A 141,725-nucleotide genomic window follows, 5' to 3' on the forward strand; every position below is an offset into this window, starting at 1 on the left:
CTTTATTTAATTTATTAGAAAAATTAAATAAGTGAAATTACGTTTAAATATGTGTTCGCATATATTTAATTAAATCATCATTATTGTTAAATGTTAATATATAGATTAGATATATATTAATTGATTTTAATTGAGATAATGATGAAATAAATATAAAATATCTAATTGAGAGTGTTTGGTAACATGAGGTGTTTGGGTTGGAACCCAAGCCTATTCCATATGGGAATAGGGCATTAAAGTATCACTATAAAAGAAAATGTTCCTTTGTAAAATGTGAGAGATTTTCCATTAGTTTATTTTCTTTGTAAAATGTGAGAGATTTTTCATTAGTTTATTTTCTTTGAAAAGGCACAAACACAGCAAGCCCTTAAACACTCTCCCACGGTAGAATTTATTTTTGCCTAAAATCAATTTCATTGATTCTTCTTCTTGATCTTAAAGCTAAGGAGGATCTAGCAAATCGCTCCTTAGTTCTTTGTGATTGTCTTTGTGTGTGGACTACGTGGGTTCGATCCTACACTTGGGTCGGTAGCAAAACGTTCATTGACAAATTTGGAGGAGCCTCCAAACGTGTGTATGTATTTCTAAACTCATGATTAATTTCTGCAGATTTGTATTTTAACATAAACTGTAAAATTGTACCTTTGATCTTGGCTCAATGGGAATGATCCTTGTTATTATGTTTTTGTTTTTCGCTGCGTATATGGACTATTTCCTAACACTTCATCTTGTAGAGCATCATGAGTTACGCAGACTTACACTGCTTCCATCTCCATGTTCTTCATCTTCATTTTCATCCTCAACACAACCATTATGTTGATTTTGATTTTGATTTTTGATTATGAATATTTGCAAGAACAAATTTAGGGGTTAGGGTTTGTCGGTTTGGGATATCTGACTTGGAGGTTTAATTTTGTGTTTTAGAACAAATTACATTAGGGGGTTAAATCGTTTTTACAAATTTTTAAACCTAAAGAATATGGATAACACTTCAGTCCCCACAGTTTATAAAATATAACAAATGGAACCCTGCTTCGCCGAGCCATATCAGGCTCGCAAGCCTACGAGTTGAGCCTCCCCATGTTCGAACTTGGCTCGTTTTATATAGCGAGCTCGAGTCGAGTCATAAACGAGCTTCAGATGAGTCGAGCCAAGCCAGCTCGTCTGACAGCCCTAGCCTTACCAAGTTGGCGTATTATTGTACGCTAATAGTGTAAAATTGAGTCCATGCCCGAGACTTTACACTATTGCTGTAAAAAATTACGCCAACTCTTTTTTTATTATTATTATTATTCTAATTTGGGTAAATGATCCACTAATTTGATATTTTTTTATTAATAACTAAATATTTGCATCCTTTATTTACAGAACGTAGCTTTGTCTAAGAACAGGAAACTAGAAGAATTGACAATACAACCAGGTGAAGTAGTTGAAAAATACCTAGCTACAAATCATTTCAGAGCGATGGGGGATATTTGAAAGAAACTGAATAACAAGTAGAAGATTATGTTTGTCGAGACATGTTTTGGGTCATTCTTGGATTTAGACACTCTATATTCAACGGAGTTGATACACATTCAGTGCTACTAAGGGAGACCACATGTGCCATTGTAATCAATTATGTGATATAAATATATTAAATATAAGAACATTTGAATTACCAAAATTGGAAAAACTGTAAAAAGAAAAAAAAAAAGTCCCCCATGCTTCAGCAAATGATCCATCTTGTATGCTCAGATTGATATCTAATGTGCATTCAGCACTTGTAGTGGATAACAATCAGGCTCAAGTAGCTATGTTATGTACTTAGATTGATGTCTTATGTGCATTCAGCACTAGTAGAAGATATCCTAAATCCAAGTAAATGACACTGTGATGGGCATAAACATTCTTAAGTACTTGAAAAAGACTTAGAATATATATATTCTTGGATTATGAATAAAGATGAGCTCATTATAGAGAATACAAGACGCTATTTCCAAACGGAAAAGGATGATTGTAGTTCGCAATTTGGGATTACACATTTTTCTCAATGTAACTGCAGTGGAGCTGGAGAGCTCGAATTAATGTACTGCATCAATTCTACAATTGATGCTAAGTGTATCGCATTTTTAATGCTGTCGTGTAGGCGGTTGGATCAAGAAGTTCATTACTGACTTGACATGATTCCAGCATTGCTAATCCGTATAGTTGTACTGCGATACACTAGAGTCATTGTTGTGGCTGGGAATCACGGTCCACCAGTAATCTAGACACTTACTTAGTTGATTCAATCTGATTGAAGGATCGATAAGAAAGGGAACATGCAGAATTCAGAATACCTACTAACCCACTATTAAATTTTGTGTAGCAGAAGCATGATGGGCATTGGGTCATTCAATGTTGAGTGCATGAATGACTGCTATAGTGCAGCACTTGGGTCATTCAATGTTGAGTGCATGAATGATTGGCTATATGCAAGTGGGAGATTTTGAGTAGGTTCTAGAGCAATCATATTGTGGAATTGACTCTTTGTAATAATGTTCATTAATCAATAAAAGGCATTTTTTTCTATATCGCGTAAATCATTATTATTGCAATATGTATTGATATATGCCCTTAGAATGTAGAACCTGACGAGGGTATCAAGTGTTTCAAATCTTGATAGTGAGAATCCTATGAGCACATATGATGGCCATTCTAGAAACGTCTGTAGCCCCAGTATTATTCTGAAAGGGCATAAATAATACTGAAGGCCATCATAGTGTTAAACGACCCTGTTGAAAGGCAGTGACTATTCTCACTTATCAAGGTTGTTTTGGAGTGCCAAAAAATGGATTTAGCTTCTATTCTTCATTTTCTTCAAAGAAATGAGAAGCATATGGTGTCTCGGTCGTTATACAGATGTAGGATGAAATAGGGTACCAAAATTGGCGATCATATACTCAAGTGGACCGAGTATATGAATAAGCCTGAGATTTTGGGATGTGGACTTAATGAAGGTTTAATGATAAACCTAATATTACAGTCTTTGCCAGATTCTTATTCTCAATTTGTCTATGACTTTATTGAGGAAGATAAGAAGAATACCATTTCCGAGCTTCTGGATTTGTTGAAGGCTACTGAGTCAGACATGAAAATGTCAGAAACATTGACGTTGGTTGAAACCAACTCAAGTGAAAAGGAAAGGGCTCAAAAGCCATTGGAAAGAACTGTTGCAGAAAGAAAAGGCGTTTGTCCTCACTGTGGGAATCCCAACCACTAGAGGAAACATTGCAAGGCCTTCCTAGCAAAAGGGAAGAAGAATGTTACTTCTTCGTCAAGTACATTCTTGAGATTAACTTCTCCCGTAAATATCTAGTTGACACAAGATATGGTTCTCACATTTGACTGATGTGCAGGAACTACGATAGAGTAGATTGCTCGCCGAGGGAGAGGTGGACCTTCCAGTTGGAAATGAAGCACGTCCTGTTGCATTTGCTGTAGGATCTTATTGTCTGATTTAGCCGATGGACTTGTTTCTTGGAACTTGTGGATTATTATGGTTTTTCTTCAGTTTCTAGAAATTATATTTTTGTGTCCACATAGGACAAATGAGAATATTAGTTTACTAATGGATTATTGTCCTTGAGTATAAATAATATTCTTTATGGAACTGTTTCATAATAATATGTTCTTAAGAAAGACAACAAGGATAATCTCAAAATGACAACTATGCCAATTTTGACAAGTTGAGCTAAACATACCTGAAGGAATATAGGATAGTATCACAACTCACTCCTTCTTATACACCCCAACACAATGGAGTGTCAGAAAGAAGAAACAGGACCTTACTTGACATGGTTAGGTCCATGATGAGTTTAGTGATTTACCCTGCATCGTTCTGGGTTTATGCCCTAGAGATTGCGACTCAAGTTTTGAATCGTGTGCCATCAAAGTCTGTAGATAAGACTCCATATGAACTATGGAGTGAGCGAAAGCCCAACTTGTCTTATCTAAGGATTTGGGGTTGTGAAGCTTATGTTAAGAAATTGACTTCAAAAAGCTGGGCCCAAAATCCTGTAAATGTATATTTGTGGGGTATCCAAAGGAGACCAAAGGATACTACTTCTATCACCCAGAAGAACGTATAATTTTTGTTGCTCGATCTGGTGTCTTCTTAGAAAAGGAATATTTTCTAAGAAGTACTAGTGGGAGAAAAGTAGAACTCAATGAAATTCTAGAACCACAAAATATACTAGACGAAGGACGGGATGATGTGCCATAGGAAGTGGTTGAGCATCATGAGGAGGTTACTCCATAACATGTGGATCAAAGTGAACCACCTCAGGTAGCACAAGAGCTACATAGATCTGAGAGAGTACGCCATGAGCCCAAGAGATACGATTATCTCGTGGCTCAACATGGTGACGTGCTAGTTTACCAAGACGATGAAACCAGAACCTACGAAGACGCTATATCGGATCCAGATTCTATTAAATGGCTTGAAGCCATAGAATCTGAGATGGACTCCATGTACCAGAACCAAGTGTGGTCTCTGGTGGAACCACCTGAAGGGTAAAACCCATAGGGTGTGAATGGGTCTTCAAGAAGAAGACTGACATGGATGGAAACGTGTATACTTATAAAGCACGACTGGTTGCCAAAGGTTTTAAACAAATTCATGGCATTGACTATGAAGAAACCTTTTTGCTGGTTGCCATAATTAAATCCATCCTGATTATGCTTGCAATTACTGCATATCATGACTATGAGACTTGGAAAATGGATGTCAAAACTATTTTCCTGAATGGAAACCTTGAGAAGGATGTGTATATGACACAACCTGATGGTTTGGTTCTTGATAGTCAAGCTAACAAGGTATGCAAGTTACAGAGATCCATTTATGGACTCAAGCAAGCTTCAAGGAGCTGGAACATTCGTTTTGATGAAACTGTAAAAGAATTCGGTTTTATCAAGAACGAAGATGAGCCCTGTGTTTACAAGAAAGTGAGTGGGAGCGCAGTAGTATTCCTAGTGTTGTATGTCGATGACATACTTTTGATCGGGAATGACACAACGAATTTACAATCGGTAAAGACTTGGTTATCCAAGTGCTTCTCCATGAAGGACTTAGAGGAAGCAGCTTACATCCTTGGAATAAAGATCTATAGTGATAGATCGTGTAGGTTGCTCAAACTAAGTCAGAGTACATAGACAAGGTACTGAACACATTCAATATAGAAAAATCCAAGAAGAGATTTCTTCTGATGGCATATGGTGTCTATCTTTGTAAGGATATGTGTCCTTAACCACACAATGAGAGAGATAGAATGAAGAGGATCCCACATGCTTCAGCAAATGGATCCATCTTGTATGCTCAGATTGATATCTAATGTGCATTCAGCACTTGTAGTGGATAACAAGCAGGCTCAAGTAAGCAATATGTTATGTACTTAGATTGATGTCTTATGTGCATTCAGCACTAGTAGAAGATATCAACTAAATCCAAGTAAATGACACTGGATGAGTGTCAATAAACATTCTTAAGTACTTGAAAAAGACTTAAGAATATATATATTCTTGGATTATGAATGAAAGATGAGCTCATTATAAGAGAATACAATGACGCTATTTCCAAACGGGAAAAGGATGATTGTAGTTCGCAATTTGGGATTACACAATTTTGTCTCAATGTAACTGCAGTGAGCTGGAAGAGCTCGAATTAATGTACTGCATCAAATTCTACAATTGATGCTAAGTGTATCGCATTTTTAATGCTGTCGTGTAGGCGGTTTGGATCAAGAAGTTCATTACTGAACTTGACATGATTCCAAGCATTGCTAATCCAGTATAGTTGTACTGCGATAACAATAGAGTCATTGTTGTGGCTGAGGAATCACGGTCTCACCAGTAATCTAGACACTTACTTAGTTGATTCAATCTGATTTGAAGGATCGATAAGAAAGGGAACATGCAGAATTGCAGAATACCTACTAACCCACTATTGAAATTTATGTTGTAGCAGAAGCATGATGGGCACTTGGGTCATTCAATGTTGAGTGCATGAATGACTGGCTATAGTGCAGGCACTTGGGTCATTCAATGTTGAGTGCATGAATGAATGGCTATAATGCAAGAGGGAGATAGTTAGAGTAGATGCACTAGAGCCAATCAATTATTGTGGAATTGACTCTTTGTAATAATGTTCATTAATCAATAAAAGGCATTTTATTCTATATCGCGTAAATCATTATTATTGCAATATGTATTGATATATGTCCTTAGAATGGTAGAACCATGACGAGGGTATCAAGTGTTTCAAATCTTGATAGTGAGAATCCTATGAGCACATATGATGGCCATTCTAGAAACGTCTGTAGCCCCAGTATTATTCTGAAGTAAGGGCATAAATAATACTGTAAGGCCATCATAGTGTTAAACGACCCTGTTGAAAGGCAGTGACTAATCTCACTTATCAAGGTTGTTTGGTGACAACCTGATGTAACACATGGGTGCTTGCTGTAGGTAGATATACCACGGCAAGTTCACTGGACTGACCCACCAGAGGATTCCATATGAATGGTAACCCTAGTGTGTATGGAACAAATCCTCTAACGAATGGTGGTACATGTAATCCTTAGACTTGAGATCACCAAAGCGCCTTGTGCACCGATTGGTGTAGTTTGACACTAGCCTAATGCAGTTCTTTTCAGAGCTATCAATACGGTAGTGATTGGCTGCATCAAATAGTGTATCAAAACTATGGTAGATTGACAGAGGATTCATCACTCCTAGGTACGGGAGAAGTTATCTCACAGCGCAATTCAGTATATGGCAATGACACTAAAACTGTGGCCACAATGGGATTGAGTTGTTGCTCTATCCAATTTATAATACAGGTCATTGGTCTAGAAACTGAATACATAATATCGAGAGTAACCGAAGGTTGACACTATTTATATGGCTTCGTCTCGTCGAGATAACGTATGATGAAATGATCGAATTGTACGGTAACCATATCATTGACAGGTAGCTACTTTGCTGAATCTGAATCTATCAGGTGGCCATGATGCCTTGCTAGGAGCCAATCTTAGTCTGTGTATTAGTGAGACGATTAATTAGTGTTAATCATGATACTATACACTGTCGGTATAATGAGGAGCCTATAGGTCACACACAGAGAAGATAATTTAAGACTCAGGAAGAAAGAAGGGTGTTTTCGTCTTTTAAGGCGAAAGGATATTTTGGTAATTTCACGATGCAATTAAATTTGCTGAGGTCATAGCCTTTATTTAATTTATTAGAAAAATTAAATAAGTGAAATTACGTTTAAATATGTGTTCGCATATATTTAATTAAATCATCATTATTGTTAAATGTTAATATATAGATTAAATATATATTAATTGATTTTTAATTGAAATAAATATAAAATATCTAATTGGGAGTGTTGTGGTAACATGGAGTGTTTGGGTTGGAACCCAAGCCTTTCCATATGGGAATAGGCATTAAGTATCACTATAAAAGAAAATGTTTCTTTGTAAATGTAGGATTTTTTCATTAGTTTATTTTCTTGAAAGGCACAACACAGCAGCCCCTTAAACACTCTCCCACGGCAGATTTATTTTGCCTAAAATCAATTTCATTGATCTTTTTCTTGATCTTAAAGCTAAGGAGGATCTAGCAAATCCCTCCTTAGTTCTTGTGATTGCTTTTTTGTGTGGACTACGTGGGTTCGTCCTACACTTGGGTCGGTAGCAAACGTTCATTGACAATTGGAGGAGCCTCCAAACGTGTATGTATTTCTAAACTCATGATTAATTTCTGCAGATTTGTATTTTAACATAAACTGTAAAATTGTACCTTTGATCTTGGCTCAATGGGAAGATCCTTGTTATTATTTTTTTGTTTTCTTGCGTATATGGACTATTCCTAACACTTCATCTTGTAGAGCATCATGAGTTACGCAGACTTACACTGCTTCCATCTCCATGTCTTCATCTTCTTTTCATCCTCAAACAACCATTTGTTGATTTTGTTTTGATTTTGATTATGATTTTGCAAGAACAAATTTAGGGGTTAGGGTTTTGTCGGTTTGGGATATCTGACTTGGAGGTTTAATTTTGTGTTTTAGACAAATTACATTAGGGGGTTAAATCGTTTTTACAAATTTTTAAACCTAAAGAATATGGATAACACTTCAGTCCCCACAGTTATAAAATATAACAAATGGAACCCTGCTTCGCCGAGCCATATCAGGCTCGCAAGCCTACGAGTTGAGCCTCCCCATGTTCGAACTTGGCTCGTTTTATATAGCGAGCTCGATCGAGTCATAAACGAGCTTCAGATGAGTCGAGCCAAGCCACTCGTCTGACACCCTAGCCTTACCAAGTGGCGTATTATGACGCTAATAGTGTAAAATTGAGTCCATGCCCGAGACTTTACACTATTGCTGTAAAAAATTACGCCAACTCTTTTTTTATTATTATTATTATTCTAATTTGGGTAAATGATCCCTAATTTGATATTTTTTTATTAATAACTAAATATTTGCATCCTTTATTTACAGAACGTAGCTTTGTCTAGAACAGGAAACTAGAAGAATTGACAATACAACCAGGTGAATGTAGTTGAAAAATACCTAGCTACAAACTTTCAGAGCGATGGGGGATATTTGAAAGAAACTGAATAACAAGTAGAAGATTATGTTTGTCGAGACATGTTTTGGGTCATTCTTGGATTTAGACACTCTATATTCAACGGAGTTGATACACATTCGTGCTACAAGGGAGACCACATGTGCCATTGTAATCATTATGTGATATAATATATAAATATAAGAACATTTGAATTACCAAAATTGGAAAAACTGTAAAAAGAAAAAAAAAAGAGTTGGCGTTTACTTATATACCTGTTTTTGTTTACTTGAATTTTTGTTTTGGGTGCCAATTTTGCAAATGGACTTAGAAATTATCAATTATGGATTAAGTATTGGATAGATTGGATTTAACTAAGTTGGTTACATCGCGCTGAGTCTTGATTTTTGGTTAATTACTAAATGCCCCCCAAATATGGTTATTATTAAAAACCCTAAAAACACCCTTTTGTATAATTATATATTCTTCTCAGTTTTTGTTTCTTAATTCTTGAGGATAAAAACTAAAAAGAATTTGAAACTTTGTTCATAAATTTTGTACTCTTTATTTATTATACTTCTCTCTCTCTCTCTCTCTCTCTCTCTCTCTCTCTCTCTTTTATTCATTTTTTTAATAATATAATTAAATTTTGGCTTTATTTTTTTAGATTATTCTACAAAATTAATAATGATTTAACTATTCATATATTTATTTTAATTATAATTTGATTACATAAAATTTGTAACAAAGGTATTCAATTTTTTGGGTGAATTTGTTAGTTTCTGAAATCCTTGGAGTCCTCAAACATGGAGGAGAAATGTGTAATGAAACCTTATTATGAATATTAATAGACTTCAATACGGTGGTAGGTTATACGGTATTTTGTGGTGGAGAATTTTTTTTTTTTTTTTTTTGTAATAGCCGGTTATCCGAGTCAGTTTATGTGCACTCAATTTATCCCTTAGAACTCTAGAATTACAAGTCAATAAAAATTTTATGGTTATCCTTATTAACAACCAAAGAAGAGAGACTTGACCTCAAACCTTTTAGGGGCGTTTGCTCAGGGAATGTTAGACTACTAGAAGTTAGATTACCTTAAAGATTCTAGGAATCTTTAGGGTCTGCTTGGGAGTTTTTTTTCACTGGTTTTGAGGGGTTTTTAATTAGACTGGTTTTGAGGTGTTTTTAAACCATTACTTGTCAGATTTTTTATGCATTAGTTTTGACTGGCTCAAAAACCCCTCAGAATCATTATAGTGTATTTTTGAGGGGTTTTAAAAACACTCCAAATCGGGTGTTTTGGTTGTTTAAAATTTATTCCACAATACCCTATCCACTAAAAACTATCCCAATTACATCCAAAAAAATAATAATAATAATCATATTATGCAAGGCTTCAACCATATAAATATAAAACATTTTAGCAACAATAAAAATAAAAATAAAAATTATTAAATCTCATTTCTAGATGCTTTCTTGGAGAAGTAGAGGTACAATTTTTCAATCATTCTAGATGCTGCAAAAAATGGCGAAGAATGATAAGAAAACTTTATCACACTTTGAAGTTATAAAATACTAATAGTAGAAAACAAATAAAGAACTCTTACCTTATAATTGAAAAAAACAAACTCCAAGTACTAGTTAGAGTTGGAGTATTTTATGGGTATATTGTAAATTTATCATTTTAAAAAACTATTTGAACCGCCAAAAATAAACTCCCAAGCACAGGTTGGGTGTTTTAAAAACGGCTACTAAAAACCCATCAAAACCGCTACGATGGTTTACCCTCAAAACCGCTACAGTGGTTTACCCTCATAACCGCACCATAACTCCCAAGCAGACCTTTAGGAAAATGTGTTTGGTTAGTTTGAATAAATTGGTGGGTATGTTATTTAAATTATAATTATCTTCTAATTAAATATTATTATTATATTTTTTTTTAATATTGATTATTATTTGGATTAGATAACCCCCTTTGCATTTAAAACTTAGCAAAACAACCACATAATAAAAGTTAAAAAATCAACAAAGCACCCCACCAACCCAGCCACTGTCGGTTGCCAGCAGTTGACAACTAAACGGCGCACGGAAGGCAGGAAATGGCTCTGGCTAGAAATGGCCAGATCATGACAGAACTGGCCGTCAACGACCAATCGTGGCCGTTGACGACCACAGACTTGGCCGTTAACACCAGATCGATGACATCTGGCCATTTCCGGCCAGATCTCTAGTTGAAATGGCTAGTGAGGCGCACGACTGCCATTTCTGGCCTTTCTGGTGGTTGGCTGCGTGTAATAACTGCTTTATACACTATACTCATAAAAAAAACACATACACAAAATAAAGGTACACTAATAAATAGTTAGGCCAAAAATTTTCTTTCATTTAATATACATATTCTTTACATAAAGTTAGTATCATTTACAAAGTTCTCAAGAGTGTGGTGGACAGTGTAACTACCTCCCTCGCCCGCTGACGTCCATCTGACCGTGTACTCAACTGGAACCTGCAAGTATAGAAAAACAACGGGGTGAGCACAACTAATGCTCAGTAAGTAAATCCTCTACTTGTCTATCCCCGTAACATTCTCTAATTCGTCTATCCCCGTAACACATTCTCTTAATTCTTTCCTTACACTATTCTTTTCTCATCTCTGTTCTCTTTCTGTTCTGTTTCTCATATTCTTTGCTATACACCCCTGGTGTATGTCATGGCCCATCTTACCGGAGGCACGGCCGGAACTCACCTGCTCTTCGTGACTTTCTCTTTTTCTCTTTCTGTTCTTTCTATTCCTTTGTTTCTCATTCTCACTCATTGGAATGTCACGGCCTCATCTGACCGGAGGCACGGCTGGGCGCTACCACTCTACGTGACTCTGCTCATTTCTCTACCGATCAGATTTGGTCATGCATGGATTCGGAACCTTGGCCATGTGAGTGTACATCTTTTCTCTATATCTCTTGATGTCACGGCCCTTTCTTACCGAGGACATGTTGGAATCTCTGTTCCACTCTACGTGACGGTCACGGCCCCATCTTACCGGGGGCACGACTGGGATCACAAATACCACTCTCGTGACTCTACTCATCACTCACGGGTTCCCCATCGCACAACTTACTCTATTCTCTTCTTTATCTTGGAGTAGCTTGTGCACAATTCTCTACTGTTTCTCTAGCTACTTCTCATAATGTAGCTTAACTCTAGAGTAATTCTCTACTCTTTCTCATACACTTCTCAATGCACAATTAATGCATATGGATGGTTCATGCCATTAATGCACTAGGAAATCCAATTTGCAATGTTGCAATAAGTAAGGTTCATAACTCATTCTCATGCTTCTCTTAGGCATTTCATCAAACAACTCTGTGCATATAAAACTCTTCTCTAACACAACTCTATTCCATCCAAAATTGGAACTCCAAACTATATACTCAAACTCATCTAATTCTTCTCAACTCATCACACATCCCCACTTCTTATAAAGGAAAAGTATCCCACAAACTCAACATGAATACTTATCTCAATTTAATTTCTCAACAAGTAGACATATATCTCTACTCAATTTGTCAATAACATACATAAAACATGCATACATCATTTCTATTAAATCTCTAATCAAAAGAATCTCAAATCTCAACTTGGGTTGGGATTTACTTACCTTGTGATGTTGATGTTCCACTAACACTTCCCTTTTCCTTTAGTAGAAGACTTTTCTCTACACCTTAACAATAACACATTAAGACCTCATCACCTTTATGGGTAAAATTCACATCTAGAGTAAGAAATCTTACCTTAGGATGACTTAGTCAATTCTCTACCAAGATCTAACTAAAAACCCTTCAAAATCCTTGAAAGCTTGAAGGAGAAATTGAGAGGAAATGGAGAATGAATGAGCGGTGGAAGAAGATGAATGAATGGGTTTCTAAGTTGAACCCTTATTATCTCAATTTTCTCCATTCTTTCCCATTTTACCCTCACTCTTTCTTAGAATTCCACTTTTGGCTTTTAATTCTTTACAATTGCACCACCAATTAAACTATTCTCCATGCAATTTCCTTACATTTCACTCCCCACTTTTCCTGCTAATTAGGGTAGAATGGTCAGTGCCCCAAAGGAAGAATTCTCTAGAAACTTCATTAAACTTTTTGTTAGGCTCGTCGCCGCGGCGAAGACTATTTCTTCACCCCGGCGAAACTTCACAGAACCTACACCGTGGGTTGCAAGGCCTCATCGCCGCGGCAACGATTCTTCTTTCGCCCCGGCGAAGACAGTAACCCCAAAATTCCACCAAGTCTCTACATTCAGGCAACCAAACCATATTAACAATATTCTAAGTCAAACAAGAGTAAAGTAAGAGACATTAGCTACGTACCTCGAGTGGGGCGTTACATTGCGGCAGTGGTTGCCGACGGCAGGTGATGGGGTTGGTGACTTGAGTGGGCTGCAATTTATTTTGAATCAAGAATAATTTTTCCCAAAAGTTAATTAATTGAGGTGAAATAGTAAAAGCTATATTTATGTAAATAATTTAAAAATAAGGGTATTATTGTCTCAAATTTTATTAATAAAGGATAAAATTGTAATAATACCTAAAAAAATTGAGTTAATAAGATTACCTTAAATATTACTAACAGTAACTATTATTAGTATTTAAAAATTATCGAAATCTTATATATTTAACAATCAAACTGATAATTAATAATATAAATAACATAATCTAAGTAATCTCACGGTACCCTCTACCAAACGCCCAATAGGAGTTTTACGTTACTTGTGATGGGATTGTGTAAAGTAAACGGTATCCCGCTTATGATTTGATTAGAAAACTACTACGTAAATTGTGTAGAAGCGGGCGGGGGGGGGGGGGGGGGGTAAAAAAGAGAGTAAGATAGAATTGTAATTGGAGATAAGATAAGGTAACAGATGAGAGAAGATGATAAAGAAACCGAACGGCTAACCACCCACCAAACTCATTAACGGCTAGGAAATTAAAGCCAAAGCGGGTTTATTTATTTTCTACTTCGGCTTCGCGACTTTAGCTACGGTGACCGACGGCCGGATGGAAATCAGTCCAACCAACTAGTCTTTATCAATGGCTACGGTTACACGTGTCCCATTTATATCCTCATCAAAAACCTTTGGTCAATGCAGTAATAAATGTAGTCAGGTGGCATCATCAATACCGTTACTTACAAAGCTTTCGTTTCCAGAATCTTCTTCTCTCGCATATCACTCTAGCTATTTTTCATCCTCAATTGTAACGAAAAGAAGCAGAAAGTGTTGTTCTAGGAGAGCAGGAGGGGTGACAATAGTATCAATGGCTGATTTGTCTAAGAGTACTGTTCTTGTTACTGGTGCTGGCGGTAGAACTGGTATTTTTCTTCACCCGTTTTTATTTATATCTGTTTTATTCCATTTCATAAGCTAAACGAAGATGTACAAGTAGAATCTTGAGTATTTTTTTTTTTTTTAAATATATCTAGATTACTGAATTACCATTTAGCTAATCATGTTTTTGGTTTTTGTGATGCGAAATTTTGGATTTTTAGATTTCGAGGTTTAGGGTTTCTTTTTTTTTTTTTTTTTTTAAAAAAAAATTGTTTTGGTGTTGAATTGAAGGCTTTGTGTTTGTTACCATATGGTATGGTTTTCAAAGCTTAATTGGACATGAGAAATTTGTTGTTTTAACTCTTATTGTCATATAATTTCCTGTTTTGTCTATTGTGAAAACGAAAAGAATTCACTTTGTACTCATTTTACGATTTTTAGAAATGAGGCTGTTGTTTTTGTGATTAACAGCCCTTAAGAAAAACAATATAGCTATTCAATTTGGAGAAGATGATTGAATGGCCATTATATGATGCTTTATGCCTGTTATTACATGAAATTTTAGTGTTGTATGTTCTTGCATTACTTTAATTGAAACGCAAGGTTAAAGTATTCAATATATTCTTTATATCATTGCTCTTTGCCATCTCCACGGAAGTGATAGAAGTTATGCATTGCTCTTTGATTTTTTTTGACAATGGGATGGATTGTTGGTTTTTCTTTTTCTTTTTTTTGTTTGAATTCTTGCTTGTGGCAGGCCAAATAGTATATAAGAAACTTAAGGAGAGATCAGACCACTATGTTGCTAGAGGTCTGGTCAGGACTGAAGAGAGCAAGGGGAACATTGGCGGGGCAGATGATGTTCTTGTTGGGGATATTAGGGAAGTTGATAGCATCATTCCTGCAATCCAAGGCATTGATGCTCTGGTAATTCTCACGAGTGCTGTACCAAAGATGAAACCTGATTTTGATCCAAGCCAAGGTGGAAGGCCTGAGTTCTATTTTGAAGATGGAGCATATCCTGAACAGGTAGTATTTATGCCTTTTCTAGTTTGATGACCTTGGTATTCTATTACTTGTTTCTTATGTTTTCTGGAACATTGTTTTGCATCGTAGGTTGATTGGATTGGTCAGAAAAATCAAATAGATGCTGGTGAGTATCTATGTTCTTTCCTTTCATCGATTCAAGTACAATTTTTGTCAAAGATAATACATGTTTTAGTGTTGCTGACACATTTCTGACGAACAGCTAAGGCTGCCGGAGTGAAGCAAATTGTGTTGGTTGGGTCTATGGGAGCAACAAACCCAAATCATCCCTTGAACAGCTTGGGAAACGGGAATATATTGGTCTGTAATCTTTTCTTGTATGCTTTTTGATTAATTTCCCATTCCCACTTGTTTGGTCTTGTTTCTTTGTGAAATTCGTTTGCATTTTATTTTCAGTATTTGGTTTTTTTTCGTTTGAATTCATTCCGTTGTTTCTTCTATCATTTGTTAGTTTTCCCCATATCTTTTCTGAACAGCATATAAGTGAGTAAATGCATTTAAGACAACTTTATCATCTTTGGTTTGTTGCAGGTTTGGAAAAGAAAGGCGGAGCAGTACTTGGCTGATTCTGGTATCCCATACACAATTATAAGGTATTCACGTTTTCACATTCTAGTTCATGTTTAGTATTCTATCATTTGTTGTTATAATTGATTCTATATAATTGGCTGACTAGTTCCTATGGAAGCATTTTTGTGAGAACAAGTATAGGGAAAGATTAATACAGACATTTCATTTTCTAAAAACTTTTTTTCTTTATAAATGCATTAAAAGCACCTTATTAAATACCCAATTCACATTGCATATGGCACTGTAGTCTGTAGGTATAAGTAATATCAATTACAATTTGCCAACATAAAAGGAATTTGGTTATTCTGTTTTATGATCTGACCATAACTTTTCCAAATTGAGGTGCTTCAAAGATACATTAATTATGTCTAATTTCTTGAAACTTTGCATTGCTAACATCACTTGGTCTCCGAAAAAAAAAAAAAAAAAATTGAGATTAGAACTTTTGATGATCCCACAACCCATGTTAGACTGGTTCAGGTTGAACTCAAATCAGAACCAACTCACATGGATAGTGTTGAGTGAAGTGAAACCTCCACTTATAGAGAGAACTTATAAAGAAACATCTTAGTGTTCCTCTGTGAATTAGTTATTTCAAATTTAAAATCTAACATTGGCTTTCTGGTGAATTAGGGCTGGAGGCCTTCAAGATAAAGAAGGTGGTATCCGAGAATTAATTGTTGGTAAAGATGATGAGCTTCTTCAGACAGAAACTAGAACAATTGCCAGGGCCGATGTTGCTGAAGTATGCATTCAGGTACTGTTCAAAATAAATAATTACCACTGTGTAAGAATGCTTTTTACCTGATTCATTTGGCCAAACTTGCATTGATCGTGTCTTTTATTACAATCCTGAGTTATGTGAGTGGTTATTTACATGCAATTTTTCTTCTTCTTGTCAACAGGCACTGCAGTTTGAGGAGGCGAAATTTAAGGCATTTGATTTGGCCTCAAAGCCTGAGGGCACGGGTACTCCGACCAAGGACTTTAAGGCTCTTTTCTCCCAAATCACCACTCGTTTTTGATTCTCAGTGGCCTTAGTTGTGTTGAAGGACGATGTCATTGGCCGTCTGAGTTTATATGTAAGGTGACTGTCAATTTTATTATATGCGGATTGTAATACGTTTTATTGATTAGGGTAAAGAAGCTTAGGATTTATTAAACTATCAATTATTGACTACTCTGATTACTGAAAGTTTTATTGTTGGGATATTTATGGCTCGTTTTCTTTTTTTTTTCTTCGTGAAATTGTATGTCTTTAAAAAAACTATTTAATAAAAAATACAATTTTAAATAGGAATAGAAATATGAGAGTCCAATTAAGAATTGAAATTAAGAATTGAAATATGAATCCTATTGAGAATAGAATATCTCATATCCTACCTATAAATATAAAGTTGAGAACAAATTCAAGATTATGAGAAAATAAGAGAACATAGAGTATTTGATTTAAGAGTTATTAAACACCATGGGAAGAGTGTCTTAGAAATCGAGATCGTTTTCACTCTAGATATTGGGTTGAGCGTGATTAAAAACTATGATGTTTCCGTTCTGTTTGATGTATTAGATTTATGATATTGTATACCGTGTTTATGAAACTATAGTGGATTTTTCTCATCCGTGGACGTAGGCGGGCTATGTCGAATCACGTAAATAATGTGTCTCTTTATGTGGTATGATTTTATTCCTATATTATTTATCTCGAATGTATGTTTTTCGCTACATAATCTCCTAACACAAACAATCTATAATATGTCATTAATCATTTAATTGAACATCTACCTATGCAAATAAAATTTAAATATAAAATATTCTTAAACCATATTTTAACTAGATAATATAATTATTTTACCATATATATTTTAAAAATTTTTAAATAGAGTTAATCACATTAATCCTGTTGAAAGTATGATAAAAAACAAAAATCTTCTTTAGGCTTAAGAAATAATAAAAATTTCTCTTATGTTAAATTTTAGGTGTTAAAATAAATAATAGAGAGTAATTTAGTAATATTTATTAATAAAGTAAATCTCTACTTGTCTATCCCCGTAACACATTCTCTTAATTGTCTATCCCGTAACACATTCTCTTAATTCTTTCTTACACTATTCTTTTCTCATCTGTTCTCTTTTGTTTCTGTTTCTCATATTCTTTGCTATACACCCTCTGGTGTATGTATGGCCTCATTTACCGGAGGCACGGCCGGGAACTCAACTGCTCTTCGTGACTTTACCTTTTTCTCTTTCGTTCTTTCTCCTTTGTTTCTCATTCTCACTCATTGGAATGTCACGGCCTCATCTGACCGGAGGCACGGCTGGGCGCTACCACTCTAGTGACTTCTGCTCATTTCTCTACCGATCAGATTTGGTCATGCATGGATTCGGAACCTGGCCATGTGAGTGACTTCTTTCTCATATCTCTTGATGTCACGGCCCTTTCTTACCGAGGACATGGTTGGAATCTCATGTTCCACTCTACTGACGGTCACGGCCCCATCTTACCGGGGCACGACTGGGATCACAAAGTACCACTCTCGTGACTCTACTCATCACTCACGGGTTCCCCATCGCACAACTTACTCTATTCTCTTCTTTAGCTCTTAGAGTAGCTTGTGCACAAGGTTCTACTGTTCTCTAGCTACTTATCATAATGTAGCTTAACTCTTAGAGTAATTCTCTACTCTTTCTCAAGCTACTTCTCAATGCACAATTAATGCATATGGATGGTTCATGTCATTAATGCACGTAGGAAATGCAATTTGCAATGTTGCAATAAGTAAGGTTCATAACTCATTCTCATGCTTCTCTTAGGCATTTCATCAAACAACTCATGTGCATATAAAAACTCTTCTCTAACTACAACTCATTCCATCAAAATTGGAACTCCAAACTATATACTCAAACTCATTAATTTCTTCTCAATCATCACACTCCAACTTCTTATAAGGAAAAGTATCCCACAAACTCAACATGAAACTTATCTCAATTAATTTCTCAACAAGTAGACATATATCTCTATCAATTTGTCAATAACTACATAAAACATGCATACATCATTTCTATTAAATCTCTAATCAAAGAATTCTCAAATCTCAACTTGGGTTGGGATTTACTTACTTGTGATGTGTGATTCCACTAACACTTCCCTTTTCCTTTAGTAGAAGACTTTCTCTACACCTTAAAACAATAAACATTAAGACCTCCAACCTTTATGGGTAAAATTCACATATGAGTAAGAAATCTTACCTTAGGATGACTTAGATCAATTCTCTACCAAGATCTAACTAAAAACCCTTCAAAATCCTTGAAAGCTTGAAGGAGAAATTGAGAGGAAATGGAGAATGAATGAGGGGTGGAAGAAGATGAATGAATGGGTTTCTAAAGTTGAACCCTTATTATCTCATATTTTCTCCATTCTTCCCATTTTACCCTCACTCTTTCTTTAGAATACTTTTGGCTTTAATTTTTACAATTGCACCACCAATTAAACTATTCTCCATGCAATTTCCTTACATTTCACTCCCCACTTTTGCTAATTAGGGGTAGAATGGTCATTGTGCCCCAAAGGAAGAATTCTCTAGAAACTTCATTAACTTTTTGTTAGGCTCGTCGCCGCGGCGAAGACTATTTCTTCACCCGGCGAAACTTCACAGAACCTACACCGTGGGTTGCAAGGCCTCATCGCCGCGGCAACGATTCTTCTTCGCCCCGGCGAAGACAGTAACCCCAATCCACCAAGTCTCTACAATTTCAGGGCAACCAAACCATATTAACAATATTCTAAGTCAAACAAGAGTAAAGTAAGAGACATTAGCTACGTACTCGAGTGGGGCGTTACATTGCGGCAGTGGTTGCCGACGGCAGGTGAGTGGTGGTGGTTGGTGACTTGAGTGGGCTGCAATTTATTTTGAATTCAAGAATAATTTTGTCCCAAAAGTTAATTAATGAGGTGAAATAGTAAAAGCATATTATGGAAATAAATTTAAAAATAAGGGTATTATTGTCTCAAAATTTATTAATAAAGGATAAAAGTAATAATCCTAAAAAAATTGAGTAATAAGATTACTTAAATATTACTAACAGTAATATTATTAGTATTTAAAAATTATCGAAATCTTATATTATTAACCATCAAACATGATAATTAAAAATATAAAATAACATAATCTAAGTAATCTCACGGTACCCTCTACCAAACGCCAATAGGAGTTTACGTTACTTGTGATGGGATTGTGTAAAGTAAAACGGGAATCCCGCTTATGATTTGATAGAAAAAACTACTACGTAAATTGTGTAGAAGCGCGTGGTAAAAAGAGAGTAAGATAGAATTGTAATGGAGATAAGATAAGGTAACAGATGAGAGAAGATGATAAGAAACGAACGGCTAACCACCCACCAAACTCATTAACGGCTAGGAAATTAAAGCCAAAGCGGGTTTATTTTTTTCTATCGGCTTCGCGACTTTAGCTACGGTGACCGACGCCGGATGGAAATCAGTCCAACCAACTAGTCTTTATCATGGCTACGGTTACACGTGTCCCATTTATATCCTCATCAAAACCTTTGGTCAATGCAGTAATAAATGTAGTCGGTGGCATCACAATACCGTTACTACAAAGCTTTCGTTTCCAGAATCTTCTTCTCTCCATATCACTCTGCTATTTTTCATCAATTGTAACGAAAAGAAGCAGAAAGTGTTGTTCTAGGAGAGCAGGAGTGGTGACAATAGTATCAATGGCTGATTTGTCTAAGAGTACTGTTCTTGTTACTGGTGCTGGCGGTAGAACTGGTATTTTCTTCTCCCGTTTTATTTTATCTGTTTTAGTCCATTTCATAAGCTAAACGAAGATGTCAAGTAGAATCTTGAGTTTTTTTTTTTTTTTTAAATATATCTAGATTACTGAATTACCATTTAGCTAATCATGTTTTTGGTTTTTGTGATGCGAAATTTTGGATTTTTAGATTTCGAGGTTTAGGGTTTTTTTTTTTTTTTTGGTTTTGAATTGAGGCTTTGTGTTTGTTACCATATGGTATGGTTTTCAAAGCTTAATTGGACATGAGAAATTTGTGTTTTTAACTCTATGTCATATAATTTCTGTTTTGTCTATTGTGAAAACGAAAAGAATTCACTTTGTACTCATTTTACATCCTTAGAAATGAGGCTGTTGTTTTTGTGATTAACGCCTTAAAAACAATATAGCATTCAATTTGGAGAAGATGATGAATGGCCATTATATGATGCTTTATGCCTATTACATGAAATTTTAGTGTTGTATGTTCTGCATACTTTAATTGAAAGCAAGGTTAAAGTATTCAATATATTCTTTATATCATTGCTTTTGCCATCTCCACGGAAGTGATAGGAGTTATGCATGCTCTTATTTTTTTTGACAATGGGATGGATTGTTGGTTTTTTTTTTCTTTTTTTTTGAATTCTTGGTTGTGGCAGGCCAAATAGTATATAAGAAACTTAAGGAGAGATCAGACCACTATGTTGCTAGAGGTCTGTGGTCAGGACTGAAGAGAGCAAGGGGAACATTGGCGGGGCAGATGATGTTTTGTTGGGGATATTAGGGAAGTTGAGCATCATTCCTGAATCCAAGGCATTGATGCTTGGTAATTTCACGGTGCTGTACAAAGATGAAACCTGGTTTTGATCAAGCCAAGGTGGAGGCCTGAGTTCTATTTTGAAGATGGGGCATATCCTGAACAGGTAGTATTATTTTGCTTTCTAGTTTGATGACCTGGTATTCTATTACTTGTTTCTTATGTTTTCTGGAACATTGTTTTGCATCGTAGGTTGATTGGATTGGTCAGAAAAATCAATTTTTTTTTTTTTTTTTGTAATAGCCGGGTTATCCGAGTCAGTTTATGTGCACCTCAATTTATCCCTTAGAACTCTAGAATTACAAGTCGAATAAAAATTTTATGGTTATCCTTATTAACAACCAAAGAAGAGAGACTTGACCTCAAAACCTTTTAGGGGCGTTTGGCTCAGGGAATGTTAGACTACTAGAAAGTTAGATTACCTTAAAGATTACTAGGAATCTTTAGGGTCTGCTTGGGAGTTTTTTTTCACTGGTTTTGAGGGGTTTTTAATTAGACTGGTTTTGAGGTGTTTTTAAACCATTACTTGTCAGATTTTTTATGCATTAGTTTTGACTGGCTCAAAAACCCCTCAGAATCAGTATAGTGTATTTTTGAGGGGTTTATAAAACACTCCAAATCGGGGTGTTTTGGTTGGTTTTAAAATTTTATTCCACAAATACCCTATCCACTATAAAACTATCCCAATTACATCCAAAAAAATAATAATAATAATCATATTATGCAAGGCTTCAACCATATTAAATATAAAACAATTTTAAGCAATCATAAAAAATAAAAATAAAAAATTATTAAAATCTCATTTCTAGATGCTTTCTTGGAGAAGTAGAGGTACAATTTTTCAATCATTCTAGATGCTGCAAAAAATGGCGAAGAATGATAAGAAAACTTTATCACATTTGAAGTTATAAAATACTAATAAGTAGAAAACAAATAAAGAACTCTTACCTTATAATTGAAAAAAACAAAACTCCAAAGTACTAGTTAGAGTTGGAGTATTTTTATGGGTATATATGTAAATTTATCATTTTAAAAAACTATTTGAACCGCCAAAAAATAAACTCCCAAGCACAGGTTGGGTGTTTTAAAAACGGCTACTAAAAACCCATCAAAACCGCTACGATGGTTTACCCTCAAAACCGCTACAGTGGTTTACCCTCATAACCGCTACCATGAAACTCCCAAGCAGACCTTTAGGAAAATGTGTTTGGTTAGTTTGAATAAATTGGTGGGTATGTTATTTAAATTATATAATTATCTTCTAATTAAATATTATTATTATATTATTTTTTAATATTGATTATTATTTGGATTAGATAACCCCCTTTGCATTTAAAAACTTAGCAAAAACAACCACATAATAAAAGTTTAAAAAATCAACAAAGCACCCCCACCAACCCAGCCACTGTCGGTTGCCAGCAGTTGACAACTTAACGGCGCACGGAAGGCAGGAAATGGCTCTGGCTAGAAATGGCCAGATCATGACAGAACTGGCCGTCAACGACCAGATCGATGGCCGTTGACGACCACAGACTTGGCCGTTAACAGCCAGATCGATGACATCTGGCCATTTCCGGCCAGATCTCTAGTTGGAAATGGCTATGTAGGCGCACGACTGCCATTTCTGGCCTTTCTGGTGGTTGGCTGCGTGTAATAACTGCTTTATACTACTATACTCATAAAAAAAACACATACAACAAAATAAAGGTACACTAATAAAAATAGTTAGGCCAAAAAATTTTCTTTCATTTAATATACATATTCTTTACATAAAGTTAGTATCATTTACAAAAGTTCTCAAGAGTGTGGTGGACAGTGTAACTACTCTCCCTCGCCCGCTGACGTCCATCTGACCGTGTACTCAACTGGAACCTGCAAAAGTATAGAAAAACAACGGGGTGAGCACAACTAATGCTCAGTANCTAATATTTAAAACAAATTTGCAATGTAAATTCTTGATCATTGATATAATGGACATCAGAGAACTTATTGTAACTTATTTTCATACCAGCTTAGCAACTTCTAAATTACTAAATTGCATTAGAACAAAAGTTGTAAAATTACCTCCAATTTTTTTAAATAATAATCAAGTTACCTTCAAGGATGAGGATCTTTTAATTTAAAATTTTGGCATAATCGAGACCAATGTTCTGAAAATCGGACTAGGCCGTCCGATCGGACCGATAACCGGCGGCAAATCCGGTCCAGTATATATAAAAAACCGTTATTTTGATTTAAACCGGATTGGACCGCAGTTGGACAGCCGAAATAGTGCCGAATCGCGGTCCAATCGCAGCTCAATCCCATCGGATTCTGGCATCGTTCGAGGGCGAAAACACGACCATTAGACTGGACGACATCTCCACGACAAAACCCAGCCATTTTCAGTCGCCTTCGTCCAGCCTTCGTCACTCGCCGTCCACCTAAATTTTACACCACCGTTGGATTTCTTTTGTTGATTCCAGCGCCGATGGAACTCCCTAGCACCACCATCAAATTCGCCGGCACCTGTACATCAAAAGCCCCATGATTCCAAATCTCGATTAGCCGTCGATCGTCGCTGCCGCCACTATCACCTGTCTCTTCGCGCGACAGGGATGTTTTGGACAAATTTCAAACCTTAAGGGAGTATTATAGGGATGTTTTTGATGAATTTCAAACCTTTAGGGACTAAATTTTTTTTACAGAATACGGTCCAATCGACCGATCTAACCAGTCAAACCGAAAACCGGACCCTTGAACGGGTCATAGTCCGGTCCAGTTTTTAGAACATTGATCGAGACACAAATTGCTGACCACGGATATTTTGCAATCCTATAGATTAATGGACGTGAGAATGAATTTGGAGTTAGCTCACCATCTCCTATGTAACGCCCGGCATGGAGGTACATGATTTAATTTATGTTTTTATAGCCCTTAGTTAATTTTTGTTAAAGTGATTTTAAGAGAATATGAAGAAAATGCCTTAAACTTGCATTAAGGGTAAAATGGTCTTTTCACTCAAAATTAGTTGAAAAAGTGGGGAGTGAAAAGAGATAAAATTTTATAGAGAATGTATTAAAAATGAGGGCATTATGGTAATTGACTAAGGGACATAGATGAAATTTCTAAGAAAGAGTAAGAGCAAAATGAGAAAGTGTGTTTATAAACTAAAGTGTTAAGAGTTTGAAGTCATTACATCATACACCATTGCATTGTACTAAATTTAGAGCCAAAAATTTAAGTAAAATTTTTAGAAAATTTAAGTTAAAAATCTCAACCCCTAAAAAAAAAAATATGTTCTTTTGAATAAGGAAAATAAAAGTTATATATCCTCATAGTTTGACTAATATTATGTTTACAATTAAGTCATACAAATAAATAAAAAAATAAAAGTTAAAATAGTCATTTTACATCAAATTTGTATAAATTTTGTGGGGGTTGGTTTTAAACGAGGTCGTTTCACCACCTTAAGTACTAAAATATCCGGTAAATGCCAGCGACCTCAACAGCTCACTTTGACAGTTAAAAAATGGCAGTTGTTCTGTCTCTCGACCTCCATAAACCCTTCTGTACCGAGCTTCAGTTCCAAAACCCTAGTTTCAATCCCCTCAAATATCACCGTAAAAATCAAAACGATCGTTGCAGTTTTTTCATTCCCACGAAAAGTAAAAGCTATTGTAGCCTAACCGTGAATGGATTGAGCTCGGACTCGGACCAAAAGGCTCCACAAGGTCTCTGTCGCTCTCTCTCAAAAAGTTTAAATTTTTTATTTTTTGATTGTGAAAATTTGATGGGTTATGAATGTTAAATCAGATAACGAAGTGAATAATGTAGGCGTTAAAGCTGCACTATCTATGCTTAGATTTTACAAACGTAAGTCTGTTCTTTTCTCATTATTTTTGAATTTCTATTGTGATTTTGTTATTTAATACACTGAAATGAAATCGAGAGATTGTCAAATGAATTGGGTTCTGATAATAATAGGGGAAATCTCACCAATTTTGCCAAAGAGTTGTAGATATGTACCAACGTGTAGCGAGTATTCAATGCAAGCTTATAAGAAATATGGAGTTGTAAAGGGCACCGTCTTGACTGCGTGGCGTCTCTGTCGTTGCAATCCCCTTGGTATACACTATTTTTTTTTCTTCTCATTCTTGTTTATTATCAAGCATTTAAAGCCTCTTGGAATGGTTATATCAATTATCAAACATGTAGTTATATTGCCCTTTGTATTTTTAGCCGTGTTTGTTGTCAAAATTAGCATTCTTGTCACTTCCTTATGATGTAAGCTGTTTTAATCACATACGAACTGTTTTGTCTATCTTTAGGCGGGTCTGGATTTGATCCTCCGCGGTGGTTTGATGAGGAACCTCCACCTGAAGTATGAGACCATTTACTCTTATGGCTGCCAATCTAAAGGTACTTCACATTGTCATTTGGAAAACAAATACATATAACTTTTGTTTCCTTAGATAAGTAATTGGCTTAAACTGCTTATATGTTGATAGTTGATACAATAGTACAATGGATATATCTTAATGTTCTATGTTTTCTGAATATAGAAATTTTGTAATAACACTGTTCTGCTCAAGGTTATTGTTCAGTTGTCCCTTGCCTTCACAACTTACTTCCTGGATAGTTACTACTTTATTCCAATTGTTATTTATAATAATCCAATGAATGTTCTGGATATAACTTTGCAAACTTCTATAAACACCCTCTAGTATCTTCGCAAATGATAAATTCCAATTAATAATTTTTTCTAATCTGCAAACAGGAAGAAACTGAAAACTCAGTCATTATAATGTAGCTTAATTATTATTTTATTAAGCACCAAAAAGTTGTATAAGTATTAGATTTATTTAATAATTTTCAAGTGTTTTGGGTTGTAGGGTAATGGTATATTGGCATTGAAGCTTCTATTTTACAATATTATTAACTTTTCAATCCCAGTTTCCCAACCCAAAAGGAGAAAATAATATAAAATTGAATTACTTTAAATATGGACATATAACGTTCTTTAGCTACTGACATTAAGGTTTTGATGTTGGAGAGTGAAAGACATAATCGTTGAACTATTGGATTTAGTTGATAATTTTTGAGGCTTTGATTAATGGTCTATTTATCTTGGAAGCTTCTAGTTTTCAAATGCATTGACTCTGTGATCTCAAGTCTCCCAAGAGAGGAAATTACTAAAAATGCAGTGCATTGATATGGACATGTAATGTCCTTCATTTGCTGGCATCAAATAGTTTCAATATTGAAGTGTATAGGATTCAACAATGGATGGTGGAGCCTGATGAAGCTTGAGCATGTTGTCAACATCAAATTTGGTGATAACATCCTTGGTTGAAACTAAAATCACATAATCTTCTCTGCTTTGGGATACACTCAACTTATAGTCACTGCATTGTGAGTCTCTTGTCTAGATGGTTCAATTAGACAAAGTTAGGACATTATTAATCTTCCTCGTTAAAGGATAGCACAAGTTACAATTTGACTGGTAATTTTGTTGTCGCAGACTCAAGATGTAGGAACATTAACCCAGACATATAAAGTTTGTAGCACCAAGATTGCAATAAAAGCTGGAGAAGGCGGCTTTTGCAACATAATTCGTGCTATTGTTGCATGGTATATTACTTGTTAGATGGTGGAGAGGGTGTTTTTCGTCTAAGGTTTGTTCCCTTAAAGAACACAATTTATATTGTGGTCTATAACTATGGATTTTATGCAAGAAGTGATTGAAGCTGGCTTTTAATTTATGCGTCTATCACTGATGTAGAGCCAATTCTCCTGCATCTGTAATGTTCAAGCAATAAACCTTCTCTTTCTTATAGAGGGATACTATTATAAACCTCTTTTGGACTTTTGGCCCAACTTTAAATAACTATTTAGATAAGCATTCTTCTGCTAGAGATGGTCAAAATATGTTAGGTAAAATAGTGCTAGAAGTGTAATATAGTTCCTTTGTTAAGAGTGTTTCTTTCATGTGTAAGAAAACTTCTCTGCATTTTTACCTTCCTTTACACGTTCAAAACTTTGACCACACAATTTTGGTAATGAAACGTGTGAGATGTAATAAACTAAGAAGGTGACTTTAAAAAGATTTGACCGTTTGATCTTATCATATTTTTCAACCAAAGGGGTGTATATAAAAATCCCATATTGCAATACAAATACGTAAGTAAAGATCAATTCTCCCACGAGTAAATATATTATATTGGTAATCTGACTTTGTGGTTTAGATATGGTTAGGTTTGGGGTGCCTCTCAGTCAAATCATGAGAAGTTGCAAACTTGTAATATCTTGAAACTATCCTGACCAATCATCTGATTATGCCAGCTCCAAGTTGATAGAATTGCTTGTCTACCTCATCTTTTCTTATATATCTAACTGTCCTACTTTTTCACGGTCGGATTCCCTTTAAGATTATGCATTTTGTGTATTCATAGTATAAAATATTTATGCGAATCTCATAGGGAAAGAAACAGAAACACTACCTTTGTTAGAAAAGGGAAACTAAATTGAGGTATCTTTTCCATTAGGAAGGTGCTCTGAATAATATATATCACTATCAATTTGCAGGGAGCAGCAGTTTGTTAATATGCAAAATTTGAGTCCATTCATTTCCACTTGAAATTCCTATTCTGATATTTGTGACACAGTGTGTCTTCATCACTGCTGTATCATCATCCATTAATCCATTATTATTTGTATCTAACATGAATAAATGAAATAGGAATCAAAATTTGGAATGGTCCCGACAGGAACAACAGCTTAGCCGAAGTTGCCATGTGATTGGTTTCTTCAGGTAGACGAGGATGAATTAATGAATAATGTAGTGGGATTATCCGAATAATATCTCCAAGACCTCCACTATCAGCTCAAGCTCCAATAACTACAAGATGTCTCTGGAATGTGGCACCAATTTTTAAGTGGGCAACCTTATTTTTTAAGTTATGGGAGACTTCGTCTTGATTCTTGTTTTCTTGTATAGTGGTTGTTAAATGGCACAATAAACCACAACTCAAAACTAATAAACAATAAGTAACATTTATAAAGAATTGAACAGCAAGGGTGCTTGAGGTGTCAGGACATTTTTTTTTTTCTTTTTTAATACCCATAAATCTTTGGACCTTTCCTCTTTGCGAGTTTAAACTTTTAAAGTATACTATACGCCACTTGTAGACCCCACCCCACAACATGTAAATAGATTATTGAATAGGAGAAATTTGCATCGATCACTTGGTTGGAACCTTTCAGCAGCCCAACAATTACGTAGTATGAAGCAAAAGCCGAAAGGTCAGCGGTTAATATTATATTATTTACTTTAAAGGGTAATTGAAGGCCCGCACTCAATGATATTGGGATATGTTGTCATTGCACTTGGGGAACACCCGTGCACCTTGCAGGTGGACTGGTTTACAGTTAGGCACGCCAAGATTGTAGCTATCACAATTTATACATTTAATGTTATTTTATGTCTTGAAGTAGAAGCTGACTGAAAGCTCTCTCTCTCTCTCTCTATGGTATCTATAGTGTCTGGTAGGGGGAGTGAAAGGTCACTTTTGTTTGCCTAAAGATGATTCTTTTCTATTTTGAAAGATCAGTGACATCAGTCTCTTCCCTGTGGCATCATGGTTTTGATCTCTGTCATGTCGTTTAGAAGTTCCCGATACATACATACATATCCAGACTACATACATACATACATATATACATACATATATATTGGTGCAATGGTCCATGTGGCAAAGAATTACAAAGATAAAAGGGGTTCAGTACATACACAGCTCCTGGAATAACAATTGAGAATTTGAGAAGAAGTTGAGCTTCATATAAAATTCTGTCATACAATTTCCTCTACATGTTAATTTGGAAAATGATAGCGTGCATTTTTTACACTTGAGCTTACTAAGTTAACAGTGATTGAGCTCAGCCAAAACACAACATTATCAGTAAGAAAATTATACATGTTCTGGTTCTCCAACTGTGTAGAAGTGAACTAGGAAAACTTTATTTTTTCAGTACTTTAATATCCAGCCACCACATATACCTGCCAGTATACAAAAAATTACTCATCTTGTTTTACAGTAACATAAGATAGACTGAATGACTTAAAATGAGAACAGAAGAGAAAATCTTACCTGAGGTTGTCATATTTTCTCACTTAGAGCAACATAAAAGTGAGAGACCGAATCCAGGCTCAAGTTATCACAAATGCAAGATCACTACGCAGGTTTCCAAGCAGAAAGTGCATAGATGATTCTTCCCTTCCATCCTTGCAAAAGCCACCGGCTGTCTTCATCAATTATAAAATCTTTATGGTAAAAGGATCTCACTCTTTGTATTGCCCCCGTCACTATCTCCCGTTCTAAAGGAATCTGAACAAACCCAGCCCTAAGGTTTCGGACTTGCCACTGCTTGTAAGTCTCTGGCCTCTCAACTCTCTCCCAGCCCTCACAAGCTATAACATTCAAGGCCTCCCGGCCAAAGATCTCTTTCTCAATCAGCATCCTCTCACGATCTTCACAGGGTACAATAGTTTCAAGTATATCAAACATTGCAGAGAAATGAAACAGAGCCTCTCGGAACCGGGTTACAAAGAAAGGTGCATTGTAGGCCCCGTTGACAATCCCATGGATGAAAACATCCGGATTAATCTTCTTTATCAAGTTGAGAAAAATATTTCTTGCACTATCCACTGCAACAGTTTCATCAAGCAAGTTCTTACCTCGATACAAGCAATTAACAACCAGGAATTCGTCCCTATCAATTTTGAGATCCTCAGGTTGAACGCAGTCCCATTTTTTTGCTATAGCATGGTACTCAAAAGGCACCTTGAATTCCTTAGCATATTCCACTAAGCGACGTCCTGTTTCCTCAACTCCCTCTGCTGGCCGAAAACCAGGTTGGGGAAATTCTATTCCAGTAATCCGAAGCTTTGGAGGTCCACCAGGTCTCATAGAAATCCGCTGCAAAAAGGTGGGCCACTGGAAACCATAAAGAATACCAAAGTCTATGATATGAAGTCTTGTTGAGTTTTCTGCCAAGTTCCTTATTGTCTTGTTTGCGGTAAAATTGGAGATCTTTCTGAAAGGGCAGCAAGCAAGATACAGGTAATAAGCTTTCAATATATCAGCAGCTGATGTTCTCTTACTAACAAGGCCTTTGTAAATCTGGCTACCCGTCCCTGCCAAGCGTGCCTCGAGGCCATCTGCAAAGCATTGAGCCAATCTTTGATTTCCATCCCCAAAAGGAGAAGAATGCTGCCTTATCTGCTTCAGCAATTCATTTGCATTCCTTCGATCATCAGCAGCAACAGCTTGTGCACAATGAATCAGGAGAGTTCTCAAATCCACCACCTCTTTTTTCTCACTTTGTTTCTTACCACGACCCTTTCCACCATTAGATCCTTTTGATTGTCCATTCTGCTGCACACTTTTTTTTGATGCATTCTTAAAGGCTTCACGACGAGCTGTCATCGGGTGAGCTTTGCCTAAACTACAAAGCAACACCATATCAAACATCGCTGATCGCAATGGGGATTCTAGATAAACTGCTGCCAGCTTGCTGCTCCTCTCTTCTTCTAAATCTGTATCCTCTCTGTAAAGATTCTTCTTTCCCCTTGATCCATTTGGTGAGCAATCTTCCCCATCATTTTTCTCCACCTTTACTGCCACTTCACTAGAGCCTCCCTTCGGCTGATGAGATAGCAGTCGATTAACCTCAAAATTAACAAATAACTCATTTTCATTCGGTAGAAATTTACTAGCCTCCTCAACGCCCCTCCGGAATTGCCATATGGATTGGCTCTCATTATTCCAATCGGCGATCTGAAGGATACTGCTTGGAGAATCCACCAGTCCATCCACACTTGTGATTACACTATTTGAAGAACTATAAGATGACTGAGATATGCTAGAAAGTGGATGAGTTTGTAATTCAGGCATAAAATATTCACCTGGATTCTGAATCCAACTACTATCAACAAGGTAATTATTCACATCGCTACCACCATTAATACAATTATGGGAATTTCTAAAGGTATAGCTATCCTGAATCTCCTCATTCCGCTCAATATAAGAAAAATTTTGGTCAGGGGAAGGAGGGTACTTCTTGCCAAGAACATCATAGAACGATTTCTCAGCGGCCTGAAGATCCAAAGACTCTTGAAGCATGTAAGTCTTATCCTCCATATCTTCTTCCATAAGCATCTGGTTTATGTATCTCAAGACTGCATCTGAAAAATCACAGTCTTCCGGGGAGTCTTCCTCATGATTTACACTTGAAACTGAGGCAACATTATTCGACGATGAATTGGGTTGATAGTACTGATAATCCCTAAAATTATGATCTACAAAGATACCATTGTCCAATCTTCCACCAACAAGATTCTGATTTGGAAAAACTGGTAAGGGTTGATTGCTCAATTGGATCCCATTCACAGAAGTTGAGAACACCCTTGAACTTGGGTCCATAATCATCTATTTTTGGAAATACCCCTGATAAAACTTCAACTCAAAAACGCCTGAACCCAATCTCCCAAAAGTGATTTCCACAAAAAGTCACAAAATTTCTTCACAAGTTAGCTTCTACAATCCAAGTTATCAGACCCTATTAGACATTAAAATCAACACATAAGAAATGCCAAAATGGAATCAACAAGTATTAAGCTTTAAAAGTCCCACTTCATAAATTCAAATCTTGCAGAAATAATCAGATTCATTTATGAATCAAAAAGACCATAAAATTAACATAAACATAAGCAAAAATAAATAAACTTTAAAAGAGCAAAAGCATACCTGAATAAAACCCGCTTTTTGGGGGAAGAAGAAAGAAGAAATGAAAAGTGAGTTTGAGAGAGTGGAGAAAAACTTTCAGGTTAGTTCAGCTTGGTCCATCAAAAGGAGAAAGTAAAAGAAAGGCAGCCAGGTGAATCACAGCCGTTAATTTATATACTTGTCTTTCTATAAATTAAAGCACAGTGACTCTTTGTAATGTACTCCACTAAATGAGAGACACGTGACCGTGAGAGGTACGTTTTGGTTGATGTGGCGTTTCATAGCGGAACAATCTTAGTCATACCACCACTTTTGGGGTAATGAGAAATTACGAAAATGGTGTCGCGCACGCGCAGGTGCATAGAAGACGACGAGGATGAGAATGAGATGTAGGAGAAGTAATAAGAATATAATTGAAAAGGGAGAAGGAGACGTTAAAGTGAAGACGAAATTTCAATTTGGGGGAGAGAGAAGGTGGGGGGTAGTAAGGTAATAACAGATTGTTGCAGTGCGTGTCAATCGTAGGTTGACCCGCTCGTTTAAGTGCTTTCTGTACGCTAATGACGTTACCCAACCAACATAAATATTTCACACACTGTTTTTCTTATTTTATTAAAATTTTTTATTTTAATTTACAATTTTCACATGAAGAAAGCCAAAATAAAATTGCATGTTTATGAGGATAATGCCATGTTTATCCGGTCTTTCGTACCGGGATGGTAAAAATATAAATTGGTTTAGATACTCCTGATTATTAAAAAAAAAAAAATTTTTTGGATGCATTTATTATTTCCCGAAACCTTTAAGGGGGCGTTTGGTTCGCGGTAATATCAGATTATTGGGGTAATGTCATCTTATATTACTTGATTACCACGTTTAGTTGTCAAGTAATATAAGATTCTGGTAATCTTCAAATACCAATAGAAGTTACTATTGGTAATATTGGAGGTAATTCGATTACCTTCATTTTCTTAGGTATTCTGAGATTACCAGGGTTATCATTTTTTGTTACAATTTTATCCCTTATTAATGAAAATTTTGGACAATAATGCCCTCATTTTAAAATAAATTCATATTAATATCCTATTTTAATTTTACCCTTATTTAACTAAAATTTTGGACAATAATGTCCTTATATTTAAAACAATTTATAGACCACCGCCACTACCACCCAGCCACCACCGCCGACAGCGGCTAACCACCACGGACCGCCGCCAGAAACTCGTCGAAGTCCCTAAAAAAGAACGAGTTTCGGTGAGAGGCTTCGATATGGCCGTTTCCGACCATATTGATGGCCGGAAACGACCGTATCAGGCCAGATCTTGCCTAGATTTGGCCGATAATGGCCAGGGATAAACGGCCATATCGAAGCCTCTTGGTCACGGTGAGTTGCTGATGGGGACTTTCGAAGACTTCCGACGGTGGTCTACGGTGGCGACAGGAGGTGGGGGTTAACTAAATCTGAAATATTAGGGGTGAAAAGAAATTATTCAAAAATTAATATTAAAAATAATATTATATTAATATTTGTAAATGGGACAATTTAGTAATTTAAATAACATACCAACCAATTTATTCCCCATAACCAAACATATTAATATAACATACTCACCAACTAACTAAACACATTTTTTTAAATATTCTCAGTAATCTTCCAAGGTAATCTATCTTTTCAGTAATCTAATATTTCTAGTAATCTAACATTCCTAAACCAAACGCCCTATAAGTGCGTTACATTTTCCCCTAACCTTGAGGGAGAAATAGTTGAAAACCCGTTAAACAGCAGAAGAAGAAAAAGAAAAAGGGTTGAGATTTGAGAAGAAGATCACAGGAGGCCACCACCTGCAACTGCAACTGCAACTGCAACGACTAACAATAACATTATAAGTTTCTCCACATGCTTCCACAGCATAAATATAAAAATATTCATTTTCGTCCAATGTTATGGAGACATAAAAGCTGCTGCAGAATCCTTTTCATGATTTTGGGTCGGCAGATCTATTATATATATAATACTTTATTGTTTTTGATATTATGCTTTGACTGATGCAGCAGAATGTGAATACCACCTTAGATCTCCATCGTGCGCACTTGTTATAGATAGAAACCAATGACCATGAAGAATATTAAGAAAAATCGTATCCGAATTCTTGGACAAATGCATTGCACCGTTTCAATTGTCAGTCAGAATTATTGCTCCTGTTAACACAATCATATATACAGATCATCCAGCCCAAGGAATTCAGTTAGAATAACAATGAAATAGGAACAAAGCATATAATTTATATTTACATCACCACAGGTGGGGCAGCTTTACTATACACCCATGAACAAGGCAAAGCCTTAAACTGGTATTTTCAACTGTTGATAGGCCTGGTGTTGGGACCAGTAGGCGCGGGCGGCGAGGACCCTGTCTAAGAGCTGCTGTGGTAAAGGTTCTCCTCTCCTTTGTTGGGGCGAAATTCTTGCCGTGTGCACCAATGTCTTCCACTTATCCTGAACCATTTGAAACTTGTTATTGCTAGAAAATCTAATTCTGGCATGTGGACCATCTAAAAATAAACAAACCAGTACCTACAGGGAGCTTAACAAAAAAAAAAACGCTTTGATCCCAGCTACAGGAACCTTAACAATTTCCAACCATTTATTGAATATCATTCACAATATATGAGAAAGTATAACTCTTGATGGATCACCAACCTTCCAACTATTTATTGAATATCATTCACAATATATGAGAAAGTATAATTCTTGATGGATCACCAACCTTCAAATCAACATAAGTACGATGTTTTGCATTGTCAAAAGCACGTAACTTAACATCACGCCACCTGCAAATTTTAAACCAACTCAACACCTCACCTCAATGCAACCCAAAGGAAAAGGGTAATTGAAAGTTAAAACTTACCTTCCAGTTCCAAGTTTCTCAACTGCCTGAACTAGTGCTTCTACTTCTGAAACAGAGAAAGGTCTTCTAGTCCGGCGCTGCAAAAACTCAGAATGCCTAGATTTTTGATGAAATGGAACCACGGCCAATGCCTCCATAGTAATTGCTGGTACTGCAACTAGAGCTTGGGAATCTGGCATGGTATTGTTGGTTGAAATATCAGCAAGAGAACAAAGAGCATTAACGTTATTGTCAACATGACAACCCATATTCATCACTGGAGGTAGTGGAGAGACATCAGAAGGCTCCGGTTGTGGAGTCAATGACACTGAATGCCTGATATATAGAACATACCGACATAAATTTAAAGAGAGATGAAGTGGGGAAAGTAAACCCCAAGAGTCCCACTCCCATTGAAACCCACTCTAATCACTCTATTCAATAGGCTAACATTTACCATATCCTTACCCAGTTGGATCCTGAGGCATGCCACTAGATAACAAGCGAGAGTCATCAGTGTGCAAAGGCGGCATAATTTGTGCACTTTTGGGCTCCAACATAAAACCTAAATTACAATGTCTGCCATCATGACATATCCCAGTCTGAAGTAGAGTTTTACTGTCATCTCTTACTGTCTTTCCCTGAAGAAGGATACCAACATGTAGATCATCTCCAAGAATTGCCGTTGCTGCCTCCATGACCGTTCTCTACAGAAACACAAGTGTTAGATATCAGCAATGAACAACAAAAGACCAGTGTGACTGTAAGTTAAGACCTTTTGTCATGTCTCAAACACAAAAAAGGCCCTATACATGGTGTAAAGTTTTCAGCTTAAATTTTATCTATTTGCTTCTGCAAAAGGGAAAATCCAGCAAAAATGGGGGGAAAAAAAAGCAAACAAGGAAAATTATCACACACCTTCAGTGAACCAACAGTTGCAGTTGCAGGAATCTCAATAAAAAGTTCTGGAATCTTGAAAGATTTGATATGAAGTTTCACTATACATAAATTATAGAAAAATAGCCATGTCAAAGGCTCCCATTTGTAAAATGAACCAGTCAAAAAAGGGATATAACAAGAAAGTTTTCAGACTCTTATACCAATACTATCTCTAGACTTAGACTTGGGAGGTGCTTGTTGAGATGCTACTGAGGGTGATGCCCCTTTTGCTGCATGTAAGAGCTGGGATTATTCAGCCAAAAATGTAAATAACCCCAAAGCCTTTACCTAAACACAAGAAAGAAAATGGAGAAACAGAAAAACTGGCAGCCTTTCAAAGTTTCACCTGCAAAACGCTTGTCAACATTGCTTCTCTTGTAAGGAGAATTATAAATGCCTTCACGTTGAAACTCTCCATATCTGGAAGTAGGGATTTGATCAAACAACTTTCTCCTCTTGAAAGGAGAAATCCTTTGAGATCTTTGACGTGTATAACAAGGTTTACCATAGTAGTAAACCTGTTTCCTTTTCCAATCTAGATACATCAATCCAGAACCAAAAACAGTTATTGATACACAGATTATGGAAGTCAAGTCATAATTTCCTGACATCAATAGGACAAATAAAAAAAAGAGATCCCACCAAAATAAAGGGCCATAACAAGAATTTATACTGGTCACAAACTCATAAAACTCAATACGGCGTGTCATAATACCTAAATTGCCTCCGTAATAAGAGTGCAAACTCCACCATTTATTAAATGATAAAAAAGGCACTGACCAGTTTTAGAATAAGCTCCCCCTTTCAACTTTGGAGCTACTCTCCAATGTCTGGCTGCAGATAGATTCCTCACTCTTTGATCTACAACAGTAGCTAAGGGCTTACAGGCTGTCACAATCTTACCAAATTGAGTGTACCCAAGAGAAGTTTCTTCATCATCTCTCGTATCTACTTGTAAATCAGCACAGCTCCCAGAAAAAGGTCCAAAAGTTGTACAGCCCATAAACAAAGATGCCCTTAAATTACTTTCAGGACTGCCCAGTGAAGGAGGTTTACTTCCTCTCGAGGCATCTTCACCTAATTTGCCAAAAGGACCCCGACTTGCACTCCTTTTGCTGAAGTATGACCACTGTTGAGCAGAACAGACCTTGTCTGCCTGTCTATTTTGAGCAATGGATAGTTTTCCTTCACACTTCGTTTCAATTTCACTATCCACATGGCCTCTGAAAATTTTCCTGAAATGGGGGGAGACTTGACCTACAATGCCAGAACGGCTTCTGCTTGCATTACTGTCATTAAAATGGGGCCAGTGTTCAGAAAAACAATTTTTCTCCGACTGATCAAAGATTTTTGACCTTGAGTTAATTTTCAAAGTGAAATTTCCTGGAGAATGTGAAAACTCATTTGCTGAATAGCTTTGATGGGGCCCTTGCAGTCCAGGAACATGGATAAAAGTATTCTCCGCACAAGTTCCTAGCTCGTGTAGGTTTGCCTTTAAACATTTATCTCCATCTTGTTGTTCCCATTCCACAATACATTCATCAATATTTTTCTGAACCTCGCCACAAGCAGCTTTAGGAGCAGAACTTCCAGTCTCTTGCAATAATTCACCAGCTACACTAGCCAAAATTTCAAAAGCGCGTACCGCATTGTCCTCATACTTCTTCCTAACTGGTACCCTCCCCTAAAACCAGTTATAGAAATTCATAAGATCAGAACATCAACTCTTTATACACAAAAATAACTTAAAAAGGCAACATTGGACTGGAAGCATTTGTTTACCCTAGCTGATCTAGATGCACGAGGAACCACAGGCACCTCATAGCCACTGAAACCATAACCCAACCTCCTCTGCAACACCATATCTCATGCATTCATTACAAAAAGAGGAACTCATTAAATAAAACAAGCTGGCTAGCTTGAGTATGCAGACCTAAAAACCCCTGAAAGGAAAACATAATTGGATGTGATTAGGGCTTCTACAATACAAGCATACAAAAATGCACCATGATGGTATCTTAACTTCAAAACAATGAAACAAATTCTGCACTTGCATATAACAGTGGAGAACATAGTAAATGAGTCAACACAGTAGACAAGAATAGAAATTAATAAATGAGCATTTCCAGCTCTAAAAACATCCTTATTTCAATGAAAGAACGAATTTAAAACTTTCAGATAAAATTCATTAAAATTTAAGTACATATATTTTTTCGACAGGGGGGTAAGAAAAAAAGACACAAACAAGAGCATCTGCTGCCAAAAAGTTGGCCACTGAAATTCAGTAAAGATGAATATCCAATTTGGTGCTCCAATCCCATAAAAAGTAAACACATACAAACAAATATAAACTTCACATCCAAAATTAAAAAAATAACTTCTTTGAAAGAAATGAATAAAACAAATACAAAACCTTAGATTGGTCCTAATAGATGCCGCAAAATCTTTGCAGATTTTACAGTTTGATTGTTTATATATAATCCCCAATCAGATAAAACAATTTCACAAATAAAAGTAATATTTTTATATTTAACATATTAACTTCAACCAAATGCAGGAAGTTAATATTTTCCAAAATTGTCATGATCTGAGAATCAACAATTCATTAAACAATTCTTACAGCAAGAGTAAGTGAGCAGCAGAAGAAAGATCATAAATCCTAACCCACTGCCAACTAAAACTACATTATACACAAACTAATAAATATTAAAAAATTCCAAACTAAGATAATTACATATAAAAGAGAACAGAGGAAATTCACCCCATCTCTGGAAATAGAACATGAAAATTTGAGCAAAAAACACAGTATACCCTTTCAGTTCCTGATATTCCAAACAAAGGAAAAAAATTTGGATATTTTGTTCTTTGCGTTTACCCAAAAAAAAAATAAAAAAAAATAAAATCAAACAAATAGCAAAACCCTGACATAACACACGTCCTAGTAAAGCAAACGAAAATTATGAGTAAACTAAACCCTGACAGAACTAAAGCGCAACAGAAAAAATAAATCCCCATTAACTTATACAACCCAAAATTTACGTACTCTAGCCAAATGGGTTTTCACAAAATACCCAATTGAACATCAAACTTAAAATGACAAAAGATAATGGCTTTTGTGCAATAAGAAATTAAAATTTTCAAATTTCACATTCCACAGCAGAAAAGTAAATGGACAGAAAGAGAAAACTCTAAAAGGGAAACAAAATCTGAACTTGTCTCATCCTGAGGCAAAACCTGTATCATTTGATGAAACTATACAAAAAAAAAAAAAAAAATAATAAAGTTAAAAGTAAAACCTTTGCCTGAAAACAGACATTCAGTTAATTAAACATGCTCAAATCCTAATATTTAAAGACAAAACACAAACTCCAACCTTACAGTTACCTTTTGTCTGATCAACCAAAAACCCCCTGAAAAGTGAAAACCACTCAACAAATAACTTTCCTTAAACCCACTGCCACCAAACTCTCCTTATTAATAAAAAAAATGAATTAATAATTCGGTGAGCTTTTAACTGGAATGACCGGTATCATCATGTGAGTTCACCGGCTAATGAAGGTGAGACAAAGCACGTAGGATATAGGATCAGTTCCACCATTCAGGGTGATCCATTCCTTGCCACATGAGTTCTAAAGTTTACACGTGGTGGCCTCTCCATGCATGAGTGTTAATCTTATCTCGTTTTGTTGCTCTTAACTTGGTCTTTTTGGGCAACAATAACGTTGTAATGTTTCAAATTTATTATTACCATAAAAGATAGAACTCATGCCATCTATGACTTTTATTTGTTTTATGTTTTAATTTTATTTTTGAAAGATACGGAAGAACGTTAATTTGGGGATAAGGATTAGTTTGATTTTGTGTAGAACACAGAAAATAAGAGTTGGGAAAAGAGTTAATTGGCGGTTGAACTTGTATTTCTCCTTCCGAGAAAAGTGGTTCGGCAAGAAGCGCTATGTCAGTTCCTCTCTTACACGTGTAATATCGGGCAACGTGCCCCTGTTTCTCTCCCTCAGCCCGGCCACTCCAGCGTCAATTATCATTGCCACGACTCGTGATCTCCTAATTTCAATTCAATAACACTATACAAGCCGGAAAAGTTACATCGAAATTTGTATTGGCCTACGTTTAACATGCATCTAATTTTTTTTATAATTTTTTTCTAATGAATGACTATCTATCAAATTTGGAGGTTGTTCACTAATATAGACGTCTGTCCATATAATATGGACGGACGTCTATATACAAGAAATTGGCATCCCTATTTAAAGAATGTTCGTTCATAAATAAAATATAATAAAAAATTTTATAAAATATCATAGACAGCCGTTCATAGGTTGTGGACTACCGTCCCTTAATTTTGGACAAGCTTCCACAAATATTGCCAGTGGTGCAGTCCATTTCACTGCCTCAAATAATGACTGTGGTGTCTCTCTTTTTCTTCATCTTCATTGCCAGTGGTGCAGTCCATTTCACTGCCTCAAATAATGACTGTGGTGTCAGAGATTTTGATATGGAAAAGTATCAACTCTTTAAGCATTTCCGTTTTCCTTGATGAGTGAATGTAAGTTAGTTACATTCAACAGTCTATCTGTCCGTATAGTATGTGATGCCTTGGTTGACATGGAGGGTTTTGTGCTTCATTTTCTAGGCAATATATGAAGCACTTGCAGGCTGAAGCTTTTAATTGAATTTTTTTATTTTTTTTTTATTTTGTGCTTTTGCAGCATCTTCGCTGAGTCCTGATGGTAAACTTCTAATAATTGTTGGAGACAACCCAGAGGGTATGTTGGTGGATTTTAACACTGGAAAGGTAATTATCTATACTGTTGTCCATATATCTTTTTCCCTTCCTTTTTTCATTTATTTTTCTGGAAGCTGATTAAAAAAAATGACTTGGTGTCTACTGGTGCATGTATATCTAGATCCTGCAAATAGAAATTAAAGCATTTACTGATTTATATTTGTAATTTTCACAGACCATCAATTAATTGTCTAGGCACTTGGATTTCTCGTTTGTATCAGCATGGCAACTTGAGACGAAGAAAAAGAGAGGAGGAATGAAGATGAAGAAGAAGAAGAATGGGTTTTTGTTTAGAATTTTTTTTTTTTTTTTATTAAAAGAATGGATGAAGGGACTCCCGTCCAAACGTAAGGGACGCTCATCCAAAATTTATGGACGGTCGTCCCCAAATTTTTTTTTTTTTTTTCATATTTGGGTCAAGGACGGGCGTCCATTATTTGTGGGCGCCCGTCCAAACTTAAGGGACGCCCGTCCACAATTTATGGACGGGTGTCCAAATTTTTAATTTTATTTTTTAAAACAAATTAAGTTTGGACGAGCGTCCATTCCTTATAGACGCTCGTCCAAACTTAATGGACGGGCATCCCGTATTTGCGAACGTCCATCCAAAATTAAGGGACGGCCGTCCACAACCTATGAACGGCCGTCCATAATGTTTTATAAATTTTTTTATTGTATTTTATTTATGGACGGGCGTTCTTTAAATGGGGACACCCATCCCTTGTATATGGACGGGTGTCCATGTAAGTGAACAGTCGTCCAAATTTGATGGACGGCCGTTCATTAGAAAAAAATTGTAAAAAAATTCAGACGCGTGTTATATGTAGGTCAGTACAAAATTTTGGTGTAACTTTTTTGGTGTCCGTAGTGTTATTGATTTCAATTTTTTACTTCACTTGGCGTCTTGGCGACAAAAACAAGACAGTCTAATTGTTCACTGAATTTTGTGCTCCAACTAAAATGATAGTCATATTTGGTGACCAACTAACGTGAATACCTATTAAATTAACACTATATTATTTAACTTTAACAATAATATATATAACTAGATGGCACGTCCGCGCGTTGCACAGATTTATTTATTATATTATTTTTATTTTATTATCAAATTTTTATATTTTAGAAAATTGTAAACGATTATTGTTTTACACAAAAATATGTCAAATATTGAATATAATAGAACATTTTGTTATTGTTCTTTTTTTTTTTTTAATTAGGTTTTTATGTTTAAAGATTGTTGAGAATCGTTATATGATTGCCATTTAGGATGTCGTTAATTGGTTCTCATATTTGCTGCTTATTGGTGTTGATAAAATAGAGATGATTCACATGCATTCAATTAATGTATGCAGTACAAATCCTTCACATTCCTCTTTTAATTTGATCAAATGCAAGTGATGGAAGATTGAAATGGTCAGTTTGTAATTCAGCAGGAATTGAATTAATTGAATTCAATACATAGAAGTTGAAAGTCCCACAACTTATAAAAGTGGTTTTGACACAAATTAATTAATTAATTGAAGAACGAAATAATATTAGAATATTTTAGTGATAGGAATATATTCCCTTTTCAAAGCAAAAGGAGAGTTGCAACACTTTTCTTACAACAATTTGGTACATAATAATATAATTGAAATGACAATTTTGCCCTTCTTAAAATTAGTAGTTCCTGCATGGAATATAATCATTGCTTTGAGGTCCAACAGTTAATCTTTCACCATTTTAAACGGTGACCCAGCACCATGAAATGAGCAAAAATAAAATAAAATAAAACTTGTCACTTTATATCCAACACAAACTCTATTCGCCAAAAAACACAAACTATTACTGGCTACAGAGTCCATAACAAAAACATGATAACCTATCTAAGAATTTAGTTTACAACTTTTTGATAATAAAAAATATGATTCATTGATAAACACTTTGCAATATAACATGTTTATAAGACACAGAAAAACAAAATAAATGGACAATATTTTTTTTTTTTTGAATGGTTCATACTGTGTCGAGCCAAAAATGAAGTGTTTATTAAATTATTTCGAATGTTATCCCCTCACTTCCAAAGGTTGGGCATAATAAAGGAATCAAAACTGAATCAATTACATTCAGAATAAATCAGTAATAATATGAAATTTCATAAAAAACAATGGTTTAAGTAAGCACCTGTGAGTGGGGCAATGGCTGGCTACATTGGAAGACCACTTCTGGTTGCTCAACAGGTGGTGTATAGGTGTGTGTGTAAGTGGAACAACTTTTAGTCAAGCACAGAGAGAAAGATGGGAAAGTAGTTCCAAGCTCCATGAATATATCAAAAAACTGATAATGAAACAGGCACATTGTTCTCCAAAGAGCTTGATACTGGAGCTTAGTTCGTCCTTAAGTCAAGAGGTTAGTCAAATTAGCCAAATATGAATATGAATATCCAAGAATTTGTCAAACATCCGCATATGTTTTAATCAAACTTAAGTTCTATGCAAAAGTTCACTAAAAACTTAAAAATTTCTATTTAAAAAACTCTTCTGCAAGATGTTGAGTTTATACTCAAAGAAAATAATGGGTTACTAAATTTAGTCTAGTTGCATAAAAGCATCGAGAAAAAAAATTCAACTGCATTTAGACATTAAGAAAACTTAAAGAATAAGTGTTTTTAAGATTACATTAAGTTGGACATAAATCATCAAATTTTTACCTATAAAAGAAAAGATTACCTTTCAAATATGGTCTTTGTTTCCATCATGTTAGCTGGGGGTTGAGAACTAATCAAGTTCATTTATGATTAAAAAAAAAAACAATTAAAGGATGTACTCATTTATCCCATCACACACACATGCACATGCACACACATAAACACATACGGTATATGCATTAAATGTGACAAAATAAGAGAAAGTTGTGCAATTCTTGGAAGCAATGCATTGTGCAGTAGCTAAAACGTATCATATCCAATTTGATGGAGATATATGGACAAAACCATACCATTATGTTATGTACCATAATCAATCTATAACTTCACATGAAATATATGTAATGTATGAAAGAAATAATACCAGACATTGACGGAGTTAGAATGCCATCACCAATAACCATATTGGTTCCCAAAAGCACTACAGTAGCAATAGAAGTTATTCACTCCTCAATATGATTACGTTTCATTAGTTTTCTAGCAAACTCTTTGGTGATACAAAGGGCTGCAATCTCACAATACAAACATCATAAGTTCACGCCTTAGTCTAACATATCATAAGAAAATAATGAGAAGGAAACAAAAAAGAAATGAAACCTGTTAGAATCATTCACAATGGCTTCAAAAACAACCTCATCAACCTATAGGAAATCCCAATTCAGTTAAATCACAAAAACAATCAAACACTGCCATCAAATTTCCAATAAACATTTGAATTATTCACAAAAACATACCCGCCTAACAAGGCGAAGGCTAACACGATCAAGAATCTTGAAATCAGACATCTTGAACCTCATAACATGCCCTGACTCTTCTTCCTCCATAGAAACAACCTCAGATTCAACTCGAGAAACAACCTTCCTCGAAGATGAACACTGAACTCCAAAACTTCTCATCTGAAACATCACACATGACTTTGACTTCCCATAAACTGCCTACTAATCAGCCTTGTTGAAAAATTACCACTTAAACTTCATCTCTCAACACCCTCCAAACCCGGACTAGAACCAATCCCACATATTGCCATATAGCCAATCTGTAAAAAGACAATTTTGGATCATTCTGAGAACAAAAAGACATTTAGCTCTCATGTCATTTTAAGGAACATATAAAAAAATCAATATTTAAATCTAATTCATTGAATTATACGCACATATAGAATAAGTTTAAGTTCAATTGTTGAGAAACTTATTCACCGCTTAATTAAAAAACTTTTAAAATTTAAATCCAACTTAAGTTATACAATGAAATGGAATCTTTAAGAAATTGATTAAAAGGTATAAAATAGTAATATAGAATTATGCATTAACTGTAGAATAAACAGTATTTATATTAGCTTCTGTTATCATCATTCATGGGAACAATAAACTGTGAATCTTTTATTGATTTTATTGATAATAGAACTGTTTATATATATAGTTCTATTTTTTTTCCTTGAGGAATACCAAGTTCCTTTTCTTTGGCAATAATTAGGGATTCACATTTCCGTAAATCAAATATTTCATGTATGTTTGAGCCTGTTATTTCTAACAAAGCATTCATTATATCTCTGTTTATCACTCTGTCAGTGTTGAGTTTATCCAGCGTGACTTTAAGGTTTTGTAGAATACCTTCCAGTTCAGCCGAACCATCTGACATTGCTGCTTGACCTGCTAAAACTAAAAAAATGGACATGTAAAAGTAGATATGTAGAATGAATATAAGAGTAATCAATTCATGTTATTTACCGCACGCTTCTGTTTGTTTGGATTTTTTATTGACAATAGTGAGTCTTTTGTCTTCTCTTTGTTAATGATATATATGTGAAATGAAAGAAATATTTAAAGGTTTATAGATTGTTGAATTCTCTACTCTTATATAGCTTTAGATGTCATTAAGTAATATTATATGATAATTAATGATTACAACAACTATTCATGTTATGTTCAATGTAATTGGATTATTGCTAATTAATATGACTTTTGATATTTTTTAGTAAGTGTTTGCATGTTATTGGTTATGGTTATTTTGATTTAAATGTTTTATTGTTATTGTAGGAGTTTAAAATTTTCAGACCAACCAAAGAGACACAAGATAATAGAACGATGAAACCACCGATTGGTTCTCTGATGATAAAAGAGCGAAAGAGATTGCTTAAGCTCCTAAGTTCGAGTCCTCTCAAGCACTAATAGGGATGATCATTAGAATATCTTATTTGACTGACAATTCCAGAGCTGGCCAACTTGAACACGCGGTGATTAAAAAAAACCAAAAAAAAAAAAAAACCCTACGTGCAATATGAACAAAAACATGACTGCATAAAAGGCTTTAAAATGATCAGTCATAATTTGGTACTAGCTAACACAACAAGAGTGGATAAAGAATTAACAAATACACATAGCATATAGGAAAATCTGTAAGATACTTGTTCATTCAGCAGCCAAATCTCCATACTGCCAGGGGTTAAATTCGGTTGACTTGGCGTTACTACTCTCTTCATCGCTATTTGAACTATCTAAAGCCGCCCGGTGTTCAGCATACTTGCCATTGTACTTGTATACCTCCAATTCACCCCAAGGTGTAGGGGCCACTTCATCAGTAAAGTCAAACCATTTTGGAGTAAACTTATCACCCTTGGCCTCCCGAGTTCTCTTTTCAGTTCTCTGCCTCTCTTCCAATCTAAAACACAGAAAAAAAAAATGATTATATTTTAGTTGAGACATTGCCTAGTTGAGTATTTAGAAACAGAATAGCACTCCATTGTCGTAAATCAAATCAACAACAAGCTTTAACGCCATATTAGGAGATTAGGCTCTCTCTTTGCTCAATAAACTTCAAATAAGAATTAAGATATGTGAACAGTACCAGGCATGCATGCCCCTGAGTGAGTGTGTCAGTGTGTGTGTGTGTGTGTGTGTGTGAGAGAGAGAGAGAGAGGACCTGGTCTTTTCTGAACCAGCTTTTGAGAGGTCACCGGTTTCTAGTGCACACCTATCAGGACGTAAACGAGAATCCGACGACAACAACTTCTTAGGAGCAGTATCAAAGCTGTTTAACTTGTGAGCAAAATATGTATACTGATGTTTGTCATTTTTTGGTGCATCAGCAACTCTCCAAACCTACAAGAAGACAACAAACTAATTAATAACAGAATGTATGGAGGGTTTTAAAGGTTTGTTGAAAATTTTCAAAACTTCACGCTCTTTTTATCAGGAGGTTCAACCAAAAAACAAATTGGAGATTAGTATTAATTGAAGCATACAGAAGTTTTTCCAACTGAGTGATTTGCAATTACATGGCTAAAAAAGGTACAGAAAACTAAGAAACTTGAAAAACAAAACTAACCTCCTTTAGTTCAGTGCCTGGAAGCGGTTCCCCGTCCAAGTCACAGGGTTGGTAGTTCATTGACTCATTCCATTTCCCAGTCATCAGTATCTTGGGTTCCTCATCAGCATTATATACATATCCATCCACTTCATAACGACCAGATCTGCAAATGACAAGTTAAATTAAGTATAACAATTCAAACACACATTTGTATGTATCAACCAGCTACTGTTCTCCCTGAACCATATAGGGAACACAAAAAAGATTTGAGCTTTTATATTGGTCCTTTCTTTCCATGTGAAGACCTGCATGATCTGGTCAAGCATTTCAGCCATAAAAAATACATATGGCTACTTTTAAGGGAAAAAATCATCAAGACCATTCTTAGAAGCAACATAACTAAGAAAAGATACACTCAAGCTTGACAAGCTACATGCAATGATGAAAAGAGTGTCTAGTTAATTATGCGAGTAATATTACACATACAAAGAAATCTTACAAAGATTCCTATACATAGTGATGTGACAAAAAATGAATAAAAGAGTGAATATGATAAATTTGACTTTTTTGTATTCACTCTTCTATTCATTTTCTACCACATCATTTTGTATAGAAATCTCACAAAGATTTCTTTGTACGTCTAGCATTACTGTAATTTTGCATGCTACCTTATGGCCCCCAAAAAAATATAGATTGTCTCCGAGACAGAGTAATCATTAAAATCACCAAACATGCACTACAAAATAAGTGAGGAAAAGAAGTAATACCCAAACCAGCCACATGGTTGAAAATATAGCACGGCTTTGTCTCCTGTGTTCAAGTTTGTCATGATCATCTCCCCTGGTGAATCAATCCAAGTTCGTCCAAAAATTAAGTTGTTAACTTTTGTGGGAGGGGGCACCAATTCGAGAACTACTCCATCCCTCTTGAGGGTTACACGTGTCCTGTAAATAGATTTATCAAAAAAAGTTATGCATATACAATATGCAAACTTATCCTACAAACCGAAATACTTAGCAGATCAATCATAATATGTAAACAAAAATCATGCTTAGCATGAGTTCAATGATTACAAACAGTGGTTTTTGCAAATTGAACGTATAGGAACAAGGACAACTAAATATTTCAAAAGAAATTGGGACCATCTCTAAGTCATAACTAATTCTGAAATGCATATCCTGATTAATGATAGTTTCAATTGCACAGAAAAACTTCTTCCCTCTGGTTCTGTCAGAGGATACAAAGCAAAGCAAAAAAGGACAAGAACCTCATAAAAATTCCACTCAGATCCTCCTTAACGCAAACCATATTTGATAAATCTACAAGTAAAATTACAAAACCTTTTATAACCATCAAAGCAATTATGATCTTAGTTTTATATTTCCACAAACTAATGCATAGGAATTTAACTTCTGCAAGCTCTTCAAGAATATGCTGAATTGCTGACACTTAAAGAACCTTAAAACCTAAATCCATAATTTAGAGAAGGGAGGCAGGAAATGATTATTCACAACCATATCCAAGAATTGTTATGCTGGCATGCTGTAAGAGTTCTAAGCACTACCTTTAATCAAATATAAGGTACCTGCAAAGAAGATACTTATAACTTTGCTTTTATAAAAGTAAAAATCAAGCTCACATGTTGCAATACCAATACTACATATTTCAACATCAAGAAATTCTTTTCTTTTACGAGACAGTGCAAGATATCAACAAGAGTCAAGCCCCGGAGACAAGAGAAAGCATTCACAGTTTACCTTCCAACTGGATAAATATCAATCGAGTTTCCCAAAAATTTAGTTCTCAACTTCGAAGTCACATCATAAGTGAAGTGCTCATTTTCAGCATGTCCAGCACACATTGGGGGGTGATGACTAACCTGAACGAAAAATATGAATTAAAGAACGTCGAAACAGGCAAGTAATGAAAAGATAGAGCATAAATACTAGCTTCTTCAAAATTTTACGAGTTTTCCCACTAAAAACCTAAGATATATCTCAAAAATGAATGATTGCTTGTTTCCATCAAAGATATTAACACAAAAAGNACTTTGTATAGAAATCTCACAAAGATTTCTTTGTACGTCTAGCATTACTGTAATTTTGCATACTACCTTATGGCCCCCAAAAAAATAAAGATTGTCTCCGAGACAGAGTAATCATTAAAATCACCAAACATGCACTACAAAATAAGTGAGGAAAAGAAGTAATACCCAAACCAGCCACATGGTTGAAAATATAGCACGGCTTTGTCTCCTGTGTTCAAGTTTGTCATGATCATCTCCCCTGGTGAATCAATCCAAGTTCGTCCAAAAATTAAGTTGTTAACTTTTGTGGGAGGGGGCACCAATTCGAGAACTACTCCATCCCTCTTGAGGGTTACACGTGTCCTGTAAATAGATTTATCAAAAAAAGTTATGCATATACAATATGCAAACTTATCCTACAAGCCGAAATACTTAGCAGATCAATCATAATATGTAAACAAAAATCATGCTTAGCATGAGTTCAATGATTACAAACAGTGGTTTTTGCAAATTGAACGTATAGGAACAAGGACAACTAAATATTTCAAAAGAAATTGGGACCATCTCTAAGTCATAACTAATTCTGAAATGCATATCCTGATTAATGATAGTTTCAATTGCACAGAAAAACTTCTTCCCTCTGGTTCTGTCAGAGGATACAAAGCAAAGCAAAAAAGGACAAGAACCTCATAAAAATTCCACTCAGATCCTCCTTAACGCAAACCATATTTGATAAATCTACAAGTAAAATTACAAAACCTTTTATAACCATCAAAGCAATTATGATCTTAGTTTTATATTTCCACAAACTAATGCATAGGAATTTAACTTCTGCAAGCTCTTCAAGAATATGCTGAATTGCTGACACTTAAAGAACCTTAAAACCTAAATCCATAATTTAGAGAAGGGAGGCAGGAAATGATTATTCACAACCATATCCAAGAATTGTTATGCTGGCATGCTGTAAGAGTTCTAAGCACTACCTTTAATCAAATATAAGGTACCTGCAAAGAAGATACTTATAACTTTGCTTTTATAAAAGTAAAAATCAAGCTCACATGTTGCAATACCAATACTACATATTTCAACATCAAGAAATTCTTTTCTTTTACGAGACAGTGCAAGATATCAACAGAAGTCAAGCCCCGGAGACAAGAGAAAGCATTCACAGTTTACCTTCCAACTGGATAAATATCAATCGAGTTTCCCAAAAATTTAGTTCTCAACTTCGAAGTCACATCATAAGTGAAGTGCTCATTTTCAGCATGTCCAGCACACATTGGGGGGTGATGACTAACCTGAACGAAAAATATGAATTAAAGAACCTCAAAACAGGCAAGTAATGAAAAGATCGAGCATAAATACTAGCTTCTTCAAAATTTTACGAGTTTTCCCACTAAAAACCTAAGATATATCTCAAAAATGAATGATTGCTTGTTTCCATCAAAGATATTAACACAAAAAAAAAAGAGAGAGAGGGAGGATAGGACTACTAAACTCACTTGTTCAGCTATAAACGTAATGCCACCATGATTAACCAATTCATAAGTTTCACCAAGAATAGGATTAAAGGGCTTCCAGGCTCGTTTGTATGCATAGTAGATAGATATAGCCCATGATGCTGCAATCAGCAACCGTAAGTCCCCACAACAAAAAATAGAAATGCAAAGAGACAGAAATAGAGGGGGATTGTAAACAGTTCTTACAAGAATACACCAATCTCATGTAAGGATCCTCGCATTTATCAGCCAGATCTAGCAGGTTGGAGTACTCCATCAACTGTCAGAAAACAACAAACGATATGTAAAATCCCATAGCAGAAAAACATCAAATAGAATAAGAACTTAGATGCCATGAAAACCAAATACAAAAATCACAAACCTCTGCCATTCTCTGAAGGTTCGTACTTGGCTCACAAATAAGTACCGGAAGTGTCACCATCGATTGAACATCAGATCCTATATAGTTCTGCATCATCTTCCAGTAACCATCCCGATCCTGGAAAACCAAAAACATCAAGAAGTGAATAAGCATCTCTTTGATTAATTATACTATACTACAACACCAACAACTGAACATACAATAGAGCACTCTCAAACTTAAATGTACTAGTTGGTGGGCAGACAAATGTTCTTTGATGGTATTCAGTTTTGCAACATTTGACCCTTCCCTGTCCCATAAAGATACTGTCATCTCAATTGATGTAAAATATGCTCACATCACAAATCCATTCCAAGAGGCTTGACTTCGGACAATGGCACACTAGACTAAACTTCATTACTAAAGGATTACAGTACTGATTCAAAACAATATCCAAAAAACCATGATCCTAAGCTCTAATACATAATATGTTAAAACATTCCCTACTAAGGAGGCCTCTAGCATTTTTCTAAACCAGGAGTCAATCTATTATAAGGCCAACGCGAGGAGAAGCTTAATGAAATTTACCCTTTACATATATATATAGAACAGGAAGAGAATGTAATCTACTTCTCACCTCTTGCTTCCATCTTCCTTTCTTTGCTTCCTCTTCAGCATCTTCTGTGCCTCCTTCTGGATTAATAACTTCCAGCCCTTCATAACCCAATAAACTGAATAACAAAACCACCAAAATGTGAGCATGTCAGAATAAGTCACAAAAGGGTCATGATACTGCACAGTAATCCAAGTCTGTACGTTGTGTTATTGTTTAATTATCTAACCAGTTTGACGCTAAATGTCATATACCAGTATAATTTAACACAAAACTGCATTGACTTTCAACAAACAGAGAATTCAAAGATTAGATGGGACAGCGTACCAAAGCATCCATATGATCCTCCAATAAAATCATGTCATTCATAGATTTATTTTCTTTTCCATCTTTTCAACTTCCACCATGCTTAGTTAATTTTAATATTAATATATGTGACATGATTTTATCGTATATCTGCTAATCCCAGTAACCTAGCTAAACCTTATAAAAGCATTAATCAACTCCTGTGAAACCAGGAAACTAAGATCCGGAAAAAACTGATAATTTACAGACTATACATGACACAACTGCCTATTTTAGCAATAGATGCTCCAAATCAAAGAGCTTGTTTAATTCAAACTACTAAAAGATGATCTATAAAAATAAATCTATCAGTTAAATTTAGTATTACTGTCATAATTATGAAGGAATTACGAGATCAGAACACTTCAGGCAATTCAAGAAGAAAAAAACAAAACAGATCTCATAAAGCAGAAGACATAAATTTTAAGATAAATAAGGCAAAATACTTAATAATTAAATCAAATCAGCAAATACAACATCACAAAAAGTTGAAGTCAAAGTACCCGTTGACCGATTTGGTCATGGCAGAACCAAAAGTCGACAAACCGGAGGCGATGGACGCGAAGAAACCACCACCTTGCTTCGGTTCATTAGAAGCCATCACTGAATTAACAATCTGAAGTGAAAATAAACCCTTGACGCTATGAAATGAATGAGAACAGAGCAGAGCTAGAGGGACGTTATATTGGTGAAATTAATTTAATTTAAATTTCGTAAATTCTTTTGATTATTTAATAGAGGAACAGCTCGATGAATGGAATATTGCCCATTGGCGGTACTTTGTTTTGAAGTCAAAAAAATGGAAAAATCATGAATGCGCGTTGCTTTCTAGATGTATATATTATTCACGCGTTCATGGGAGGGCGTGGGATTTAGCTGCCGTCGTAAAATCCAAGTCGGCTACTTTCGTGGTAAATACGCGTACCAAACCACGCAAAATCACAAACCTACAAAATTGCCGGCACGGCAGTTTAGCTTCCCGTCCAGTTACTCCCGTACGGTGCTATGCCGCGTGGAAAATTAATTTGGATTAATAACAATAATCTCCTTTTAGGTATAACTATAAAGTAAGGTTTTAAAACCTGACCCGAGTCGTTCGATTCAACCAAGACCTGAGGCCTTCATCAGATCGGGTTACCAATTTTTACTGTTCATGAAAAACCCTAGAGAGGAGAACGAAGACCGATGAAAAATTAGTAGGTAGGATGTTGGGGGTTTTGAAGAGGAGAGGTCGATGAGTCTAAAGGTAGTAATGAAGACAATTTCCGGTGGGTGAAACAATCGGAAATCACAAAAATGCGCAGCAACTTGCTAGCTAATGAGGACGACAATCGACGAGCAACTGGTTGTTTTCGACAATTGGCGAGGTGAATGGGGGTGGGGTGAGATGGGTTTTGGTCAAGAGATTGAGGGGAGTGTTTTTGTGATGATGGGAAGTGTTGTTGACGTCGGAAACAAGCCATATTTGGTATGGGTTGTCGATCGTCGATTTGCATTGGGGTGTTTTTACAAGATTTTAAATATATAGAGACCTATATGTAACTTTTAGGGGTGTTTTTATTAGATTTCAAACTTTTTTTACATGCTGATGTCACCAGTTTTAACAGACAAGTTAAACCGGTTCAACTAATCAACCCGAGACTCGACCATTTTGTCAGATTTCACCCAGAGCAAGGTTTTAAAACCTTACTATATAGTCAGTGGCGGATCTAGCCACATGGCCCACCCTCAATTTTTTTTTTTTATATTAATATGTATAATTTATATATTTTGGCCCACCCTAACAAAAATATTAATGGACAAAAATAGTAATGTATAATAAATTTTTATTTTGGCCTACCCTAAAAGAAATTATTGGATCTGCTACTGTATATAGTAGTTACAAAAATAACATAAATCTTTTTATTATTAATTTTTTGTGTTAAAATAAATGGTAAAAGAGCAATTAGATAAATTTTCATAAACCTATCATATTATAAATTCTAACTTTACACTAATAATTATTAAGAGAAGAAAGATTTTTGTTATTTATAAAATCTCAAAGAAGCTTTTATTATTTAATTAAACCTCGGGTAAAGTGAACCCTTAATTTTATCCAAATGGTATTTTCTTGCATAAAGAAATATTTTTGATGTAGTCGGAAGAAAGACCAATTAAATCACAGTCAAAATAGTGACTAATTTATAACATTATATTTCAACATATAATGGGTCAAGTGGGCATTGAAAATCATGGGGGCCATCATCAAATTTAAATAAAATAGTAATGCAAAGAGATGAAGTGGTTCTCGCTGTCGTCGTGATAACTTTATCTATAAATTCCTGTCATGCACATGCACAGGCAGCCAGCGGTCGCCGCAACGTGCTTCTGATCGAGCATATGCTTCATCCCCTTCTTATTTACCGCATCAATTGTTTTTTATTTTTTATGACAAATTGTCGTCTGGATGACTCGGTCTACTATTTAGAACATTCTAATTTGGAGCCTGCTGTTTTGATGTAGCAGGAAACAGTTTGACCGTTGAATAATTAGCCTGACTTCTAAATTCAAATGCTTAATTAAATAAAAATTATACTGGATACTTTAAACAGATGGATCTGTAGAAACACATGATTGAGATAGCCTACCCACCCATATAATAAACAAATAGAATAGGGAGATAATAACAATGATGATGAGTGTTGATTTAATGAGATTTTGAATGACTTTTCTTTGCATTTAAAATTTCTTATTTTATGAATTCAAGGATTATTTACAAATAAAGTATTCGCAACTTCCATGACTAAGCAAACAAATTACATGAAAAGAAGAAAAGAGAAATTGTTGGGTTAGGAATTAAAGATTGGAGTAGGTTTTTTGATGACATATTTTACGTGTTAATGTAAGTTGCCTTATTCTGACATTCAATTCAAGTTGGTAGGCTGCTGACTTACCGCCACTGTTTCTGACCCTCTTCAAGGCTTTACATTAGGATTTCAGAGACCAATTCATCTTCCTATATGTTGCAGTCATTTTGATCAAAATCTGCCAAATTGTGTTCCCACTTCCCAGTTGAGTTTCAATGGCGACGAAAGAGAAAGATCCTCCATCAGGAGCCCAGATCAGGGCCAATTCCAGGCAGGCCAACGGCAATGTTATACACCCAGTAGATATAGAGACACAGAAGCCTCAAGTGTCTACCCCAACTCCAGTTGTTTATAAAGAAATCAAGCATTTCAAGAAATGGTTTCCTTGGTTAATTCCTTGTTTTGTGTTGGCTAATATTATCATGTTTGTCATCACTATGTACGTCAACAACTGTCCCAAGAACTCTGTCTCTTGCATTGCTACATTTCTCGGTAGATTCTCGTTCCAACCCTTTAAGGAGAATCCTCTTCTTGGCCCCTCCTCGATCGCGTAAGTACTTATGAGTATGAATTTACCAGAAATTAAACTGAGATGTATGTTCTTTTAGTTTAGTTTTCGTTCATTTGATGATTAATTTGTGGGTGTTTTGGTAAAGAAAGTTTGATGTGTTTTATTGCTGTGTTTAGGCTGCAGAAGATGGGAGCTTTAGATGTTGGGAAAGTGATTGACCAGGACCAGGGTTGGCGCCTCATCACTTGCAATTGGTTACATGGAGGAGTTTTCCATATACTGGCAAATATGTTGAGTCTTTTAGTTATTGGAATTCGGCTTGAGCAAGAATTTGGGTTTGGTATGTATTTCAATTTCAAACAAATATGCATATTTCTTCTGGGTTATCATGAGGTAGTTGAAATTTTAAGATATAAAGACTATAAGTGGCACTACCAACTAATTTCTGCAAAGTTATGCTCTGTATGCAACTTAAAATTTTGGCATCAGGATCTTTTACTAGTTAAATATGCATCATGACCATGTTGACTTAATTTTCCAGTGACATTCTGAAGAATCGCTATATACATGTCAGCAGACTTCTATTTGATAGTTTTCTGTCCATTCTTGCAACAAGCTTGCTTGCTATAATTGATAAACTTGCTATGAGTCTTGCGATCAGGCATTTGTATGTGATTTTGAGTATATGACTCACTGTAAGTTGTCTTGGTTTACCATCAGTCTTGCTGCTGATTGAGAGTATTACTTGTTTATATACAGTGCGGATTGGTTTGCTATATGTCATCTCTGGATTTGGTGGGAGCTTACTATCAGCTCTTTTCCTCCAGTCAAATATCTCGGTTGGTGCATCTGGTGCACTTTTTGGGTTACTTGGAGGCATGCTTTCAGAACTCATCACTAATTGGACAATGTATGATAACAAGGTACTTATTGAAATGCTTTCTATTGAACTATGGATTTCCAAAATGAATGTCCCTACAGTAAGTTACATTGTTGGCCTCTTTAATCACCTTTTAACTCTTGTGGTATGTTCAGATTGCAGCATTTGTGACTCTTGTGGTCATCGTCGCTGTCAATTTAGCCATGGGAATCCTCCCTCATGTTGACAACTTTGCTCATATTGGAGGATTTGCTACCGGGTTTCTTCTTGGGTTTGTGTTTCTTATCCGCCCGCAGCTCGGATGGGTTACACAAAGATACGCTCCTCCTGGATATTCAGCTTCATCTAGCCATAAATTCAAGATGTATCAATGCGTTCTTTGGATTGTTTCTCTAATCCTCGTAATTGTGGGGTAAGCTTTAGAAATCTCTTTTTCATTTCTAAGCATATTGTCTTACAGTTATCGAGAAACAAAATTAAAACTCGGTGGCACAACTTCATTCTCTTATTTCTTCATTGATGTGCTTGTTTGGCTGATTTGACCATCCCTGTTCTTATAACCTTGAGATTTAAGTTAAGGAACTGTCAACTTACCACTCATGCTAACTTTTTTCCTTGTCTGTGCCTTGAGATTTTCCATGATACTATATGCAAATTTCTCCGCTTGATCAGTCATATAATCTTCTACACAAGGCTGTCATGTGAACTTCAACACTGTTGTTGAGGACCCAGTATTTTATTTAATCACCACAGGAATTCGGCTGTTTTTAACAGCATACTCGGCATTGTAGAATTTAGTTTTGAATTACTAACCTTTTTTTTTTTTTTTGACTTTGCAGCTTAACTGTTGGCCTGGTTATGCTTCTCCGAGGAGTTGATGCAAATGACTCTTGTTCCTGGTGTCATTACTTGTCTTGTGTCCCTACATCGAAATGGAGCTGCAAGACAGAGCCTGCATACTGCTTGGTAACTATACTAATACTCTCTTTTAATTTGTTGTTGTTTACAAGCTGATAAATAATGTTCACTAAAAGAATCTTGAGTGCTCTCCTTCCACTTTTAGTCAATGCATTAGCATTACATTGTATCCACTTTCATGATCAGTTGGTTACAGCTCTGCAATTCTTCATGATTCAAATGTTTTTCAAGTCAGCAGGCTATTCTTTCATGGTTCATATACCATTGTGCATTTGGCAAATTCAGCCTCCTGATTGAAATTACCTTATGATGTGTTTGATGGGTGTAAATATTTGATTATTGCAGTCCAGCCAAGTGGGGAGCCAGCTAAATGTAACATGTTCGAGTAATGGAAAATCGGGTGTTTACATGTTGTCAAATCCAAGCACTACTGAGATCCAGGGATTATGCACTGAGCTTTGCAGTTGATTTATGTTAAATACAGGAGGGGTGGAAATTGGCATTAGCCGCTTAGATGTATAAAATAAACTCTTGGTAGTTTGTTACACATGTTTAAATCTCCTTTTAATTTTGTGTAAATTGACCTTCATAATGTTAACAATAGTTGATTGGTTGCTTGATTTACTAAATAGATGTTTTACATGTAAAAGTGATTTTAGAATCTTGCATATATTTTTCCCCTTCTGCAAACTGTGTTCAAACAGAGGCTTCATTATTCTCCACCCTACAATCGTCACAATGGCTTTGAGCTGCAATGCATTGCATTTCAACTATTTGACACATCAATATGACATGTGAAACTCAAGCCACAAATCAAAAAGAAAAGTCATTAACCCTTTTAGTAGTTTTATGGCCGTGTTTATTTTATTATTTTGAGTAGGTTATTATTACGAGGATAGAATTTGAAAATTAACAAAAACACCTCCTAAGTTTGTTATGGATCTGGCAAAAAAATGCCAGATATGTGCACAATGGGCTAGATCCAGCCAGTTGTGAGCTGTTACGGCGATTTCCAACCACTCTTTGGTAGTGTTGGTCGGCTGTCGGCATTTAATGCGTGAGTGGGGGTGTTTTTGTTAATTTTTAATGTTTTATTATAAGGGGTATTTAGCTAAATTAACAAACCTAGGGGGTTTAAAATAGTTGAATAGAATATGATTGAATTTTGAGAATAAGGAAACAAATATGTATATTGGGTAGGATAGTAATAGAATAGGGGAACAAACGCAACTAAATTATTCAACTAATGAAATTTTAAATTGTCAACAACAATAAAGGTAAGCTTTTGACTTTTATTTTATTTATTTAATTTGGATGACCAAAGGTGTCTAGGCCAGCTTACGCATACCTCAACTAATCTCCCGAGACCCTACAACTACCGGCCGGATAAAAGCTCTAATGGCTACCCCTATTAGTACCCAAAGATGGATTTGAACTTAAGACCTTGTTGTAACATGAGAACCAAAAACAGAACACAAAAATGCAGTATTCGAATCCAAGCCAAGGCCGCAAATTTACAGCAATAATCAGATATAATGAAAAAGACAAGAAAATAAAGAACACCAGATATATAGTGGTTCAGTAATATGAAAGATTACCTACATCCACTCTTCAGGGCAAAAGAAATAGAATCCATTATGAGAAAAATGAGAAACCTTACAGACATTAGGCTCACCCCCTTTACACAAGGTACAACCCGATAAAAACCCCTCTGATTTACACCCGTACACCCAGATGCTCTCACTTCTCATACATACATCAAATAGGCAGAAATTAGAGGCCATTTATACAACAAACAAAAGGGAAACAAATAGGACAGCTAAGACCTACCATCACCGTTTGATTCCATCGACGTTCTTTGGATTTCTAGCACAGCATATTCCAACCGTTTTCTCTCTCTGTTAACCAAGAGAGAATGATCGAGAATAAGCTGCGCATAACCTAAATCAGATTAGGTTTATTGAAGATACTAGAAAGACTGAAATGCCCCTTAAGTCAATAGAAATTAACATTGACCACCCAAGGTAAAAGTTGACTTCCACGTGTGTGAATATCAAGTGTCACATCACAACAAACCTCTTGAGTAATACACCTAAAAGTTTCTATCAAACCACTTAGTTATCCAAGAGTCCCTAAAATGGTGACTTCTGACCACCCCCTGGCAGTGGTGGCCGGCTACCGGCATTTAATGGGTGGGTGGGGATATTTTTGTTAATTTTCAATGTTTTTATTGTAAGGAGTGTTTAGCTAAATTAACAAACCTAAGCGGTTTAATAATAGTTGAATAAAATATGATTGGATTTTGAGAATAAATAAACAAATATGTATATTAGATAGGATAGGGAAACAAACACAACTAATTTATTAATTTATTCAACTAATGAAATTTCAATTTGTCAACAACAATAAAGGTAAGCTTTTGACTTTTATATTATTTATTTATTTTGGATGACTGAAAGTGTTCGGACCAACTTACGCACACCTCAACTAATCCCTTCAGACCTTATAACCATCGATCAGATAAAAGCGCTAGTGGCTCCTTTTATTAGCATCAAATGAGAGATTTGAACCTAAGATTTCTTGAGTAATACACTTAAAAATCCCTATCAAACTACTCAGTCATCCAAGAGTTCCTAAAATGGGTGAAATTTTAGGTGAAGCATTTAAGAAAACTATTTAAATTAAAAAAATTAATGTTAAGAAATTTCATCCCATCTTAAAGATAAATATAATATCAAATTTTACCCAAATATCTTGTATTCAAGTCCCATCAAGTGACCACCTATTACATTTATGATTTATCTGATTCATTGAACTTATAGAATATTCAATAAACTCTAAGAATTAATCGAGGTGGGTGCAAACTGCTTCGGACCACCCGATCACTAAATTTCGTAAACTATTTCATTCTTTAAAAGGAAGAATCGGGTTGGGTTAAGTCAGTTGAGCCCATCTCGATCAGTAGGCCCAGTAGAAGAAGGTCCAAGCCCATATAATGCCACGTGGATTGTTGTCAGGGTTCGACTTCACGCACTCAAACCAAATCCTCACCGGATATTTTTCCATTTCTTGTCCAGAAACACTCAACTCTCTTCGTTTTTATTTTTTGCCTCTCTATGTATCCTTGCTCTTCCCTTACTTTATGAACTCTAATTTCAGTTTTTCCTTCATTTAACGGATGATTATGGCCGTTAGAGTGGTTAACACTTGTTCCATCGTTCGGTCCACTACTTCTCCTCCTGTCGCTGCGTTTCAATGCCGATTTTACCATTTCCGGACCTTGCAGCTTCGCTGTCACTCCAAATCAGGGTTCCGGTTCCCGATATTTTCGTCCGAGCAACAGTTTCTTAGCCATGCCGGTTTTCGCAGCTGTTCCGTTCATAGTCTTGTTGACAGTGTCATGAAAGAGCTCAAAACCATGCGTAAACGCAAAAGAGTTTCCGCCAAGTAAGCTTTATCTTTTGTTGAAATATATAAATTTTTTGAATTGTGAACTATTACTTTGTATTATTATTCTCAAGGTATGGAATTTGAGTTTGGAAGTGAATTGCTTGTAGCTTTAGTGGGAGAATTGTATAAGATAATATGACTTCAATTGAGCAACTTTTGTGGCTCCATTTTAGTTCAAAATGTAGAAAATAGTCCTTGGAAGTAATGGATTCTTCAATCAAATATGAAATTAGTGAATTCAGAAGTGACAGTTTCTTTGCCACGTTGCTTATATGAAAAGGATATCATCCAGAGGTGTTAGTGGATGATTTTCAATAACGCAAAAAAAATTATTATTCGGAAAAATAAATGTATTCAAGGATTAGAGAGATATATAGTGGGGTAAGGAGAGAAACATTCAGAAATTGAGAGAATGTGAGTTCAGAAGATGTGTAAATTGAAAGGCACTGAATTTAAAGTAGTAGTTAAATAAAATAAAAAATTAAAAAAAAGTCCAAAATCTTATCCAGAGACTACAACTTATCTGTGTAGAAATAGAGGGGGTGATACAACATACATATAAAAAATAGCTTTGCACGACAAAGTTGAAAGCTGAGTTTTAACAAGATTATTAAATTGTTTCTCTTGTTAATGAAGACTAAAAGTCGTTTGAAAATGATAAATTGAATATGTATGAACATGGTTTGGTACATTGAGGACCATCTTTCTTTGTTTGATTTAGTTTGTAAATTTTATTAACTAACGTGAATGACTATTACTTAAAAGTTGTTATAAATATCACAACAATAATGATTAAGAGAGTATAATAGAAAATGCTGATGAGATTTGAAGTTAATGAAATTTACTAGGAAATATTTTCAATATGTTGGATGGCTTTGATATGGTTGAGATTTGACAATGATTAAATTATTAAATTCATAAGCTATTTTTTCTCCAAAAATGGTGGCTCCGCTTTCCTCTGCCACTGCTAACATGGCTTCTTCTTTCTAATAAAGGAACAATATATAACTAGATAGAAGCATATATAATTACCAGGATCATTCTGTATCTTTTCTGTCTTGACAAGTGATTTAGTTGAGAGACAAATTTTCTTTTTCTTAGTCTCAAAGAAATATCTTTCCTGCCAGTCGTCAAGATAAAGTAATTCAACCAAACTAATCTTTCTAAGGGCTAAAGCACTAGTCTCGAATCAGAACAGCATATAAAAAAACTTCTTCTGACTTTTGCTTCCCTTCATACTGTCTTGGTATTCATAGTTAAGTGTGCTTATGTGTGTATTTATTCATTTATTGTGTTTTGCATTGCGAATTTAATGTGATAGTTATTCCAGGGTGGGTTTGTCAGGTGGAGAGCTTCTTGTAAAGAAGCTTGAAAACCAGGTACTGCAGAAAGGGTTACTGCTGGAGTTCAAGAAAGATTCTGACCGAATATTGCTGGCAGTTGCACAGAGACCTGATGGGAAAAAGAACTGGATGGTGTCTGATCAGGTTCTAGTAGAAACACCTAATGCGGCATGTTCAATAGGTTGCTAGGTGTTGAAAACTATTGTTTATTTCCTTAATATGAACAGCTGTGGAGTTTTCAGTTGAGTGTTATTGTTTCTTGACCTTCTTATGCAGAATGGTGTCTCGTGCTCCATTAAACCACAACAAATTACATTTATCGTCCCAGGTGTTGAAAACTTTGATCATTCGGAGATTTCACAATTTCTGCAGAAAGCTCAGGATAACTTGGTTTGTTTTTCTTGCATACTGAAGATGGCAACTATTGTGTGTTTTCCAATCTGGTTGGTAAGTTTGTAGTTGTTCTGGTGCAGGATCCAGCACTTCTTGAGTTTGCTTGGGTTGAGCTTCTTGAAAAGAATAAGTCAGTCACTGCTGAAGAACTAGCGGAGGTACTGTCTTTTATTGCTAGAAATCTGTCTTTTTGCTCCTTTAATGATCATACCTTACTCAGCAGATGACTTTTGGAAGTGCGGAGCCTCTTGAAAGCTATTGTGCCCATCTTCTGCTTTCAAAAGATGAAATCTATTTCAGTGTGCTTGCAACTAAAGGTTCTCGCTCAATTTATGCACCTCGATCTACTGCACAGGTACAATTCATATGGTAGATGTTCCTCATGTGTTGTGCACACTGAAATAGTTTTCTCCTCTACTGTGTTGTTTGCTAGATACAATATGTTGAAACCAGATTTGCCTTCAAGTTAATGATGTTTTATGACTTATTGATGATAGTCTGGCATATACCAGAAGTTTATGAAGCTCAACCTCTTGGCTGAGCAGTGATTAATATCTTAATGCTCTGATTGCCTCTATCCATTCAATGATTGCATCCCATTCCTTTGAAAAACTAGGTAGAAGAACTTTTACGTAGGAAGCTTGCAAAGGAGGCTGCAGAGAAAGAACTTCAGGAGTTTGTGCAACAGCTTATGTCTGCTAAGGCAATGCCTGCTCATGCTAAACCTCTCAAATCTTCGTGGAAGGTTGAAGAGAAAGTCCAATACAAAATTGAGTCTCTTGAAGCATATGCTATCGATGCATGCAAAGATGATGATCAAAAGAAAACTGCCGGGATTGTAACTTGTCTAACTTGACTGTATTTTTGTTTGATGTGCGAATAATTGTGCTTGCTGGATGTTAAGATAAACTTGTCTCTATGCAATCTCAAAAGTTTCTGTTTCAGAACAAAAAAAAAAAAAAAAAAAAAATTTAATTTGTTCATGTGATCTGTGCATATCAACAGCATTTTTTATTTCTTTATATTCAAATTAGCATATTTTTCTTGTCAGATCCTTAAGGCAATGGGACTAGCAAAAACAGCATCCTCAGCAGTAAACCTCCTCATAGATATTGGGTATTTTCCTGTACATGTCAATCTGGAAGTTTTGAAGTTCAACATTCACACTGATCATTCTGAAGAGATTATATCAGCTGCTGAAAGTGTTCTGGTAGATTCACCTGATGAAGACGAGGTAAACAATAAAGCTCTTGATTTTGAAATACCTATCCAATTAGATACTCTTAGATCCTAAGAATAATTATCTACTGAAAGACATCTAAGATGTCGTGGAGTGCTGTGATGTCCTTTCTGCAAATTCTGACCTTTCACTCCCCAAGAAAGGAAAAACATAACTTATTTAAAAAAATTATCTTGCCAGAAGAAGAAAAAGGAAAACATCGGAATATTTTTTATCGGGAAAGATCCTGCAGTTAAATTGAGTGTGGGGTCGTTAGAAGACATGTGAAATGGCTTTTGAAAATGTTTCCTATAAGTTGGATACCATTGAGACAGTAAATCACCCCTCAATGCGGCAAGTGACATTTGATATGAAATTATTGCTTTTTTTTTTTATGACATCCACTGAAGTCTTGTTGCTTATGCTTTTTTGTTGTTCTTCATGTTCAGCTTAATAGGAAAGATCTTACTCATCTAAAAGTTTATGCCATTGATGTTGATGAAGCCGATGAGGTATTTGTTATTCAAAGTTTTTCTGCTTAAAGTTCCTTGGTGACCTTGAATATTTGTTCCTTCAAATTGTTAGTCTCTAATCTTTAATTGCTTGTGGTGTAAAATATGTAGCTCGATGATGCTCTGAGTGCAACAAGGTTGCAGGATGGCCGGATTAAAGTGTATATACATGTTGCTGATCCAACTAGATATGTTCAGCCTGGGAGTATGTTGGACAAGTATCTTTCGAAATTCTATAGAGCATTTTTCTTATAAAAATTCCATATTGCAATCCTAGTACAACTTTTTCTGCTATATTAATTATTTTATACATTTTATGATTGTAGGGATGCAATGAGAAGAGGAACTTCTGTTTTCTTGCCCACTGCCACTTATCCCATGTTTCCAGATAAACTTGCCATGCAGGGAATGAGTTTGAAACAAGGAGAGGTTTGCAATGCTGTGACAGTATCTGTTGTTCTGCATTCTGATGGCGGGTAAATTTCAAATTTTATTGATCTCTATTTTTTTTTTTTTTAATTGTGTACTTGCTCTGTTTGTTTGTAAATTCAACATGGATATGATGGACTGGGTGTGACAATCTGAAGGCAACTTTTTCCCACCCGGAAAGTTTTTTTTACTATTTATTGTTAGTAAGAAATGAAGACTTTTTTGGGAAGTTTGGACGTCCTATGACCTACAAGCCCTTGCTATATTAATGGGCTTTGAAGTGATTGATTATGTTTCTGATATTTCTTAGGTAGTTCTATATTATTGCATGAGTGATCGTCAAATCAAAGTACGACCTCATTCTACTTTCATCTGAAAAAAAAATTTTTGTTTAGAATACTGGATGAACCCTTTCTAGATGTTCTTTATTTATTTGCTATTGTGATTGGTAACTATGGTGTGTGATAATTCATAATATTTGGCTATCTCAAACTTTGGTGAAGTGTATTCCCTTAAGATGTGATACGGTGCAGATCATTCCTGTTATGATTATGGATACTCTCTTTGATTATAGACTATTTTATGCATGTATATAATAGCTGCAAGTCTTGTAAGGATGATATTTGTATTAATGAAGACAATTTTGCACCCGATATGGGTAACACAGCATTGCAGAGTACTCCGTGGAAAACTCAATCATTAAACCAACCTACATGCTGACCTATGAAAGTGCAACTGAACTGCTCCATCTAAATCTAGAGGAGGAGAGGGAACTCAGGCTCCTATCAGAGGCAGCAGCTCTCCGGTTACAATGGCGTCGCAGACAGGTTGGGCTTGATTTATATTTCACAGTAGACTCCGAAGTAGGCAAATTTTACTTTGAGTTCCAACAACTTGGTTTTATTTTTCTGTGATTATTTCTCTTTGAATGAATGGCACTTTGTGATGACACATTTTTTCAAAAACAATGATGAAAACAGAGAGAAGCATGCATACTGTTAGTCACAGTTTACATACTCTATAATTTAAGGAACATATATGCATTGTGTTTTCCCAAAAAATTCCCTTGCATTGATTATCTGTTGATTTTGCAGGGTGCAGTTGATACTGTCACATTAGAAACTCGTATAAAGGTTTCCAATCCTGAAGATCCAGAACCATTAATTAATCTATATGTCGAAGACCAGGCTCATCCTGCAATGCGACTTGTTTCTGAGATGATGATTCTCTGTGGGGAAACTATAGCCACTTATGGTTCATGCAATAACATTCCTTTACCCTACAGAGGACAGCCTCAATCAAATATCGATGTGTCGGCATTTGCACATCTTCCAGAAGGGCCTGTCCGGAGCTCTGCCATTGTTAAAATAATGCGAGCTGCTGAAATTGATTTCAGGAAACCAATACGACACGGAGTTCTGGGGCTTCCTGGTTATGTTCAGTTCACATCTCCTATTCGTAGGTATTTGGACCTACTTGCTCATTATCAGGTTAGTTTCTTCTGATCTTCTGAACGGTCATTGGTGATAATGGATTGCAGGCCTTATAGATTCTTGACTGTTCTACAAGAACTTCAACTGTGTTGTACTCAACCTGTTTACTTGATTAGCTTGTTTCCTGGATTATGGACCCTACACAAAGTGCTGAATGTACTTCACATTACAGCATCTTTCTTCTTTCAAGCATACCAAAATCATACATTGTTTATGCATGTTGGCTAGTTATGCATTTGCCTTGTTTATTAGTGTTTTTTATCAAAAAAGAAGACAAAACTAGTGGTACTTCAATAATTGTGACCGTCATGGTTGATTTTCAAATGCTTACCCACCCCCACGACCAAAAAAGAAGAGAACAGCGTGTCCTAGTTTGGTGAATTAATATATAAAGCTAAGACGAGAGCAGAAAATGGACCTGATCCATTCTGTGAAACTTAAGACGTGTATTATGTTTGTGTAGGTCAAAGCATTTCTTAGAGGCGAATCTCCTCCTCTCTCTTGTGGCCAACTTGAAGGGATGGCATCTATAGTGAATATGCATACTAGAGTGGCAAGGAGGCTCAGCAGCAGTAGTCTTCGGTATTGGATAATAGAATTTCTGAGAAGGCAACCAAAAGATAAACGGTACAGTGCTTTGGTCCTTAGATTTATCAAAGATCGGACTGCAGCCTTACTATTGGTTGAGGTAAGCATTTAATGGTTACTAAGTTACTGATTTGACACCTTGTGATGTATTAGCCAGTTAAACTTTAAGTTGATACATCTGTTTAGGTGGGATTTCAAGCATCTGCATCGGTGTCTGTGGGAACACAAATTGGGGATGAGATAGAAGTTCAGGTGGAAGAAGCCCATCCACGAGATGATGTTGTTTATCTGAAGGAGGCTATTAGGTAGTGGAAAGAGATTCTTGTGGAATAGTTTGTTATGGAGAAGGTTGAAAATACTGCTTTTGATGGGTAAGCAGTGTTCCTTTGTCTACACTCATTTGACAAATCTAGTCTTAATATTGATTTTGTTAGAATAACTAGAATTTATCTATCTTGCAGTTTATTCATTGTCTTGTGACAACACAATTTTGTTGAGCCATGAAGTTTTCCGGAGTCCCATTCATTGAAACTAGTCAAATGACATCTGTGGGAAGATGTATCAATGAGCATCAATTATTCGTTAGAAGACTTACTTCCCAGGCTGTATCTATCTCAAGCTTACACTGTTTCAGATTGCTCAATGTCCAACCATGCAATGGAAAGCTTGCCGCGTCGTTTGTTTGCAAGTGTTATGGAGATTATGTCAATATTTGGTTGATATGGGTTGGTACTGCATCATCTGAAACAGAAAGATATTAATCGGCAGTCTTGTTTTTGGTATAGAGAAGTAACAAAATGAATTGTAATTTTAAATTATGAAAAAAATTATAATGCAGCAGTTTTACCTTTTCTTATAAGATTGTTTTGGTAATAGGTTCTAATTTTCACTTCATGAATTGAAAGTGCAGAATATGAACCCTTATCTTCATATTTTTCACACTATGATTTGGAAACTGAGATAAAGGTTTTGGCCTTGAAGGCTATTGGGCTGGTGGAGCAAATTTTTTCTTCGTGAAAAAGAAGATGGATGATTCTGTGGTTTGACGGAAGCATCATTCGCATGGTAAAATCTGATGGCTTTAAACTAAAAGACAGTTTGAATTGTCGATTTGCAATGTCTATAAATTTTACAGGATGATGATGATGGTAGTTGCCGACAAAAGCATATTGAGACATGCATTAATACACATCACGTAAAGGTACTGACCATATCTTAGATACGCAAACTCAGAATCTCTGATTTTGTTTATCTACGGAGAGACAAGCATATTTATCTTTTCTTTGCTGCCTAACTTGATGTTATATTTCTTTTTTAACTCTTTTCAATACTAGGAAGAAAGAAATGGAAAATGGCATTGGTGATTTGTGATATTATAAAGGTATTATGTCAACCCGTACCATCAATCAATTTATGGTAAAAATTGATGAAAGATCAAATATTCATAGATGAGTAGATGCATTAGTTGGTTTTATAAATGGAAACAATTATAAAGCTGTACATGGAGCCACCACTAGGATGTCTGATGGTAAAAAAAAGTAGAACGGAGGTTTTATGAGCTTCTTAGTTTGTGTTCTTTCGGACACTAATAAGGGTCACCACTAGAATCTTTACTTGGTTAGCAGTTTTAGAGTCTCGAAAGATTAGTTGAGGTGCATGCAAGTTAGTCCGGACACCTCAAGTGATTAAAAAAAATAAAAAAAATAGGACAAAGATGGAGCCCAAATGGAAGACTTGGATGGACGGGTCTTCAAGTTAAAACAATTAGACTAGAACAACTTGAATAGAATAAGGTAAAACTACATGGAGCATCCATGAACGTCAATAGACAATAATTGATATGTTCATGTACTGAATAAATAGTTACATGTATCATAATGTATCCCATCTATATGTTGAAAAGAATCAGTGGATCGAAAATCCAATTTTGTTGAGAAGGAAATAAAAAAATAAAAAACCATTTCAGAGGAGCTTCTAGGTCTTGCCTTAATCAGTCAGCTTGATGTAATATATGTTCACATATATATATAAAGGCTGAACGACTTACGCATACCCAAGATTTGTTGAAACGACAAATAGGTACCTTCCGTCATGTTCTGTTAGTGATTTTCGTTTGATAATAGTGAAAAGACTAAAATGCCCTTAAAAGTTTAAAATTTTAGTTTTTTATAAATTTAAAAATTTCTAAAAAACCCCATAGGTTTGCTAATTTGACTAAATACCCCAATATATAAATTTTTTATAAAATAACAAAAACACTCCCGCCACCCACAATGCCAGATTCCGGCCACCACCGCCGGAATCTGGCCGAAAAATTGCGTTACATCACAGACCCATTGGATCTGTGTCGTAACGCGTAGATCTGGCATTTCCCAGAAAGATCCGCGGCTAATCTGGCCAGAAAAGGTCAAATCTACGGCCAGATCTGGCCGTCAAGGCCGGAATCTTGCCGGAAAATTGTGTTACGACACAGACTTGTCGGATCTATGTCGTAACACGTCGATCTGGCATTTTCTTGCTAGATCCTCCAAAAAAAGGCTAGATTTGGCCGTCTAGGCCGAAAACATCTAGCCTTTTCCGGCCAGATCCGTGGCGGATCTGGCCGAAAAAGGCCAGATAGACGCGTTACGACACAGATCCGACGGATTTGTGTCGTAACACAATTTTCTGTCCCGGAATCTGGCATTGTGGGTGACGGGGGTGTTTTTGTTATTTTATAAAAAATTTATATATTAGGGTATTTAGTCAAATTAGCAAACCTATGGGGGTTTTTTAGAAATTTTTAAATTTATAAAAAACTAAAAATTAAACTTTCAAGGGTATTTCAGTCTTTTCACTATTATCAAACGAAAATCACTAACAGAACATGACGGAAGGTACCTATTTGTCGTTTCAAAACCTTTTAGGTTCCAACTTGTTGTTTCGACAAATCTTGGGCATGTGTATGTCGTTCTCCCTATATATAAATAGTGTAGTTGATATTATTAATGAGTTATGGGGACCATGGAGAGATCCAAAGAGGACTTATCATAGATTTCCTGTTTTAAATATAATTCACATCCAACTTCTCCAACGTCTACACCAAACGCCTAACATATATTGAAAATTCCTGCAGATCACTTATTGAAATTCTAAGACTTCTGATAACTGTGGCTCTCTTCTACAGCCTTACTCGATTCTCAGGCCACAAGAATTTTCATAAAAACGAAACAAAATTAGAATTTATAAATTGCCTGAGATTGACATATATTATATCAACTACAACATTTAGTATGGAAAATGACAAGACAAATTAACGAAAATATATTCCAATATCTACATGAAAGATTCAGAAAAGATTAATTTATTCTTGCAAGAGAGCAACATGAGAAGCTAACAAAATTTTGTATTTTACTATCTCTGAGTGGTCGAGTGGTTCGATAGGGATTTTTAGGTGTATTACTTAAGAGGTCTTGAGTTCAAATCTCTCCTCATTTGTTAATAGAGATAATTAGAGCTCTTACTAGGTCGGTAGTTTCAAGATTCTGAGATATTAGTTGAGGTGCGCGTAAGCTAGTCCAGACCACCCCGATCATAAAAAAGAAAAAATATGAGAAGCTAACAAAATTTTGTATTGTATCTGTGGTACCCATGTAATCCTTTTAGGTCACCCCATTTCAAGTTTGGACCAGTTTCATTCAATATGTTAAAAATTTCAACTGGTTCGAGATCCAGTAGTGTGGCCATTGTCCTAACTAAATAGACAATGTTGAATACAATAAATTCAGTTGAAATTAATAAAAATGGATCAATAAAAAGGAAATAAGAAATGGAAGTGTGCAAATGGATGAGAAATAGTCTGATTTGATGTCTCTCTGTTGTCTCCTTCGAAAAGGATTCATCCACATGCTTTCACTTCCATACGCATCCTTTGTTGCTTCCTTTTCTCTTCACATTCCTACTTTGGTCTCTCTCATCTCGTCTCAATTCTTATCTGTTTAATTATTATAATTAAGTTTAATTTAGTCTATGATTTCAATTAATTAGCCAGGGGTGATCGGTTCCAGATACCCTGTATTTTTTTAGGGAACCAGAATCTGGACCGGAACCAAAACCAAAATCGACAGGTTCCTAAGATTTGGAACCAGAACAATAATCGGTCAGCACCAATTTCTAGAAATCTAATTGGAACTGGAACCTAGAATGTAGGTTCTGGTTCTGGGTACCCTGGCAAATTTTATTACCCCCTATTTTTTTAAAAAGGACAAATACACCCTAAAATATCAATACACCCCAATAGTTTACAATAATTATAATTTAGTCCCAGTTCCTACCTGGATACTCGAACCTCGGTTCTAGTTCTGGTTCCCGGTTCCAATTTTCTAGAACTGGAATTAGATCCTAATTGGGTCTGTTCCAATTCTACCCTTTATCCCATGCAACCATGCTCATCCCTATGGGTAACCTAAACTAGTATAGTCTCTTCTAAGTATTACAATTAATTAGTTTTAATTAAAACTCTATCTCTCAAAGTCTAAAATTCTCATGTGCCCATGTGTTTTATGTTTTGATCTCCTATTAGAAAATAAACAAAATACTTCAGAAATAAATTATACTACGTATATTTGGGTATTATTAGAGTATTGAATAGATGAATTTATACCGTAAACATATACATATTTTGTAAATCTTGAATTATTTGCCATGTATTTCTCATAATATTTTAATTTTAAGTCGATACATCAACTATTTTTATCAACCTTTTAATTTATACATATAGTTGATTGTGTTTAAAAGGAGTTAACAACTTTTTCTCACTCAAATAATGGCTTTATGTCACTTTTTCTCAAATTTTAAAATGTGACTTTATTATCCAAATTTATATTTCGGCGGCAAAAACTATATGGGATTTTGATGAGTGATGATCTAAAAAAAAAATGGTGATGGTTTGAGGTCGCAACGATGCTGGAATCGGAAATAAAATATAAATTTATATAATATAATGATATTTTAAAAATCTATGAGTGAGAAAGTGTCATTATGCTATTATTTGAATGGGAAAAAGTCTTTAACTCTATTTAAAAGTGCAAAGATGAGTGATTCATAAGATATATTAATTAACTTTCCTAATTATATACTCCAATTAACAACAAAAGCAATATCTACTTGGCTTCCATTAAAGAAATTCTTTTAATTATAAAATAATAATAATAGAGATCATAAAGTCAAATTGGATTTATTTAATAAAATTATAGAAAATCAAAAGTCAAACCCACGTCACTCTATTCCATTGATTAATTAAATTAATGTAATTATGTGATTAATCGTAACGTATATGCATGCAGGCGCATCCGACAAACTATTACGTTTGATGATAACTAATTAAATAATATCTTAAGCATATGCATGTCCAATATTAATTAAATATAACCCATGATTGGAAATTTAAGTATATAATTAGGAAGATTATTCACTGACACAAGGCAAGAGTTGATGATAATAAATGGAGTATTTTTAATTAGTGGGATGCATAATGCATTATCTTATTACATCAAAATTAGAAAATTAATCTAGGAATAATTCCATGTGATTTTGGATTAACGGTATAAAAGATTTCAATGAAACTCTTACCTGACTGGTAGTTTCAAGGTTCTGAGGGATTAGTTGAGGCATGAACGTAGCCAGAATTCTAAGTAAGTGGGTTCAAAACATTAAAATTTATAAATTTACAATAAAATATATATTGAAGTAATAACATAAAAAATGTACTTTTAAAAGTTATATATATCAAATTATCAATTTTACAATTGTCCTCGACGTTTTTTCTTATTCTGAAAGCGTTGCATAATCCTCAAATCTCAACAACTCAGGGTTTTATTAATTCTTTAAACCATTCAAAATTAACTCAATAACTAACCAAAATTTATCAAACTCAACTTAAAATAACAACTAATTAACTCATATCTCAACATAAATAAGATTAAATCAAAACCCACATTAAAATCAAGTTATTTAATCTTCCGATTTCAAACTCATTTATTAAACTTAATAAAAACTCATAGCTCATGATCTTTCATTAATTAAAAAAGGCAAAAGAAAAGAAGTTTAAGTAAAAAAAAAAAAAAAAAATGAGCATCATCTTTTTTCGTAATACAAAGGAGTGACATTTCTTGAGTATTTAACCAAAGAAAAAGTATAATATGAGAGGAAATAAAGAAAAGAGAAAAGTTAAAAAATAGTTAATTAATAATTCATGAGGTCAATATGAAATTAAATTGGGTTAAAATTATAAAATTCATCAAATATTAATACTTTTTTTTTTTTAATTTTTAAAAAGTTGAGTGGGTTCAATTGAACCCACAACTCTCTATGTGGTTTCGTGCTTGAGTTGAGGTACATGTAAATTGATTCAGACATCTCGATCATAAAAAAAAAAATGATTTAACAAATGATGTTGATAAGTTATATTTGAGGAAAGGTTGCGATTTCCGAAAGCTACACATTTATATGATAGGTGATAACCTCTCTTAAGAATAGCAATTGATAGTGGCATCCATGTGGCCTATTTCTCTTTCAGTTAAAATGTCATTGTTCTTAATTAATTATGCTTATTCCATATGATAATTATAATCAAAACCAGTAAGCAGAAACAACCCTGTGTCCCTGTTCATGTAGATAAGCTTGAAGATGACCTTCAATGGAAAATATGTAGAAAGGCACGTTCACATGTCTGACGATGCATGTGCTGGGTTCGTGCTTTGCATGGTCATGTTTAGTCAAGAAGATAACTTCAATTCATTTTTTGACGTGGCAGATTTGTCTGATCTGGTTGGTCCGTCACCTTTTATGTTTCTACGACTTTCCACCTTTCACTTTAACCACTCTTATCTCCTTCCTTCACTATAATCAATTAATTAATTTATAACGAATTCGAGTTTTTTCAAACACTAATAGAAGTGATCATCGATACTCCTTAAAGATTAGTTAAGAAGAGCGAAACTAGTCTAAACATCCTTGGTGACAAAAAAAATATATTCCTACGAAAATGATTTTAGTGGGATTTTTTAGAAGAGAAAAAATAATACCTTATGTATACATGAAGCATAAGACAACTCCAAGATATGTTATTTAAAGGATGGTATTTTAAAATATTATTATATAAAATAAAAAAAAAGGGTATTAGTGAAGGCACGTGGTGGGTGGGTTATGGCGTTATGGGTTATAGATTAGACTGGCGGAGGAAGCAAACAATAATTCGAGTCACATGGGAAGTGAGATTTCGGCCTTGGAGGCTTCTCACTCACATCACTTGTAAATGCTTTACCAATTTTGTAATTTTTATTTTTTTAATATTGAAAAGTGATTGAAAACGGATTTAGCAATTCTTTTACATCTTAAGATTAAATAAACAATAAATATTTGAATGAATTATTATTGGGTGGCCTAATAGTCAAAGAATGAAATGAGGTTCTCCAAACTCTTGAGTTCGTGCCTTTTCATGCCATAATAGGGATGGGGGTGTTAAAAAAAATGGAAAAACCAAACTAAATTTTTGGTTATCCGAAAAATCAATTTTTTTTTTTGGTTCAAAGAAAATAAAAAACTGAATTTTTGGTTTGATTACTAGTTTTGGAGAATATAAAAACCGGTTAACCAAAATCGGTTTTATTAACTAGTTTATTATAAAAATATTAAAAAAAATATAAGGTTTATTATAAAATATATGAAATTAAAATTTGTTTTAAACCGGTTAATCGATTCAGTTTCAGTTTATGAAAATTCCTGAACTGAAAAATCGTTTCGGTTAATAAAACCGATTAACTGGTTTTGAACACTCCTAAATAGGCATCAATTTATTCATCTTTAACGCCATCAATTTATCAAATTATTTACCCACAAATTCCGCCAATACGTCCACGTGGCTGCTCCTGCTCCTTTAACTCAGTTGGTAAAACGTAAAAACAGCAATTATTTGTGACGTACAAATTCATGAAAAGAAAATCCTGAGCCGTTGATTCGTGGGATCAGAAACAGAGGGAGAGGGGTCCACTTAAAAGAGTGTAGGGCATAGGCAAATACGTACAGTATACGCGATGATACTGCTTGTGCCTGGTGGTGGTCCCCTCAATTTCACGCGGTTTTGAAGGTTTCGGGTTTTATTTTTCTTTAATTTGAATGCATTACAAGTGATTTTTTAATTGCAGCGCACTACAAACTTTCTAATTGCAGCCACTTCATTTGGCATTGTCTTGTCACTTTGGGCTATTCCAAAGTTGTATTTTTTTAACTTTATTAACCCCACATTTTTTAAATATATATTATGGGTTGCATTGTAAAATTTTAAGAGATAAATTATGTTAACATTTCATATTTAATATAGTCCAATGCTTTGTCAATAATCTAATGATTGAAACGTTTATTTAACGGTATTAAGTATTTAAATCAAAAAGTTAATTTACGATATCCTTATCATATCTTTTAATCTATTAATTTACCATTAATTGTATATACTAATTTTTTTTTTTGGGGTCATCAGAAGAGTTCAGGTCATCTTGCACACACTTCAACTAATCTACCGAGATATTGAAACCTTCGGTTGAAAAATAGTTTTAATGACCACCTTTATTAGTACTTAGAGAGATTACTAAGGAATTCTTGAAACTTTTTTTTTCCTCTTTTACCATCAGGTCACCCAATTGTTATTATCATATATGCTATTTTACCTTTTTTTTTTTTTTTATAACCGAAGTGTTAAAGACAATTTACGTACACCTTATCTAATTTTTAGAGTCCATTGAAAGTCTTATTTTACCATTTTATTATGTATAAATTTAAACTATTGGATCAACTCCCTAGTATATGAGTGGAATTTGACGGTTGACATATATGTGACATTAAGGTCAAATATTTTTACAGCATTAAATACTATATTCGATAAGTTTTATTTAAGGAAAATTAATGATGGGTATCGAAAATGTGAAGAGATAAACAGGCATGGTTAATGCCACCGCTTGCAAATGAAGCAAAGTGAGATGAAGCTGGGTTGTATAAATATTAATCAAAATATTTGCTATTATCTCAAAATGACAAGAACATATTCAGTTATTCACTCAACTAAAATCATGGAATATATTCCTAATAAGAGTAACGGAGGTATGACGTGTTTGATTATGAATGGACGAAGATTTAATGTGACCGTCCCCGTCCCGTAATTCAATCAAGTAGCTCGTGGCAATTGTCATCCAAATCCCAACTTGCCTTAATCTGACAAAGCAAATTTAATATCATAATATGAATCACCCATGTGCTGCTCACGTGTATTCCCTCACCCAACCCTAACCCACTGCCCACAATAAAATTAATAATTAAATAAAAAATCTTTAATGAGATCTGAGAGAAAAACCACTCGCAGTAACAAACACCATTAATTACATTTCACTCTTTATTCTCTTTAACCCTAACCGCTATCTCCTCTTTAAGTACACCCATCACCTTCTTCCCGCTTTCTCATTCGCCCCCTAGCCCATTCACTCCACTCACTCTCTCTCTCTTTCTCCCAGAACCTCACTAACAATGGCTATTGCAAATGTGCTCTGTTTTGTTTTACTCACACTTTCCTCTTTCGCGGCGGTGAATGCTAAAATTCCTGGTGTTTTCACCGGTGGGCCATGGCAGAGTGCCCATGCTACTTTCTACGGTGGCAGTGACGCCTCCGGAACTATGGGTATAGGCTTTTTTGACCTTGCATTTCTCCGTATTTTACTACTCGTACGTAACTAAATGTGGTTTTTTTTTTTTCCTATTTTTAGGTGGTGCTTGTGGGTATGGGAATCTTTACAGCCAAGGCTACGGCGTCAACACGGCCGCATTAAGTACGGCTCTGTTCAACAACGGTCTGAGCTGCGGCGCGTGCTTTGAGATAAAGTGCGCGGACGACCCCAGATGGTGCCACTCTGGTGGTTCTTCCATCTTCGTTACTGCAACCAACTTCTGCCCGCCGAACTTCGCTCAGCCGTCTGACAATGGCGGCTGGTGCAACCCTCCCCGCCCTCACTTCGACCTCGCCATGCCCATGTTCCTCAAGATCGCTGAGTACCGCGCTGGTATTGTTCCCGTTGCTTACCGCAGGTGAGTTTACTGAAATGCCCATTATTTTACTTAAATATTTTCTTCATTGTTTAGTGTAGACAATGGGAAATGTTGTGTCATACTTTTTATTTAACTTTAAATAAATCTTAGAAACTGAAAAGAGTTGCCTTTATTATTTTGAGCTTTATGTCGTTTACCCAAAAATAGCCAACGGCAAACCCTTCTTTACCTAAGTGCCCATTCGCTTTCGGTGCGGTGGCTTGCCCTAGTTTGCATTAAATCTTAACACTAATTTTCACTTTTACGAGGACATTATTGTAAAAAAAAACCAAAGGGTATTTCTGTTATTTTCAATTGTCAGTGTCTTAAAGTCAGAAAATCTGGGACACACACTTCACGTTTTCCCACGCGTGTGTTGGGTCACAGTTTCTTGTGACTCTGTACCCTACAGTTCCCACCTTAATTTACATTTAAATAATGAGTTTTTTTTTGTTTTTTTACCGGTCTAGCGTTGGGTCTTTAAAAAGTGCCTTTAATTGTAGGGTAGGCACTAACTGTCACGGTGACGATTTTGTTAATTTTTTATATACAGGGTGCCATGCAGAAAGCTAGGTGGAATCAGATTCACCGTTAACGGTTTCCGTTACTTTAACTTGGTTCTGGTGACCAACGTGGCGGGTGCAGGAGATATCGTGCACGTGAGCGTGAAGGGAACCAACACTGGCTGGTTGAGCATGAGCCGTAACTGGGGGCAAAATTGGCAATCTAATGCTGTACTTGTGGGTCAGGCTCTTTCTTTTAGGGTCAGGGGCAGTGATCGCCGCACATCAACTTCATGGAACGTGGCACCACATAATTGGCAGTTCGGTCAAACCTTCACGGGGAAGAATTTCCGTGTCTAGGGATTTTTATTAATGACTTGTTAAAAAAAAAGTAAAAGCATTTTCATTTCCCGCCTTCACATTTGTTTTTCCTTTATTTTCCCGGGAAAAATTTGAAGTGATGGGTGAAATGGGATTTGATGTTAGGATTTAAGTAAAAGTGAGAGTGATTGTGATAGGTAAGGTAGAAAAAGTGAGAAAAGTAAGGCGTGGTTTCTTTTGTTTTTTATTATTTTGTTTTGACTTTTGTCGTTTCGGGTTGGTGATAATAGTTAAAAACCAGCCATCGGTTTAAGTGTAAGAGGCTGAAGGTGGCTGCAGGAAGAAACCAATCCATGTAGCCCGCAGCTCTGGTAATATATATATTTATTTTACTCGTATAAATATAATATGGTATTAATTCCCTTATGTTTGTGTATGAATGAATGTTTATTTCTATTTTCATGACTTCACGGTATCTCCAGTTGTCGGTGGTTGTTCTGGGGAGCATGTGTGGATGGCTCCACTCCATTGCTTTATCTTTTAGCTGATGGAAGAAGGAAATCCTGACAATATATATATTTAAAGAAGAAATATTAGTCCTGAAGATAACTTGAATTCTCGTGAAATGTGCCTATCATTTACAATGTTATTAATGTTTAAATTATCTTGAGGTTCAGTTGGGCAAATCCCATTTGCCAGAATATTTGTTATCATATCTAATTGCATGCATGAATTAATGTTTGCTGTTGAGTTGGAAATCAATTTGTGGGCCTTCTCATTTCAGATGAAGGTATTTGTGGGGAACCCAGATCAATAAAAGTCCCAGTTATTGGCTGTTTCCTCTTTTCTGAACTGGTTGCCAGCTTGCATTTAGTTTGGAACCAACCAAACAGCTTTTTACTGCTAGACCCCCAATCAAAATTTTATCGGACATACTTGAAGCTTAAGGTTGTAAATGAATACTGTGACACCATAGCAAGGACCCAAATCAACGGTGTTAACTACATTTACCCATACGGTTTAGGTCCACCAAGTCTCACAATTTGAAGTACAGCAAACGACAAAAGATTAGCGAAATAGCAAATGTATATCCTAAATTCCCACTCTGACACTCTCTAAGTAACATAAAATTAAATAATATGAATAACGAGGGCAAGGAAAAATAAACAGTTTTTGGGTTTTTAAAACTGGACATGAAAAATGAGGGATATATATATATATATATATTTTTTTTTTTAAACAGAAAAATCCCTTTAATTAACCGATTATGTAAACCGTTTGATAAATTTATAATAATACTGGGTTTATAACCTTCTTTTACAACTTTTAACGTGATAACTCGTTATTGGTTAGCTTGTAAATAGGCAATCGAGATCCACAAGTAAGTAGGACCCATTTTGTGAGCCGACTAAAGACGAGCTACCACGTTAGGGGTTATGAGATTGGGTTGTGGACCTAGAATTACTCATAAATTTAAAGTGGCAATACAATACTTACAACCCAATCTTACAAACTTTCTTTCACAACTTTGACGTGACAGCTCGCAATTGGTTTCTAGTGAGTGAGCGTTTGCTTCCTTACTTTCGAAGGTGGAACCCATTTCACGATTAAGCATCCAACCCCCTTGAAAGGGGCATTTTCTTGCAAATTTCGATAAGAAAGGGGATGGATAGGCTCTGAAAGATTGTGAGATTGTGTTACGGTGAATAAAGTGTTCCTCTCATAATCAAACCTAGGTTGTGTGGCGAAGGGTTAATATATTTGACTCATGATTTCCTGCCAAGCTACAAGTCAAGCACTAATGAAACCATCCATTCCCATCTCCAAAGATTCTTGCCTTGTGGCCTATCACTTACTCGCTTTCTTTTGATTCCTCCTTTATCTGTATAGCTTCAATTTCCCAGAGAGAAGCCCCTTTATCTTTCACTTTTTATAATATCTTAGACCAAACTAGATAAATAAAATTTACCCAAAGGTAGATTAAGATGAAGCATTTGATTCCAAGTAAAAGAGATTCTTATTTAACTATTGGTTTCGCTAGGGGAAAAAAAAAGGTTTACAGTGAGATGAATAATAGGGGCGGTGGTAGTAGGTTCTATTAAGATAAGTGGTGCCCCAAAAAGAGGGAAAACTTGTCTGCAGCTTGGAAAGAAAGAATAGTATATTAGCATTTATACCTTATCAGATTTTTATCATCTAAAAAACTACTTTCGGTTACGGTATGAAAACAATAGCCAATAATAAGGCCCCCACTTTGCTTAAGCAATTGCAACTAAATTTTCTCTCTTTCTTTGATTGTAGTAAATGAAATTGTTATTCATGTTGCATATAAAAAACAGAATGGTAATATTATACCGACAAATCTTTCTTTTACAAACGCAACGTGTTAGTTCAGAATGGAACTTGAAATATTGGATATATTCTTCAAATTAATGCCTCTGTGTTTCCAACTATTGTTTTGATGATCATTGGAGTATTTGAGGCTTAGAATGTTGCTGTAAGCCCGATAATCGGGTAGCCCAAAGCAAAGAGGTGGGACGAGTTTACCATAAATCGACTAGCCCAAACAAAGAGGGGCGCTTGACAAAATGAAAAACCAAGCAGCTCTGAGACGGGCCAAGGATGTGTCCAGAAAAAATACAGCGCCGTCTGTGGGGATCGAACCCACGACCACATGGTTAAAAGCCATGCGCTCTACCGCTGAGCTAAGACGGCAGTCGGTCCTTTAGAAGTTAAAATATAATTTTATACTATATTTGTAACAAAATAACTTAGTGTAAAACTCGTCCATTTCGTTTGGAAAATATAAAATACCTGCTATAAGAGGGTTTTTGATAATTTGTAAGAGAGTTTTGATATTTTCGAGGGTGTTTTGATTATTTTTTTAATTAAAGGAAGTTTTTAGTAATTTCTTATTAAAGCAATGATCATGAGAATATCAAGTTAGCTCTTAAAACAAATATCAGACTCACTTAACGTGGAAGAAGAATGGTTGAAGCTAAAACAACCACCACCGACACTAGTTAAATGTAACTACGTGGTTATGGTTGTAGCCTCCAAAAGTCTTTTGGTAGGAGAACTTTCTCCAACCATATGTACTTCTTTTCCACCTCTTCCTCCCCCGCCATGTGAATGGTAGTAGCATGGTCCACATGCATATGATACAACATCCTCACCAACCCTTTTTTCTCTTGGGAATGGGATGCAACGCCTTTCAAGTTCTAATTCTAAGTTCTAACACGAGAGCCTGCTACTGAAAACATTTACAGCATTGCAACCAATTGGCAGTATAAAATGTAAATCCCTTAAAACTCAACATTCCTCTTTTGGTCTATATGTAAAAGTTGTGTGTATGTACTGTATTTGTTTTGAGCAAACAGCCAGATTACTAGCATGTATAGACAGTGTCTTATCACGACATGAGAGAATCCAGAGTACAACATAATCTTTGTTATTTTATTGATGTAATATTTTGATGGTACAAAGAAATCATGAATCCAACATCTGTCTAATTTTCACCAAGTAACTTACTGATATTTGTTGGATATATTTTACTTGATCTATATGCTCACATCGAAAGACAAATTGTAAAAAGATTGAACAAATATGTAAATGGAACTATAAGCAAACTATGCTACTAGGTGATGCCATTCATCTAGCAACATTTGACTTATTGTGTAATTCTGGGTAAAGAACCAATTATTGAAATGAATTGTGGAAAAATCCGAGAACTTGTTTTGAGATAACTTCATCAACTACCTCAGAACTCTGTTTGAGCTCAAGAAAAAGTTCTCTTCACCAGCAACTGTGGACTGCAGCCTTCCTGCAGCCCAACCGTTGTTCAGTGCACGAACGGCTGCACGAGCTGGATCCCCAGTTACACGGCTTCCCTCAACTTGTTCTCCGAATTCAGCAAGACCACTTGCCTTTCTTTCTTTTCTTCTTTTCCTCTCCTCATCTCTTTCCTTCCTCAGCCAACTCTCCACTGTTCTCTACAAGTTCAATTCTAAAATGGTTATTGCAATTTCAACCAAGAACATAAGAGATGCAGAAAATCCATAATAAAATTATAAGATACCCTAAAACCAGCCATAATCAGTGACCTACACAAACTACAGACTACAAATCAAAATTTTAAGTTTGGATGTGGAAAGCTACCATTAGTGACAGCTTGCTAATCTCCTTAACTTGATTCATTGGCATTGCCAATTGTAACTTCCCATGAGCCACATACACCTGAGAACAACAAAAGAGAACGATGATGAGAAGCATATGGAACAAATTGTCTAACATTTAGAGTCATTATAATAATATAGATTTAGAAAATAATTCTTATAAAATAGCTCTGAGAATGGAACCAGAGACATACAATATGAGATGGCCAGTTCTCCAAACCGTCAAATATATGGGTAGCATAGATAATTGTGGCACTACGCACTTCACATTCCTTCTTCAGAAACTTGAGGAGATCAGCCCTTGCTAGCACATCAAGATCAACTGTTATCTCATCCAGAAGAAGGACCTAGACAAACAGGGATTTGGTACTGAGACGCAACAAATTTTTTGACTGCTCTACAAAGCATGAAGATGAATTCTTGACAGCATAAGCACAATGAAATAGATTGTACCTTGAAAGGCCTGAGGAGACCCATACAAATTTGAACACGTCTTCTCTGACCATCAGATACCTTATGCATTCTCCATGACAGATCAATATCTAAGACCTAAACTACCAAGAAAATAAAAGGAATCTGAATATCGGCAAAACATCACAGCACCATCATTGAGTAATGAATAAACGAGTAATCGCTCATTGCGTTTTACCTTGATTAGTTCAGCTCTTCTTTGAGGATCAATACCTGCTACTCCAAATACCATTTTCTCTGCCGAAACATCCATTTGTATTGGAACATCAAACCCTGCAAAAGCAACCTCCCGCCTCCACTGCAAAAATGAAAAGAGCTCCATTCAATACAATAAGAATTTTATAAGACAAAAACAAAGAATTAAGTTAACTTAAAGTAATGAAGTACCATTTTTAGGTTTAAACAGATTATCAAATCAATTTATTTTGTATCATGGCGGTGCCTTTTAAACTAGAAATCTTATGTGCAACATCTGTAAAAGAAATACTCCATTAATAAACTGGCAATGTTTTTTTTTTTTTTGCACATGCAATAAGTATATCCTATATTCTTGAACCGATTTTTTAATCATCAATCATCAAATTAGATATATTTTTTAGTGAAGCAAATATTAGTTTGTAAAATTTTTTATAAACTACAGAACATAAAAGAGAAATGATGGAAAAAAGTGAAACCTCTCCTCCAAGGTAGCTGAGATCACCAGAGGAGGTCAAAGCGGTGTCGTGGAAAGCAGACCTGCCAAGTACCCTCACNGTATTTGTTTTGAGCAAACAGCCAGATTACTAGCATGTATAGACAGTGTCTTATCACGACATGAGAGAATCCAGAGTACAACATAATCTTTGTTATTTTATGGATGTAATATTTTGATGGTACAAAGAAATCATGAATCCAACATCTGCCTAATTTTCACCAAGTAACTTACTGATATTTGTTGGATATATTTTACTTGATTTATATGCTCACATCAAAAGACAAATTGTAAACAGATTAAACAAATATGTATATGGAACTATAAGCAAACTATGCTACTAGGTGATGCCATTCATCTAGCAACATTTGACTTATTGTGTAATTCTGGGTAAAGAACTAATTATTGAAATGAATTGTGGAAAAATCCGAGAACTTGTTTTGAGATAACTTCATCAACTACCTCAGAACTCTGTTTGAGCTCAAGAAAAAGTTCTCTTCACCAGCAACTGTGGACTGCAGCCTTCCTGCAGCCCAACCGTTGTTCAGTGCACGAACGGCTGCACGAGCTGGATCCCCAGTTACACGGCTTCCCTCAACTTGTTCTCCAAATTCAGCAAGACCACTTGCCTTTCTTTCTTTTCTTCTTTTCCTCTCCTCATCTCTTTCCTTCCTCAGCCAACTCTCCACTGTTCTCTACAAGTTCAATTCTAAAATGGTTATTGCAATTTCAACCAAGAACATAAGAGATGCAGAAAATCCATAATAAAATTATAAGATACCCTAAAACCAGCCATAATCAGTGACCTATACAAACCACAGACTACAAATCAAAATTTTAAGTTTGGATGTGGAAAGCTACCATTAGTGACAGCTTGCTAATCTCCTTAACTTGATTCATTGGCATTGCCAATTGTAACTTCCCATGAGCCACATACACCTGAGAACAACAAAAGAGAATGGATGATGAGAAGCATATGGAACAAACTGTCTAACATTTAGAGTCATTATAATAATATAGATTTAGAAAATAATTCTTATAAAATAGCTCTGAGAATGGAACCAGAGACATACAATATGAGATGGCCAGTTCTCCAAACCGTCAAATATATGGGTAGCATAGATAATTGTGGCACTACGCACTTCACATTCCTTCTTCAGAAACTTGAGGAGATCAGCCCTTGCTAGCACATCAAGATCAACTGTTATCTCATCCAGAAGAAGGACCTAGACAAACAGGGATTTGGTACTGAGACGCAACAAATTTTTTGACTGCTCTACAAAGCATGAAGATGAATTCTTGACAGCATAAGCACAATGAAATAGATTGTACCTTGAAAGGCCTGAGGAGACCCATACAAATTTGAACACGTCTTCTCTGACCATCAGATACCTTATGCATTCTCCATGACAGATCAATATCTAAGACCTAAACTACCAAGAAAATAAAAGGAATCTGAATATCGGCAAAACATCACAGCACCATCATTGAGTAATGAATAAACGAGTAATCACTCATTGCGTTTTACCTTGATTAGTTCAGCTCTTCTTTGAGGATCAATACCTGCTACTCCAAATACCATTTTCTCTGCCGAAACATCCATTTGTATTGGAACATCAAACCCTGCAAAAGCAACCTCCCGCCTCCACTGCAAAAATGAAAAGAGCTCCATTCAATACAATAAGAATTTTATAAGACAAAAACAAAGAATTAAGTTAACTTAAAGTAATGAAGTACCATTGTTAGGTTTAAACAGATTATCAAATCAATTTATTTTGTATCATGGCGGTGCCTTTTAAACTAGAAATCTTATGTGCAACATCTGTAAAAGAAATACTCCATTAATAAACTGGCAATGTTTTTTTTTTTTTGCACATGCAATAAGTATATCCTATATTCTTGAACCGATTTTTTAATCATCAATCATCAAATTAGATATATTTTTTAGTGAAGCAAATATTAGTTTGTAAAAATTTTTATAAACTACAGAACATAAAAGAGAAATGATGGAAAAAAGTGAAACCTCTCCTCCAAGGTAGCTGAGATCACCAGAGGAGGTCAAAGCGGTGTCGTGGAAAGCAGACCTGCCAAGTACCCTCACCATGTGAGGCTCTACCATGTGTTTTCCTCCGAGTATCTTCAATATCGTCGTTTTGCCTATTTACAAACATAACATAATTCAATTGCAGATTCATTCTTAGTTCTAAGAAAAAAAAAAAAAAAAAGCTGAAATCGGGGACAAACCGGCGCCATTTGATCCGACAAGAAGGCAGCGATCTCCAGCATTGAGAGTAAGTGAGAAATCGTCAATCAGTGGAGTAGAACCCGGCGGAGGATGACCGTCGATCCCTGGATATGTGAACTTCAGTCCATTGATCTCCACCGTTGGTTTTGAATTCTCCATCACTGCCATTTTCAGCTTTCCAATTCAACAGTTGGAACACTCACCACCTAACCAAGGATCAATATATACCTGTAACTGAGATGCACAGACACGCTACTTTCTTTTGCGTCTTATAAATGACAACAACAGTAGAAACGCCTCTAATAGCCACGGTTTCAATAAAAATATAAAATATGTATACGTGGCGTTATGATGACCGTGTGATTTCTAGTTAATTATTATTTTAATTTTTTAATACCATTGACATATAGAGATTTGAGTCTCACTCTCATCTGATTCTTCTTCGTCCTTTTAAGTAATTTGATTCCTAAAAGCTCTTAAAAATGGCTGCAATTTACAGTCTCTACATCATTAACAAATCGGGCGGGTTGATTTTCTACAAGGTATTATCTCTATCCTCTATTATTTTGCTTTGATTGTCGAAATTGAGCATGATTTGATTTTGTGGAATAATTAGGATTATGGATCAGCCGGACGAATGGACACAAATGATAGCCTGAGAGTGGCTAGTTTATGGCATTCAATGCACGCGATCTCTCAACAGTTATCCCCTACTACTGGTTGTTCGGGCATCGAACTCCTTGAAGCGGATACTTTTGATCTCCATTGCTTCCAATCTCTTACTGGTAACTTTATTTGATCTTATTATTTTACATTCATTTCTGTCTAAATTCTGTTTTTGTTTTGAATTTAGTTTTGTTCATGTGTGCTAAATTATGGAAGGAAATGTTTAGAAGAGAATAGAATTTAAAAAGTTCAATTTCTGTGTTTATGCATCATGGTTGGTTGGTTGATTCTAATTGTACTTTCTCATGGTCCCTATTCATCTCAACTTCTGCAGAGAAATTTGTTGAGTTTGAGGAGAGAAATTAGGATCCTAACTTCTCTTCTTTGTTTCTTATTAAAAAAGCATTTTCTCAGAGGCTCAAACCAAGTATTAGGTTTTATAAGTATGTCATTCAGAGAGCCTCAAACATATGAAAAAGAAATGAGAACACAAGCATGGTGATGTTAAAGAAAGTTGTTACCTGCTGTTAGTTGAATCAATCATATTAAAATTTTAGAGGATTAGATAAAATCAGAGTAACATAGCCCAATCATATCCATTGGGTAAGATACATCAGGACGGATTTTATGTCCTTGTAAAAGTTTGTAGGGAGTTAACTAACTTAACTTACTTGTATGTGACAGTTGATGTCAACTGTCACTTGGAGAATGAGGCAGGTGAATTCATGTATGACATGTAGAATGATATTACACTAGTTAGTTATGAATTGAAGGGTAACATAATTCTCTCATTGCTATGCACAATTATAGCTGATGATTCTTCACATGATTTGCAACAATTTCCATTTTAGAGTATTCCACGCATGTGTGTGTAAACAATGTAGGGTATAACTTATTCAATAAATTAAAAAGTCTCTTCTTGTCCATTATTTCTTTGCTTGCTCTCTCTGTAATTTTTTGATCTCTAACTCTATAGCTAGCTCTTTGGAACTTTTTTTTCATGGTAGCAGAGCAGTGATTAATCTTCAATTAATATGGCAGATTCAACAAATGTAAATCGACAAATCCCACTTGTTAATATATATAGAACAACAAACACAACAGTTTCCTAACTCATGCACTCAAAACACTTTTAATTTAGTCATCCCTAAAGAGACATGAAGATCTTGATTGATTTTCTCGACTTAATCTTAATTTGCAATAGTCTTTATTTCTTCCCTGGGTTTGTTTGCTGTTTTCTCTTAGTTCCAAAATTCTATCCTTACGGTTATAAAAACTGCCAGACCTGATTCCTCATTACTCCAAGATGTTTGTCGTTCCCCTTAATCATGAAAATTGCAAGAGTCCAAAATTTTGTCCTTGAAATTATCATGTCTGTGAGACTTGATTCCCTTTCAGTCCAAGATGTTTTTGCCTTTCCCCCTAATCATGAAAATTGCAGATGACTTGAGTCCTTATCACTCCAAGACCTAGATTAGTGCTTGCTATAAAGCTATTAGGAGATTAGAGTTCTGTGATTGGTCATTTGCTCTATCTAAGTGGAGAACTTCGGATTTCCATAATGAATACTTTGCGCTTTCAAGCCATTTAGGCATTCTAGCGATGGATTTTTAAGACCCTAGAGATTAAGCAGCAAACAAGTTTCAGAAAGAAAGAAAGTCCCAAACTCAATAAAAAATAATAGGAATGATGAAGAAGGTTATTGAAACAAGATGCAGCCATGTAAATCCTAAGAAACAAATGAAAAAGCCACATCAAGAGGCAAATTGAGATTGAGCTAGAAAAATTGATGAAGATTTCCATGTATCTTCAATAACAACAATTTGACCATACTCTAATCCTAACCCGGCCAAGATCTGCATGTGTAGAGCATCTTCAGAAAGACAGCACGGGACAATGCTCTAGTCAGTACTGGACTTAATCTTGAAAATACTCATGGTTGTCTTACTTTTTCTTGTATTTTAAAGTTGCATCCTAGGCTGTAGGATGAGCTTTGTCTTGTGAGCAGTAAAAACTTTGAGAGCTAGCTAAACTTCATAAGTGGTGGAGTAATCTGTTGCAGCACCAAGAACCCCTTCTGTTATAATTGACTTCAGCAAGCTTAATGGGGTCTGGTTCTGCTTTTTCTGAACAAGATTGCAGCCAATACAAACCTTGTTTGAGCCTGGAGTAGTGCTTATGAAGGGATGATGAGTTTTCTTTGTCCTGTGATTAATCCCTCTAGGTCCTTTTCTCCAATCAAGGGGAGACTTGGGATTTCTGTGGTGTATTTGTTCCAGTTATGTGAAGAATCATTAGCTAGAATTGTCCATAGCAATGAGGGAATTTTGTTATCCTTCAATTCATAACTTACTATTGTGATATCATTCTAACCGTCACACCTGAATTCACTACCCCATTTTACGTGTCACACCTAAATTCACCTGCCTCATTCTACACATCACACTTGACGTCAAGTGTTACAGTGTCATGTAGGATCATAACTGTATAGTCTCTCACCAGAAAGTTAAGTTAGTTAACTCCCTATGCACTTTTACAAGGACATAAAATCAGAGTAACCTTGTTGTGAAACATTTTTATACATGTAACACTTGAAATATCAGCCGCCACATATTGCCATATAGAATCCTGATTGTGAGTCAGCTAACCGGGTAGTTAAATTAATTAACTCTTTTTCTTCTTGCCATATAGAATTCTCCAAGTGCATCTGCTTACCACGCCTAGCTTAGTTTCGGCTCAATTTGAGCCTTTAGAGTGGCCTGCTTTTAGGGGTGTTCAGTGGGATGTTTGTTGGTATTGAAGCTTGGACCTGTTGTAGATGGCACATTAAGAAGCTTATACAGGATGTACAGTGTGCAGCTGGTTTAGGAGTTGTGGTGTGTTGTCTGGTTCTCTTTGGGGCTGCGGTTTGGCTGATGCAGGTGCAGCAGGTTGGCTGCTTTAGGTAGCTCTTTTTGCCTCCTTTTTTGTAAAGGCACTCTAGGTTTTGAGTGGGGTTCTTGTGTTTTTTTGTTGCTGTTGTTTTTAAGGATTGTATATCCTTGTTGTCTTGTTCTTTTGTAGTTCGGTCCCTTGGGGGCTTGTCCAAGGTTCTCCTTTCGTTAGGAGAGTTCCCTACTTACTTAGTAATTCTTTTATTTTTATATAATTACCATGTTTACCCAAAAAAAAAAAAAAAAATTTTTATTAGTTTTCCTTTCAATGTGACCTGAGTTTGAAACACCAAATCTACAAACATAAGAATATGTATCATTCCCATCGTTAACTGTAATTTAAAAAAAAAAAAAAATGATGTTTTTGCAATAATTTCATTGATCCTTGAGAAATACTCAAGGGGCGTATTTCTTCAAGTGTGAAAAATTGACAATATTCTTCTGATGCTGAAAGGAATTCTTGTCAATTTTGTTGTACAGGGACAAAGTTCTTTGTGGTCTGTGAACCTGGAACGCCGCACATGGAGAGTCTTTTGAAAGTCATCTATGAACTGTACACAGATTATGTACTGAAGAATCCCTTTTATGAGATGGAGATGCCCATTCGATGTGAACTATTTGACATCAACCTATCCCAGGCTATACAGAAGGATCGTGTTGCCCTGTTAGGGCGATGAATTGCCCTAGAACATTGATCTCACCAAATTGTTTTTGTTTTCTTATCTTGGTTTGTATCTTTGCAATAGCAAAAATACTGGTTTTGTTTCGTATGAGCTACATCTTGTTCCGCTCATTATCGACAAAGCATGTTTTCCTCTAGACTAGCAAAACAGGTGCATTTTGTTAGCAGCTAAATTCTGTTCATTTTATATCATGATTCAAACTCTTCATTGAAAAGAAAACATCCTACTTCATGTTTCTTCAGGGTAGGGCTCTGTCGATTTCAAATCACACCAATATCTGGACGAAAATGCAATGTAATTCACTTCTGGACATAGTAGAGTGTGAAGAAAGGGAGATCAATAGATTCAATCTCTCCATTAAGTACAAAATCAAGGTTACATCAACCCAAGAACTAGGTAATATTTAGACAACTCAAATAAGCCCAGTTACATGTAACAGAATCTCCTACATATTTCAAACACTTTTTCCTAGTACAACTAAATATTTAGAGAACTCAGATTGCAATCTTGCAGCAACCTGGGCGTGAACCAAAAACGTTTCACATGTCTAAACGCTAAACAAGAACTGTACAATTCTCAAACTCGGTTATAATACTGCCAAGACCCAAGATGCATTTAAATAATGAAAAAATAGCTGCAGCAGATCATTTTCATCTTCCCTACGCACGAAGCGGGGAAGCAGAAGGCCTGGGATAAGCAGTTTTTCGACCATTCGAATGAATGTGACCTCGTCCATGGTGCTCTTTTTGAGAACTTTTTGATATGTTTCCTGATTCCTGAAGTTGTTCCAACACTTTTACCACCTCATCCATGTCTGGTCTGTACTTGGCTTCCGCAGCTAGGCATTGAAGCGAAAGAGTAGCTGCCTTCTGCGCTTGAGGCAGTGAGTACTGACCTTCAAGGCGGGGATCCATGACACGAAATATTCTTCGTTTGTTGATCAGGTAAGGTCTTGCCCACTCCACAAGGTTGTGTTCTCCAGATGGCCGATTTTTGTCAATAGCTCGTCGCCCAGATAACATTTCCAGAAGAACAACTCCAAAGCTGTATATGTCACTCTTGGCAGTCAAATGACCTTCCAAATAGAAAACGAAATTAATGATCAGGCCACATACATCACTTCTGCTCAGTACATTCCAATAATAATAACACATAAGTAAATGCAGCCAGAACATCCCAGTAGAAGTCATTCTTCTTCTTCTTCTTCTTCTTTTTGTATGTGTTTCCAATAAAAACATGTTTTAATTTTTAAAACAACTGGCCAAGATAGTAGATTTTTGTATTGGATAGAAGTACAATAATACAATAATAAAAAGACGTAAAATACGGATGACATAGTGTGTCTGTCTCACTTAAGAATTTTCTCATGTTTGTACCTGTGGCTAAATACTCTGGAGCGGCATATCCGTATGTTCCCATGACCCGAGTAGACACATGGCTCTTATCACCAATCGGTCCATCTCTGGCCAAACCAAAATCAGAGAGTTTTGCATTGTAGTTCTGCCAACATAGTAAAAAAAGGTCAGCGGTGCAGCAAGTAAATTCTGATGAACCATAGACCAGAATAAATTCAAGTAAGTTACGGAAATGACATTAAAAGATCTGGCCAAGTTGCATACCGAATCAAGCAGGATATTAGAAGCCTTGAAGTCACGATATATAACTTTCGGTTCAGCACTGTGAAGAAAGGCAAGCCCCTTTGCAGCACCAAGGGCAATTTTCATTCTGAGGCTCCAAGAAAAAGGCTGGAAGTGTGATCCCCCTGTTTCAATGTACATAATAATGCTTCATTATAGGATAAGTATTGGGCATAATAGTGCTGTAACATGCTTCTCTTCATGGAATAATATGAACAAGTATAGGGATATGAGGAACTTACTCCTGAATAAATGATTCTCCATACTACCGCGAGGCATGAACTCATATACCAGAAGCCGATGCTCGTCCTCTAAACAGTAACCAAACAACTTCACAAGATTAGGATGATGGAATTGCCCAAGATAGTTAATTTCTGTCTGTATGCCCAAAAACATGAAAAAGAATCAATACCATGCCATAAAGAGAGGTACCAAAGAGAGCATATCAGTTAAGGAAATTTTATATAGTCCTCACTTCAAACAAGTTCAAATCAATCACCCACAAATTAGAGCAACCAAAATCTGAACTTACTAGCCATTCCTTGTGACCCTGATATCCATCTTGGTTAAGTCTCTTCACAGCGATCACCATGCCGGTGCCAGGCTTGGTAGCTGTAAGCGAATGCTCGTCAACCCATCCCTTGAAGACTGAGCCAAAACCGCCTTCTCCCAAGACGCTATCAGGCCGGAAGTTCCTGGTTGAGGTCTTCAGGTCACTGAAGCTGAAGTTCTTTATATTCGATGACTGCAAGATCTCGCCCTCACTCCTCGGGGTTTGAGGTACAGAAGCTGAAGAGACCTTGCTACTAGAAGAGCTCAAGTTCTTTCCACCTCTTGAATTCACTTCTACACGATAGGAACATATAAAGGGGGTTTGTAAAAAGTAAAACCAATATGTTTAAAGTAGAGATCACAAACTCCAGATCACAAACTCCTTCCATTAACACAAATACTATAAAAATGTTAGAAATTAGCACACTGAAAGTCCTACAAAATCACAAACTTAACATAGAAAGATACAACATCCAATCCAAACGACAGAGAAGAACAGTAAATCAGAGGTGTGTCTTTATTCTGCTATGCAATTAAACAAGTCTCAAACATAAAAATCCCAACACATACATAACAACTATCATCATATTAACAAATCTCACTAAAATAACATCCATAGAATCAGAAAATGAAGTTGAGTGCGTTACTGAAACATTCTCAAAACATCCCAAAAACTTCATTAACAAGCCAATCAATTCACAACTAAAACTTAATCAATCATTAATCAACCATTTAACAACTAAAAATACCTGTATTAGAAAGACTCTCAGCCTTGATCCGGTTGCTCCAACAAGCTCCCATTTACACACAACAAAGATCCTATAAAAAAAAAAACTGAACCCAGAATTCCAACACAAAAAAAGAAGATCAGTTTTTTGTTGGTGATGAGATTCTGGGAACTTTAAGAGTGGATTTGGCTTGAAAACTGAATTAAAAGATAGCTGAAAGCAGAGCAAAAGGGAGGAAAAAAGTGGTCTTTGTTATTGAAAGTTGTATTCATTTTTACTTTCTTATTTGTTGTTGGCCATTAAAGACCTTAGCCTACCAAAGACAGTTGACTTGGTTTCTAGTGTCTTTGTCTTTTTTGTTACCCCAACAAACAACCATGAACTGAAACCATACTTACCATTACAGTTTTTAATATTCTTATTATTAAATTAATTAACTTTTGTAATTAAATGATTTAATTATTAATGACATCCTTCCCATCATCATCATGACTCGTAGCATTGTCTCTTTCTATGGCTGCGGTGATTCTGGGCCGTCGGATTCGATGGTAATGATTAGAGGTGTCGTAAGATCCTCAATTATTAGTCCAAACTCTTATCATAACTTTTTGTCACATGAGGAAAGTGATTAAAAACTGGTACTTTCTTTACCCCCATGTGCACGCAAAATATTCTCGATATTTACATTTTTTTTTATCTATTCCTTTTTAATTAACAAAAACATTTAATAATTGCTTCATTTTAAATGATTTTTTTTTTGTTTCATTAACAGAGTAGATAGATACCAAAACTTCCTTTAAAAGATATTAAAAAAAAATATCAAATACTTTTATAAAATTATCAAAAAATTTCTAAGTGAGTTATATTTAATGCTTTTTAAATAAAGTCGATAAGTTTCATAATAAACGATCCTACAACAAAAGATTTTTTTTTTTAAATAATAAATTGATGTGTATTTAACCTTTTTGTAGTAAAAAGTAAATTCATGTGTGTTTAATCTGTTTGAACTTTGAAGTAAGAATATGTGGGTTTTAGAATGCAACCCTAACCTTGCGTGTTTGGTTTTTATTAATGAGCATCGGTTAGTTTTGAAAATACGATCGAAACTTCATGTGTTTGACTTTTATTGTAGAACATCTATTGATTTTGATAATGTTATCGTTTAACCTTAAAAAATTATATCAACCTCTCAACATTGCTGACAGGATTTTCGGATGTTAGATTAATTAGATTTTGATGAATGTTAAAAAACGTTATTTCCTTCAAACGTAAATCGAATGACCTAATGATCCGTAATAACAAAGGTTACAGTCGCATTTCCAAAACCAATTAATATTCACTACAAAAATAACTAACACACGGGGTTTAACTATTTTAAACCCAAGAAAATTTTGAAATAAACTCATTTAACATTGGAATAATTTCATATGAATTACTTGAAAAACACGGAAATATTTTATTTATTTATTTATATAGGAATAATTTGGGTGTCTAAATTTTCCAAATGTTTGTATGGGTGATTGACCCTACCAACAAACAATACAGACAAAGATTATATTGAAATAATAATAAAATAAAATTCGCACCGACTGCCAATTCAGGCAACAACATTCTCTGCTCCTTATGGAATTAAATTAAAACGATATTAATTAAACCACTTTTCAGTTTTAAATTCTCACTTGAATATGATATTAATTAAAGAAAGATTAATTATCGTATAATCATGATTAGTGCATGTATGAAGACAAATATATAATTTTTATGGAGTTAAATATTTAGCCACGTCTCAATAACCAGCATGCAAAATTTAGGTTCCCACGTTCTCCATAAATTTAAATTAATATAAATTATCACTTGATGAATAACAATAATCTTTATTTTGTTGTTAATTGCAGGTCGGGAGTATATTATTAATTCTGGTCCTATTGGACTCAACTTTGGGTTTAGGTTTGTTCTTCATTATTGGTCTGAATATATAATTGGGCTTTAGTTCATAAGAAGAACAAACCTATTCCTTATTTGGGTTTCATAATTGTTTTAGGCCTTATAATAGATATAAAATAAAATAATTAAAAAAAAAAAAAACCACAAAAATGTTGCATAAGGGACATTCCACTACTGATTCTTTTGTTAATTCAGAAATCTACAACACTTGTTTCGCAAGTCTGAGTACGAAATTGGAGCCTCCGCGTGAACTCTATATTAGAAACAATGACTTTTGGTCGTATATGTATCTATTTTTATTTAGAGAAAACGACATATTTTCACCTAAGGTTTAACGAAATTTTAAGTTGATACCTCTAGTTGTATTTATTCTAGATTCTTACCCTTAAAGTAACGTTATTTTTTTTATTTGAACAGATTTTCAACTTTATACTGTAGTGCGGCGCACGTTAGTACTTTAAAGTGCATTGGTGCTTTCTTTAGCATAAGATTGACTCATTTTAGTAAAAAGTGGCTCACGTTAGCAACGTCCAAGTTGGCGATTTTTGGCTTTTTCTGGTTGATTATGAAGTCCAAAATCACTTACGAGACCACTGTTGGACTCCCAACAACCTCCTCTAAAAACCAATACCTTCACTTGCCGACCTTACTCATATTTCTAACCACCTCCAATAGTCACTAACGGTGTTAGTTTAAGGGTAAGAATTCGAAATAAATGCAATAAAGGATACCAATTTAGGATTTTGCTAAAGCTCGGGTGGGAATGCGTCGTTTACTCTATTATTTATATCAATAAACAAACACTTTTTATCACTTAAATGATACTTTATACAGTAAAACCTCTCTATAGTCATAATGGTGGAATTAATTAATTTTATTAATATGAGGAGGTTATAATTTAATAAAGGTGTGGTAACAAAAATTTCTTTATAATTCATGTTTTAATAGTACAGTATTAAAATTTCAATCGATGTTTTAATACTATTAAGATTTCAATTCAACGTTTCAATTGCCTATTTTTGAAACGAATAGAAAATCGTGTCTTGAAACTAGCAAAGATAAGTGTCCTTGATGAAATTGTAAATGTAGTTTCTGTATAGTCAAATTGATGTGAAGTCACAAACTATTATCAATTGTTTTAATCATTACAAAATTATATAACAAATTGATGTGAAGCCATATATTATTGCCAATTGATTTAATCATTACAAAATTATATAGCAAATTGATGTGAAACCACATACTATTGCCAATTATTTTAATCATTATCAAATTAGGATCCCCGGTGTCTATGAATTGCAAGTTACAAATGAAGTGGATGAGGAGAATCAAAGAGTCATTGTAGAATTTAGTGATCAGATTCGACAGCTTTATTACACTAATCGAATGGATATTAATGTCTTTCTCAATCATCCAAATAAGCAATAAGTCATGTATGCTTTAATTAAAGAAGAAATCATTACTACAATTAGACAAGAAGATAAAGGAAATAATCATGAGGATGATAGTACAGAAATACAAAAAGTTTTTGCCAAAAAGCTTTAAACACACTTGAGAAACTAAAAATATATGGCTTTAACAAGAAGATGTTCATGTTAACGAGTAACCTATCTGCAAGTTAAAAGATGTAGTAACAACTCTAAAGCATAAATCATTATCTCAAACAACTTCAGATAAATATTTTATTTCATCTTAAATCTTTAATGTAACATAACATATATTTTTTTACAATATATAAATAATTATTACTATGTGGAGACAACTTTTCTTAAGACGGGAATTAGAAATATTATAACTTATTACAATGTAGAGTTTATTCTTATTTATAACTATCCCAAATTGGGAATTGAATATTTTATGACTATATAGAGTTTATTCTTATATAAAGTATTACTATAAAGAGGTTTTACTGTATAAGCATCTTTTGTCACAAAGTATCCCTTGAATGATAAAATTGTCCCCTAAATGCACAAGTGAAACTTATGTTATTTTTCTTTTAGTATAACAGCTTTAACTTTAATCTAATAAGCCTACCCTTTTAAATCCCTAAGGGTGTGTTTGGTTGAGGGTAGTATGAGATTAATGTCATCTTATATTATTTGATTACCACGTTTAGTTGTTAAGTAATATAAGAATCTGATAATTTTTCAAAACCAATAATAATTATAGTTGGTAATATGATTATCTCAATTTTCTTAGGTATTTTAAGATTACTTGGTAATTTTATTTTTATTACAATTTTATCCATTATTAATAAACTTTTAGGACAAAAATACCCTTGTTATCTAAATAATTTACAATAAAATTTATGGATAATTTTAACCTCATACTCAGGATTTTTAAGACAAAATTACCCAAGAGCACAGCCACCCCTAGCCACCACCCTAGCCAGCCAAGGGATTGCCAGCCGTCGGTAGTCATCGGAACGGCACAGAATTGCCATGTTTGGCTGTCCGTGCGTTGATAATGTTGTTTTTGGCCATGGATATGTCGGAAACAACCATATCTAGCCGGTAAAAGGCCAAATCTGGCAATTGTGAAATGCTGGCTATTTTACGACCGCTAGATCTGACATTTTCATGGCCAAATCTGTGGCCATTTCACAACCACATCTAGTAATTTTGGCTAGTTGGAAACTGCCTTAACGGCACACTACTGGCTAGATCTAGTCGGTAGTGTGCTGTTACAGCAACTGCCAATGCTGGTGGCCGACGATCGACAATACTTTTGGTGAGTATGAGTGATTTTACTACAAATTAAAGTTTTATATGACTGCTATGTTTTAGCAAAATTTCAAATATAGGGGGTTAAAAGAATTGATTAAAAAATCAATAATAAAATAATATTACATTAATATTGTAGAAGGAGGGTAATTTAGTAATCTATATAACTTACTTACTATTTATCCTCCCAACTAAACATATCCATCAATTTATTATAATCTAACCAAACACATTTTCCTAAACATTTCCAATAATCTTTAAGGTAATTTTTATTTCCATTAATATAATATTCTCAATAATACAACATTCTCTATACCAAGCACACCCTAAAGTTAAATTCAAATTCTGTGCATTCTCTTCAAAGAAAGGCAACGCCATTAAAGTAAAAGATTGGTTCACTCATCAAACTTTAAAGGAAAAAAAAAGATTTTTTTTCTGATTGATAATCTTCCATTTTGTTTGGGCTCTGATAAAAGGGAGTTGAAAAAGTGGCCTGCAAGTGAAGGAGCTGTGCCTTAAACCCTCAACAAGGAGGGGGCTGTAAGCAGCCTTATAATGTAAAATTTGGGTTTAGGGACGTTGGGATGTTTTACTTTGACTGAACCAGGTTTTGGTTGGGTTGAGAAAATATGGCTCAGGCCGAGAGAGGTCAGACTCAGACTAGACCCACTGGTTCAAACCAGAGGGTCCATCTCGCCCATACCCATCTCACCGATCCCAATGAATTTTGCAGGCTTTTTTGTACTGTTTAATAATATAATATACTTTTTATCCTTTGTTTGGAGATTGTGGTGTTCATTTTAGGTTAGAGTGGAACGCTGTCGTTCAAAGCGGATACGTATTTTTACTTCCTAGGCAATTGAAATTGAATTCTCCCTTACCCTACCATAAAAGCTTCTGCCTTTTCAGAGGTGGGTTCAGAACGGAGATATTAGGGAGGATCAGGATCTCCCTCAATTTTACAATATGATTGATACGTCAAATCAATCTTTATTATTTCCAAAGATACCCCTTCTGTCATTCTTTTTCCAGAATCCAGATTTAGCCCAGCATCCTTCTCTATTCTTATTTTATTACACCATTCTAATCACAAAATTCCACCAGAAAAAAACCCTAAAGATTTGTTAGACCAAAGCATGTAAAATACTTGGATGGATCCTGACTCCTGAGATGTTCTAATATCTTGTGAATTAATTAGTTGAAGTGACATGAAGGGCGGAAAGGATAGCAAAGAAATCCGAGAAAGACGTAATCCAAGGATGGAATGGATAATAACAATTTCGTCCTTGAGGTTTGACTAGGTAACACTTTAGTCTTGTAATAATGTTTTGATCTCTCAGTGAGGTTTGGCTATTATTAGCAAAACTTACTGACTAAAATGTAGCTGATAGAGACTAAGACATCACTATTTTGGTAGAATGAATTTTGATCTCTAATCTTCATGACCTTTTTTATTTATATTTATTTCTATCAGTTTTTGTGTACTTTAATTAATCTCTCAGGACTCGATCGAATGAGAGTTCTAGTGGTCACACCTATTAATAGGAGAATCGAACTCATGACCTCTTGAGTAATACACCCTAAAGTCTTAATTGATGGTTTCTTCGTGACCTCTTGTTTAAGAAATATCCAAGATCATTCCCATTTTTTGAATTTAAACATTACAATTTAACCGTGAAAAGACAATCTCGTTAATTTACATTAGAATATATAACATTATGGAGATAGAAAATCTAATATAATATTATAGATTGACAATATAACCCTTTCAAGGTTAAGTTTTAATTCGAAATTGTGGGTAACATCGGGGAAAAATTGTCCTTTTGTGATAGATTTAGTGTGAAAATTTTCAACTTAAAATTTATGAGACTAAAGTGTTAGTTGAGAAAAATATCAAGGGACTACAATTTAATGATTTTTATTTTTATTTTTAAAAAATGAAAAAGATGGAAGGGCCTGTCCCACCACGTAAAAAAGAAGAGAAAAGAGAAGGGAGAATGTGAAAAACCGACGTAACGTATCACTGAGAAAACCTGCAAGGCGCCTGAGTAGTAGCAGAACGTCGTGTCAACATCACACTCGTATCCTTGTGCCGCGAAACGCGGACTACAGTCCCCCATCGGGTCCCCACACAACCTACTACCTTTTTCTCCTTCTTTATAATGAAAAAAAATTTCAATCTCGACAGCTTTTTAAAAAGTAAAAAAAAAAATAAATAATTATCATAAAAATAGAAACTACACTAATCAATGTTCTAGCCGGGGAGGCTCAGGGGCGGTGAAGGTGATACTATGGGGTCCCAGGGTTCAACATCAATTGACTGAAGAAAGAACTACTGTCGTTTCACTGACGGTGACGTCATGAAATCAGAATTTTTTTTTTCTTTTTTCCCCTCAAGATCAAGGTTTATGAATTTATATGATCAAAAGGTCAACCTTTTCTTTATACTTTTGAAACGAACGGTCAGATCCTAGCATAAATAAGTTTAAACTAGTATAATTATTGCCCTTCACCCTATACTAGCATTGTCTCTCATCTATCACTGTTTTGCTATTGTGCGCTGTGATTTGTCTTTAGTTTATTGCTGTCGTTGACCAATCATTACCTCTCTTAATCCTCATTTAATATGGTTATTAAGTAAGAATTAATGGTAATTAATCAAAATTAAGGAGGATTTGCTGGGTGGACTACTGGGTGCAGGGTTTGTACGTGAGTCAGAGAAATAATACCTAATCCACTAGATGACACGTGCAAGATGTTTCCCGCTTCCCAATAAATAATTCACTGTACTATACAATTCCCTGTTTCAGGTGTGACCAAGTAAAGTTCACTTACCGGATCCAAATATTAACCGCCCGCCTGACTATTTGCCCCGATTAATATTAAGTTTAATCGTACTAAGGAATTGATGACGTGGCATCATCGTGTGTAGTTATTAATGTTCATGGCATTTATTCCTGGAAAATTCTGAGAGAAGAAAAAAAAAAAAAAGTGAAACAGAAGATAAACGAAGACCGCGTAAAAATGAGGGAAGGAGGCGCATTTTAAGCGCTGAAATCGAGCGTACGCCGTTTGTTTACTAATGCAAAGTACAGTTTCTCGTTCTAGCTTAAGCTTATAAACATAGATGTGAGTGAGTGAGAGAGTCATCTATGAGCAGTAGAGAGAGATTAAGAGTCGATGGTGGTGAGTGTTGTTGGGTGAACGAACTGTAGGGAACATGAACATTGAACATCACCCAGAGCTGAGCTGACGACATAACATTCTTTATAAGACGTCATTGTTTTTGGTTTCTTTTCCTTCCCATTCGCGTGCCCTCCTTTTCCGCTCCATTTGTCAGATTTCTCCTTTAAAATCACTGTTCTGTTACTCTGTTTACTGTTTTTCTATTTTTCTCTCTAGTCTAATCTTTCCTTTAAATTAAATTAAACTCTCATTTCTCTATTTATTTGCTATAATTTGGGCAGTCTCTCTAGTCTCTTCTTTGTCCGTTTTCTCTCTCTGTAGTCTGAGATTTGTTCGTTTTATACGTCTCTCTAGGGTTAATTACAGTCTTTTGCCGTTTCTAGATTGTTTGTTTGTTCTTTTTTTCTTTTTTTGTTTATTTATTTCCTCTGTTTCACTGAAGAAGGTAGCCGGAGATGCAAAGAAGACACAGTTGGATTTTCAACACTTGAAGTCAAGAAATGTGAGCTTGTCTTCCATACTGTTCTTTGGTTTCTTTCTGTTATGTTCAAGTTAATAATAATTGTTTAAGTAATTCTCTTTCATGTCCGTCTCTCTATGTTGTTGAGAAAAGTGAGATAATATTTTTTTCAGTGATAAGATTTTTCAATTTCAAGGAAACCCTCTCTATAGAGCGGTGAGTTTTAGATTTCTATAACTCAAATAGATTGCTTACAAGGATCTTCATCTGGTAAACAAGCTATAATTTATGTATGAATAAGCAAAAGTAAACACGTTCTTAATTCTTAACTGCATCGTTAGTTGCACCATCGTTTGTTTAGTTGTTTTCCTTTTTGTAGACATGACTTTTGCACTTTGTGGGTAATTGATTTCCAATTTTTTCATTTTTTTTGGCTTTCTTTTTAACTAAATGGAATCATATGGTTTTGTGCTATTAAAAGCACGAGTCTTGTCAACAATTAAGGTTTGTGAATCATATTTATGCTGGTCACCGTGTATAAGATCAATTTTCTGTTTTAATGCTAACATTTGAATACTAGCCAAAAAGTCATGTTTTATGATATAATTACTTCATCTTTGCTGAGAAAAATATTCAGATCAGTGGCTCTTTTAAATTTTTATATGCGCCATTATTATGTCTTGGGTGAGTTTCTGAAATACAAAATAGTGTAACAGTAACACTATGTTTCTGGCCAATGCGACGTCAAAGTTGTAGATCACTCTATGTTGTTAATAAATTGAAAATATGTGAAACTTTTATTTAGTTTTACTTTTATGTCAAATGTTTTCAATATTATGTTTCAATGATATGATTACTGAAATTTGATGATTCCAGTCTTTTTTTACCCAGGTTCTGCTCCAGGTAGGAGAGCAATTCCTTTGGGAAAATGATCTTGTTTCATAATGTATAGTTGATACCAGTATTGATATTTCTCCTGGGTGTAGAAAGTAGCATTTTAGATTTCAGAAGTTGGGAGTTGAGTTCTTAATGTTACTAGCAATGTAGGAAATCACGTGAACTCTCTGTTTTTCATTTGTGTGCATGGTTCATTTTGTATTTGGTAGTTAATTCAACGCCAAGTTGAATTAGTTAGTGCTCTTTTATATATATATTTTTTCTCTTTAATAATGTACTACCAATTTTGTCAACTTCTTAGTGGAAATTAAAGGATCAACACATCTTCTTTCCAAACTAAAATAGTTGAATCCTGTTTTATCTTTAAAGCTTGGTGGACTGAAAGATCTCTTTTTTACCTTTAATTGAACAGTGATTTCCTTTTTTATTAAAGTTAGCTGAAATTTTGATGTCATACTCGACCAGTTGCTGTATGAGCTATTTGTTGTCAATTCCTGCCTCATGATATGAAGAAAAGTTGGTCTTTCTGTATTAATTGATGTTCAACATAGTCATCTTTTGTCATTGGGTATCTACAGATTTCCTGATTGTTTTTTATTCCAAGGATTTCCATTAATCTCTGTGGAACCTGTTGGTAAACTTTTTTTTTGTTTTTTTTTCTCATTTTGTGGGCGTGACTGAGAATGTTGTATCTTGGAAAACTATTTGACTGGTCGGTTAAGGAGCTTGCATTTGTTGCCTCCATTTTTGAGACTTTACTCATTAGTTGATCCATGTTCTTACTAAATGGTCTGTGCAGAGCAGAAATAGCTTCTTATTTGTTTTTTTAGGTTGTCACAGTTTTGCATTGACGTTTTCTCGCTTTATTTTTATCTTTTAGACTATACTGGTTCCTTTTTTCTTCTAGGGAAACTCCTCTTCCTCTTCTTCGTATTGTTTTGTTTTTACACTACATATGATGCCATGGTGGCTCTCTTGCAATAATACCTTCACCGCTTCCAATATTTCAGATACATTATGAAGAGCTTAACACAATGGGCAGTGGTGTTTGCACCCGGAAATGAAGGAGAGACAGCGTTGGAAAGCTGAAGAGGATGCTTTGTTACGTGCTTACGTAAAACAATATGGCCCAAGGGAGTGGAGCCTTGTATCACAGCGCATGAACACGCCCCTAAACAGGGACGCAAAATCGTGCTTAGAAAGGTGGAAGAACTACCTCAAACCCGGCATCAAGAAGGGATCTCTTACTGAAGAGGAGCAGCATCTTGTCATACGTCTTCAAGCCAAACACGGCAACAAGTGGAAGAAAATTGCAGCTGAAGTCCCTGGCCGCACTGCCAAGAGACTTGGCAAGTGGTGGGAAGTGTTCAAAGAGAAGCAGCAGAGGGAACAAAAGGATAACAGCACACCAGTTAATCCAATTGAGGAGCGCAAGTACGATCAGATTCTAGAGACTTTTGCAGAGAAGCTAGTGAAAGACGGTGCATTTGTCATGGCTGCTTCGAATGGAGGGTTTCTTCAGACTGACTCTCCCACCCCTTCAACTTTGCTACCCCCCTGGCTTTCTAATTCCAATGGAACCTCGACTATCAGGCCACCATCCCCTTCTGTAACCCTGACTCTGTCTCCCTCAACAGTGGCAACTACTCCTCCAATCCCATGGCTGCAGCCTGAGAGGGGGCCAGATAATGCCCCTCTTGTTCTGGGAAATTTGCCGCTTCATGGCTCAGTTCCCACTTGTGGGGAGAACCTATTGGTATCTGAGCTGGTAGACTGCTGCAGAGAGTTGGAAGAAGGGCATCGTGCTTGGGCAGCACAGAAGAAGGAAGCAGCATGGAGGTTGAGAAGGGTTGAGTTGCAGCTGGAATCAGAGAAGGCATGTCGGAGGAGGGAGAAAATGGAAGAGATAGAGGCTAAGGTGAAAGCTCTTCGGGAAGAACAGAGGGCTACTTTGGATAGAATTGAAGCTGAATACAGAGAACAAATTGCTGGACTGAGGAGGGATGCAGAAGCCAAGGAGCAGAAATTGGCTGAGCAATGGGCTGCAAAGCACCTGCGTCTTACTAAGTTTCTTGAGCAGATGGGGTGCAGGCCCCGGCTACCAGAGCCCAATGGCCGGTGAGGAAGTTCCGGTAAACATATTTGGTGATTTTGTATGGCACCGGTCTTTCAGTTGGAATTGTATGTTAATAATATCTTTGCTGTTCAGGTGTCCATTACTGTTTGAAAATTCTGCTATACTTTATATTTATAATTACTGTAATAACGTTTTACTCGCAGCCTGGATTGAATATAATGTAGCATGAGCTGAACTTGCTCTATCATGCATTCTACTTTTATAACTATATTCCAATCATGTCTCATTCTCAATATCATTACTATTTTGATTAGGTGTTATAATGTGAAACCAAATTGATCTATGTCTATATGGTTCATCAACTGTTAATGTATCGTATAACATGCCAATGAATATCTGAATATGCATTTCGCGATAAGCAATTAGCCGTCGAAGCATGTCTCCATCAACCTTTGGTAAGCTTTAAGCATGGAAGAGCTGAGCCCAGATGCGAACTTTAGTTTTTAATCTGAGCATCAAAGATCGTGAAGCTCCAAATGCGCTATTGCTATGGATATGGAACTGGGGAAATGCTGGTCTTCTGTTTTGAGTAATGTGAAATGTGCATCAGTAATCCACGGAAACAACCAAATAAAAAATAAATGGAAAAAGAAAGTAACTACATAAACACACAACATACTTGAAAGAGTTATCATCGTCATAAAATTTCAGACTCAAGAACCCAAGTTTTGTATCTTAAAGCTGTTTTCTCGAGTCATCTTAAAGCACATTACAGAGATTTCTTCCTGAATTAAGCACCCCGCTGCTTAATTTTGTCTCCTATCCTCTGCTTTTTCAATGTAATTATCAGTCAAACCTGCAAAAATAAATAAGGAAAAGATTTACAGCTGTTTACAGAATGAATGCATATGTAACACGATTTGCTCATCTCACCAAAAGAGCATAAAACTATTTAATGAAAAACATTTTGTCTCGGAAAAGGAGATAGATACCTTAGTTAAGATGCGCTTTTTTTATTTTAATTTTCGCGATTGATGAACAAACCGAGTTTCACTTCATCTGGAATTTCTTCAATAAATGGGCTCCAGTCTTGCCTTTCATCTACCATAAGAACCCATGTTATTTTTTCAGGTGGGTATTCATGAATCATGAAGGTTAAGGCTGGAAGCTCGTTTCTTCTCTTGACTCCAGCTCTGCGAAACCTACAACATAAAATACATTTGTGCAGTAATAACACGCAGAAGTGAGAGAATAAAAAGGAAAGACTTGCTTGCAACCTCACCTTGAAATGGTCGAATTGTGATGGTGGCTCGCTGGTTTCTGTGATTTTTCCATTTTAAGTAAATGAAAACAGATTTTAGTGACCTGAACTGCTTTCTTGTCACTGGCTCATGCACATTTCAAACATCTTCAAATCACAATTTACCTCAATTTATGAATGCCTTTGAAATTATTATCTGATGATTAGAAAAATGATATATCTTTAATAAGCACAAAAATGTCTTGGGATAGAAGTGAAATTCCAGACAGTATACTTTTCTTTTTTTCTCGCATAGAATACTACTACAGTTACTATTCATTCATTCAATGATATAAACGTGTATTTAGGATGAATGATTATGAGACAACTAAATTGAATCTCAACCTTTAAACCTCATCATATATAAAATCCATATCAACAAATTTTAGTATTAATTTCTTTAACACAAGCTACTAGCTTGCATGATTGCATCGGAGGAATACCATTACCTTGATGTAGGTGGCGTCAGAGAGTCTAATTCAGGCGTCGATGCTAATATACATTGATGATGGAAGACAATGAAGTAACTATATATACCACGACTTGGGATGGCCATGATCAACAAAAATTTAACTGTAATCCCTTAATGTAATATTTATTAGATTATACATAATTTATGAAATGGCCATCGTGCAGTTAATTCTTTGGCTCTAGTTTTAGATTATGGTGATGTGTATGTTTTAATACATCAGTTAATTCAAAAGAATATTATAAATGTTGGCTTAATAATTTGAATTTTATTGATTCTCTCATCTAAAATGATTTTTTTCGTTTTCTTTACCTTCTCTAAAACTTTTACTTGCAAAATATCAAATCAGCATTTGTTCCTTCTTTTTAAATTCAGAAAGTCCTCTTTTAAAACATCCCATTTGTTTAATTTTGTAGTATTAAATCATAATTGTTTGTATGCATGTGTTAAAGATAGAGAGATTCTTTTTAGGGGTGAGTATAGGTAAATAGTAGAACCGGAACTGGCCCACATAGGGTTGGTTCCGGTTCCAAATTTGGTGGAACCGGCCCTATGCGGTTTGTGTCCGGTTACACACTTCAGGAATCGGACTCGGAACAGAGGTTTGGCTACTCGAGGTGGAACCAACGAGTACTCAGGGTGTATTTATAATTTTTATAAAATTTAGGGGTGTATTGTAATTTTAAGGGTATATTTGTCATTTTTAGACTATCAAGGGGGTATAATAAAGTTACAGGCTACTCGAAATCAGAACCGTTCGATTTTGATTTTGGTTCCAAATCCAAGGAACCGATCAGTTTTGGTTCCGATTCCGGTTCCTTGGAATTGTACCAGGTACCCAGACCGCTCAGCCCTAGTTTTTGAGTTGTCATCTACATGCAACAGGGCTCAGGTAAGCACGTATTAGAGAGGAAAGAAACGGCCAGATTTTGCAGTCTTTGGTCAATTTAATTTATTATAGAGATTTAATAGGATTTCCATGGTCTTAAAATGTTGTGTTCTCTTACCATTTATAAGTTTTCTGGGCAAAAAAGAAATCTATCTGGGTGGTCTTGTCTGTTTGCTATATTCAATGAATATATATTAATTTGTTTGCCTAATCTAGTCTTTCCATTTAAATGAATATTAATGACAATGGTTTTGTATGTTTCTTTTTTCTTTTATTTGAATTTAGTTTTTTACTATAAACAAATTTTTTAATTAATTTCAAGAATTTAATTTGGTGAACATACAATGATACAACACAGAGATTTAATACTTTCCCAAATTTGGAGCAGGTGCTAGATATTCTAGTTGAAGAAATTTATGTCTAGAACTGCCAAATATTCTAGTTGAAGAAATTTATGTCTAGATTGTTCTATTTAAACCTGTGAATTATATAACAATATGCATTGGTGAAAAACAAAGTACTTTCATACAGTCTCATTAGGGTTAGGTTGTAATGAGTTCATATTATGAGCTTTCTTTCTTCTGTATTTATTTTGTTTTCATTATAATGAAAATTTATAGATACAAACGTTTTGAAATGTTTGTCGTGAGGGATCAAGGGCCAGCGACTTCGCTGGCTAACTTATCTTGAAACTCCGCACGTTAAAAACTTCAGGACATTTACCTCTTAGAATTATTTATAATTATTTTTCTTACGAATTTTTCTTGGAATTGAGAATGTGCGTGATGAAGTGGGACGGAAATATAAAATCCTTTCAAATAAAAACAAATTCTTAGAACCCATCTTCGCCATTGTTTCGCAGTCTTACCAAACACTTAGCTAGATCAAAATCACTAGGCGTTGTAATATGGTTCTGGAAGGGTCTCAAGCTGATCCAACCGATCAAAAATTTCCGTAAAAGAACCCGAGGTGGCAGCGGCTAAAGCAGTTTCCCCTTCTCGAAGATTACTGACAGCTAGCGCTGCCATATAGATAATATATTTTTCTTTACTTCTCCCTCTTGCTCGGGATTAGCGGCTTCAGCAACAAGCGAAGTATCTAAAATAGAATACGAGGATGGGGTTATAATTTGGTAATTTCTCATTAGGTCAAATAATTAGTTAAAAACGAAGTTATAGTACCTTCTTTAGTTTGCTGTACAAAGGAGACGAGGAGATCAATAGAATCGTCAACCACGATTTCATTGATGTCCGGTATGAATACTCCTGCAACCTCTTCAGGATTGTTATCGTTATTGGGGGCCGATAACACTACTGTATCCTCTTCCGACGGGCCGTCGGATAAGAGTATTACTCCTGTATAGTCTTCAACCTCGGAGTGAGACGAGAGTATTACTATTGTATCCCTTTCGGGTTTGTTATTTACATTGGAACTACTCTCAGCGCAGTTTCCGTTGGGATAAAGATTTAAGAGATTATTGTAAGCATCTCCCAAAGCGAGCTGGACTTCTTCCTCTAGTTGCGATTTTGTCTTTATCCTCCTCAGGGTCGCGGCAGGAAATATGAAGTGTCGATCGGTTTCTTTTCCGGGTTTTTTGGTTTCTTGTGCTAATGTTTGCAATTAATATTAGCATTGTGACTATTATTTGCAGTTAATATGAGTGTTGTAATACGCAAGTTATATGTAATCTCATATAATATAATTAATCTAACTAGTTTTTTATATTTTCTCTTTGGATAAACAGGTAATATTTTTGTTTATTGATTGTATCTATATATATAATATCACTCACCGAAGAATCTTCTTTTGGTGTCCCCTTGGCTATCTATTGCAAATGGCGTGGATAGATCGCATACAACATGTAGTTGACTACTTCCACCTCTGATTTCTCGTGCTGATAGTACTGTATGAAACATTTCATCATCTCTGCAATTGCTGGCACTGATCATCTTGTTTTAATTTCCCCATCCCACCGCTTGCTATAAAAAGAAAGTGTAGATGTCAAACAATTATAATAATGCAACAACGTAGCTATATATAAGGAGAGAACATTGAGAAGATAGCAAATAACTTAAGAACACTGTGTCTTTAAGATGTTTGTTGCTTGTGGAGATTCTGCATCTGTTGGCTGATTTTTCAACTGAGTCACAAACACACATAAATACAACAATTTTCAGGATTTAGAGCGAGAAATGTTAACCAAGAATAGAGAACAAACATGAGAATAAAAGAATCACCACTGGATGGTCTGAACAATAAACGGTACTCAACTAACAAATCTTAGATCATATAGATTAACCCTAAACAACAATAATCAAACAATTGAGTCTTATGCAACCACATCTACAATCAATGGGAATTTGCCCAATCAAAACTACCCTCTCTTCGTTTCATCATATACTTTCCACACCAAACAATTATTGAGATAGAAAGATGCATCTACGTTTTGTGTATTCATATAATTAATTCTATTATCTTTTGTATCTTTTAGTTAATTTTATCCTATAGCATTACTGAAAGACGGATGTAAAAACTTGAAACATAGGGGATATTAAGGTAGATGCATGAATGATCATTATTACTTATTGCTAAACTATATTATGTTGAATATGACAAAGCAAATTACTTTTAAGTTATGTATGACGTCATGAGATAGGATGATTAATTTGGTTTATTTGTTCTAAGTTCATTTATATGATATAGAATATAATTGTTCAAGAATATGCATTCCATTAACTCATAAACATTATAAAGAACTTTTCCTATACCATTGAAGCCGTACGTAGGGAAAAAGATATGCATTCATGTTGTAGATAAAGCAAAATATATACTGTATCATCATTCCTCACGTATGCCCGATGTGTTCCTAAGCATTCCTTAAGCTCTTGTATTGACGCAAATGGAAAGACATGTGAATCTATCTCTGGTTGTTGGAAAATCATACGATATATATGTGACAGACACAAATTAATGTTGTTATTTAAGGGCAAAAAATTAAAGAAATAAGCACTAAAATTTCATAAAGAAAAGAACAACAAACCGAAGAAAGAACTTGAAATAAACAGTCAATTAAGATTAAACTCAATCCTAATATCAACTATCTGTTGTAATGTTCACTAAGATTACATAAGGATTTAAACATGCTATATGGAAGGAGGGAAACTTATAGCCAACATCGTCATTTCTAATTTCTATCATTCTGAAGTTTCTTTAACTTACTTGAAACCTGGTTGTCTAGGGTTTCATTTATTTTGCATTAAGCTTCTTTTCTTCTTATCAGTATAAACATGTTGAATTATTATTGATATTTAAAAAAGATTTCAAGGACCGTCATGAGTTTTTTTATTCCATTTGACCAATTATTCCTAAACTTTAGCAAGGAGTTTTACTAACTGTTGGAGTTAGCATTATCCTTGACTTCTTCATAACATTCAAAAGCCTTATCTTTCTTCTATCTTTCCTCAATCACAAAGTTATTATCACATTACAATAAAAAGAGTATTATCCTTGACTTCTTCATGAGCTTTATCTTTCTCCTATCTTTACTTAGTCACAAAGTTATTGTAACGTTATAATAAAAGAGTTATTTGCTCTTCACAATGAGATAAGTTATAAGTCTTTCCCTCTGTACTTCCTCTCTGGGTTAATTAAAATCTCATACTGTTATGTGTACCTGAAATTATTTCAGAAGAACCTATTAAATCCTGGGGGATTTTTGTATTCTTAAAATATTTATTGTGGCGAAATAATCCTTAAGGAAAATGTTTATAACACGTCTTAAGTTTTCTAATTTTTCCTTGTTTTCTGAATTATTTTACAACAATCATAAGGATTATGGAGTCTATTCTCGGCAACAATTTTTTGGTTACTGCCGCCAACAATTCTTCTGCTACTGCTATTGACAATCTTACAGCTATAGTCTCTGGCAACACCTCTTTCGTTGCTGGCCTTCATGGAGTGTCCCATTCAGTTGCATATGCTGTTCCAGTAGTCACCGCTGTCTCATATGCCAAACCTTTTCCTGATATCTCCAAAATTGAAATGTTTGGAGGACAAAATTTTAAAAGATGGCAAGAACGCATTCTTTTAATCCTTGACATGTTCGGTGTAGTTGCTGCTCTCACAGATCCTAAACCCGGATAATCCGCTGATCCAAAACAATTGGAAATCTAGACTCATGCTAATAATGTATGTAGGCACACTATCATTAGGACCTTATCTAATGACTTGCTTGATATCTATTGCCCCTATAAAGAAGCCAAGGATATATGGGATTCAATGAAACTAAAATACACCGTTGAGGATGCTGGGAAGCAAAAATTTGTTATTGGCAACTTCTATAGGTGGGAGATGACAGATGACAAGGATATCAAGATGCAAATCAATGAATACCACAAACATCTGGAAGATCTCAAGGCTAAAAACATCAATTTGCAAGATGAGTTTATTGTAGGATTGCTAATTGAAAAGCTGCCAGAATCTTGGAAGGATTACAAGCAACAACTTCATCACTTGCAGATTTGACCACAATTGAGGACACCAATAGGAAGGAACTCAAAGATGTAGAATCAAAGGAGATGGCTTCAAAAGCACACTTGGTGCAAGATAAATTTCACAAGCAAAATAAGAGGTACGATAACAAAAAAACCTGATTACAAGCCTAAAACTACTAACCCCACCTTCAAAAAGAAAGGAAATTGTTTTGTTTGCGGAAAGCCAGGTCATCATGCACCTTAATGCAGAAAGGGAATGAGAAATGACAATCCTCCTAAGCCAAAGGCAAATTTGGTTAAAGGAGATGATGATATAACTGCAACGGTCATTTCTCAGGCTTATCTTGTGGCCAATGTGAAAGAATGGGTGGTAGACTCTGGTGCCACTAAGCATATTTTTGCAAACAAAGATGCTTTTACCTCCTACACTCCTGTAGGGGATGGAGAAGAACATGCATATCTTGGTGATTCTCGAACTGCTAATGTTCTTGGTGAAGGTAAAATTCTTCTCAAGCTCACATCTAGCAAGACTTTGGCCCTCAATGAAGTGCTTCACGTGCCCAATATTAGAGCAAATTTAATTTTTGTGGCTCTATTAGGAAAGGTTGGCGTTAAGGTGTCATTCGAATCTGATAAAATTGTAAGGACAAAGAATAATGTTTTTGTGGGTAATAGTTATAGTAACCAGGGACTTTTTGTACTCAATGTTTATGAAATTATGAATGTAAATGCATCTTCTTCTGTTTACTTGATTGATTCTATTGATATGGGGCAACTAGATTAGGACATGTTCGTATTTCAAATATTAAGAAAAATTAATTTTTGGTATTAGTAATACATGCTTGAATAAATGTGAGGTATGTGTTGAATCTAAATTAGCTAAGAAATCCTACCCCTCCATACAAAGAGAAACTGAATTACTTAGTTTAATCCATATAGACCTAGGAGATTTGAAACAAACGATGACTAGAGGTGGTAAAAAATATTATGTGACTTTTATTGATGATTTTTCTAGGTTCTCTAAGGTATATTTGCTTAGAAATAAAGATGAGGCTTTTGACATGTTTCCTTTGTATAAAGTTGAAGTAGAAAATCAATTAGATAGAAAGATTAAAAGGGTTAGATCAGATAGAGGAGGTGAATATGTCTTGTTTAATGATTTTTGTGAAAAGGATGGAATAATATATGAAATTACTCATCCTTATTCAGTTGAATCCAATAGAGTAGCAGAAAGGAAAAATAGGACCTTGAAAGAAACGATGAATTCTTTGCTTGTTAGTTCTTCTGCGCCTGATAATCTTTGGGGCAAGGCTTTATTATCTACATGTCATTTATAAAATAGAAATATTTATAAGAAAACTGGTAAGACACCATATGAGTTATGGAAGGGATATGCGCCTAATCTAAAATATTTGAAAGTGTGGGGGTGTCTTGGTAATGTGATGCTTCTTGTCCCTAAGAAGGAAAATAGGTTCTAAGACATCTGAATGCATGTTTATTGGTTATGCTGAGCATAGTGCTGCTTATAGATTTCTTGTTTTGAAAAGTGATGTGCTTGATTGTAATACTATAATCAAGACAAAGAATGCTGAATCCTTTGAACATGTTTTTCCTTTAAAATCTGAGAACATTTCTAGCCCATTTCCTACTGCAACGTCCTCTACAAGTGCATATCTAAAATAATCTCTAATAGAATGAAAAGTTGTCTAACTGATTTGGTCGATGAGACTCGGGCTGCCTTTGTTTCGGGAAGAAGGATTAGTGATAATGTGCTATTGGCACAAGAACTCTTTAGGAATTACCATAAAAATAGTGAAGCTGTAAGATGTGCCTTCAACATTGATATTCAAAAAGCTGATGACTGTGTAGATTGGGGCTTTATGGTTCAAACTCTCAGTATGTTTGGTTTTCCCCCCGATGATCGGATGGATTCAGGAATGCATTACCACATCCTCTTTCTCTATTTCTGTTAATGGAGAGCTCCATGAGTTTTTTCTGGGGAAAAGGGGATTAAGGGAGGGTGACCCTATGTCTCCTTATCTTTTTACTCTAGTGATGCAGGTTCTTTCATTGATCATCGGTAGACGAGTTCGTGAAGAGGAAAGTTTCCAGTACCATTTTAGATGTACAACCCAGAATATTACTCACCTTTGTTTTGCTGATGACTTATTCTTGTTTTGTCATGGAGATCCCACATCAGTCAAGATTCTGAAGGGTGCCTTGAGTAAGTGTTTGGCTATTTCTGGCCTTCATCCCAACCAGTCCAAAAGTTCCACTTTCATGTGCAACATTAATTAACAAGATAATACTCGTATCCAAAGCATTATGGGTTTTGAGATGGGTCAACTTCCTGTTAGGTACTTGGGTGTGCCCTTGATTACTACTCGTCTGTACCATAAAGATTGTATTCCTCTCATTGAAAAGGTGGAAAAAATGGTGTCTTCCTAGAATAACAAGTATCTCTCGTATGCTGGTAGACTTCAGTTAGTCGTATCTGTTTTATCTTCCAAGCAGGTGTATTGGGCTTCAGTGTTTATTCTTCCCTCCTCTGTTTCCAAGGCTATAGAGAAGATTCTCAAAACCTTTCTCTAGTTTGGCTGTGATTTGGGCAAAGGTAAAGCCAAGGTGGCTTGGAAGGATTTATGCTCTCCGAAATTAGAAGGAGGTTTGGGAATTCGCCGATTGGCTATTTGGAATATATCCCTAATGACGTATCATGTCTGGAATGTTGTGTCTAGGAAAGATACGTTATGGGTCAAATGGATTCACATATATAGACTCTGTGGTCGCAACTTTTGTAGTGTAAAAATCCCTTGGGATGCTAGTTGGAGTTGGCGTAAAATTCTTTCGATAAGGGACTTGGTTAAGAGACATATTGGGGTCAACCTTGTTGATGGTAGAACCACCTCCCTTTGGTTTGACTCTTGGCACACTTTCGGCCCACTTCATCATATTATTCCTCAAAAGGTGTTCTACAGCTCGGTTCTAGGACATAGGTCATATGTTAGTGATGTTTTGGTTAATAGGCAGTGGAGATGGCCATATATTATTAGGGTCAGGTTTCCTCATGTTGTGGAAAAGTTTATGATGTTTGGTCCTACTCAGGTGTTTGTCTTGATGGTTTGCCCCAAAGCTACATTTTCCAGGAGTGATTTGAGGGATACATGGTATCTTGGGGAGAGTGTGCTGCATGGAAAAGCTATGTGTCTTCAAGGAGGAATTCTTGTTACTTGTTGGATGCTGTTGTGCTGTCATTTGAGTAATTACATAAGGGCAAGCAGATTTTGTTTTGTTGGTTGTGACGGCTATTATGCTGTCAGTGGTGTTTATTTGCAGGCTAATGTGTTGCGTCATTTGAGTAATTTTGCGAGGGAGGGCATAATTTATTTTGTTGGATGCGTAGGCTATTATGCTATAAGTGGTGTAAATATGCAGGGGTGTGCAGTTTTTTTTTTTTTGGCTGGGTTGGATGGTGGCTTGCTTGTTTTATAATGCTGGTCATTTTGTTTAGGCCTTTTGGAGACTTGACTCTCTTTTTGTACATCCAGGTGGCCGACGTTTTTTACACTTGTAGATTGTGTAAAGTTGCCTTTTGTCTTTGGCTGTGATACTTGGCTCTGTCCAGGTGTTAAAATCATAAGGAAGGGTGATAGTATAATACTATTGCAAAAACATTATGTTGAGAAACTTTTTAAGAAGTTTGGACATTTCGATGTCTTGCCAGTGAGTACTCCTTATGATGCTAACACTCAATTAAAGGAAAATAGAGGCGATCATATTGCTCAATCTGAGTATGCATAGATTATTGGGAGTCTGTTGCATTTGATGAACTTTTCTCAACCTGACATAGCATATGCTGTGTGTAGATTGAGCAGGTATACATACAATCCCAATCATGATCATTGGGCTGCATTGGTCAGATTAATGAAATATTTGAGAGGTACCATGAACTATGGTATTCTATATAATGGATTTCCCACTGTAGTAGAGGGATACAGTGGTGCTAACTGGATTTCAGATTCAGATGAGATAAAATCCACTAGTGGTTATGTATTCACCCTTGGTGGTGGTGCAGTTACTTGGAAATCAACCTAACAAAATATTATTGCTAAATCCACCATGGAGTTAGAGTTTATTGCTTCGGAATTGTTTGGTAATGAAGCTGAGTGGTTGAGAAACTTCCTAGCAAATATTCCATTGGGCACAAAACCAACACCTTCTGTGTCTATGCAATGTGATTGCCAAGCAGCAATAGCCATTGTAAAGAAAAAAACCTTCAATGGTAAGTATAGACACATTCGTTTGAGACATAATGTGGTTAAGAAGCTGCTAAAAGGTGAAATTATATCCATTGATTATGTGAAGTCACAAGTGAATTTGGCTGATCTTCTGACTATGCCTTTGGGAAGAAAATTATTAAATGAAACATCGAGGGGAATGGGACTTGAGCCAACCTGAGAAATTAAGAGTGATGGTAACCCAACCTTTGTGATTGAAGATCCTATGAATAAGGTTCATATGTGTAATAATAAGTCACTAGTTAATTCTTCTAGCACTATTATTTTTGTCCCTTCCTATGGTGTGAGAAATGCTAGATTGTATTAAATGAGAGGATGAGCTAAAAGCTCTTAATGATTTTCAAATACCTTATGGGCGGTGTAAAATTGCAGTATAATTTGATGAAATCACCTATATGAGTGTGGAGTAGGGCCGCTCATATGAGATTGTGGCATAATCTCTAAAGCACTCATGAACTACTAGGCAAGCGCACGATTTATAAGTGCAAAACAATGTCAATAGTAAGAATTATGAGAGTATAATGTGATTGATAGGATTCTAACTTACCGAAAAGGGTTTTGGTTCACAGAAGCTAAAAACTTCACCAACAACTCTGTATGTTAAGTCTGATTTGTCTAGGTCTAATTCATAGTCCAAAAGACACCAAATTCGAAGCATCTACACTCATGTTTTAACCCAGAAAACTTTCTTCTTATTTTTCTTTTCCCAAATCTTTTTGAAACATGTGGGGGATTGTTGAATTATTATTGATATTTAAAAAAGATTTTGAGGACCGCTATTTTTTTTTATATTCCATTTTACCAATTATTCCTAAACTTTAGCAAAGAGTTTTATTAATTGTTGGAGTTAGCATTATCCTTGACTTCTTCATAACATTCATAAGCCTTAACTTTCTCCTATCCTTCCTCAATCACAACGTTATTATTATAACATTATAATAAAAAGAGTATTATCCTTGACTTCTTGATGAGCCCTATCTTTCTCTTATCTTTACTCAATCACAACGTTATTGTAACGTTATAATAAAAAAGCTATTTGCTCTTCACAATGAGATAAGTTATTAGTCTTCTCCTTTGTACTTTCTCTCTGAGTTAATTAAAATCTCTTACTGTTATGTGTACCTGAAATTATTTCAGAAGGACCTGCTCAATCTTGGGGGATTTTTGCATTCTTAAAATATTTATTGTGGCGAAATAATCCTTAAGGACAGTGTTTATAACACGTCTCAAGTTTTCTAATTTTTTTCTTGTTTTCTGAATTATTTTACAACAAAACATACAATAATTTTTTTTTTATTTTTTGAGATCTTGAAACTCTAAGATATATAAATTGTTTTTGTATAAACATTTTTCCCTATATAATCTAGTCATGAATAAAAGAAAAAATACATTTCTACGGAAAGAGACATTAGTAAGAGTAATATAAGGATCAAAACTAGTTAGCCTCTGCAGAACAAAAACAAATAGCCAGTGAGATTAGTTCAATTAAACAAAACACTAGATCTATGGCCTCGACCCACCAACTCCTTGATGGTTTGAGATCGAAGTTTTGGAATTTAAACCAGGGGAAACTAGAATTTACCCCATCCATTCGCCTGATATATGTGACAGACCGCACAAGGTTGCTACAATTTTGATCCTGCCATTGGTTATTATTAGCCATGTTCGAATCTAAGCTGTTTCCATCTTAAAGCACATTACAGGGATATCTTCCTAAATGAAACACCCGCTGCTTAATTTTGTCTCCCATCCACTGCTTTTTCGATGTAATTATCAGTCAAACCTGGAAAATAAATAAAGAAAAGATTTACAGTTGTTTACAAAATGAATGCATATGTAACACGATTTGCACCCATCTCACCAAAAAAGCATAAAGCTATAATGAAAAACATTTTGTCTCGGAAAAGGAGATAGATACCTTAGTTAGGATGCTTTTTCTAATTTTCGCAATTGATGAACAAAAAAGTTTCAGCCCAACCGAATTTCACTCCACCTGCAACCTTTGTTTCTTCAATAAATGGGCTCCAATCTTGCCTTGGTCAATGATTTGGCGGCAAGGAGGTTTTCTTCATTCATTGAGTTCCTGGATTCAAACATTGGGGCCATCTACTGCAATAACATTGTGCAATTGTGGCTTACCTGGTCATTTGAGCGTGTAGGGTGTTTAATGGACATTGATGATGGAAGACAATAATGTAACTATATATACCTAGACTTGGGATGGCCATGATCAACAAAAGCTTAACTGTAATCCCTTACGGTGTGTTTGGTTCAGGAAATGTTGGATTACTAGGAATATTGGATTACTAGAATCTTTTATTACCTTGAAGATTACTAGGAATGTTTAGGAAAAAGTATTTGGTTGGTTGATGTGTATGTTATATTAATACGTTTGGTTAGGGAGAATAAATTGGTGGGTATGTTATTTAAATTACTAAATTGCCCTCTTTTAAAATATTAATATAATATTATTTTTATTATTAATTTTTGAATAATTCCTTTTAACCCCCAATATTCTAGATTTAGCTAAAACACCCTCGCTTATATAAAACTTTAATTTATGACAAAATCACCCCTACCCCTACTGCCACCACCGTAAACTACCGTCGCAAGTCTTTGAAAGTCGCTGTGAGTAGCTCATGGTGACCATGAGGCTTCGATATGGTCGTTTCTAGCCATATCGATGGCCGAAAACGGCCATATTAGGCCAGATCTGGTTGGAAATGGCTAGATCTATTCTGGCCATTTCTGACTAGATCCCTGACCATTAGCGGCTAGATCTCGCCTAAATCTGTCCTGATATGGCTGTTTTCAGCCATCAATATGGCCAGAAAAGGCCATATCAAAGCCTCCCAGCGAATCTCGGTCATTTTTAAGGACTCCGGTGACTTTCCAGCGGTGGTTGGCCCACTGTCGGTGGTGGCGGCTAGGTGGCGGTGGTGGTTTATAATTTGTTTTAAATATAAGGGCATTATTGTCCAAAAACTTAATTAAATAAGGGTAAAATTGAAATGGTAATTTTTTGTTAATAAGGGATAGAATTGTAATAAAAATAAGATTACCAAGGTAATCTTACAATACCTAAGAAAATAGAGGTAATCATATTACCTCCAATATTACCAACAGTAACAACTATTGGTAATGCAAGATTACCGGTATCTTATATTATTTGACAACCAAACATGGTAATCAAGTAATATAAGGTGATATAACCCCAGTAATCTCCATTACCCCCAACCAAATGCCCCGAAAGTTATAGTTTTAAGATTATACACAATTTATAAGATGGCCATCCCCCGTATGTCCGTTAGCAATGATATGGTGCAGTTAATTCTTTGGCTCTAGTTTAGATTATGGTGATGTGTATGTTTTAATACATCAATTAATTCAAAAGAATTTTATAAATGTTGGCTTAATAATTTGAATTTTATTGATTCTCTCATCTAAAATGAGTTTTTTTCTTTTTCTTTACCTTCCCTAAAACTTTCACTTGCAAAATATCAAATCAACATTTGTTCCTTTGTTTTAAATTAAGAAAGTCCTCTTTTAAAACATCCCATTTGTTTAATTTTGTAGTAGTAAATCATAATTATTTGTGTGCGTGTGTTAAAGATAGAGAGATTCTTTTTAGGGGTGAACATAGGTAAAGGGTAGAATCGAAATCGGCCCACATAGGGTCGGTTCCAGTTCCAAATTTGGTGGAACCAGCCCTGTGCGGTCCGGCTCCGGTTACACACTTCAGGAATCAAACCCGGAACCGAGTTCTGGGTACTCGAAGTGGGACCAACGAGTACTCGAGGTGTATTTGTAATTTTTATAAAATATTAGGGTTGTATGTTAATATTAAGGGTATATTTGTCATTTTTAAACTATCAAGGGGGTATAAAAAGTTACAGGTTACCCGAAACTGGAACCGTTCAGTTTCGGTTTTGGTTCCAAATCCAGAGAACCAATCAATTTTGATTCCGATTCCGGTTCCTTGGAATTGGGCCGGGTACCCGGACCGCTCACCCCTAGTTTTTGAGTTGTCATCTACATGCAACATGGCTCAAGTAAGCACGTATTAGAGAGGAAAGAAATGGTTGGATTTTGCATTCTTTGGTCAATTTAATTTATTATAGATATTTAATAGGATTTTCATAGTCTTAAATACAATATCTTCAATTAAAATGCTGTGTTCTCTTACCATTTATAAGTTTTCTTGGTAAAAAAGAAATCTATCTGGGTGGTCTTGTCCATTTGCTATATTCAATGAACATACATTAATTTGTTTGCCTAATTGGGTCTTTCCATTTAAATAAACATTAATGACATGGTTTTGTATGTTTCTTTTTTCTTTTATTTGAATTTAGTTTTTTGCTATAAAAAAATTTTCTAATTAATTTCAAGAATTTAATTTGGTGAACATGCAACACAGAGATTTAATACTTTCCCAAATTTGGAGCAGGGGCCAGATATTCTAGTGAAGAAATTTATGTCTAGATTGTTCTATTTAAACCTGTGAATTATATGACAGTATGCATTGGTGAAAAACAAAGTACTTTCACACAGTTTCATTAGGGTTGAGTTGTAATGAGTTTATATCTCTCATGTTATGAGTTTTCTTTCTTCTGTATTTACTTTGCTTTCACTATAAAGAAAATTTCCAGATACAAACATTTTGAAATTTTTGTCGTGAGGGATCAAGACTTATCTTGAAACTTCGCACGTTAAAAACTTCTGGAAGATCTCAAGGCTAGAAACATCAATTTGCAAGATGAGTTTATTGTAGGATTGCTAATTGAAAAGCTTCCAGAATCTTGGAAGGATTACAAGCAACAACTTCGTCACTTGCAGATTTGACTACCCACATCATAATTGAGGATACCAATAGAAAGGAACTCAAAGTTGCAGAATCAAAGGAGATGGCTTCAAAAGCACACTTGGTGCAAGATAAATTTCACAAGCAAAATAAGAGGTGTGATAACAAAAAAACCTGATTACAAGCCTAAAGCTACTAACCCCACTTTCAAAAAGAAAGGAAATTGTTTTGTTTGTGGAAAGCCAGGTCATCATGCACCTCAATGTAGAAAGGGAATGAGAAATGACAATCCTCCTAAGCCAAAGGCAAATTTGGTTCTCCACGGAGATGATGATATAATTACAACGGTCATTTCTCAGGCTTATCTTGTGGCCAAGTGAAAGAATGGGTGGTAGAATCTGGTGCTACTGGCATTTTTGCAAACAAAGATGCTTTTACCTCCTACACTCCTGTAGGGGATGGAGAAGAACATGTATATCTTGGTGATTCCCGCATTGCTATGTTCTTGGCAAAGGTAAAATTTTTCTTAAGCTCACATCTAGCAAGACTTTGGCCCTCAATGGTGCTTCACGTGCCTAATTTAGAGCGAATTATTTTTGTGGCTCTATTAGGAAAGGTTGGGGTTAAGGTGTCATTCGAATCTGATAAAATTATAAGGACAAAGAATATGTTTTGTGGGCAAAGGTTATGTAACCAGGGACTTTTTGTACTAATGTTTCTGAATTTATGAATGTAAATGCATCTTCTCTACTACTTGATTATTAATATTGTGGCATGCTAGATTGGACATGGTAGTATCTCATATTAAGAAAATTTAATTCTTGTATTGAATACATGCTTGAATAAATGTGAGGTATGTGTTGAATCTAAATTAGCTAAGAAATCTTGCCTCTCCTTACAATGAGAAACTAAATTACATAGTTTAATCCATACACCTAGGAGATTTGAAACAAACGATGACTAGAGGTGGTAAAAAATATTATGTGCTTTTATTGAGGATTTTTCTAGGTTCACTAAGGTATATTGCTATGAAATAAAGATGAGGCTTTTGACATGTTTCCTTTGTATAAAGTTGAAGTAGAAAAAAATTAGATAGAAAGATCAAAGAGTTAGATCAGATAAAGGAGGTGAATATGTCTTGTTTAATGATTTTTGTGAAAAGGAAGGAATAATACATGAAATTACTCTCTATCAGTGAATCTAATGGAGTAGTAGAAAGGAAAAATAGGACCTTGAAAGATATGATGAAGCTTTGCTAGTTCTTCTACACTGATAATCTTTGGGGCAATGCTTTATTATCTGCATGTCATTTATAAAATAGAATTATATAAGAAAACTGGTAAGACATCATATGAGTTATGGAAGGGATAAACGCCTAATCTAAAATATTTGAAAGTGTGGGGGTGTCTTGGTAATGTGATGCTTCTGTCCCTAAGAAGGAAAATAGGTTCTAAGACATCTGATTGTAGTTTATTGGTTATGCTAAGCATAGTGTTGCTTATAGATTTCTTGTTTTGAAAAGTGATGTGCTTGATTGCAATACCTAATAAGACAAAGAATGCTGAATTCTTTAAAACATGTTTTTCCTTTAAAATATGAGAACATTTCCAGCCCATTTCTTGCTGCAACGTGCTCTACAAGTGCATATCTAAATAATCTCTAATAGAATGAAAGTTGTCTAACTGATTTGGTCGATGAGACTGGGCTGCCTTTGTTTCGGAAAGAAGGATTAGTGATAATGTGCTATAGCACAAGAACTCTTTAGGAATACCATAAAAATTATGGAGCTGCAAGATGTGCCTTCAACGTTGATATTCAGAAAGCTTATGACTGTGTAGATTGAGGCTTATGTTCAAACTCTCAGTATGTTTGGTTTTCCCCCCAGATGATCGGATGGATTCGGGAATGCATTACCACATCCTCTTTCATATTTCTGTAATGGAGAGCTCCATGAGTTTTTTGGGGAAAAGGGATTAAGGGAGGGTGACCCTATGTCTCCTTATCTTCTCTAGTGAGCAGGTTCTTTCATTGATCATCCATAGACGAGTTCGTGAAGAGGAAGGTTTCCAGTACCATTTTAGATATACATCCCAGAATATTACCCACATTTGTTTTGCTGATGCCTATTCTTGTTTTGTCATGGAGATCCCACATCAGTCAAGATTCTGAAGGGTGCCTTGAGTGAGTGTTTGGCTATTTGGCCTTCATCCCACAGTCCAAAAGTTCCACTTTCATGTGCAAATTAACAAGATAATAATCGTATCCACAACATTATGGGTTTTGAGATAGGTCAGCTTCCTATTAGGTCCTGGGTGTGCCTTTGATTACTACTTGTCTATACCATAAAGACGTATTCCTCTCATTGAAAGGTGGAAAAAAATGGTGTCTACTAGAATAACAAGTATCCCTTGTATGCTGTAGACTTCAATTAGTGTATCTATTTTATCTTCCAAGTAGGTGTATTGGGCTTCGGTGTTATTCTTCCCTCCTCTGTTTCCAAGGCTATAGAGAAGATTCTCAGAACCTTTCTCTAGTGGTTGTGCTTGGGCAAAGGTAAAGCCAAGGTGGCTTGGAAGGATTTATGCTCTCCGAAATTAGAAGGAGGTATGGGAATTCGCCGATTAGCTATTGGAATATATCCCTAATGACTATCAGTTCTAGAATGTTGTGTCTAGGAAAGATACGTTAAGGTCAAATGGATCACACAATTAGACTCTGTGTTCGCAACTTTTGGAGTGTAAAAATCCCTTGGGATGCTAGTTGGAGCTGGCATAAAATTCTTTCGATAAGGGACTTGGTTAAGAGACATATTGGGGTCAACCTTGTTGTGGTAGAACCACCTTTGGTTTGACTCTGGCATACTTTAGGCCCACTTCATCATTATTCCTCACAAGGTGTTATACAGCTCGGTTCTAGGACATAGGTTATAGTTAGTGATGTTTTGGTTAATGGGCAGTGGAGATGGCCATATATCATTAGGGTCAGGTTTCCTTATGTTGTGGAAAGTTTATGATGTTTGGTCCTACTCAGGTGTTTGTCTTGATGGTTTGCCTTAAAGCTACATTTTCCAATAGTGATTCGAGGGATACGGGGTATTTTGGGGAGAGTGTGCTGCATGGAAAAGCTATGTGTCTTCAAGGAGGAATTCTTGTTACTTGTTAGATGTTGTTGTGCTGTCATTTGAGTAATTACACAGGGGTAGGCAGATTTTGTTTTGTTGGTTGTGACGGCTATTATGCTGTCAGTGTGTTTATTTGCAGGCTAATGTGTTGCGTCATTTGAGTAATTTTACGAGAGGGGACATAATTTATTTTGTTGGATGCGCAAGCTATTATGCTATAAGTGGTGTAAATATGCAGGGGTGTGCACTTTTTTTTTGGCTGGGTTGGATGGTGGCCTGCTTGTTTTATAATGTTGGTCATTTTGTTTAGGCTTTTTGGAGACTTGACTCTCTTTTTGTACATCCAGGTGGCTGACATTTTTTACACTTGTAGATTGTGTAAAGTTGTCTTTTGTCTTTGGCTGTGATACCTGGCTCTGTCCATGTTTCCAGACTTTGTTTAGGTCTCCTGTTTGGAGATCCATTTATTCATTCTTTATAAATTACTTTTACCCAAAAAAAAAAAAAAATGTGTGTATGCAAAACTTTTAAATGACGAGTGTGTAATTATTTGTTTACTTGTGGATGACATGCTCATTTTGGCACTTGTCATGATATAGTGCACAAAACAAAATGTTTCCTAGTCTCAAAATTTGATATGAAGGACATGGGTGAAGCAAGTGTGATTTTAGGTGTTAAAATCATTAGGAAGGGTGATAGTATAATGCTATTGCAAAAACATTATGTTGAGAAACTTCTTAAGAAGTTTGGACATTTTGTTGTTTAACCAGTGAGTACCCCTTATGATGCTAACACTCAATTAAAGAAAAATAGAGGCGATCTTGTTGCTCAATCCGAGTATGCATAGATTATTGGGAGTTTGTTGCATTTGATGAACTTTTCTTGACTTGACATAGCATATGCTGTGTGTAGATTGAGCAGGTATACACACAATCCCAATCATGATCATTGGGCTGCGTTGGTCAGATTAATGAAATATTTGAGAGTTACCATGAACTATGGTATTCTATATAATGGATTTCCCATTGTATTAGAGGGATACAGTGATTCTAACTGGATTTTAGATTCAGATGAGATAAAATCCACTAGTGGTTATGTATTCACCCTTGGTGGTGGTGCAATTACTTGGAAATCAACCAAACAAAATATTATTGCTAAATCCGCCATGGAGTTAAGAGTTTATTGGTTTGGAATTGTTTGGTAATGAAGCTGAGTGGTTGAGAAACTTCTTAGCAAATATTCTATTGGGCACAAAACTAACACCTTCTGTTGGGTTCATGCATTTGAGACATGGAAATGGAGAGAAAATGATGGTCAAGATGATGGATGCAAGGTAGAACACAAACATAACACATAAGCCCAAAAAATTTCAAGGTAAGGATGGAATATTACCTACTCCTTTGCTATTCAACACTTGAATCTTCTTTCTTGGAATCTTAGTTCTTCAAGTGAAGTTGAAGAACCTCAAAATGTGATCCACATAAGTCAAGGAAGAGAGAACCGTGAGAGTGAGAGAGAAAATGAGAGAGTGATTTTGCTTTTAATTGATTCAATTCAATTAAAATGGCATAAAACTTAATTTATATACCATGGGCACAAAGTGTAATTTTAAATTATTTTGGGAAGGGCTCAAAAATTTAAAACTAACTTGAGAATAAACATTTATGTCAAGTTCTTGGTTTTATGGTTAATTCATAATTAGACCAAATTTTAATTCCATTAAATATTTTAACCCTTTAGAATAAAACCAATGTACTTTTGCCCCTATTATTGAATCCGATTCAATAATAATATTTAATAAATCCTTATTACCCTTGGTTAGTGCTAACTATTCATGTACAATAATTTCTCACCAATACATTAATTCGGATGCAACTGTTTATGTCCGAACATCATTAATCTGATTAATGATATGTATTACTCTCTCTCCTTGAGCTTGGTTTTATGTGTGACCATTTTGGTTCACTATGATCTAGCTGTGGGCCCAATATCAAATTTTGATATGCTTCGTTATAATTCTTTATAATCGAAACTCTCACTGATTATGGTAGACATCTAGTAATGTTCCATAACCCCTAAACCATAATGAAGTGTAAACTCCAATGAACCTATTCTGATCATAAGTACCGTGTAGTCAAATCCTTCCGTTATCTAATCCCGATTAAGAATGGTTCATGGTATGTCAAAACCTTTAACTTAATCTTTAATCGAATTGCCAATCGATACAATGGAACTCGTCAACATGAAACTACTTTTCATCTGACATTCATTATACTCTGGCCAGAGATTTCCCTTTTCCAATGTTTATTGACATTCGTCTGGGAACTCGAGATTGGACTATGAGTTAACGGATCCCATCTTGACCATCACTTGTGCTCACACATGAATAACATATGACCAAACTGGCTTATTACATAAGACATGACTAGTCTCGTGCTTATACACCATATGCATCCTATGTAGAATCCAACATTGATGTCTCACGTCTAAGGATCATTGATACACTAGCACGATCCTACGATGCATCATTGACCTATCCACATGATTCATCGTGTTGACGCTTGGTTTTGGACGCCAACGACTCGCACGTGAGAAGCGCTAAGCGGACTTAGGAATCACACGTGATGGATCCATGAAATTTGAATATGAAGTTGAGATTATATATTTTGCAGAAAATATAAATAAAAGATTGGCAAGAGGGGGTTTTTATAGTGGTTCGGATGCAACAAGCGACTCCTACTTCCACTGTTATTTATTGATCTCTGACTATTTCTATGATTTTTGCCCGTAAGGCATACAAAGATGAAGAAATACAGTGTTTTTACAGAGAGAAAGAATTGAAGCTAAATCTCAGCCCAGCCACCAGCCTCCAGTCTCTCTTCTTTGGGAAGAGAAATGCCTATTTATTCACATTTGCACTCAATGCAATGAGTGTTTTGCAAGCTGCCTTGACACATGGAAGGCTCTCGTCCATTCATCTCTTTGAAATGAGATAAAGTTGGTGAGAATATCTTTGGAGATATGGGCTTGGCAGTTGGTACAGAGAGACATTAATTGTGCTGACATAGGCTTGACTTTTGAGGCATAACACATCGTAATCGGTCATATTCGATAAATAGTTCACTAACCGTTTATCCATGCTAATGCCTTAGTGACATGCCTCAGTGACATGCCTCTTGTAATCACCCACACTAATACCATCACATGATATTCAATGGAGACATTCAGCATGCCTACTATGCAATGTTATTGCCCAATTAACATTACTTGCGTAGGGAATTCTTTGATGATTTGACCTTCTGAAGATCCGTGTCATCCGGACATTTCACATGCAATATTAAATATAATATAATATAAATGAAGCAGAAAATCAACATGTAAAATAAGAACACTTTCTTTTATTCATAATACATTTACAAGATATAATGTCCTGAAACCGATAACACAATTGGTTCCTAAGGCATACACTAACACCTTCTGCGTTTATGCATTGTGATTGCCAAGCGGCAATAGCCATTGCAAAGAAAAAAACCTTCAATGGTAAGAATAGACACATTCGTTTGAGACACAATGTGGTTAAGCAGCTGCTAAAAGATGAAATTATATCCATTGATTATGTGAAGTCATAATTGAATTTGGCCGATCCTCTACCTATGCCTTTGGGAAGAAAATTAATAAATGAAACATCGAGGGGAATGAGACTTGAGCCAACCTGAGAAATTAAGAGTGATGGTAACCCAACCTTTGTGATTGGAGATCCTACGAATAAGGTTCATATGTGTAATAACAAGTCACTAGTTAATTCTGCTAGCACTATTATTTTTGTCCCTTCTTATGGTGTGAGAAGTGCTGGATTGTATTAAATGAGAAGATGAGCTAAAAGCTCTTAATGATTTTCATATCCCTTATGGGTGGTGTAAAATTGTAGTATAAATTTGATGAAATCACGTATATGAGTGTGGAGTGGGGCCGCTCATATGAGATTGTGGCATAATCTCTAGAGCACTCATGAACTACCAGGCGTGCGCATGGTCTATAAGCGCAAAACAACGTCAACAGTAAGAATTATGAGACTGTAATGTGATTGATAGGATTCTAAATTACTGAAAAGGGTTTTGGTTCATAGAAGCTAAAAACTTTACTAACAACTATGTATATTAAGTCTTATTTGTCTAGGTCTGGTTCATAGTCCAAAAGACACCAAATTCAAAGTATCTACACTCATGTTTTAACCCAAAAAACTTTCTTCTTATTTTTCTTTTCCCATATCTTTTTGAAATATGTGGGGGATTATTGAATTATTATTGATATTTAAAAAAGATTTTGAGGACCGTTATTATTTTTTATATCCCATTTTACCAATTATTCCTAAACTTTAGCAAGGAGTTTTACTAATTGTTGGAGTTAGCATTATCCTTGACTTCTTCATAACATTCATAAGCCTTATCTTTCTCCTATCTTTCCTCAATCACAATGTTATTATAACGTTATAATAAAAATAGTATTATCCTTGACTTCTTGATGAGCCTTATCTTTCTCCTATCTTTACTCAATCACAACGTTATAATAAAAATGTTATTTGCTCTTCACAATTAGATAAGTTATCAGTCTTCCCATTTGTACTTTCTCTCTGAGTTAATTAAAATCTCTTACTGTTTTATGTACCTGAAATTATTTCAGAAGGACCTGTTAAATCTCAGGGGATTTTTGCATTCTTAAAATATTTATTGTGGTGAAACAATCCTTAAGGACAGTGTTATAAAACATCTCAAGTTTTCTAATTTTTTCTTTTTTTACAATAAAACATACAATAATACACACATATATATATATATATAGTAGATCTTGAAACTCTAAGATATATAAATTGTTTTTGTATAAACATTTTTCCTATATAATCTGCTCATGAATAATAAAAAAAAAAACATTTCTATGGAAAGAGACATCATTAAGAGTAATATAAGGATCAAAACTAGCTAGCCTCTACAGAACAAAAACAAATAGCTAGTGAGATTAGTTCAACTAAACAAAACACCAGATCTATGGCCTCGACCCACCAACTCCCCGATGGTTTGAGATCGAAGTTCTGGAATTTAAACCAGGGGAAACTAAAATTTGCCCCATCCATTCGCCTGATATATGTGACAGACCACATAAGGTTGCTACAATTTTGATACTGCCATTGGTTATTATTAGCCATGTTCAAATCTGATGCGCTGTTTCCATCTTAAAGCACATTATAGGGATATCTTCCTAAATGAAACACCCACTGCTTAATTTTGTCTCCCATCCTTTGCTTTTCCAATGTAATTATCAGTCAAACCTGGAAAATAAATAAAGAAAAGATTTACAGTTGTTTACAAAATGAATGCATATGTAACAACATTTGCACCCATCTCATCAAAAGAGCATAAAGCTATAATGAAAAACATTTTGTCTCGAAAAAAGAGATAGATACCTTAGTTAAGATGCTTTTTTTAATTTCCGCGATTGATGAACAAAAACGTTTCAGCCCAACCGAGTTTCACTCCATCTGCAACCTTTGTTTCTTCAATAAATGGGCTCCAGTCTTTCCTTGGTCAATGATTTGGCGGCAATGAGGTTTTCTTCATTCATTAAGTTCCTGGATTCAAACATTGGGGCCATCTACCTCAATAACATTGTGCAATTGTGGCTTACCTAGTCATTTGAGCTTGTCGGGTGCTTAATGGACATTGATGATGGAAGACAATAATGTAACTATATATACCTGGACTTGGGATGGCCATGATAAAAAAAAGCTTAACTGTAATCCCTTACGGTGTGTTTGGTTCAAGGAATGTTGTATTACTGGGAATGTTGGATTACTGGAATCTTATATTACCTTGAAGATTACTGGAATATTTAGAAAAATGTGTTTGGTTGGTTGATGGGTATGTTATATTAATATGTTTGGTTAGGGAGAATAAATTAGTGGGTATGTTATTTAAATTACTAAATTTCCCTTTTTTTAAATATTAATATAATATTATTTTTATTATTATTTTTTGAATAATTTCTTTTAACCCCCAATATTTCAGATTTAGCTAAAACACCCCCGCTTATATAAAACTTTAATTTATGACAAAATCACCCCTACCCCCTGCTGTGACCTGCCGCCACGGCAAACCACTGCCAAAGTCTCCGAAAGTCGCCGTGACCACGAGGCTCCGATATGGTCGTTTCTAGCCATATTGATGGTCGAAAACGGCCATATCAGGCCAGATCTATTCTGGCCATTTTCGACCAGATCCCTGATCATTAGCGGCTAGATGTCGCCCAGATCTGGCCTGATATGGCCGGAAAAGGCCATATCAAAGCCTCCTAGCGAATCTCGATCATTTTTAAGGACTTCGACGACTTTCTAACTATAGTCCGTGGTGGTTGGCCCGCTGTCGGCAGTGGTGGTTAGGTGGCGGTGATGGTGATGGTCTGTAATTTGTTTCAAATATAAGGGCATTATTTTCCAAAAACTTAATTAAACAAGGGTAAAATTGAAATGGTATATTAATGTAAATTTATTTTAAAACAGGGGCATTATTGTCCAAATTTTTTATTAATAAGGGATATAATTGTAATAAAAATAAGATTACCAAGGTAATCTTTCAATACTTAAGAAAATGGAGGTAATCAGATTACCTCTAATATTACCAACAGTAACAACTATTGGTAATGTAAGATTACCAATATCTTATATTATTTGACAACCAAACATGGTAATCAAGTAACATAAGATGATATAACCCCAGTAATCTCCTATTACCTTCAACCAAATCCCCTAAAGTTATAGTTTTTAGATTATACACAATTTATAAAATGGCCATCCCACATATGTCCGTTAGCAATGATATGGTGCAGTTAATTCTTTGGCTCTAGTTTGGATTATGGTGATGTGTATGTTTTAATACATCAGTTAATTCAAAAGAATTTTATAAATGTTGGCTTAATAATTTGAATTTTGTTGATTCTCTCGTCTAAAATGAGTTTTTTCTTATTCTTTACCTTCCCTAAAACTTTCACTTGCAAAATATCAAATCAACATTTGTTCCTTCGTTTTAAATTAAGAAAGTCCTCTTTTAAAACGTTCCATTTGTTTAATTTTGTAGAAGTAAATCATAATTATTTGTATGCGTGTGTTAAAGATAAAGAGATTATTTTTAGGGGTGAGCATAGGTAAAGGGTAGAACCGAAACTGGCCCACATAAGGTTGGTTTCGGTTCCAAATTTTGTGAAACCGACCCTGTGTGGTCCGGGTCTGGTTACACACTTCAGGAATCGGACCTGAAACCAAGGTCTAGGTACTCGAGGTGGAACCAACGAGTACTCAGGTTGTATTTGTAATTTTTATAAATTATTAGCGGTGTATTGTAATTTTTAGGGGTATATTTGTCATTTTAAGACTATCAAGGGGGTATAAAAATTTACAGGTTACCCAAAACCTGGATCGTTCGGTTTCGGATTTGGTTCCAAATCCAAGAAACGGATCAATTTTGGTTTTGATTCCAGTTTCTTGGAATTGGGTTGGGTACCCGGACTACTCACCCTTCGTTTTTGAGTTATCATCTACATGCAACAGGGCTCAGGTAAGCACATATTAGAGAGGAAAGAAACAACCGAATTTTGCAATCTTTGGTCAATTTAATTTATTATAGAGATTTAATAGGATTTCCATCGTCTTAAATACAATATCTTCAATTAAAATGTTGTGTTCTCTTACCATTTATAACTTTTCTGTTAGTGTATGCCCTAGGAACCAATCGTGTCATCGGTTCTGANAAAAAAAAAAGTAGTGGTACGTGTATAAATTATGTTTACAAATTATTGTATAGAAACAGATGTAAATGTAACACAACTATTTTATTGCAACATCATTTATCTATCTAAATTAACATTAATTGAGTTGGTTTTGTATATAAATTCATCTATTCATTTTGTGTAACATTAGTTTGTATAAAAGAGTTTGTGAACCTAATATTATTCGACAAAAATTGAGATAAAAAAATAGGAAAAAATAAAATTTCATCCTTAAGGTTTGGTGGAAGTTAGAGGTGAAAAAAATGGGCCGAGTTAGGCGGGTCAGCCCTAACCTGACCCGCCTCGACCTGGGCTCTACCCGGTCCGACTTAAGGGTGTACCAGGTTTAGCCTGACCCAAGTATCCCCATCAGGTTGGTTGGGCCTTCATAGGCCAACTCGACGACCCAACATGTCATTTTAAAAAAAAAAAAAAAAAAACTGTTCAACCTGTCAGGTTGGCGGTTGGAAACTTGACAGGTTGGCTATTGGGTGGGTTGCTTTGCAAAAACCTATTTTATCGTTTAAATATAACCGTTTTATAGTAGTTGGAGGGGTTTTTTTGATAATTTTCTTTTCCCATTTTTCTCTATAAATAGGGTCTAAACTTCTCATATTTCCTCACATCCCAAATTCTTTCATTTTCTTTTGCTCTTGCTTTAAAAATTTCTCAAATCTCTTTGACGTCAATTTGCTCTCATTTTAATTTTTATTAGTTTTTACAATTTTCAGTTCATATTTCCAAATTTCAATTCTCCTTCTTTAATTCTTTTATATCAATTTTTTTTTTTTTAACTAGAATGTATAGATATTTCCATCCTAGGCCACCATCAATTTTGATGGTGAAGAAAATTATCCTAGCTCAAAAATTTCATTTTTTGGTAGAGAGTGATTGACATATAACTAAAAAAATTCATTCTTTTCTTTAAACCTTTTATCTTGTCACTGTAAAACTTTATGGTATTTATTATCCTACTAATCCATTGATAATACATTCAATTTAAAAAATTTCAAATTTATTTGCTCGAAACAGAAGCAATTAAATTTTAGTAGGACCAATAGAAGTAATGAAATTTAAATTTGAAAAATATTGGAAACTCATTCCTTTTCTTTATTGTTTAGCTATCATATTTGATCATAAGCTTAAATTAGCAGATTTAGAAAATGTTTTAGACATGTTAAGTGAAAATTTACAAGAAGAAACATATGCTAATCAGCTAGGACAGATAAGAGAGTGTCTTTGAGAGGTATATTTACAATATGAAAATAGATATGAGAACCAGCAAAGAGGCACAATACCTGAGGAAGAACCAGAGAAGACACAAATGAAGACTCACTACAACAAAAATGGCCTACGGTAACACTGGACAGTAGCACTTTTCCTTAAAGTGTTACCGTAGACTATCTATAGTAATACTCGATGTTAAAATGTTACGATAATAATTTTTATATGTAACACTTTAACTTTTGTAACACATTTTATATCAATGGTAACTTTTCTTCTTAAATGTTATGAAAAATATATCTACAGTAGCATTTTTAAAGTGTTACAATAAACCTAATAATATAGTAACTTTTTTTATAATGTTACCATATAATCAAAATACAGTAACATTTTATAAGTGTTACCATAAACCCAATTATTTACCGCAAAACAAAATATTTTTCCCGCTAATATGAAATGAGGTTGATTTTGTCTCATTTTTATTGTTTAGGGGTCAAATTTACTATTTGGGCTTTACTGTGTTACATCTCATTCATGTGGGGACCAAACAGATGTTTTTACAAATAGTATAAAAGGAAGATGGAAGGTTAAATGCAAAGCCAAAAACGTCCACCCATCTTCATCCATTTTTTAGAGACCGTCCAACTTCCACCTTTGATGAGCATTTTCCTTCTCCAATGGCTGGCCATCATCACGTAAGACCTTCCTGGATTCCAACGACCATTAAGCTTCCTCCATCTGTGACCATTCATCTTCTCGATGACTTTAATTTCTTAGTTTTTTGGCAACTTCTAGACATCCTAGGGGTAGGTCCATACTCCAGTCCTAAAGTCAGATCCACTTTCCGTAAGCTTGGTTGACTCGAAATCTCACTTGAAAAAGCCATTTCACTGTCTTGACTCTTCACCTTAATTCTCAGTGTGATTTCGTCACTTTTTGGTGTCGTTTCGTCTCCCAAGTGTTGGAGTTGTCCATCACTTCAACAACAAGGGGTCACACATACGCATTCGGGACTCTTGTTGCCCGGTCGATGGGTAGGGGTGCAGGGGGCAGCGCATCCTGGCCCATAGGCAATTTGCGTGTATTGAAATAATAATTGGTGCATTTGGTTCATTATTTTGGATAAGATTTTGATAATACTTTTGGGTTGTTGGATAGGGGAGTATTACAAGGTAAAATTTAAAAATTTATAAAAAAAACCCCAAGCTTTGCTAATTTAATTAAACACCCCAATATGTAAAATGACAAAAACACCCCCACCACCCACAGTGCTAGATTCCGCCACCACCGCCAGAATCTAGCCGGAAAATTGTGTTACGACATAGACCGATCAGATCTGTGTCGTAACACATCGATCCGGCCAGATCTACGGCCAAATGTGGCCGTCGACGGCCGCAAAAGTCTATCTTTGGCCGTTAGTGACGACCAAAGATATGGCCATCGTTGACCATCAACGACGGCCATTTCTTTGCCACGGCCAAATCGGTGAATAATGGCAAGTTCCGGGCTTGGTGTAAGCCGTTGTGACAGATTCCGGCTACCACCGATGGTGGTTGCTGGAATCTGGCAAGTATGAGTGGGTGAGGGTGTTTTTGCTAATTTTTAAACTTTTTTTGGGTATATTTAGTGAAATTAATAAACTTAAGGGGTCTAAAAGCAATGAAAAAATACACTAATATTTCTGGAATAATGTGCCAAACAATATTTGGGGAATAAGATTGGAAATATGGGTAGAAATATTTAACCAAACGCACCCATTGATTTCATTAAATTAAAATATTGTAACACTTAAAAGTGTTACTAAATCAAAATATAATAACAAATTTTATTTTCCCAAACTTTGGAAAAAATTTCTCTCTCTCTACCCCCCCCCCCCCCCCCCCCCCAAAAAAAAAAACATACCAAAGACCTTATTCACTCATTTCTCCAATTCATGACACTTTTTCAAGTTTGTTCTTTACTAAAATTTCAACTCCAAGCTTCATTCAACACAATTTTCGTTATGTCCATGAAGCCACCCTACAATTAAGCATTTTCACACTATCCATACTCATTCAAACAAAATACCCTACACTAATCATCTTCATTCAGTAAAAATCTAGTGAAAATCATTGGTTTCATCAAAATTTTAGCTTAAAATCTCCAATACCCATAACCTATTGAACCTAAATGGGCTCTCATCCTTTAAGAGGAAAATCAGTGAGCTACGGTTCAGGTGAATCATTTTCTTGCATTTTTGCTTTGCATTTTTTCTCTGAATTTTTGCTAAGCTACGGTTCAGGCAATTCAATGATTTGATTTCTATAATGATTGAACTGTTTGAATGAATCATTGTGGTGCTTAATAAGATTGATTTATTCTTTTGGGTGCTGAAAGTTGTTTTACTTAACATTGAACTAAACTTAGTGCTATGACTCATTGTGGTGCTCTTTTCTACTTTCTGTTTTGGAAAGTTAAGTGCTTTTGGGAAAGCAAGCTTTTTGCTCTGTGCTTTTGGGAAATCCAACATGTTTAACACAAAATCTTAGATTTCTAAGCTTGCAAAACTGCAGACTCATTTGCAAGTTCATAATTGTCAATCTAACAGCCTTCCTTACCAGAAAAGATCAGCAACATCATACAAATACTATCTCCATAGGAATTTAGTTCATTGAGCCAGTGAATAAATTGTAAAAAGCCCAAGTCGCTTGAAGTCTAATAATATACTAACACTATACAATATTAGTTATCTGTTCTTTCTCTTTTTCCACATTAATTTGAGGTATAGGCATAAAGCACAAGGCTAAGGAATCATCCAGATTTTAAGAGGAGCTCCATGTCCTTTGGGAAGCTGATCTAAGTATCCTCATAAATGTAACACATACTATCAAAAGAAAAGAAAGTGAGCAGTTACAGCATATAAAACAACAATAACAAAGATAAATTGACCAGATTACATTAAAAGTAATTTGCAAAGTGATGAATGACCCACCAAGATATAATCATTAACTTTGCAGTCTGTAGTTTTGCAAGCTTAGAAATCTAAGATTTTGTGTTAAACATGTGGGATTTCCCAAAAGCACAAAGCAAAAAGCTTGCTTTCCCAAAAGCACTTAACTTTCCAAAATGCAGTTTGCTCTTACTAAAAAATGCAGAGCAAAAATGCAGTCTACAGTTTTGGAAGCTGTAGTTTGCAAACTGCAGCTTACAAAACTGCAGACTGCATTTATTGGATATAAAGGTTGATGATGAGTGGAATATCTCAATATAAACAATATACAATAAATTGGATCAAAATTTATATAAATTATTCTAAGATATGAAGGATTGTCTAACTGACAAATAAACCTTAAGTACCCGATTTTCCAAAGTTTTATAGTATATTATCATTATTATATATCTCATTACCAAAAATCACCCTATTTTTCTTAAATGTTCACCAAGTTCTAAAATTAGGGTCTACTTTTTTCGTGTTAGTTTTTTAAACTATGGTTCTGGAAAATTCATCCCTGGAAATACTACTGCACAATGTTCTTGTCCTTGGAATAGGTATAAGTATTTTGCGGCTCAAGAAATGATCAGCAATGTCTTAATAAGACAATGCATAGTTTTGGATCAATTGTTTTTTTGGTACATGTCATGACTCGTGAGATGGTTTGTGTGGTAGAAATTAAATGTTTAAACCTATGCTGAGTTTTTTCCTCCAAATTGACGTATGATAATCCTTGTTCTTGGAAGGTACATTTTTTTGAACTTGTTGCTGCTCTTTGATTTCATAGGAAGTTGCGGTGAAGAGGTTCCTAGACCAAGATATTTCTGGTGAATCACTTGTAGAATTCAAAAAAGAGGTATAAGCTCTCTCTTTCTCTTGTTATCTTAGACATCAACTGATCTCATGCCATCTATAGCAAAATCTGAGTAGATACTTCTTTCACACATGTCACAAAATATGTCTGAACTTTGTGATCTGCTTATTGTCTTGTGCCTGATTCAAAACTTTTCAAGCCATTATTAACAAGGCCACAATGGCAGCAAGCACAAAAGAGAGCAGAAAAGTAGATTCATTAGGTTTTAATCCTTCAACTATTATCTCCTCAAACATTTTGAAGGCCCCTAATTACTGTATTGTAATTAACAATATTCCTTTCCGGCATAGTCTCAAAAACACAAGTCCCCAGGTCCACAAAAACATTATGCATTTCTTTTCTTGTGGGTTTGGCATTTTCTCTCATTCAACATAATCATATAAGGTTCAATACCAGTTTAATTGTTGATTAAAAAATTGAAAAGCAAGATTAGAGGTGGAATAATATTGATTAGGTGACTGTTATTTCAATAACTTAATCATAAAGATGATTCATAAAACTCTGTTTCATATGATTAGTAACGGACGAGCAAATAATCATGTTATAATTGTTGCAATGAGATTAGAGGTGGAATACAATTTTGCATGCTGCAGTCTGCAATTTTGCATTTTGCAGTTTGCAAACTGCAGTATGCAGTTTTGCAGATTGCAGTTTTTTTCATATTGCAGTCTGCAAAACTGCATACTGCAGTCTGCAATTCTCTTGCCACAATAATCCTTAAGTTTCCTTGTATGGTTCTAACTTTGGTCATCTTGCAGTATGTAGTGAAGTAACCACAGTTTCTAAAGATGGAAAAGTTTTTTGCTTTATACTCTTTCATTGGCTAGGAATGATTTTGTAATAACTTATTCACTAGAACTAAAATTTGATGAGCCTCTGAATCTGGGGTTTGATAAATGAGACTTTGCTGGTGGAGAAACGTGATTAACTTTGTAATTTGTACCATTGTTTGTGTCAATGATGACAGCATATCATTAATGAGGCTTTAGGTTTGTTTCTTGTTTAATACCATAAAATATGTATTTCTCATGACCATTTTTTGTGCCTATGTTGACAATATTTCATTAAAGGCTTTAGGTTTTTCTGCTGGAACTATTATCATAGTATGTTTTGTTATCATAGTATGCTTGTGAAGGTGGAGATTTAAGCATGTTCTTTTCCTCTTTGTTTTCCATTAAATATTTGGGGTGCTTTTGTCTTTATTTTTTCTTGAATTTACAATATATATGTGTTGTTATCTTTGAGAATATACATGGGATTTGAAGATTTTTTTTTTTTTTTTGTATTAATGGTTTTGTAGGTTGTGAAAATGCAAGAGTACTTTTTTGGTAAAGCACAATTTGGAATGGAAGATGGTTTGCATGATGGTTTTTGTTGTTAGAATTGTTTGAATGATTGGAAGGTATTAACTATTGCTCATAGTTAATTTTCCAATCATCTAGGTATTATAATGTAAAAATGATAGGTGCATATTTGTTAGGCATATATAAAACTTTTTGTATATGAAGATTTATATGTTACAAAATATAATATAATAAATGAAGCATATTAAATTTTATGGATGAAAAGGATGTTGGGTGCCTATTTATTAGGCATATATGCAAACTTTTTGTATATGAAGGTTCACCATCAATGAAATGTTTTTTGGAAAATTAGTGTATCATTGATTATAATTTGTATTATTTAAATTACAACTGTAACAATTTTATATATGTTATAACATACACATTGATAACACTTTCAAAATATTATGGAAAATAAGTTTGTAAAATTTACTAAATGCAATGAATGATACTTTGGTAGCACTTTTAACATGTTATTAAAAACTCTTCTGTAGCATTTTAACAATGTTACAGAAAACTAAATTGTAACCAGTTAAGAATGTTACAAAAAACTTATTTATAGCAATTTGAGATGTTATAGAAAACTAAACTGTAACATGTTGAGAAAGTTACAGAAAACTTATTTATAGCATTTTGAGAATGTTACAGAAAATTAAACTGTAACATGTTAAGAAAGTTACAGAAAACTTATTTATAGCATTTTGAAAATGTTATAGAAAACTAAACTGTAACAGGTTAAAAATGTTACAGAAAACTTATTTATAGCATTTTGAGAATGTTACAGAAAATTAAACTGTAACATGTTAAGAAAGTTACAGAAAACTTATTTATAGCATTTTGAGATTGTTACAGAAAACTAAACTGTAACAGGTTAAGAATGTTACAAAAAACTTATTTATAGCATTTTGAGAATGTTACAAAAAAATAAAATATAACAAATTAAGAAAGTTACAGAAAACTTATTTATAGCATTTATGCAGTGTTACCAAAAATCATTCGTAACTACGAATAAGTGCTACAATATACTTAACAACATCATTTTATGACAGTTATTGAAATGATTAGTAACATGCAAAAAATGTTACCAATGTCTGTTTTTTAGTAACATGGGCTGTCATAGCATCCTTATAAATGCTACGAATCACCTACGATAACACTTTTTGCATGTTACCGTAAGTCATTTTTATTGTAGTGACTTCAACTCCTAGAGAGAAATTAATAGGCGGAAAAAAACCCGAACTCGAAGCATAACCTCCTCTTCAGAAGCATCAACAACGAATATAATGTCCTCCATGCAGCTGCAGAGTAATGAGCTTCACTAATATTTGGGAACTCCTAACTTGCTACCAGCAGATCTATAACAAAGAGTCAACTTTGATGTCTTAGAATATTGGAAAACCAGAAAATTTACTTTTCAGTACTATCAAGACTTGCCCTGGATGTTTTCTCTGTTCCTGTCTCTACTGTCTCATCCGAACAAACATTTAGTGCAAGTGAAAATTTTTAAATAAAATGAGGACTAAACTTTTACCAAAATTGATTGAAGTCCTCACATGTCTTCGAGATTAGGAATGATCGCGCCATCAGGATCAATACGAGGTTGTCAACGATACTTTAATAGAATCATTTCAATTTTGTAATTTAGATGATATAGATGAGGGGGTCTTAGTCAACCTTCAAATTAGTTGTTTTGTAAATTGTAACTTTGTAATTTGTAAATTAACTGTCAATTATTGTACTTTGTTTTTCCTTACCAAGTTTTTGTCTCAATTGGGTTTTTCTTGGTAAGGTTTTTAACGAGGTAATAATTGTTGTAATTTCTTATTTTATTTTTTGATAAATGAATAAATCTAATTTTTCTTATATTACAATTTAATTGTATTAAAATTGAATTAATATTTGAAATGTTAACTAAAAAAAAATTATTTTAATTGAATTGATATTTGAAAAGTTAACTAAAAAAAAATTATACAAGAGAAAAAAGTTAAAAAATTAAAAAATAAATTTTTGCCGGTCGGCCTGCACAAAAACCCATCAGGTTAGGGTTGGTGGGCTGGGTCTGGCTGACCCTTTTGAACAAAGATGTGGGCCTAACCTGACCCACAATTTGCCCTAACCAGCCATAGGTTGGGCCGGGTCGGTGGGCCACTTTTCCACCACTACTGTAAGTAAACTTTAATCTTGTAGAATTTTTTAATAACGTTGTCGTCCCTGACAGACAAGTGACAATAGCATTTTAGTCTTTGTCATTTGCAAACTTGAGGGGCTAAAATGTTATTTACAGAATGACAGAGGACCAGAAAAGATCTTTACCATATTAGGGATGACATTGTTATTATCCCAATACACCAGGTGGAGTAAAGATCTTTACCCTCTAATGAAGAGTCCCAATAAAACAAAACAAAATGCATTTATACTACCAACCACCAAGTCCAAGCTAAGAAAGTAAAGCAATTAATTTAGAGAAATGTATGAAGAAGTGGTAAGTTCCAAAGTTGGATGACAAAGAATGTGAATGATTTTAAGTTTCTTGCTACTTTGTTTAGGTGTCATTTTTGGATTTTCTGAGCTATACCATTCTCTTATGTTCACATTATTTTTAAGGGGATTTTGTTTCTTGTGATTTTATAATCTATTTTCTCTCTTTCTTACTAATATCCCTCGTGGCTAACCACTCTCTATCTAGAAGCGAATGATCTAACCCTAAAATCACTGAGCCAAACCAAACCATTTAATAACTGTTGTTTGGCTGATTCTATCAAGCACCTCTCTACAACATTACTGCCATACTTGTTAAAGGGGAGATGCATTTAATGCCCTTCAAATCATCTCAGAAGATCTGCAATTACTTGTGGTATCCTCAATCTCGGTACATGTTGCACCACATAGTTACTAGAGAAAAACAAAATTTTAGAATCATGTTAATTTCTGACCACAGCCAAGAAAAAGTAAACCACAAATGAGATTTAAAAAGCTATAAGAATATGAAATTATGACAACCACTTTTGTCTGTTGCAATTCCAAAACAATTATCTACCACCTCATTCAGAAGATAATCTCTTTCAAAAGTCAGAACAATTGTTCGTTCTTGGTAAATCTTAGCATTGTTTTAGAAAGCACATGCACAATAAAACTGATAACAAATTCACACCAACAAACGTACCAGCATAATTAAGAAAGTGATTTTCAAACAACTACTGCAAAGAAACACAATCCACAGGAGGCATTATTTCTGATATAAAAATCCAATTCCAAGAAACTAAAGTGAGCGTAACTTCATTACTACTACCAATTAGGTGAAAAGATTAAAACAAATGCTTCTAACAAGATTAAATGCAATTAACTTTAACAAATTCCATATAACATTCCCTTTATACGGGTGTTACTGCACTTCTATAAACACAATGAAAAGAAGCAAACTTTGAACAACAAAATGCGTTTCTTTGGTAAGAGATAAGAGAGGATGAAGGATACTGGTGGTGGAGTCGCCCACGAGTACGGCCGAAGATTTAGGATTTGGATCTTCTTTAGAGTGAAGATGCAGGGAAATTTGCCTTTGCTGTTCCCTTGCCGTCGTGAGTGAGGGGTTGAAAGCAATTTTTCAATTCTAGAAGAAAATTGGTTACTGTGAGTGAGAGTGAAAGTATGAGATGGAGGAATGTGTTATGAATTTGTCAAAGTAGTCCTCCACGTGGGTTCTTAGAATTCAGTTGTGCAAACCTAGTCTTTAGGCATTTTAGTAGTGTTTCCAAATCATGAGTTAGTGGTCAAAGTCGTTGCTATTTTTTAGTCCATTTTTCCTTGATGTATTGCCTACTTAAAAAGGCTATTAGTTAATTGAATAAGAGACACAGTAAAAAGTCTCTGTTTTTGACCTTTATTAAAAGTGCCTTTTTGTTTTTAGTCTTCAATTTGTGACAATGGTATCCAAGCCACCGAGAGTGAAAGTGCAGCAGTAACAACTCCATTTATTGCAGTAGCAGTTCATTCATGGCCTCGGAAAACTTTGTGCAACCAGCTATTCCACGCTTTGATGGTCACTATGACCATTGGAGCATGCTAATGGAAAATTTCATGCGCTCTAAAGAGTATCGGCAGGTGATTGTTTCTGGGGTAGCAGAACCAGCAGCCGGTACAATGTTGACGGATGTGCAGAGGACAGAGTTAGAGGCACTGAAGCTGAAGAATTTGAAGACGAAGAACTACCTTTTCCAAGCAATTGATCGTTCTATATTGGAGACAATCATTTGCAAAGACAACTCCAAGCAAATTTGGGACTCTATGAAGATAAAATATCAAGGATCAGCAAGGGCAAAGAGGCAGAAGCTTCAAACTTTTTGGTTTGAGTTCGAAATGCTTTTGAATGAAATCAGGAGAGTTCGTTGCTTTTCTTGGACAATGGTAATTGTCAACAAGATGCGGATCCACAGAGACAAGACGGAGGATGTTACCATCATTGAGAAAATTCTTCGATCCATGACACCAAAATTCAATTTTTTGTTTGTGCTATAGAGGAATTTAATGATATTGATGAACTTTCAATTGAAGAATTACAAGGCTTGTTACTGGTTCATGAGCAGAAAATTAACCAGCAGGAGAAAGATAAGCAAGCATTGAAGGCCTCAACTAACAACCATTCTTCTACACCAAATAAAGAAAGAGGTAGAGGCAGGGTAAACAAGGATCGCAAAAGCCCGTACTAGACCTCCGAAGATAATCAATTCCATGATTCTCAAGGGAGAGGAAGAGGTCGAGGAGGGATCATTCAACTGTCAATAGGCCAAAGTCGAAAGACAAATCCAATGTTGAGTGCTTCAAATCTCATAGGTATGGCCATTATCGTTCTGAGTGTCGTACGAATTTAAATTGTGGAGAAAAATCTAACTTTGCAGAGAAGGAAGAAGTGTCTTTATTGATGGTTTGTCATGCCAAGGAGGAAACCCACAACAATTTGTGGTACTTAGACACAAGATGCAGCAATCACATGTGGAGACAAATCTACGTTCTCTTATTTGGATGAATCCTTTCGTGATAGTATGAAGTTTGGTGACAATTCTAAAGTCTGTTATGGGCAAAGAGAAGGTAACAATCCAAACCAAGGGAAACTATGTTCAGACTATCTCTAATGTTCTTTTCGTTCCAGATTTGAGAACAAATTTACTTAGCGTTGGT

At 35.2% G+C, this 141,725-nt stretch overlaps 14 protein-coding genes, 1 long non-coding RNA gene and 1 other non-coding gene across 28 annotated transcripts; 8 read left to right on the forward strand and 8 right to left on the reverse strand.

The window, feature by feature from the left end:
• Positions 1–13,550: 13,550 nt before the first annotated feature.
• LOC116109278 (uncharacterized protein At5g02240) lies at positions 13,551–16,780 on the forward strand. Its single transcript, XM_031395507.1, has 7 exons — positions 13,551–13,969; positions 14,683–14,954; positions 15,042–15,078; positions 15,175–15,272; positions 15,504–15,565; positions 16,176–16,299; positions 16,448–16,780. The coding sequence occupies exons 1-7, from the start codon at positions 13,690–13,692 to the stop codon at positions 16,565–16,567; spliced, it is 993 nt and encodes a 330-aa protein (XP_031251367.1). The 5' UTR covers positions 13,551–13,689; the 3' UTR covers positions 16,568–16,780.
• Positions 16,781–24,615: 7,835 nt separating this feature from the next.
• LOC116109298 (UPF0161 protein At3g09310) lies at positions 24,616–28,196 on the forward strand. Of its 3 annotated transcripts, none has more exons than XM_031395538.1 (5): positions 24,616–24,861; positions 24,944–25,003; positions 25,115–25,255; positions 25,459–25,549; positions 27,870–28,196. In XM_031395538.1, exons 1-4 carry the CDS (start codon positions 24,660–24,662, stop codon positions 25,515–25,517), a joined length of 462 nt encoding a protein of 153 aa, XP_031251398.1. In that variant the 5' UTR covers positions 24,616–24,659; the 3' UTR covers positions 25,518–25,549; positions 27,870–28,196. The 3 variants fall into 3 exon arrangements, with proteins under 3 accessions (XP_031251398.1, XP_031251399.1, XP_031251396.1); XM_031395539.1 differs by having other exon boundaries at positions 27,898–28,196; XM_031395536.1 differs by lacking the exon at positions 27,870–28,196 and having other exon boundaries at positions 25,459–25,774.
• A 692-nt stretch (positions 28,197–28,888) lies between these two features.
• Positions 28,889–32,116, reverse strand: LOC116109279 (scarecrow-like protein 9). Its single transcript, XM_031395508.1, has 2 exons — positions 31,936–32,116; positions 28,889–31,747 (listed from the first exon to the last, which is right to left on the reverse strand). Exon 2 carries the CDS (start codon positions 31,615–31,617, stop codon positions 29,362–29,364), a length of 2,256 nt encoding a protein of 751 aa, XP_031251368.1. The 5' UTR covers positions 31,618–31,747; positions 31,936–32,116; the 3' UTR covers positions 28,889–29,361.
• Positions 32,117–33,559: 1,443 nt separating this feature from the next.
• Positions 33,560–39,228, reverse strand: LOC116109280 (telomere repeat-binding protein 5-like). Of its 2 annotated transcripts, XR_004124750.1 has the most exons (11): positions 39,125–39,228; positions 37,523–37,683; positions 36,521–37,424; positions 36,087–36,275; positions 35,902–35,970; positions 35,720–35,799; positions 35,270–35,508; positions 34,823–35,137; positions 34,682–34,745; positions 34,207–34,410; positions 33,560–34,113 (listed from the first exon to the last, which is right to left on the reverse strand). XR_004124750.1 is itself a non-coding variant. In XM_031395510.1 (10 exons), the coding sequence occupies exons 2-10, from the start codon at positions 37,601–37,603 to the stop codon at positions 34,258–34,260; spliced, it is 2,094 nt and encodes a 697-aa protein (XP_031251370.1). In that variant the 5' UTR covers positions 37,604–37,683; positions 39,125–39,228; the 3' UTR covers positions 34,039–34,257. The 2 variants fall into 2 exon arrangements, 1 of the variants encoding a protein (XP_031251370.1); XM_031395510.1 differs by having other exon boundaries at positions 34,039–34,410.
• Positions 39,229–43,697: 4,469 nt separating this feature from the next.
• On the reverse strand, positions 43,698–45,048 carry LOC116109270 (probable plastid-lipid-associated protein 14, chloroplastic). Of its 2 annotated transcripts, XM_031395499.1 has the most exons (4): positions 44,838–45,048; positions 43,962–44,263; positions 43,825–43,868; positions 43,698–43,732 (listed from the first exon to the last, which is right to left on the reverse strand). In XM_031395499.1, exons 2-4 carry the CDS (start codon positions 44,130–44,132, stop codon positions 43,705–43,707), a joined length of 243 nt encoding a protein of 80 aa, XP_031251359.1. In that variant the 5' UTR covers positions 44,133–44,263; positions 44,838–45,048; the 3' UTR covers positions 43,698–43,704. The 2 variants fall into 2 exon arrangements, with proteins under 2 accessions (XP_031251359.1, XP_031251358.1); XM_031395498.1 differs by lacking the exons at positions 43,698–43,732; positions 44,838–45,048 and having other exon boundaries at positions 43,757–43,868; positions 43,962–44,324.
• A 457-nt stretch (positions 45,049–45,505) lies between these two features.
• LOC116109275 (oxysterol-binding protein-related protein 3A-like) lies at positions 45,506–52,164 on the reverse strand. Its single transcript, XM_031395504.1, has 10 exons — positions 51,881–52,164; positions 51,057–51,150; positions 50,441–50,557; positions 50,266–50,338; positions 50,062–50,180; positions 49,736–49,857; positions 48,746–48,922; positions 46,552–46,696; positions 46,147–46,325; positions 45,506–45,885 (listed from the first exon to the last, which is right to left on the reverse strand). The coding sequence occupies exons 1-10, from the start codon at positions 51,976–51,978 to the stop codon at positions 45,636–45,638; spliced, it is 1,374 nt and encodes a 457-aa protein (XP_031251364.1). The 5' UTR covers positions 51,979–52,164; the 3' UTR covers positions 45,506–45,635.
• Positions 52,165–54,135: 1,971 nt separating this feature from the next.
• On the forward strand, positions 54,136–57,175 carry LOC116109281 (RHOMBOID-like protein 4). Its single transcript, XM_031395511.1, has 6 exons — positions 54,136–54,773; positions 54,911–55,074; positions 55,494–55,657; positions 55,770–56,026; positions 56,454–56,580; positions 56,878–57,175. Exons 1-6 carry the CDS (start codon positions 54,439–54,441, stop codon positions 56,998–57,000), a joined length of 1,170 nt encoding a protein of 389 aa, XP_031251371.1. The 5' UTR covers positions 54,136–54,438; the 3' UTR covers positions 57,001–57,175.
• Positions 57,176–59,657: 2,482 nt separating this feature from the next.
• LOC116109293 (ribonuclease II, chloroplastic/mitochondrial) lies at positions 59,658–67,439 on the forward strand. Of its 7 annotated transcripts, XM_031395531.1 has the most exons (18): positions 59,658–59,979; positions 61,313–61,469; positions 61,602–61,715; positions 61,799–61,876; positions 61,942–62,073; positions 62,335–62,556; positions 62,770–62,952; positions 63,387–63,449; positions 63,561–63,667; positions 63,776–63,925; positions 64,546–64,705; positions 64,973–65,368; positions 65,835–66,059; positions 66,146–66,330; positions 66,421–66,738; positions 66,870–67,024; positions 67,095–67,160; positions 67,294–67,438. In XM_031395531.1, the coding sequence occupies exons 1-14, from the start codon at positions 59,711–59,713 to the stop codon at positions 66,266–66,268; spliced, it is 2,379 nt and encodes a 792-aa protein (XP_031251391.1). In that variant the 5' UTR covers positions 59,658–59,710; the 3' UTR covers positions 66,269–66,330; positions 66,421–66,738; positions 66,870–67,024; positions 67,095–67,160; positions 67,294–67,438. The 7 variants fall into 7 exon arrangements, with proteins under 7 accessions (XP_031251391.1, XP_031251389.1, XP_031251388.1 ...); XM_031395529.1 differs by having other exon boundaries at positions 66,870–67,160; positions 67,294–67,439; XM_031395528.1 differs by lacking the exon at positions 67,294–67,438 and having other exon boundaries at positions 67,095–67,278.
• A 7,923-nt stretch (positions 67,440–75,362) lies between these two features.
• Positions 75,363–76,960, forward strand: LOC116109274 (expansin-A4-like). Its single transcript, XM_031395503.1, has 3 exons — positions 75,363–75,662; positions 75,748–76,066; positions 76,620–76,960. Exons 1-3 carry the CDS (start codon positions 75,512–75,514, stop codon positions 76,927–76,929), a joined length of 780 nt encoding a protein of 259 aa, XP_031251363.1. The 5' UTR covers positions 75,363–75,511; the 3' UTR covers positions 76,930–76,960.
• Positions 76,961–79,533: 2,573 nt separating this feature from the next.
• On the reverse strand, positions 79,534–79,605 carry TRNAK-UUU. The gene has a single exon. It is a non-coding gene; the product is annotated as a tRNA-Lys (tRNA).
• A 720-nt stretch (positions 79,606–80,325) lies between these two features.
• Positions 80,326–82,300, reverse strand: LOC116109297 (ABC transporter I family member 20-like; the record flags this gene model as incomplete). The annotated part of the gene is made up of 6 exons (XM_031395535.1): positions 80,326–80,882; positions 81,049–81,126; positions 81,260–81,412; positions 81,519–81,614; positions 81,715–81,834; positions 82,211–82,300. Coding segments are annotated over 6 exons (774 nt in total), but the record flags the coding sequence as incomplete, so codon positions are not given.
• Positions 82,301–82,624: 324 nt separating this feature from the next.
• Positions 82,625–84,750, reverse strand: LOC116109296 (ABC transporter I family member 20-like). The gene is made up of 7 exons (XM_031395534.1): positions 84,472–84,750; positions 84,251–84,384; positions 83,756–83,875; positions 83,560–83,655; positions 83,301–83,453; positions 83,089–83,166; positions 82,625–82,922 (listed from the first exon to the last, which is right to left on the reverse strand). The coding sequence occupies exons 1-7, from the start codon at positions 84,638–84,640 to the stop codon at positions 82,686–82,688; spliced, it is 987 nt and encodes a 328-aa protein (XP_031251394.1). The 5' UTR covers positions 84,641–84,750; the 3' UTR covers positions 82,625–82,685.
• A 130-nt stretch (positions 84,751–84,880) lies between these two features.
• Positions 84,881–89,137, forward strand: LOC116109286 (trafficking protein particle complex subunit 4). Of its 2 annotated transcripts, XR_004124751.1 has the most exons (4): positions 84,881–85,014; positions 85,089–85,257; positions 88,552–88,904; positions 88,997–89,137. XR_004124751.1 is itself a non-coding variant. In XM_031395519.1 (3 exons), exons 1-3 carry the CDS (start codon positions 84,955–84,957, stop codon positions 88,746–88,748), a joined length of 426 nt encoding a protein of 141 aa, XP_031251379.1. In that variant the 5' UTR covers positions 84,881–84,954; the 3' UTR covers positions 88,749–88,989. The 2 variants fall into 2 exon arrangements, 1 of the variants encoding a protein (XP_031251379.1); XM_031395519.1 differs by lacking the exon at positions 88,997–89,137 and having other exon boundaries at positions 88,552–88,989.
• Positions 89,077–91,970, reverse strand: LOC116109284 (receptor-like cytoplasmic kinase 176). Of its 2 annotated transcripts, none has more exons than XM_031395516.1 (6): positions 91,693–91,970; positions 90,924–91,234; positions 90,634–90,769; positions 90,374–90,516; positions 90,131–90,254; positions 89,077–89,829 (listed from the first exon to the last, which is right to left on the reverse strand). In XM_031395516.1, exons 1-6 carry the CDS (start codon positions 91,742–91,744, stop codon positions 89,414–89,416), a joined length of 1,182 nt encoding a protein of 393 aa, XP_031251376.1. In that variant the 5' UTR covers positions 91,745–91,970; the 3' UTR covers positions 89,077–89,413. The 2 variants fall into 2 exon arrangements, with proteins under 2 accessions (XP_031251376.1, XP_031251375.1); XM_031395515.1 differs by having other exon boundaries at positions 90,924–91,237; positions 91,693–91,969.
• A 7,507-nt stretch (positions 91,971–99,477) lies between these two features.
• Positions 99,478–103,233, forward strand: LOC116109285 (transcription factor AS1-like). Its single transcript, XM_031395518.1, has 3 exons — positions 99,478–99,673; positions 99,970–100,026; positions 101,892–103,233. The coding sequence occupies exon 3, from the start codon at positions 101,942–101,944 to the stop codon at positions 103,001–103,003; it is 1,062 nt and encodes a 353-aa protein (XP_031251378.1). The 5' UTR covers positions 99,478–99,673; positions 99,970–100,026; positions 101,892–101,941; the 3' UTR covers positions 103,004–103,233.
• Positions 103,234–133,538: 30,305 nt separating this feature from the next.
• Positions 133,539–136,710, forward strand: LOC116109271. The gene is made up of 3 exons (XR_004124749.1): positions 133,539–133,580; positions 135,124–135,192; positions 136,511–136,710. It is a non-coding gene; the product is annotated as an uncharacterized LOC116109271 (long non-coding RNA).
• Positions 136,711–141,725: the final 5,015 nt, after the last annotated feature.

This window comes from Pistacia vera, unplaced genomic scaffold (assembly GCF_008641045.1).
Source record: "Pistacia vera cultivar Batoury unplaced genomic scaffold, PisVer_v2 Contig577, whole genome shotgun sequence".
In the NCBI taxonomy this organism is placed as follows: Eukaryota; Viridiplantae; Streptophyta; class Magnoliopsida; order Sapindales; family Anacardiaceae; genus Pistacia; species Pistacia vera.

Bases quoted from the DNA above. Each gene is read 5' to 3' on its own strand.
- LOC116109278 (XM_031395507.1), top strand. From the start codon at position 13,690: ATGGCTACGGTTACACGTGTCCCATTTATATCCTCATCAAAAACCTTT. The intron at 13,970-14,682 runs GTATTTTTCTTC...TGCTTGTGGCAG, and splicing joins TGGTGCTGGCGGTAGAACTG to GCCAAATAGTATATAAGAAA. The intron at 15,273-15,503 runs GTCTGTAATCTT...GGTTTGTTGCAG, and splicing joins TGGGAAACGGGAATATATTG to GTTTGGAAAAGAAAGGCGGA.
- LOC116109298 (XM_031395538.1), top strand. From the start codon at position 24,660: ATGGCAGTTGTTCTGTCTCTCGACCTCCATAAACCCTTCTGTACCGAG. The intron at 25,004-25,114 runs GTAAGTCTGTTC...TGATAATAATAG, and splicing joins TATGCTTAGATTTTACAAAC to GGGAAATCTCACCAATTTTG. The intron at 25,256-25,458 runs GTATACACTATT...GTCTATCTTTAG, and splicing joins CTGTCGTTGCAATCCCCTTG to GCGGGTCTGGATTTGATCCT.
- LOC116109279 (XM_031395508.1), bottom strand. From the start codon at position 31,617: ATGATTATGGACCCAAGTTCAAGGGTGTTCTCAACTTCTGTGAATGGG.
- LOC116109280 (XM_031395510.1), bottom strand. From the start codon at position 37,603: ATGGTGTTGCAGAGGAGGTTGGGTTATGGTTTCAGTGGCTATGAGGTG. The intron at 36,276-36,520 runs GTCAGTGCCTTT...TGATGTATCTAG, and splicing joins GGGAGCTTATTCTAAAACTG to ATTGGAAAAGGAAACAGGTT. The intron at 35,800-35,901 runs GTATAAGAGTCT...ATTTATGTATAG, and splicing joins TAAGTCTAGAGATAGTATTG to TGAAACTTCATATCAAATCT.
- LOC116109270 (XM_031395498.1), bottom strand. From the start codon at position 44,132: ATGTTTCAGATGAGAAGTTTTGGAGTTCAGTGTTCATCTTCGAGGAAG. The intron at 43,869-43,961 runs GTATGTTTTTGT...GATTTCCTATAG, and splicing joins GCCTTCGCCTTGTTAGGCGG to GTTGATGAGGTTGTTTTTGA.
- LOC116109275 (XM_031395504.1), bottom strand. From the start codon at position 51,978: ATGGCTTCTAATGAACCGAAGCAAGGTGGTGGTTTCTTCGCGTCCATC. The intron at 51,151-51,880 runs GTACTTTGACTT...TTTGTTATTCAG, and splicing joins ATGACCAAATCGGTCAACGG to TTTATTGGGTTATGAAGGGC. The intron at 50,339-50,440 runs GTTTGTGATTTT...GTTTTCTGACAG, and splicing joins ACCTTCAGAGAATGGCAGAG to TTGATGGAGTACTCCAACCT.
- LOC116109281 (XM_031395511.1), top strand. From the start codon at position 54,439: ATGGCGACGAAAGAGAAAGATCCTCCATCAGGAGCCCAGATCAGGGCC. The intron at 54,774-54,910 runs GTAAGTACTTAT...TGCTGTGTTTAG, and splicing joins CTTGGCCCCTCCTCGATCGC to GCTGCAGAAGATGGGAGCTT. The intron at 55,658-55,769 runs GTACTTATTGAA...TGGTATGTTCAG, and splicing joins GGACAATGTATGATAACAAG to ATTGCAGCATTTGTGACTCT.
- LOC116109293 (XM_031395529.1), top strand. From the start codon at position 59,711: ATGATTATGGCCGTTAGAGTGGTTAACACTTGTTCCATCGTTCGGTCC. The intron at 61,877-61,941 runs GTACTGTCTTTT...CTTACTCAGCAG, and splicing joins CTGCTGAAGAACTAGCGGAG to ATGACTTTTGGAAGTGCGGA. The intron at 62,953-63,386 runs GTAAACAATAAA...CTTCATGTTCAG, and splicing joins ATTCACCTGATGAAGACGAG to CTTAATAGGAAAGATCTTAC.
- LOC116109274 (XM_031395503.1), top strand. From the start codon at position 75,512: ATGGCTATTGCAAATGTGCTCTGTTTTGTTTTACTCACACTTTCCTCT. The intron at 75,663-75,747 runs GTATAGGCTTTT...TCCTATTTTTAG, and splicing joins TGACGCCTCCGGAACTATGG to GTGGTGCTTGTGGGTATGGG. The intron at 76,067-76,619 runs GTGAGTTTACTG...TTTTATATACAG, and splicing joins GTTCCCGTTGCTTACCGCAG to GGTGCCATGCAGAAAGCTAG.
- LOC116109296 (XM_031395534.1), bottom strand. From the start codon at position 84,640: ATGGCAGTGATGGAGAATTCAAAACCAACGGTGGAGATCAATGGACTG. The intron at 83,876-84,250 runs GTTTCACTTTTT...TCATTTTTGCAG, and splicing joins TCAGCTACCTTGGAGGAGAG to TGGAGGCGGGAGGTTGCTTT. The intron at 83,167-83,300 runs GTATGTCTCTGG...TGTTGTTCTCAG, and splicing joins AGAACTGGCCATCTCATATT to GTGTATGTGGCTCATGGGAA.
- LOC116109286 (XM_031395519.1), top strand. From the start codon at position 84,955: ATGGCTGCAATTTACAGTCTCTACATCATTAACAAATCGGGCGGGTTG. The intron at 85,015-85,088 runs GTATTATCTCTA...TGGAATAATTAG, and splicing joins GCGGGTTGATTTTCTACAAG to GATTATGGATCAGCCGGACG. The intron at 85,258-88,551 runs GTAACTTTATTT...TTTGTTGTACAG, and splicing joins TTGCTTCCAATCTCTTACTG to GGACAAAGTTCTTTGTGGTC.
- LOC116109284 (XM_031395515.1), bottom strand. From the start codon at position 91,744: ATGGGAGCTTGTTGGAGCAACCGGATCAAGGCTGAGAGTCTTTCTAAT. The intron at 90,517-90,633 runs GTAAGTTCCTCA...ACATTGAAACAG, and splicing joins GGAGAATCATTTATTCAGGA to GGGGATCACACTTCCAGCCT. The intron at 89,830-90,130 runs GTACAAACATGA...TCTATTTGGAAG, and splicing joins TCCAGAGTATTTAGCCACAG to GTCATTTGACTGCCAAGAGT.
- LOC116109285 (XM_031395518.1), top strand. From the start codon at position 101,942: ATGAAGGAGAGACAGCGTTGGAAAGCTGAAGAGGATGCTTTGTTACGT.